This window comes from Phocoena sinus, chromosome 14 (genome assembly GCF_008692025.1).
Source record: "Phocoena sinus isolate mPhoSin1 chromosome 14, mPhoSin1.pri, whole genome shotgun sequence".
NCBI classification, from domain to species: Eukaryota; Metazoa; Chordata; class Mammalia; order Artiodactyla; family Phocoenidae; genus Phocoena; species Phocoena sinus.
Window position 1 is genome coordinate 18,441,833 of NC_045776.1, and position 144,179 is coordinate 18,586,011.

Genomic DNA, 144,179 nt, shown 5'->3' on the forward strand with positions numbered 1-144,179 from the left:
CTGAGATAGGTCTTCGCCAGCTAGGTTCCCAAAGAATTCTACTTCTAAAATGAAGCAAAGGTCGATGTTGGGGAGCAATCAGCTGACTGTTCTTTCTCTAGTCATGTGTTCCTGACACAATAGAAATGATGTCTACTGTGGCATGACATTGGGAAATTTGTGGCTGTCAACTCAATGACCTTGTGAAAACTGGCCAACCCAAGTGGTAGTTCCATAGCTCCTATACTCTTACTTCTTGTGATTTGTTTCTCTTGTAGCCCATAGCCAGAAAATAGTAACATTGTGAGCTTGGAACTCTCAAGTAATAGCTACAATTATTTGTATACAGCCTGTGTTGTACATACCAGCCATCCAATCTGGGGAAGGCAGTGAGCGTAATAGGATGGTCTTGGCCTCCCATCAAGAGGAAGACACCCAGATTAAGAGTCAGACTTCAAATCTTTTAACTAATAATTTATTAATGGGTAAAAGAAATCAGATCAGGAGAGGTATGCCATGAAAGCTGAAAAAATGTCTTGCTCTGAGCTAATCTCACCTGCTGTGGCCACAATAATTCAAAATTATTTATTGATTATCCTTTTTCCCCATTTGAACTTTGAAGTTTTGATAGAATAAAAGACCAAGGCTAGAGAGAGATCAAAATACATTCAGAGCTACCCTCAAGAGCAATCCACCATTAGTTATTCAGAGGTTGTAACAGTTTTCTTGTCTTAAGGCCAAGGAACTTCACCTGAATGATGACACGATGCTCTCCTTTCAAAACCCATTTACTTCCTAAACATTCAGGGTAATGTCTGAAACACAGAGGAAGCCCTCAATTCTGAAAGACAGAAAACCCTAAATTTCCTCCTGGGTAGACATAAGACTAATTAAACCACAAGATGGAAGGCCCAACTTACCATACCAAAATAGTTAAATCATAGTCTCAAAGATATTTCAGTAATACAATATACATAAGGACAAGATGGCCACACACTAATTTCCTGGTACTAATTTTACAGTGTGGAAGTTATAATTATGGAGATGACATATTCATTGGGCAATAACTTCAAAAGAGGATCTGTAAAGAGGACTTGGTTTCTAGAAGTGCATTCAGGATTCCTCTGGAGCCAGGGTATGGCTCAAAACTCAAATGTTGAGAGTCTAGGAGAGATGGAAGAAAGGGACGGGATATGCCATTGAGTACAAGAGGGATGTTTTGAATCTATTCTCAGAGTTTATTGATTCCATCTTTGCTTTTTGCTCAAATAAAACTTTTCTAAGACATAAGCAGCATCTTTTAGAAATGTTAGGCAGAAAGTTATTATTTCATTCATCTTCCAGGACAGTTATTTTATACGACTATATAACATATATGTGACAAGCCATGACATTGTATGTGATACTGCTGGCAGAGTAAACACAGAGCTGTGGGATCCTATTTTCTATCATGGTTCTGAAGGACAGGCTAGTCGTCTCAATTATTTTTCCATGTATTAATAGTATTGCTCTATTTTTATATACGGAGTGAAACATCCTTCTAGACCAGAGGCTACAAACTAGTGATGGACGGGCAGATTCACACAAAGTCATGTTTTGATGGCCAGCATGGTGTTTATCTTTTTAAATTTGAATTGGTTATTTCAGTGGAAATTTGTCATGCTTTTTGACCACCCATTCCTTTGAATACTCCTCTTGTTTTGTTTTGTTTTGTTTTCTGCCTTGTAAGTCCTTATTTCTCCAGGATAGAAGACATATAATTCTTCTCCCAGGCTGCCTTGAAGCAAGAGTCGGGGTTCTCCCAATCAGATACACTAGAGTGAGACATCACTTCAGAAATAAGCACTGCAAGCAATCCTGTCTGATTAGGGTGACCACAGTAGTGGCAGATGTTCCTGTATGGTAGTTGGCATCGATGGTGTGAGTTTCAGTGTAAGTGCCCACTGGTAGCTGTAGTAGTGCCTTCACTAGGCTATTAGCCCTGCAGCACATTTTGGGTGCTGTTGTTGGCTGCATAATCTCTAAGACTGATTGTCTTAGTCTGTTTTAGCTGCTATAACAAAATATCACAGACTGGGTGTCTTATGAACAACAGAAATTTATTTCTCACAGCTCTGGAGACTGGAAGTTCAAGATCAGGGTACCAGCATGGTCAGGTTCTGGTAAAAACCCCCTTCTGGGCTATAGACCACCGACTTCTCCCTGTGTCCTCACATGGTAGAAGGGGCAAGGGAGCTCTCCATGGCCTCTTTTCTAAAGGCAGTATTCTCATCACGAGGACTCTGCCCTCATAACCTAATCACCTCTCAAAGGCCCCGCCTCCTAATAACATCACGTTAAGGGTTACGATTTCAACATTTGAATTTTGGAGGGACACGGACATTCAGACCATAGCAGTGATTCTCTGGTCTCCTGTAGCCTGTGTGCATGTATATCATTTAATAAATTCTTTTGTTTCTTAAACTAGCTAGAGGAATGTCTGTTATTTGCAACCGAACGGTCCAACTAATACATTTTCCAACCTTAAAAAATTGAGAGAATTCACCAACATATCTGAATCTCTGGTTTATTTTGCAAGAGCAGATCTGGCAACCCTAAATTTATATTCCTATAGGCCAACATTTAGCAGGACTCCTCATACTAGGCTGTGATATTATGATTTATAATAAGAAATATATATTTGGTCTTCCTCCCATTTCTGGCACAGAGCTTTTAAAACCCTTGGAATTTCCTGAGAGATAAAAACAATGGGAACATCTTTTGTTATAATATTTGGTCCTCAGTTCCTGAAGCTATAAGGACATAGAAGTGAAATGCTGATTTTTTATTCAAACACGCTCCTTTCCACCACAACTGGGTTTATGTCAATGAGGTGAATTTTGGAAAGCACCTGAGGATGGGGACTGGTTGCCAGGGGGACCAGCCCAGAATAGAGGGTTGAAACTTTCAGTCCTTCCCCTAGCTTCCAGGGAGGTGAAAGGGGCTGGAGGTTGAATCGATCACCAATGGCCAATGAGTTAGTCAATCACATCTATGTAATGAAGCCTCCATAAAAACCCAAAAGGAGGGGGTTCACAGAGCTTCCAGGTTGGGGAACCAGAATGCTTCTGTGGTGCCAGGCCCCAAACCACAGGGACAGAAGCTCCTTTGTTCAGGACCTTGTCCCGTGTATCTCTTCATCTGACTATTGATTCATACCTTTTAGTATCCTTTGTAATTAACTGGTAAACTAGAGAGTAAACTGGTTTCCTGAGTCCTGTAAACTGCTCTAGCAAATTAATTAAACACAAGGAGGACATCATGGGAATCTCTGATTTATAGCCAGTCTAGTAAAAGCACAGGTAACAGCCTGGACTTGAGATCAGCATCTGAAGTCCTTGACCTGTGGGATCTGATGCTGTCTCTGGGTAGATGGTGTCAGAATTGAGCAGAATTGGAGGCCACCCGCCTAGCCTTGGAGAATCGCTTGGTGGAGTGAGGTACCCCCCAACCCACACCTCCACCACACACACACACGCTAGAACTGGGAGCAGACGCCTTATAGGCACATGCCATGTACTTTATACACATTTACTCTAAGTATTTCAATGTTTAATTCCTGTGTTAGTTTCCCATAGGCCCCACCATCCTCTCTAGACATAACACCTTCTCAGATCACATATTTATAGCACCTGATGCCTTGACCAGTTCAAAATATAGTATTTTTATTCATTTGTTTTTAATTAATGTATATATTTATAGCCTGGGTCAATACATCATCTTTAACAACTGTGACTTGTTCAAGAAAAGATAGTGAAGAAACTGAAGAAGTCGCCATGCAGATTGTTCAAGTTTCCCCAGAAACTGTACAGCTTCCTTTGTGTTTCACAGAAGCCACAGGTGAACATATAATTACTCGTTCACTGATTCATTCACTCAGAAAATATATTTGCTATTCGGCACAGTACTCATGGTAAAGTTTTTTTTTTTTTTTGTCATGCCACGCAGCATACAGGATCTTAGTTCCCTGACCAGGGATCGAACCCGTGCCCTCTGCAGTGGAAGCACAGAGCCTTAACCATTGGACTGCCAGGGAGGTCCCGGCAAGGTTCTTATAATGACCCAAATGTTTCTGAATTATTTGCCTCTACTTGCCTATCCTGAGCACAATTTTTGAGGAATAGTCAAAAAAATGGAAAAGAAAGAAGAAAAAAAGGGGAAGATAAAGAAAAGGTAAGGAGACAGGAGAGAGGAGGAGAGGGGAGGGCTGGTGAGATAAGAGGAGTGGAGAGTATATCAGTTTGTTTGTAAATGTGAGTATCTGAAGGTTACTGATTGTCTTTATGAGGAAGGATGTGATAGAAGTGGTTCCCTGAACTAGTTTGACCCATGCTTCTCTATCAAACTGCCACATTACTCCATCAGCTACATCTAATTGTTAATTATGTAGATTGATTATAGAACTCAGCCACAGTAAACCAATAATCATATTTAACTGTCTCCTCATTAAAAATTGCCCTCTAGAATGTATGGTGGTGTCAATATTCAAAAAGGCAAAATCTATTGTTATGAAAATCTTAGGACCAAGGGTGGGAATCCAAATAATGAATGGTTGAAAGGTGAATATAAGTAAACTATAAACAGTGACACTTCACGAATCAGATCATTGGTGGGTGAAACTGATTTATTATTAATAGACACACTTATTGTCTTAACTCATTAATCATTAACCATATATAGAGCTTATATTATGCATTTGCTTTGGAAATAGATATTGGCTCTGCAACTTAACATGATTTTGTTGTCTTGGGTCAGTGACTTATTAACCCTGAGTCTCAGTTTCCCCATCTGTAAAACAGAGATTATAATATCTACTGTGGAGGGTTTAATAAAAAATAAAGACAAAGGAGTAAATATACCAAACTGGATTGATTATGGAAGGACACACCCTAAACTCCTCTGCCCCCTGCCCCAACACACACACACACACACACACACACACACACACACACACTCCTCAACTCATAGAGATAGAGAATTTCTAAGGACCTACCGTATAGCACAGGGAACGATACTCAATATTTTGTAATAACCTATAAGAAAAAAAGAAACTGAAAAGAATAATGTATATATATATATACATATATATATATATACACACACGTATAACTGAATCACTGTGCTGTACACCTGAAACTAATAAAGCACTGTAAATCAACTACACTTCAATTAAAAAATATATAGAGAGAAATTCTGGCTAAGACCTGAGCAACAATAAAAATAAGTTGATAAAACATAAGCCAAGTGACTTCTGGTTAAACGTGGCATCATGAACATGTGTATTCAGTGTCATTCCTTCCCTCAATTCCATCAAAATAAAGGAATAAAATGCTGTAAACCCTTAAAGACAAATTGAACAGAAGATTCAACAGAGAACGAAATGTGTCAACAAATGTAAGAAGATAGGACAGTGATAATTGACTCAACACAGAGGAGAAAATTATAACATAAATGCAAGAGTGTGATATCATATAAAGCAAGGTCATTTGTCAAGTAGAAACCTAGAAGCTGTCAAGAAATAGAATTACCTGATTTGGTGGAACGTGGTAGAAGGGGAATGAGGCAAGGGCTAAAAATGGGGGGATTGTGTATACCCAATAAGTTCCCCCACCTTCTCCCTCAGCTGGACAGTGACCATTGCCACATTAGGGGTGTATTCATTTCTCTGGGGGTGAAAGAAAAGTAACTAAATTGGAAGGCTTCAGACACAGAACCCAAGGCCCAGTAAGGGGAGTGAGTCATTGACTTAACTGAATGGTATGACACCTACCCCATACCTCCTACACTTCTCCCAGAGCACTGCTTACCAGGTGGGAGGCTGGAAGATTCTTCTTCTGAGAAGCTGAACGTCCTCAGAGGGGGAAAAATACATATATACTACCATTCGGTTATCTCCCAACAAAAACCTCTTCTACCCTCCAACTACACACTACAATGAAGACCACCACTTAAATATGACATGAGAGACAAAGATCACCAGAAATTTGAAGACAACCTACAACATGAGAGATAGAACTCAAAACAAATAGGAAAGAGGAACATGGAGAAAGGCAATGGAGGAAGCAGAAGGAAACATCAAAAACTATTATTATTTGGGGCTTCCCTGGTGGCGCAGTGGTTGAGAGTCCGCCTGCTGATGCAGGGGACACGGGGTCGTGCCCCAGTCCGGGAAGATCCCACATGCCGCGGAGCGGCTGGACCCGTGAGCCATGGCCGCTGAGCCTGCGCATCCGGAGCCTGTGCTCTGCAACGGGAGAGGCCACAACAGTGAGAGGTCTGCGTACCGCAAAAAAGAAAAAACAAAAAAAACAAAAAAAGAACTATTATTATTTGATATGAAAAAGGAAGACAAAGCACACAAGAAATGAAGGAAGACAATGTACACAAGAAATCTGAATAATATATTTCAAAAAAGAACATGAAAACTTTGAAAATTAAAAATGGGCTAGTAAAAACATAAGCTATCAATAAAATGAATAAAATATAAAGTCCCAGAGATAGAATAAAAAGACAATGACATGCCCCAAGACATTTTACAATACTAATATCTTCTTCAAAAGATAAAAAAAAAAATAGTTGAATACGAAGAATGAATCAGATGGCATTAGAGTTTCAGGAACAACACTAGAAGCTAGAAGACAACGGAGCAAACAAACCTCAAAGGGAAGATGATTTCTATACCCAACCAATCAATCTAACCTGAAGTCAAAATAAAGATATTTTCAAATACATAAAGTATCCAATAGCCTACTCCTTGTATGACTGTTTACAAGAAGCTACTGGAAGATATAGTTCTACGAAACAAGGGAATAAATATAGAAGTCATAAATATGACATCTGACAATAAATAGCAGAAAAGGGAAATCTCAAGATTTGTGCCAGGCCTAAAGAAAACTAAACATAGATTAGAGAAGGGAAATGGGTGTGTAAAGTAGGGGGGTTGCCAGGAAAAAAAATGAAGTCAGTGAATTGCTGTGTTTATAAGAATAAAATACAAAACTAAACAATAGTTGTATGTTGTTTAAAAGAAATGTTTTTGCAATAAATAACACAAAAAGATATTTTTTACACAAGATATTTAACAAAAGTCAAAAGAAAACTGCTCTAAAAATACTGATATTGGGCAAAATGTGCATGGCAAAAAAAGCCTCAAAAGTGGGGCGCTCCTAAAAACAAGAGTGACAGTCCGCTGATGAGCTATATCATGTTTGTCTTCACTTAAAACGTTAGCCTGAAGAATTACAGCAAAAACTGACAGAACTCTAAGCAGAACATGATATAGCCACAACAGTAGATATTTCAACACCTGTCTCTCGGAAACTGAGTTCTCAACCAGACCAAAAATGACTAAGACTGCAGGAATTTTGATAAGAAGTAACAAGCTAATAGACGACATGGATGCTTTGCTTTCTTGCTCACTGTTCCACGCCCATTGCCTAGAGGAGTGCTTGGCCCATAACAGATACTAAATATTTCCTGAATGAATGAATATAGAGAAAACTACACCCAACAAATAGAAAATAAACAGTTTTAAGTACTTGCAACGCATTTATAATAACTGACCAGGTATGAGGCTACAAAGAAAATCAAAAGAATTACAAATGATGGAATCTGTGTTCTATGACAAGTCGGTGTTCCTAATCATTGCCTCATTTTTTTTTTTTGCAAGACTGTAAATCAATCCTTTCTGAATTTTTAAAAGAAGTTTGTATTTCCAGAGAGTAAAATATCGACATTATAGAGAGGAAATGTGTGGACGTTCTCAGTTAGTAGTTTCTGCTCTGCCAAAATAACTAGACTTGTAACCTGGTCCAAAGGAAGCAGGTCACTTAACTCCGAGGAAGCTTCAGGGATCCCTTTGGACTATTTGTATCGTCAGCCCCTTCTAAGACTTATCTGCTGCTTATCCAATATAAACGTCCTATCCATCTTTCCTTCTGTTCCTCCCTGAATTTGTTAACCAAATAATGTAATGTAGCTAATTTTTAAATAATAAAAAGCATGTTGACCCACCCTATAGTAGATTAAAGAAACATCCTCAGAAAGTTCTCACCGTGAGCGATACAGTGTAACACTACCAGCTATGGAGTGAAGCCTAAATAAGACATACCACAGGGCGAGGAGTTATCAACCGAAGGAGACTTGACAGCACATATGCGTATAAATGGAATCCAGATTTAAAGAAGAAGATAATTTCTGAAATGCCACTCAGTATTAAAGGTGGCCTCTTGGGGTCCATGATTTCTCCAGGAAGGAAAGATGCATCCTATCTTGATCTGGGAGGGGCTTGACATTCTCTCCTGCTTCCTTCCCGAGTTTAAAGCCTTAATATCCATTCAAACAGTCACAGTACTCCAATTATCTCTGGTTTAAAATATACCCCAGTTCAGTACTGTAAGACATCGTATGGCTTATAAATGACTAAGTTTTGCCCTGACTGATAACATTTTCCCAAAGTCAGACTCTGCTTTTGTCTCTCTGCTTTTCTTAGTATAGTTGCACTTTATTTCAATACTTCTCTTGTAATTGAGCTATTCCATAAAATCAAATAAAATGATTTATAATGGAATGATTACTCCAGGGTAACATTTCAAGTGAAATTAAGATTGAAATCTAATTTAAAAGCTTTAATGTAAATGGGTCATTAGAGGAGGCTCTCCGGGGAATTTGCAATTAAACTAAAGTGACAAGGGTTTTGTAGGGGTGATAGACCTAAAGGTGTTAGAATACTGATACATGCTCATTTCGGATGCAGCTGGCCTTATCACAACTGCTCAACAAGATCAGAGTTGCGGAGTGAAAGCTGCAATCAGAGTCGAACAAAAACATTCCAACCCATTACAAGAATTTCTTGTGAAAAGAAAAGTTCTGATTTATGGAAGGGCTTTAATGAATTCATTATGTTTAATTGACATTAATTAATCGAATTAACTATTGTTAACCATCACCATATTATTTTCATATCAGTATCTTACTTTTACTAAATATAGAACTATTCATTTCACAGTAACTGTCTTCTATTGATGCGCTCTTTGATATACGATTTGCTATTGTATAATCTCTACACACAATATAGAATACTCTGCCTGGCCTCTTTGAATCCTGCCCATCTTCACCTTCAGAGGTTTCCTTTTTGCCTGCATTGGTCTTTGACAATTAATCATTTACTTTATTTTCTAAATTCCTTTTATTTTTGTTCCTAGATTTTCGATTTGATAGTGAAACTTCCATGTGAATAGGTCCAAGTTCTCCAAAAAGAAACCATGTTGAATTATTTTTTGAGTCCCTACAGTGCTTGGAATACTGCATTGCACGTAAGAAGGGTAATACATATTTGAGCTTATTAACAATAATAATTATATTAAGAGTTAACTTTTATTGATCATTTTAAATGAGTAATGCATTGTTAAGCCCTTAACGTAAATGATCTCATTTAATCTTCACAATCATTCTGGAGAGCAGAAATATTATTATCTCCATTTTTTAAATCTATAAACTGAAGTTTAGAAATGTTTCGGTAACTTGTCCAAGGTTGCAGAGCTAATGAGGGGAAGAGCCAGAATTAAAAAACACAATTACATGTAACCAAAGCCCGTGGTCGTACCTACTATGCTCCACAGTTGAAGCTTGAGGTTAAATGTGACCAATAGGAGAACCAAGGTTATGATGGTCTCTTTCTATCGTGTGTATCCACACATCTGATTGATTTTGTACATTTTCAGATGTAATTGGTCCCAGCTCTTCAAAAGCTAGACTCATTCAGAAATAATAAAAATAAAATTCCTGAGCCATCCAGCAGATGTTACCAAATGTTTGGATTTTTTTTATGAAGGTTTTATAAAAATCAATTTCAATTTATACGCTTTATTTTTGTGGATGACAGAGATTTGAAGAGCTCTATTGAGAGAGGTGGCTGAAGTTTTACTTATTGCTTTTGAAACGCTCCGATTTTATATATATGACAGCTTTTGCAGAAGAAACAACACGCATGGTTCATAAACCACTCTTTTTTTTCTTGGATAGCACCCATAAGGCAAGGGTCCGGTGATTGGAGAGGTGTTCGGATCATGAACTATACAGCTCTGTCGATAGGAGAAAATCAAGAGATTGCAAAAACCACTTCAAGGAAGGGAATTTGGAGAGAAAATAAACAGTCAAAACGTTTTTGCCATCCTCTCATAAGAGATACAATCTTTCCTTCAGACATTAAAATAATTATATCATTCATTTCAATGTTGACACATTTGGCAACTTGCATAGATTTGATTGGTGGAGCAGTGGTGGTGAGGGTAGATTAAGCTATGGTAATAGTTTCCAGAGGGAAGGAAAGAGCCAACAACTAAGATCATTAAGCACCTAGGTAGGTAGAAATACTGGCAACTCCTTTTAGTTTGTTCTGCCAGAACCTCACATGAAAAAGCAGATATTGTTGAACTGTCTCTGATGATAGTCAGGTATCTGCTTGCCTTCTTAAGAATGAACCTGGATTGATTCTTATGGTCAGAGAAAGGTTGTCTGGATATGAATAGTCATAGCTTAATTCTACCTAGAGCTGAGTTTTGGAGAATTATGGTTTACATTGTGAAAGACACAAAGGAAATCTTCCAGGAAAGAGATCACATTTACAATCATGGCCTCCAAGCCAGGTATGATCTGGCCCTCCACTCCAACTATCCTAGCTTGCCATTGCTTCTTGAACACATCAAACTTCTTCCTGCCTTCCTGCCTCAGGGCCTTTGTATGTGCTACTCCTTCTACCTGGAATCCTTTCTAAGCTCTTTTCATCCCTTGACACTTCTCATCTTTTAAATTTAGGTCTCTATTCAAGTGTCATCTCCAGAGGGACTTCCCTGACCCTTCTGTGCATGCACACATGCACACGTGAGTGCACACACACACACACACACACACACACACACACACAATGCCTTGATACTTACAGAGAACTTTCTTTCCTCTCAAAAGTTAACTGCTAATGCAAAACAAGGAAAGATGGAGAAGCTGTCACAGATTAGATAACACTAGAAGAAAAGATGACTAAGTGCAGCGTAGTCTCCCACATCAGACCAGGGAAAAGAAAAGCATATTAGTGGAAAGGCTAGTGAAATCCAAATAAAGTCTCTAGTTTAGGTGACAGTGTCATACTAATGTTCACATCATAGTTTTGACAAAGGCACCACAGTTATGTTAAGATTTTAGCACTAAGGGAAGCTGGGTGGAAAACATATAGGAACTCTCTATACTATCTTGGCAACTTTCCTGTCAATCTAAAATTATTCCAAAATAAAAAGTATAGTGAAAATATTAACTTCTATATAATGTCTGTAAGTTCTAATAACTTTCTGTGTCATGAAGCATGACAGTCAGGTAGTCTCCCTGTCGCCTTAGTTTTCTTTCTCTTTCCTTGCACTTAGCATGTCCAAAGCCTGGTTTTCCACAGTAAGACTTTCGAGAGAGGGCCTGCATCCTTGGTTCTTTTAGGTGGAGGTATGATGGATGGGAAGCCTCATGAGAAGGTACAGCTCCACATAATCCCAGGCACTGGGCTCAGTTCCTTCCTTCATTTCCAGGGTGCACTCTCCACAATTCCCTGGGCAGAGACATCAAACGTTTTCCTCTCTCCCTCCCTTAGATGGCCTATATTGGCCAGGTGTTTTGACACACTCAGAGATTTACTAGAAACTGTGGGCATCACATTCTTGGTGGCGAGTTACAAAATGTTCTGTATGGCCAGATGTTCTGAAAATAGAGACATATTTTCATTTGATATATTAAAAGAAAGTAAGATTTGGTTACAGCAAGTAACAACAATGGGCAAGGCATTTGCTTAGTCCTTTGGGGACACAAAGATGAATTAGACACAGACAATACCCCAGAGAACCCATTAGAGAACAGAATATGTCTTCAGAGGGCCAGCTCTTTTGAAAGAGGAAAGTTATGCTTATGACACGAAAGTCATAGAATGAGCGGCGCTTTCAGATAATCTATATTTTAAGTAAAACTTTGCAACCCAGACTCTGCCACTTACTAGATTAATAACATTGGGCAAGTTCCTTAACCTGCGTAATCTGCTTTGTTAATCTGTAAAATGGAAATAATAATGACACCTACATGTGTGAATTTAATGAGTTAATTTCTATAAAGTACTGAGAATAGTGTCTGGTACATGGAAAGGACTCAATAATGTACGTTATTATTACCGTTATTTAAATAAATATGTAGATAGCAAAAAATGCTAACAGGGTAAGAATCAGGCTGAAAAGCTACCATCTATTACTGCTCATCAATAATTTATTTTAAGCCATTTTTCCACATTAGAGTCATGGAACCTACAATTAAAATAAGAATATCATTTTATTTGCTGATTTGAGCAAATACGATCAAAAAAGTAATATACACATATATTCCTTTCCAATAGAATACAATACAGGCCCCTCACTTTGCCCAAAAGATGCTTCTCAAAAAAGAGTGCAAAATAATAATTTTGTAGTTTGAGAAAAATTTCTCATTAACCTACATTATTGGTTTCTGATCCGATTGATCTTAAATTGGTCATCATTCTTGAGATGTGAAATTTTGGTATTTCCTGCTCGGTTTAGTTTTCCTATCAGGTAGCTAATGATATATATAATTTTATAAGGCATTTGTCAGAGACAGAGACAACGAGATCTCCCCAGTAGTAAGGTCTATCTGTCTGTCCTACCCCCAGCATTACATTCTGCCACCTAAACTCAAAGGTGGGCTTTAAGGAGAGAACAAAGGAAGAGAACAGAGAGGAAAGTTTAAAGGGCTTTCCATACAGGCTTGCCTGGCCTCAGAACTGGGAAAGCAGAGATCACGTCCCCAGAACATTGTCTTGTAAACACAACCTTTTTCTTGCTTAACATGACTAATTTCATGGAAAGACTTCCACATTGTAGAGGGAAGATTCTCAAAGAAGGAAGGAAAGCTGACCCTTGGACACTCTAGGTTTGAACTACACGGGTCCCCTTACACGTGGATTCTTTTCAACAGTAAATACTACAGTGCCACATGACCCTCTCCTCGGCTGGTTGAATCCGAGGATACAGAGGAAGCGTGGATATGCAGGACCTGTGGACACGGACGGCTGACTGTAAGTTATACTTGGATTTTTGATGGCATAGAGGGTCAGTGGCCCTAACCCCACATTGTTCAGGGATCAAGTATAGGACCAGTTTTTATATTAAGGTATTGGCCCCTGACAATCTTGACAAAACCATCCACATTGCTTTCTTGTTCTTTGTTTTTATTTTTTAACATTCATTAACTGTCTTTTTAAAAAGCAGTAGAAAGAACATGAGCTATTTAGTTAGAGGAAGTGAGTTCAAATCCTTGGTCTATTACTCACACTTTTGTGACTTTGGCCAAGTTACTGTTTCAGCTATCAAACAGTTGACATTTCACATGTTAATGCATAGAAGACCCCTAGGTGCTATGATTACGTGACATGATGTTTACGTATGCCTCCCAGCAATTCTCAGAGGACTCCTGAGAGATGAGGACACCAAGGTTGAGGAGACAGGGGCTTGCTCAAGGTCGCAGTAATTGCTAGAGCTGGAGGTCAAACCCAGATCTTGTCTGACCCTAAACAATAAAATTAGCTACACCTGCTGAGCTCCTGCAAGAAGCCAGTACAGCACCCTCTATGTATTAACTGATTTAAACTTTGCAGAAATTGTAGGAGGTAAGTACTACCATGATCCTTACTTCCCAGACTATAAAATCAATCCTGTAGATATATTTCTCATCATGTAACCCCCTCATTTATATGTGCATGTATGACATTTTCCTAATGTCTCTATGACACATTTAAACACAAAATGCTAATAAAATCCATGCACATGTTTCTCAAAATGTTTTGAGTGGGTTTTTCCTTTCACTGTAACTTCCCGTCAAATACGCTTTCTCCAGAACCCCTTGTGGCATATAGAGAAGGACAGAATTGATCCTCAATTTACAGAGCTTCTTTTGGTCTATATACGTATGTGTTAAAAATACCAACCTCATTTATAAGACGTCACCATCAATTTAAAAACTGTTTGTGATTTTCTGCTACCTTTGTATTTTTCTCCTGAAGAAAAAGATAACGTTTTACTGTTTCAAAACCACCAAGAAGCAACAAATTTAATGAGAAATTAATGACCAGGAGAACTATTTCAATCAAGTTCTGAACCAAGTTGAACCCTAGGGTTTTAAAATGTTCAATCAAATACCACCATCCTAGTGTGCGAGTTTGTTTTTTCTTGGCATCATGTAACTTCCTGTTTCTAAGAAAAAAGGATTAAAGTGTCCCATAAAAAAAAAAAAAAAAAAGCTCCAAAAGCTTCTTGGACATCAAAGGGACCTTACACAACAACATTTTGATGAGTTAAGTGTAAAGGAATCAAAAACACATGGATTAAATTTCCCATAAAACCCACATGTGTTTAAAAATCAAGGGAAAATGTGCTTGGCCAAATGCATTTGGGGTTTTGTCAAACCCCAAACATTTGAGGAATAGTGTGAGATGTTTAAGGAACACAAAACACAGCTGGATCAGCCTATATCATTCCAAAAGCATACACCAGTGGGAGATGATAAGGGAGATAAACCCACAAAACTGTAGTTTGGGCCCAAAAACCACATTCCGGATTATTGATAAGAAAGTTGTGGCTTTCAAATATATATATTTTAACTGCCTCTAAATTTAGAACATTACAACTTATAGACCCTGTTAGAAGTCACTTAGTAAAGAGCGCTTCTATTTCTTAAAAAAAAAGAAAAAAGGAATCATCATTTCCAACCTTCAGATTTTCCAACTTAACCAGATGGGATCTTTTCCACAGCTTTCAAACCTTAATCAAGTTGCCCCATGTTTTGTATTATCTTTGATTTAGCTTTGCTACACTAAGCACATTATTAATTGGTTCTCCTTTTATTTACAATACTATTGCTTGAAATATATACTAGAGTGGATAATTGAATTGGGGGTTTACTGTAATTAAAAAAGTCAAAAGAGCAAGAAACATAAGCGTTAGTAAATAATTGCCTCTGAGAACCAGCATAAATCATCAAGATTAAATGATTTTATATCATATTTAAACTCCTTAATTTTAATTTATGATTGCCAACCTGTTTTCTGTCACTGTTGACTAGAATTTCTTGTCAGTGCTTTACATCTTTAGAGGTGATGGCAAGGGGCTCCTGAAGGTTCTCTTTCTATGGGGGCTGAAATAATGCATCCATGTCGTTTCTTTCTTATCATTTTCCTAGTGAATTCTACTTATTTTAAAAATTAGCCCAACTAGTGGGGAGGTCAATTTGATCATGGATTTCAGTACTTTTCCAAATCTACTTTCTAATCTAATAAGTAAGATTTTCATCTTTTGGGAGTATCTAGTTTATAGATATATAAATAAACAGATGTTTCCTTTGGCTAAGCAATACTATGCACTACATTTTGGGTGACGAACATAATTTTTGAGAGCACTGTCATGATTTCCAAGAGGGTACAAAAGTTAATGAAGCCATGGCTGTGCTTTCTTGACCCTCCCCCCAAATAGCTAATCAGCAATATTGCAAATTCCTTTCTCCTTTCCAATATAGACAACACAGCATATCCTGCAAAAATATAATGCAATGGAAATATAAATAAAGAGAAAGTATTTTTTCCCAGTGAAAGCAGCACTGATACGGCAACGATGTACATATTTTTCTACTCTCAAACACTGCAATATGAATTAACAGTTTCTACACACTTGAATCCAAGTTCTGTTCTCCACATGGTAATTTATGATGCATAGCAAGGTCACGTCTCAAGAGCTAACCCTGTGCATTAATAAAAACAGCAAGAGCAACCAGAATACCATTTATTGGAGCCCATCATTTGCTAAGATTAGAGTCAGACATTTTAAGACATTAGCTTTAAAGCTCACAACAACCTGGACAGGGAGATTTCCATTGTTTCCATTTTAGCATTGAGGATTAATCCTTGTTGAGGATTATCAAAAAGATTAAGTCACTTGCCCATGAATAGGTAGACAGACCTGTTTGGTCACAAAGCCCATACCCTCCCCTCAACTCTGTTGCCTCTTATATATTTAAGGCAAATAAAAGAAAACAGTGACGGTGTCTTAGGAGACTGAAGAGAGGGACCCCAGGAGGGACAAGAGTAATATAATCCTGTCTTAAGAGGTTAGCAGCCTCTCACATCGATATGGTTGGTAGTTCTTGAAATCACAGATCCTGTTCTGTTGCCCACCCTAATGGCTATTCTATGTCCCAACGCGATACATCTTTCACTCCAGACATGACTTGGATCGGTTTGCTGCATTTATACTCTTTTAAATTTCCTTTGCACATACTCAGGGCATCATTTTGGAGAGCAGTCAATTGCTCAGGGAACTGATTCCATGATGCTTTCAAGTCCATCACCTGTTTCTCATTATTTCTTTCTTGAGCTTAGTGAACAGACATGAGTGTTCTCTACCTTGGGAATGAAAAGTCTGTGGCCAGAAAAACAAAATCACACTCACCATCGTTGTGCTCTTCCTATTACAATCTCATCTCCTCGGTCAGTGCGATGTGTCCTGGAATAAAGAGAAAACCTGCTAAACAAGTTTTTCTTTATTCACTGCAGCCTTAGAGGCCTCTCCATTAATGCCCGGGGTCACTAACTAGGCTGATGGGTTACATGAGATTGGCAGCGCATGGTAAAATAATTAGGAGGCTATCGCAGACTCGAGCAGGTGCCGTCCTGTGAATGAGAACCACAGACAGTCTGCAGCAGGCCAAGATCGTGAAGAATGATGCCAAAACCCAAAATCACTACATGAGAACAAATCAGCAAAGTGAAATCACGAAAGAGGTACAGCTCCTTCAAAAAGAGATGAGAAAAATTTGCTGGCTTGACAATCAGAGTGAGTAATTTGAATTAAGTTAAAAATAGATTGGGGGAAATGGTAGAAGAGATGGAAAAAACAGACACATTCAGCTATAAAATACTGAATACATACATTTTAGGCGGCTTTAAAAAATTGGAAGTGGGCTTCCCTGGTGGCGCAGTGGTTGAGAGTCCGCCTGCCGATGCAGGGGACACGGGTTCGTGCCCCGGTCTGGGAAGATCCCAGATGCCGCGGAGCGGCTGGGCCCGCGAGCCATGGCCGCTGAGCCTGCGCGTCCGGAGCCTGTGCTCCGCAACGGGAGAGGCCGCAATAGTGAGAGGCCCGCGTACCGCAAAAAAAAAAAAAAAAAAAAATTGGAAGCAAATATTTTCAAAAGCATAGTATGAGTAGTCAATAGATAAATGGACAAATAAAGAGAATAGATAATTTACAAAGGGGAATAAATATAAAGAAAAATATCCCTTTTCACTAGAAATAAATCTTTTTTTTAAATGATGCATTTTTCTGATCTGTTAAATTCATATTTTTTAAAGTGCATAATTCCCATTGAAGGTGAAGATCAAAGGAAATAAACACTTTTGAACATTGCTGATGGTACTCTGAATTAGTGTAAATCTTTTACAAAGAAATTTAGCAATGCATAGCAAAATCCTCAAATATTTATATATTTTAGCCCCTTTAGAAATTGACTCTAAGGAAATAATCTTAAGTATACATAGAAAGATATTCATTGAAGCATTATTTATAATCAAAATACAGAAACAAACCCCAAAATGTCCTGAAATGAAAGGCAGATCCATTCAATGAAATGATTGTAAAAGTGATTATTATGAAGACTAAATACTTGGGAAATGCTTTTGTTATCATATTGACTGAAAAAGAGCAAGAAAAAAATATACGATAATAACTATGGACAAACAAAATTTTCTATCAGAAAAAAAGGCTGAAAAGAAATATACTAAAATAATAGCAGGGATTGTACTATGGTGGGACTCGTGCTGATTATATTTTTTTTTCTGCATTTGCCATGCCATCCTTAATGTGATTGCATTACCCTTATTAATATAATTTTTAAGGAATAGAGCTAATATTTTAAAATCAGTATCTTTTTAAGTAACTCATTGAAAGATCAGGAGAAAAACCCCACAAAACTATAAACTAACAAGACATACATAGCATTTATATTTAAGGGAAAGATATCAGAAAGGCATTTAAATAGGTCCTATAGTTTATAAAGAGATAAAACTGTTTTATCTGGAAGACAACAATGTATTGAAACATCCAAAAAAGCTTGGTAAAGAGGAATGCATGCTGAATGAAATGAATTCCTTCTAAACTAGGTTGAAATATACATAGATAAGGGAGGGAAGAAGAGATTCCTAGGATACACCCTGGGCTAGAGTATATTCTGCTCTTGCCATTTTAGGCCATATGGACTCAATAAACAATTCTGTTTGACATTGTTTCAGAGTGTCTTCCCTGAGACCAGAAGGCTCTACTAGACTTCTTGAATTCTATTCCGATTCTATAATTCTATGAACTGTATTAAATAATAAAGAATAAAGTAAGGAGCAAGCACACCTGACACTCGGTTCCAGTGGATGAATTCAGTGAGACCCAATCACTCACTAAGAGAAAAAACTTTAAAAAATTTTCTTGCTACAGTATGGTCACCTATCAGTGAAATAATATTTCCACAGATTATTCACTGCCTGTCCAATCAAGAAATGGAAAGAAGAGGCCCTTTTTACTAGCAAACTTTCAAAAAATCTTGCTAACTATAATAACATCTACCCAAATAGAGGCATAGCATGGTTAAAATGGCTGGGAGTCGGCCACGAAACACAGTCTGATGGATTCGCCACAAAATGGTATAACTAGTTTTTCTTTATTTGAAGTTCCCATATTGAAGAAGAATTAGCAATTTTTGCACTTTCATGGGACAACAGACTGTGATTTAAATTTCCGTTTGTGTAGCTCATTTTGTGTATCACGATGTTTTGTGCTCTATCACATAACTGGTCTTTACATCTTTTGACTTTTCCTCAATGGTATTGGGGTGTCACATGGTATCATATCGGGTAGGTAGTACTGGAGGCCAGGTGGGGACAGGAGGGGACAGGAGAGGACAGCTTCTTCCACCATTATCAGAAATACCTTCGTCCCATTCTTGTAGAGACCCATACCAAGACAATATTCCATCTGGCTCCAGAAATGGGGAGTGAAACGTAGGTGTTTCCAACGTAGGTGGAGCAGACAGGAAACAAAATCAATTTTATAAACTGCGTGCTTTTTGCAGAGTATGCCATTGCCATAGATGAAGGTCAATAAGAGTTTAGACATTGTCTGTGATCTTCTGAAGAGTTAATAATCTAGTTGGGAAGATAAGCATACATGCATAAAGGAAGAGAGGGTTTCTATTAAAAAAAATGAAAAGAAACATAATATAATAAAGACCTTGGTTGGTGTAACATTTGCCAATTGAAGTGTACAGTCTAAGATCTTTGCACAAGGAAAACATCACAGAGGCTTTACTGGGAATAGCAAGACATGAGAATGGAGAGGTCATTTGTCTCTCTGGTTGTAGGCATTTGATAATGAAATATAGACCAAATGATAAGGCACTCTTCAATTTTTAAAGCACATTCTTACAAACATCATGGCTCATTAGTTTTACAACTTTAGTGGTGGCTTGTCAATTATATTGTTAAGATTCAATATGTTTTTAAGAAGTTCTATTTTACAGGAACTACCTTGGTGCTAGTGTCAATAATTTCTCTTTGGCTGGTTATGGACCAATCTCAAAAGCCCTGAGATTCAATACAATAAAGTACTGTGCACGTCTCAAATTCACAAGAGGACTCATTAAACTTTGTTGTCCATCCCTGACTGACTTCCAAATAATTTTGATGCTTGGGTGGGAGAGATGCTGTATAAAAAGAAGAAAGATGGATTTATAGACTGTTTCTTTATATGCTTGTCTACTTGTTTGTTTTCTTGCTCTTAAATTTCAAAATCCTACAGTAACTGGAATGGGCTTAACCGTGTACTGCCCAGAGGGGATTAAGGCAATAATGAAAGGGGATTAAAGAAATTGAGGTTCAGCCTGAAGAATACCTGCCGATGCTGGCATGGCAAGTATGTTGTTTTATGAAAAATATATGCAACTCCCCTTCCTGAAAAATTGTGTGTTTTGTTACGATGGTAAATATGCCACCTTTTCATGTGGGCCTGCTGTTCCTCTGCTTGGTATGTTAGCAGAAAGGACAAAGGTTTACTTTCGTGTCACGGATAAAGTCCCAAACTGATGAGACTTTGCAAATGAGAGCTCATGCAGTCTTTTAGAAATATTGTCATTGTCTCTGGAAGTAGGAGTAGACATCTCCTCATCATCCAGATGTTCAGAGCATCCATTGTCCCCGAATGACTCCACCGGCCTGGAATTAACAGAGTTTGAAGCTAGTGATTTAAGGTGCCATACGTAGCTTGTACCTGCAGTTTTGAGTAAGGTGTTTTCAACCGAACAATAATATGCTCCAATCATTCACTCTGCCGCCTTCTACAAAAGCTTCCTCCTCAGACAAGAAAAGAATACTATAAAATATATTAATTGATTAAATATATACTAGAATGATACGTCTATGTGTAAGCTGGGCACTTAACTTTCTACCAATCTTGTCTTAATCCAGAAAATATCATAAATATGAAACTTTGGCCAGAATAGGCCCTTAATTTCATCTTTATCAACCATTATTTCCTGAAATCCAAGGGCAGGAACTGACATTTATTGGAAACTCACTCTGTGAAAGAGATGATATCAAGTCACTTATGTCTATTATCTCCATTGATCCTCATGACCTACTTTTGAGATAATTGTCATTATCCCTATTGTACAGATGAGAAAACTGAGGCAGAGAAAATTTAAGTAAACTTCCTATGGTAATTCAGCTGGTAAGTGGAAAGTCCCGTATTGAACCTCAAATTTTATGCTATTTACTACATCACTGCTAGATAACAATTATGGAACTGCTGGTAGCTTACAGAATTCATTAATTCACCTCTTCTTTAAAAAAATTATGTATCTATGAGCACAAAGCTGGGAGTATTCAAGAGATTATAAAACAAGGATAAAGAATAAGGAAGGAGCCTATAAAGATTCCTAAAAAGTCAAAGGGCAGGATTAGCAGGTGTTATGACAGGATGCAATTAAGACATATCATGATAAGCACCAAATATTGCATATTTGAAACATTTAAGAAAATGATTTATCTAGATTAAGATCTTGGTAAGAAAATTATTCATATGAGACAAGTTGTACTGGAATTTCATTTGAAGCCCTTTTTAAAAATGTAAGTATATAAAATTTGTGCTGTAATGAGTTTCATTGGGATGGATTATTACTGCCATTGAGTATCTGATGTGAATATCCTGTTGTCTTAGAATGGTCACTGCTGGAGGGCAGAGAGCACACTTGACTGACTTTTGATAGCTTGATAAAGCAATCCAGTTGATTTTAAGGCAGCCCCTGATGGCATCTGCCAAGCTTGGACAGAAATGGCTTTAACTCTGGAATTTGGTGACAAGTAAGAACCTGCCAGACCTGAGGCTGGGTTCTTGCTGGTTCCTAGTCTAAAAAGTCTGAGATGTTTTGTGCCTGATGGCCTTGTCTCAATGCCAAAGTCGGCTTCTCTCTGTTGTATTTTCTTGGCTTCTGCTGCCCTGAGTGCTTTCCTGGCTCCACCTCCTTGACTAAGTAGGGGGTTCTAACACCTCCAGTTTATTCCTATCCCCGAGTTCTCCACCTTTCCCTGAATCTTCCTGTTTAAACTATTATCCGGTCCTACCAAGCTTGGTAAGATATACGAAATAGCAGCACACAATCCAAAAGCATTTTATGTTATTTCTCTACCTAGGTGATGCAATTCATAGCAAGGTAGGTTTGGGGGGATGGGTAGAAGTGGGGAAGCATTCCTTTCATTCTTTTGCCAAAGCACCTTCTGGAATTTTTTGCTCTTCTGTTTTGCTTTTCCGTTGTCACGACTGCTTAGAAATAAGAAAGCATCCCAAATATTTCGACTTACATTTTCTTACACAGAGACTCTCATCCATGCGTTTGACGACAGACAATTGTGGGTTTTTTTTTTTAAAATAACTCTGCCCCTTTCTCTAAATTACAGATAATCCTGAGCAGAGTTGGTGGTTTTTTCAAATGGTTGCAAATCCCCAGCCCATGTGATAGAAGATGCTGACATTAATATTCTGGGGTGCAAGCTAATTCCTTCAGCCCAGCTGTGAGGCAGAGGCTCTGTGACCGAGGTGAGACTGCAGCAATGTGCAGTGTGTGTAGGGTCCTCCGAAAGGCTGATCTGTTACTTGCACCTTGTGCAAATTATGGCAGCTTGACTGCTTCCACGGGTGAGCAGAAGTGGCTGTTTTCTTGCTACTGCGTTCAATTTACTGGCTGCCTCGGAAGATTCAGAGTGGGCCCTAGGTTTGACTATTACCTGTTTACATCCTGTCAGTTTCTAGACTTCAATCATCCTTGAACCCTCTGGCTTATAGAGGAGAGATGAGTAAACACAATAGCATGAAGTCAAATAGTATTTAGCTCCTGTCTCTGCAATGTGTTCATTAAGCAAATCTCCATGTCACTTTGGGTCCCCTAGAGCATCAAGCTGCCTGGTGTTTTGTTTTGTTATAAATAAATTTATTGATTGATTGATTTTTTGGCTGCATTGGGTCTTCGTTGTTGCGCGCGGGCTTTCTCTAATTGTGGCGAGCGGGGGCTACTCTTCGTTGCTATGTTTGGGCTTCTCATTGTGGTGGCTTCTCTTGTTGTGGAGCATGGGCTCTAGGCACGCGGGATTCAGTAGGTGCAGCGCATGGGCTCAGTAGTTGTGGCTCGTGGGCTCTAGAGCACAGGCTCAGTAGTTGTGGTGCATGGGCTTAGTTGCTCCGCGGCGTGTGGGATCTTCCCGGGCCAGGGCTCAAACCCATGTCCCCTGCATTGGCAGACGGATTCTTAACCACTGCGCCATCAGGGAAGCCCTGCCCCGTGTTTTAAAGAGTAACAGGATGTTAAGTTACAAAGACTTCTTGCAGAGGAAAAGGACCCCCATCCTCCTTGTGACTTTCGGGATATATACCAGCAATTAACCCTATATTTTTTATATCACCATGTGGTTATTTCTTACACATTTTCTTATCTTCCCATATAGATTTTCAGGTCCTTTTTTAAAATTTTATTTTTTTATACAATTTTTAAAGGTTACACTCCATTTACAGTTATTACAAAATACTGGCTCTATTCCCTGTGCTGTACAATACATCCTTGTAGCCTATCTTACACCCAATAGTTTGCACCTCCCACTCCCCCATCTGTCTATTGCCCACCCCACCCTCTGCACCCCCAACACTGGTAACAACTAGTTTGTTCTCTATATCTGTGAGTCTGCTTCTTTTTTGTACATGGTGTGTGTATATATATATATATATATATATATATAAAATGGAATACTACTCAGCCATAAAAAAGAATGAAATTTTGCCTTTTGCAGCAACATGGATGGACTTGGAAGGCATTATGCTAAGTGAAATAAGTCATAGATTTTTCAGGTACTTGAGTTTAAAAAGTAATGTCTCCTTTGAATCCTCTTCAGCTTCCAACCATACAGCTGGTTTAAACACAACCCTTCTTGCATGTGAAGAGCTAAGCATAGTGTCAGACACGCAGTAAATGCTCCATAAACATTTATTGCAATTGAAATTACTGGGGAAAAAAGCAACAAGCTTTGATGGGATGCTTGATGCTTTGATGTTAGAGAGCGTCTGGGTCATCTGGACAGAGCTCTCCTTTCCCCCCCCCCCCCCCCCCCCCTCCCGCCACTTCCCGGCCTCTGGACTGCCGTGTGGGACTCCAGGGCTCTGCCTTGGCTCTTGGCCCTTCACAAACAGCTCTGCCCTTCAATCCCTCCAGCCCAATCTTTGTGACTCACACCCCAGTGGTGCTCTGTTCTGCAGCCGAAACCAGCCCTGTCGTCCCTGCTTTGGAGTATCTGTGCCTTGCTTGCTTCCTGTTTCCTTGTTCTACCTGGAATGTCCTCCTGCCCATACCTAGGTGACACCTCCTCGCTGAAGGCTTTCTAACCTGCTCCATCAAACTGACCCCTCTTTTTGTATCCTCAGGGTAATCTGTACACTCTTAGCATATTGAACTTCTTTGTTAGATCATTCTCTCCCCTACCAGTTATAAGTCCTCAGCAAAGAGGGTTGTGTCTTATTTATCCTTGTAGCTCAGTAATTGACATATAAGGTGTGGTAAATAAATGTTTTAAATAAAGTATGAACATCTGTCCCCATGTGTCCATTTCTAGGGTAATACTTGTCTTGCTCCCAACCACCCATGACACCCCCAGCTTCTGTCCAGCCTCAAAGTGCTACCTGGTAGCTTTCCCCTGGCTCCCTTCCTGGCACTTTCCTGACCACTCTCTCTTTCTCTTACTTTCTGGATTTGCTCTCTACCTCTTGATGAAGATCTATTAATTACTACTATTTAGCACTGAAATGCTTTCTTCGTGGAGAGGGAGATGTACTTTCAAGAGTTTGTTTAGCGATAAAATGAGAGATAACAGCAATCTTGAGATAATTTAGTTCAATCCAATTATCCAACACTAGGTGCTAAGGCAGATCTCATGAGAGGTCATTCCTGCCAAAAGGAGCTTAAGGGTCGCAGTAGACTGGGAGAGTCTGGGAGAATGAAGAGGCTGCAGATATAAGTCACTGCTTTTTAAAAGAGGGAGCTGGAAACATGACGAATAAAGAGCTGCACAGACTGATGGAGAGAGGAGAAACAAAAGCAGCCTTTGGTCCATTAGCTCAGAGAGAGTCACAGGGCTTGTAGGTGGTGGAGCCTCTTTGGGAAACAGGGTCTCTCTCGGCCCACAGAAGACGTGTCGCATCAGCATTTAGCCAGAATGGAAGGATCCAGTGCTCTCAGGCATGACCATTGTTTTGGTCATAGATATGGTTACTGGGCTTATCCCTTGGAGAACCTGAGTCTTAACATTGCCTCTTGTGGGTGGAGAGAGAAGAAGACTCTCAAATCTTTAGATTTGTTTTTTGGTTTTTGTTTTCAATCATAGACCAAGGAAACAGGATGGCTAAGAGAGAAACCCTGGGGCCACACTGCCTACATTTCAGTCCTAGCCCAGCCTCCTTTTAGCTGGATGAATTTAGGTATGTTATTAAGTAGCAATCTTCCCATTTGAAACTTGTAAATGATAATTGACACCTACTTCCTAGAGAGGATTAAGTAATATAGTGCCTATGAGGCTTTTAGCACAATAGCCAGCATGTAGTAAATGCTCAGTAAACTTTATCTGTTAATAACTATAATGTTTAATTTGATTTCCTAGAAAAGAGATTCCTACATTCAAACTGTTCTATCAGATTAATTGATATCTTTACTGGTTATTTGAGATCATGGTGATTATAAAATACTGCAAAAATATTCTAATATAGCATATTTACTCACTTCCGTAAATCTATGTGCATACTATTTTCAACAAAGATATTTCTTACATCATGCACTGTGCATACTGCTGAATATACACCTTCATCTGAAAACAATGAAGGATGGCTGTTTCTCTGATAGCCACAGATGAGGCAGGATAAAGGGAAAAGTGGCAAAAACAGAAAGAAAACATGATGCTAACGCCCATGGAAATAAGGACAAGATACAATGAGTCAAGCACGGTCAAGCAGAGAACTAATCTGCCTCTTGACATTACTCCACTGAGTTGAGAGACAGCCTCTAAAGGGCAGTTCTGGGGTCCCTTTCCTTCCAGGGCAAGGTCATCTCCTCTCTTCAGCCAAGACTCTTTGAGAAAGGACACTCCTGGGTCATCTTTTCATTCATAGCCGTGCCATGAACAGATCAGATACACATATGAGCTGCTGAGCTCATATGTGGCTAGTGAAACCAAGACACTGCATTTTTCCTTTCTTTCATTTTAATTAATTTAAATTTAGGCAACCATATTTGGTCAATACCATATTGGATCACACAGCTCTAAAATATCACAGTGGATTATGGATGCAAGTTTTAAGCAGGTGTTTTAATTATTTATTGCTGCCTAACAAAACACCCCAACACTTAGCAGCTTAAAACTGCAATGACAAATTTTCTCGCAATTTCGTAGTCTAGGCTGGGTAAGCTGTGTAGCTGTTCTCCTCCACATGGTGTTTGCTGGGACCGGGAGATCCGAGATGGCTCCTTCACTCTCCCATCTCATGCGTCAGCTATGGCGGCTGAAACAGCTAGGGGCTGGCTGAGTATCTCCCTCTCTTCCCTCAAGGTCTAGGCTTGCTTAAAACATGGTAGTCTCAGGGTAGTGTGACTTTTTACATGGGACTGGAATCCAAGAAGGAAAGGGGAAGCTTTCAGACCTCTTAAAGCCTGGGCTTAGAGCTAGCACAATATCTTTTCTTCCACATTCTATCAGCCAAGTAAGTCACAAGGCCAGCCCAGATTCAAGAAGAAGGGAACTAGACCTTAGCTTGCAATGAGAGGTGTGTCATGTGCATATAGGGAGAGGAGGATTTGTGGCAGCCATCTTTAGAGTCTGCCACAACAAGTCTAGTAGAGTTGACTGGCCACGAAGAGAGTTGACAAATAAAAAAACGAAAAGCAACCTAGAACACAAACAAAAATGGCTTTGTAAGGATCATAAAAAGGAGAAAAGAGAGGGGAGTGGAGAAGAGAGTCAAGTATCAGGAGACCTATGAAAGCAAAACATTATCAGACCAACCAGAAACCATGAGGATGACTGCCAGCCAAACCAAAGGTACATAGCTATGGACATTCGTCGATAGGTACATAATAAAATATCCACAAAATTGTATCTCTGGTCTAGCTTTGCCTGATGAAGTTCCTCATGCGAGCTCCTTATTAGTGATCTTCCTAACCTCCTCCAGGATGCTTGCCTCAATGTCTCACTCCTCCAGACCTCAGGGTCCCTCAAACAGAAAACTTCTGGAAACCTCTCAGCTTCTTCAAACAAGAGCAGCAGGCTATATTTTTACTTTTATTTAATTGTGATTAATCTAAATGTAAGCAACCACATCACTGAAAACCGTAACTGGAGAAGGCTATAAGAGCTCTTGCTTTAACGGCTCATCCTACTGGATGAATCAAACCAGAGTTGCTCAAAGCAGAATCCCTCCACCCTCCCAAATCTGTAGCAATGGCACAGCACCCCACATGAAAAAAAGTGCTGATCATGCCATGAGCAGATCACAGAGCACCTATGACAAAACCTGTGTATTGGAGCTCTGTAACTTCCCGTCAAGCTGAACTAGAAAGTAATATAACTAAAACAGCCTTCTAGAACTTGTCTTGCTGAGCCCTATCAAAGAAGTTTCCAACAGCCATTAGTATCTTATTCCTTTTCTTAGAAATGCAATTTCTTAGCCCCTCTGTCAAATACGGAGACCAAACAGTGGTCTAGATCATCAGTGAAAAGGACCAGGAAAAAAAAAAAAAAAAAACCAAAGGTAGTATATGAAATTTTAATATAAATTATTTCCTCATTCATAAATGTAGCAAGACGTGTACACAATACCCAGAAATAGTGAGGACCTTATGAATAGACTCACATTCTGCATGTGACCTGAGGCAGCTGGGAAGAGAATACAGAGAATCTTCACCACCAATCGAGAACCTACCTTCAGAATCCTGGACCCCTGTGCACTGAGGCTCTCTCAGTCCGAGCAGATGAATTGACTAAATGTTTACTCTTGAACTTCTTTGAACACCAACTTCTGCTTTTCAGTTTGTCATGTCAATTTGTCTGAAATGGAAAACTGAATAGTTATTTCAAAAGTACAGATGGAGTCCCTTGTTTATAGTATAATTCTTTACACCAAATGGAACTGCAGGAGGTTCAAAATTTATAAAGGTCTTCCAAAAATCCAAACACATTATTCATTTCAACAAATCTGACAATTTTTGAACTACATAATTTTTTGAACAATTTTTTTTAGTCCATTCGTGTTAACTGAGGTTAATCTGAAGATACTGCTACTTTCCAAAAAGAAGTAGTTGAATTCCAGAAGACTATTTACACCAGAACATAATTCAAGTTGGACTTTCTATCTTGGGTGAACAAAGAAAGTACCTGTAGTAAGGGCATTAAAATTAAAAACAAACAAACAACAACAAAAAGAAACTAGTCTAACTCATTTTACAGGTAGCAGATAAATGCTTTTAACAAGCGGTAATGGGTTTTAATCCACTTGCATGAAAGATATAGACATTAGCTTTTCCCATCTCTCGTTAATTCTTATGCTATTGTAATTACGTTTGTTATAAGCATTTGGTCTTGTGCTTTAAAAAAACAGATTTTTTGTGCGTGTGTGAGGTGGGGATAGTAAAATTTAATGGGAAAATAAAATGATTTTAATTTATTTCAATAAATCATGTTGGCTAGAGAGATTACGGCCTACACTAGCTGATATGTTGACAATTCACCATGGACAAGGTGTTCCCATTATAGGTGATTTTCAAAGCATGTTTTTGGAGAGAGCACTGTAAATGTCCGGTTTTTTGGGGGGTGGGGGTGGCATATTTTTAAATTTTGAATGCTAAAATTTCTATCTATAAGGAGAGATGAACAGAGAACAGGGAAAGCAGGAAGTCCTGCCAATTGTGGGGCTTTTAGACTTTCTTTTTTTTTTTTTTTCAACACAGAAATACAAATTGCTGCTTGAAATAAGACTAGCTCCTATCTTTGGATGCCCTCGATGAGGTGTTAGTGTTGGATCTGATTTAGATGGGAGAGAAATCCAAACCTGAGTTTTCCAAATCACCTTTGCATTTTACTGCTGATGGACACAATAAAAATAAGAGCGCTAAGCCCTAGAGAGCAGGTTCCCAAAGAAAAAATAGATGATTTGCAAAGTGACTTCCATAATGAGATGAACCAGCCACTTCAGTACACCTTTCTGATACCATCAAAGATACTGCAGAGAGAACAAAATCTAACCCTCTTTCCTTTTAAAAATGAATCTCCTTCAAAACAACAAAAGAGAAATTTGGAATTTCATGAGGATTACTCAGAATCCTCCAAAATAGTGTGAGCTTTGTCAAATATGGATTTCAATGTCAGTAATTTAAGGCTAGCTTTATGAATACAACGTCTATCTCCAGCAGCTGGGCCATATTATTTCAGTGACTTTTTTTATGCTGAAGTTGGCTTATAAGTTCTATGCTTGATTTATGAAGCAAAACACTCTATTTACTGTACAATGCTATACTGCTGACATGTGGGGTCAGTCCATAATGCATTTGGAGTGGAGTGTGGGAACAGGGTTAAATGAGCAAAACATGCAATGGTTATGAATGTAAAATGTGGCTTTTACAAAAAGAAAGCTAGATTCGAAGGGCCCAAATGAAAATTGGGGCAAACAGTAGCAAGCCATTTGAATTTATTTGTAAGCACAAAGATTATATTTGACTAGGCAACTTTGGACAGAAGGGCGGAAAAATGTAAAAAAATAAAATGAATAAAAACGAAAGTACAGACTTCCCAACAACCCTCAGGGTAGTAGAGTTCCATAAGCTCAGGAACTTCTCAGGCTCCCCTGGGTCCGCCATTATAATGATGGCTTCTTTTTCAGGAAGTCAGAAATATGGGAAAAACAGGGAAATGATCAGTATGAATATTTTTAGAATTGATCAGAATTGTCAAATTTGGGCCGTCTGTAACCTGAAAAGCCTCAGACGTGTACTAATATAACACAGAGATAATTTCATCATATTCTGAATTTTAATTCTAAAATGAAAACGAAGCACTCATGTAGCTTCTTTCTTATAGAATCAACAAAAGAGGAAATAAAGGGATCAATGGTAGAGAGGGCCACTGAATTTCTCTTCTGGTAGGTTTGTTTGTTTTGTTTTTGTTTTTTTGATTTTTTCTTTGGAGGGGAGCAATTTTCCAAACGTTATCAAATGGCCATGAAAACATGTGGAGTCCAAGTGTGAGATGGAGAATATCAACTTGGAAAGAGCCCGTCATACGATTTGCTGGTTCTTCAATTAACCTGTGAATCTCTCCCACATTCAAATCCTTCTGAAACCCTACACCTAAGTACAGACAGCAGAACCTGAGAATGTAATGCTCCAAGTCTGTACCACATGGAAATTGTAGGAGGCTTTTCTTCATGATTTGAATGTCTGAGAGCATACCAAGAGCGTCGAGCTATACCAAGAGCGTTGAGCTTGTTTCAGGAGTATGCTACAGGAAGATGTGAGTCCCAGATAGTCAACTGCATAAAAAGAAAAACAAGCAAGAACTTGGCCGGACCTGAGAAACAGCTGCAAAGTCATTGTTAAAAAGGACAGAAAAAAAGTGAATGAGAAAAACACCTTTGTAGAAACCAATCATTTTGGAGGCCGATTAATCTTGTTTCCATTCAAGATAAGGCTGCCACTACTGCTGAACGCCTGTCAGAACTGGACACTATTTTACAGTGAAAACAAGACCCACTTGAAAAAAATCAAAGTGATTGCTTTTGAGAAAACAGTCATCCAGTTTTTTTCCAGGTTCTCCTCTGACATGAGGGGCGACTTTGCCAGGGTTACCACGTGACAACGCAGATGCTGATCCTGAAAGTGGAACAGCCGTTTACAAAATATTAAAGCTGCCTTAAACAGGTTCACTCTACGAAAAAACGTATTCAAAAGGTAATGCTCCAAAGCAATTGAATACTGTAAATTTATCTTACAGGGAGATCATTCTTAGGTACCAAGGGTGTGACCCAAATGCTTCAGTGAAACTTACTTTCCTGCTAGCTAGGGAGAGAATGACAAATACCTTCTAATTTGATTAACTCAGGATGAGAGCTGGTGGGTCTCCTGCCCCGTTGTGACTGATAAGATTCCAGCTTAATAGCTGCAGTCAGAGAATAGCCCCTGCCTTTACTTGGGACAACACTTTCACTATCAAAGTGATGGAATATTTTATCAGTCTAAGAGAGGGAGGGAAATACAAGCATCTGTGCTCCCAAGAGTCTTGCAAGGCCTCCACATTTTGGCTTGAACTAGAAGGTTGGATTTGGTAGGGGCCACAGCCCCAGGAGCTCAGTAGATAACCCAGTACCAGTGAGGCTGCCGCCAACCCGATCCAAAGCACTATTAGATACCTGTTCTTTCCGTTGAAACAAAGCAGGGAGTACAATGATACTTTTTTAATAGGCAAAAGCAAAACTGGAATCCCACCCCTTGGAGTTAATAGAGCCATTTTATGCACGTGCATCGTCCATGTTTTCTTTAAAAAAAGAAACAAGTATCAAAAAATAGACGTATTAAAGGAGAAATCTGAACATTATCATACGTTTGCCTGTATTGAATTTTACAGTTTTTAGACTTGTTATTATCCACTTTGACATCTATACACATCCAGTTCAAAACTAGGGGCATATATTGAAGTGCTACCAAAAGGGCAACAAAACTTAGGGTATTGGTTTTCAACCCACTTGTGAAAGATCAAAGGTGTATATCCTAAAAGGGAAACGGCATGACATCTGGAAAGTGTGAGCTTTGAGGATATACTACGTCTTGGGTAGACTCTTCTCTGACTGCTTCCTAATTGTGTGGTCTCTAGTGAACCCCTTGGAATAAGACTCAGTTTCCTCATCTGGAAAATGGATTAAATATGACCAACATTACAGGGTTACCTTGGGGACTGAAGATTATGTACATATAAAGCATTGAGCACAGTGACGGGTGAAATGCAGGAGGTATTACTAACTTCCATTCAGGGAAAAAACACTAACACACCGCATAGTATAGTCACTTCCATCATTCCTTCGGTTGAAAAAAATCAAGCCATTAATAAATGAAAATTTTCACCTAAAAGAATTACCAATCTAAATTGTTACCTAATTGCTAATCTCTAGCCCATCTTATCTGAACTATATTTATTTACAGTAAGCCTCTCATTGAGTAGTTAACAAAACACTGGATCCAGAAAAGCTTGTTTTTAGGTATCAATTACCTACGTGTATGTTTATAGATTTCACCCTGGGGAGAAAATACAAATACTCATCTTGTACCTATGTTTTAAAAGAACAAGTTCTACGGTAACTTCTAGATTCATCATTAGCAAAGGTTGTATTTAAGATTCCTGTGTCTACTGCTTAATAACCCCCAAATTAGTCTCCACGGAATTAGCTGTAATTAAGGACATTGTGAAATATGGTGGGGCAAACAGAATTACACTGTATTACTTTATTAATAATATTCTTTAACTACACTGTAAATTGCTATTAGGCCTGCATATTACTGCCTGGATATGGAAATAGTCTTTTGCTATGCTAATCTAACACAATTTTCTTTTAAATGTAAACAAATTATACTCTATTAATATGCTGTTCTACTTGCATAGTTAATTATTGTAACAGTAAGGAATAAAATTGTTCTGCTTTCTCTGTTTCTGATGGAAAAAGGGCTACATAAATAGTTTAATAGGGAACTAATTATGCAAAAAATTTAGATGCCTAAAATGTGTTTGTAATTACATTAAAATGGTCTTCTGTTCAAATATTGGAAAGCCTGCTAATTGGAGGCTAGCTGAAAATTTAAATATTGTGAATCAATGATTTTAATACAGTACATGTTTGGTTGTGTTTCTATTCATATTTGTCTTGAAAATGAAGAGAATATTTAATAGTGTTTAAAAAGAAGAGGTCCAAGTTTCATACCAATGAAGTTAGTCTGCAGCAGACTGAAATTTTAAATGTGTGTTTTACAGCATTATCTTTAATCCACTCAAGGGGTGTGGGCAACTTTGGGCTCGGTAACAAGAACAACAAAAGTATACTGCTTGGAGGATAAGTTGATGTGAAAAGAAAATCTGATGCAGACCAACCAAATCAAGGAGTTCTGGAAAATGCCCCACAACAGGCGAACTAGAGTTGATACGGTTGTAAATTGCTAAATTGTTTTAGATAAATAAACACGTGTAGCAGATCACCTGCCTACTCTCCAAGGATTTCCAAGTGCATCACCTTATCCAGCTGTAATTAAGGAGTGTTAAAGACACAGTGCCTTGTTCTAAATGATTTTTTGTGGCATCCAAGCTTTTATTTTGATGTGGAATGAGGGCTCTAAATCTGAGGAGAAAAAGCAATGCTAAAATAAGCCCACTCTTTTGAAGAGAATTTCAACAACCTGTCCTGAATTTTAAACTATTTTGGGAAAAAGGAAGGGGAAACTGTTCATTATAATTTTTACGACAACACAAATGAGAGTACTGCATATGCAACCAGGATTAATTGCACAGATAATTGGGAGCCCAGAAATAACTTTATAATTTAAAATTCTTGCCTACTTAACAGAGCTGTTTCAGGGATCAAGAGATATAACATACTTGAAAGCGTGTTGAAGACTATAAAGCCCACAAGGAAGGTAGCAAGACCATCATCATGCTTATTAGTAATAATGAAGAAGATGAAATGCAATTTGTCCCATAACCTAATCCCCTCTGGATAGTTCCTTCCATCCCAACTTCTCTAGCGGCATAGCTTTGTGGTACAAGGCAGTGGTTAAGCTTGAGCTCTGGAAGTAATAGACCAAAGGTGTGCCTGCTGGCTCCACCTCTTCGGGCATGACAGACTGACTGATGATGCTGGACGATCTGTTTTAAGCTCTCGTACTGGGAACAGTCAGTTGACTCATTTCTCATAACCACTGCCACATTCTTTGACCTAAAGGATATATATATAGCTTATTTTGAAAGAGAAAGAAAAAAAGATTCCAACATTAGAATCAATTGTAAACTCTCTTAAAGATACTCACTGTCGGGCTTCCCTGGTTGCGCAGCGGTTGAGAGTCCGCCTGCCGATGCAGGGGACATGGGTTCGTGCCCCGGTCCGGGAAGATCCCACATGCCGCCGAGCGGCTGGGCCCGTGGGCCATGGCCGCTGAGCATGCGCGTCAGGAGCCTGTGCTCCGCAGCGGGAGAGGTCACGACAGTGAGAGGCCCGCGTACTGCAAAAAAAAAAAAAAAAAGATACTCACTGTCTATTGAGCAAAGCCCAACACCGTAGGCAGTCAAGACCTTCTGCCTTCTTACCTCTCCTGACCTATCACCTCTGTGAGCTCTCTACTCTACTCAGCCTAGGGGATCCCTTTCCTTCCCAAAACTGACATGTCCCTTCCCACGTATGTGCCTGCCGCTCTTGCCTGAAATGCTCCCTCCTCTTTCCCATTAGTCCTCCTTTCAGGCCTAACTCAAGTTCTCTCTCTTCCTCTCAAGGCATTCCGCCAGCCTGTGATGTCTGTGTCACCGTCTTGGCACTTGATTTGTTATTTAGCTTTCTTAGAATTATATGTTTTTTACTCCAATCGATAATCTGCCTGTCCAGGTATTTTATACATCTTTATGTTTCTAGCATAAACTGTAACCTACAACATAACAGGTTTGTAGAGATTCTTGATCCCATGCAAGGGCAGAAACACATGGTGCTCAAAGAATTTGAGAATCTTAAATCAGGCTAGCCAGTTCACCCCAAGTCATCCATTTAAATGGACAAGGCAAGGAGGCTAGCCTGAGCACACTGACCGTTCTATTAGTCCATGTGCTAGACCTACACCGTGGTTGTCTGAGAAGGCTTCTTGGGCTCTGATAGAACACAACAGTTCATAACAAATACGTTGGTGAGGTGACCCTCGTCTAATTCTATTCTACCATCACACAGCCATTATCCATCTGTGTGTACACAATACTGACACTGGAGCTAGGCATAAAACACATAACGAAAAACTCTCAAGTCTGTCTTCGCTCTACTAAAATCGTTTCTCACGTCTCTCTCCAAAACAGAAATTTCAAAGATCTATAGTATCTATTTCCTATTCATTTGGGGTGTGAATTTTGCCACATGAAAGCCAGAGGACCATCACATGCTCTGCTGATGGGCAAGAATAACCACAAACCCACCCCACCTGCCACTGGTAGTTTAGCCTTTTAAAAATGCCACCAGGACTTTTATACCAGTGGAAAGTTATGTATTGATTGATGCAATCATCAGTTAATGTATTCCCTTTTTTCTTCCCACAATTATTAATGAGCAGTGAAATGCCAACATGGTGGAAACAGAAGGGAGAAGAAGGAACAGCAAAGACACTGATCATTCAAAACTAAAGAAGCAGCTCATGAATAATGGAGAGCTACGTGCATACAAATTGCCAAAGAAGTAATTTCTACTTTTCTATGATATGGTCCTTAGTCCTCTCTACTTTATTCAGAAAGGTTCTACTCCCAGGCCATGAGACTATTTCTACTCCATACAAACACTCATGAGACTAAAAAATGGCTAAATTCTCTCTAATTAAGTGGAACAATCAACCTAAACAGCATACCTTTTCTAAGTTAAAATTCTTATTACAGAGAGAAGACCAATGTCCACCCATAGTCTTTAATTACCATCTGCTATGTTCCTAACTGCAGAATCCTGGAAGAACCGTGTCCAGTGTATTGTCACAAAGAGAACCCAAAGACACATCCTATGGGAAGTAGGTCACAGGGAGAAGCTGAGCCCACTAACCTATTTTTTCTTCAATTGAGATATATGGTGCTTTCTTGACATTTTGCTATTTGTCCCACTGGTTACATATACATATAAAATGACCATTAAAAACAAGAGACAATCTGTGCCAGACTAGTCCATTTCTATTCTCTTGTGATCTCCCAGGATACGACTTACAGACAGAATATTAAAAAAGAAAGATTCAGCTCAATGTAATGTTCTCACTGGTAACCCATGGTAATAAGGTAGCCCTATATATTCAAGGTGCCACATGCCACACGAATAGATACATATGCAGACAGAGAAACTGTCTGTAGAAAACTCATGCCTTCCAATAAAATAAAAGTGCTCCCTGGAGTATATCACCAGAGCTTTAGGCTGTTGATTCAATTGAGTCTCCAAATCTCAGAACTTTATTTCAGAGCTTTACAGAAATTACAGGAATACCAAGTTATAAAAGTTCTCAGAAAACAAAGAATGAGTATTTACTGAAAAGTCCCAGTGAAATGAAATCTATCAGTAGAAGTTCAAATGTAAGCTATTTAAAAATTTAGATTCAAGCCAGACAGTGTTTTAAAAAAAAGGACTTTCATTTTCTAAGAAAATAATATCTCCTACCCTGTTAAAATATATAACAAGTTTTATATATATATATATATATATATATATATATAAATTCGTATATATAATATCATATATATATATATAAAATAATCCTCTGGTAATGAAGGATTCTTTAACAGGCTGTGATTTTCCTCCTCCTCCTCTAAACTCAAAACTTTGGAACATAGAAAATATGTTAGAAAGTGAAATGGATTTATATTTTTCAGCCTGGCTAGACAATACTAAACCCTTAACTGCAGCTCCACTTACTCTATCAGAGGAATATAACATTTTTTCAAAAGGGAAACTAGTTTTTATAAGGCCTTATAGACTGCTTAACCCCCTCTTCATTAGCTCTTGGATAGAAAGAGAACATACTCAAAATCTGTGGGAAGATTTCCTCTGGAAGACAATAGCTAGGTTTGTTCTGTTTTCTTTTAATTTGGTGAATGCCTCAAGAAAGAATACCATAAAGCAACTTGAGCAAAGACTTGAAAGGCTGGCCCCCAAATCAGAGATCCTGAAGCTTCTCAGTAAGTCCTATTCTTTGGAATGGCCACTTGCTGTAATGAATGTTGCTTCATTATTCTCAACGGGATTGGGACTAGACAGAATCTGAGAAAAAGATATTAAAATGATGCACAATGGGCTTCCCTGGTGGCGCAGTGGTTGAGAGTCCGCCTGCCGATGCAGGCGACACGGGTTGGTGCCCCGGTCCGGGAAGATCCCACATGCCACGGAGCGGCTGGGCCCGTGAGCCATGGCCGCTGAGCCTGTGCGTCCGGAGCCTGTGCTCCGCGACGGGAGAGGCCACAACAGTGAGAAAAGATGCACATTTATGTGATCTCCATCCCAAAGGGCAGAGCAAAAAGGAACAGTGGGCATATGCTGGGCTATTGATTATGTAACTCATTTCTTTGGAACACGGGATCTTCTCCTATACATTCTTGAATATTCCTAAGAATTGTTTTATATTAGTCTATACTTATCTGCATATTCTTTTCTTTCCAGTTTTATTGAGGAATGACTGACAAATAAATATTGTATATATGTAAGATGTACAAGAGGATGTTTTCACATATGTATTACATTGTGACATGATTAACACAATCAGGATAATGAATATACATCACTTCACATAGTTACCATTTGTGTGTGTGTGTGTGTGTGTGTGTGTGGTGAGAACACTTGATAGCTGCTATTAGCAAATTTACCTCTCTCTGTTTTCTGTGACAGTGTGTATTACCTTGAGAGCCAGAATAAAACATGATTTTAAGGACAGCAGCAGCAATGCCTGACTGAAGTGCCCTCTTCCATACTGTATCACAGAGAAGACAGTCCTTTCCATTTCTCCAGACACTCTCATCATGCCTGCAGACTTGTCTTCATGATTCCTGGCCTGAGATGCCTCCCCTCCATGAGGAATACCACTCCAAGCTCACAGAACCTTCCCTCACCTCCTTCACGATCTCTATACAGTCACCCTGTCTTCTCCAGAGGCCTCTGCTTCTCTCTGTCCTTCCTCACTTTTACATACTTTTATTTATGGTAACATCAAGGAATTGTAGTCACAGGACCTAACATGTTGTAAAAATACATTACCCTCACCTGCCCACATGACACAGCAGCTGGAATGGAGAAGGCTTGTCTCAGGTCAAGAGTTACCAAAAAGTCAGTTTATATTAGATGTGATAATTCATAAAGTGATCTGCATTCTAATACTTTGGGCCTTTCTAATACTTCTGTTCTCCTCTTACAAATCGATGAAAAATGGACCTAACTATCAGCATATCTTTCTTTATCACATGGCAATGTCTAATAAATGTTCAAGAAATAAATAAATTCATAATAACAGAGATATTACAGGATAAAAGTAAGACAGATTATTCTTTCCTTTATTCTAATTTTTCTCAGTGTCCATACATAGTAATATATCCCTGGCTTCTTACATCTAACTTCTTTTTAACATGTCTCTTATGTTTTTGGTAGGCGTACGAAGGAAAAAGTGACAGACTCGTTTTGAGCATCCAAAGTCCATGGAACGTAAATTGGTACAACCATTATGGAGAACAGTATGGAGGTTCCTTAAACAACTAAATATAGAACTACTATATAATCCAACAATCTCACTCCTGGGCATATATTCAGCGAAAACTGTAATTCAAAAAGATACATGCACACCAATGTTCATTGCAGTACTATTTACAAGAGCCAAGATATGGAAGCAACCTAGGAATGTATACAGAGGAATGGATAAAGAAGATGCGGTACATATATACAATGGAATATTACTCAGCCATAAAAAAGAATGAAATAATGCCATTTACAGTGACATGGATGGACCTAGAGATTATCATACTAAGTGAAGTAAGTCAGATGGAGAAAGACAAATATCATATATCACTTACATGTGGAATCTAATAAAAAATGATACAAATGAACTTATTTACAAAACAGAAACAGACTCACAGATCTCAAAATCAAACTTATGGTCACCAAAGGGGAAACATGGGGGAGAGTGATAAATTAGGAGATTGGGGTTAACATATACACACTATGAAATATAAAATAGATAACTAATAAGGGCCTACTGTATAGCACAGGGAACTCTACTCAATATTCTGTAATAACCTATATGGGAAAAGAATCTGAAAAAGAATGGATATATGTATATGTATAACTGATTCACTTTGCTGTATACCTGAAACTAACACAACATTGTAAATAAACTATACTCCAATAAAAATTTTTTTAAGTCTGTGGAATATTCTACTTTAAAAAATAATAAATAACCACTTGAACATTGTTCTTTATTCCCTTCTTCTTCACAGAGTCTTTTCACACTCTGTTGAGCCTTATAGGCTCTCCAGTTTTAAGTCAGCTACTTAAAAAAAAAAAAGAAAAAAGCATAAGGTCCTTTGGGGGGAAAAAGTCATTTGCCATTTCAGAAAAACAAACATTTATCCAGGCACTTTGAGGGACCCAGTTGTTGCATATTGCATGGATTTGCTATAAATACAGAGGGAGATATAGAGATACATGTCAAAAACAAATTTTGTTGATGGGTTTAAGATAAAGTTGTTAGTATTTACTAGAAAAATATAAAGAAATTAATTATGACATGCTATTTAAAATAAAATACAGTGTATGTTAAAGGGACAAAAAGACAATAAATCATCTATGTCAATTATCATCTTATATGCTTTCTGTAACTTTAGATTTCTCTTCAACTATAAAGTGAGGAAGCAGCTCTAGGGCAGTAAAAAAAAAATAGAATTAATGCAAACATGTTTTCAACTTTTCATTTTTACAAACCCCAAGGTAATCTAAGGGATTTGTCTTAAGGTTTCTTTAGCCTGGAAAATTTAATGGGATCTTGACAATTAGGGGGAAAAATACACAACAGTAATGAGAAAGCCATAGTACCTGTACGGGAGGTCAGATGAGAGAGCTATGCTGAATGAGGCCCAACTGTGGCTGATACTCAGCAAAAGAAGGCAGACACAAAAGAGTACCTATTGTACAATTTCATTTTCATATTAAGAACAGACCGATTATATGGGATAGAAATCAAAATGATGGTTGCCTATGAGTCCACAAGGAAACTTTGGAGCTTACAGAAATTTTCTTTATCTTGATCTAGGAGATGGCTGTAAGTAAAAAATTACTGAGGTGCATTTAACATTTTACTGTTTGTAAATTATACCTCAGTCAAGTACTGTTAAAGAAAAAATAAGTAAGATATTATTCCTGGCCTCAGGGCGTATACTTCCTTAGAGTGACAAGAATGTTAGAATTTTAAAGAGCTTTATTACTATCTCAAGAAAGAATTTATTGAGTGTGAGTTTGAGAGTGGGGAAGAGAGGAGTTTATTTGGTAAATAAATAACCTTGTGTGGTAAATGGCATGAGGACATGTCTGGAAGTTGTGATCAGTTTTGAAGCTAAGGAGTGGCACACCCCAAGTGATCAAAATTAAACTGACTGATGTAGGAAAACCAGGTACAAGCTTTGAGTTTTTATGAAAAGTAGCACAGGTTTTGTAGCTGAGTAGTTCTAGCAACCCATTTCCTGCCTATAGAATTTTGAGGATTCAGTAACCTTTTTTCATTTTGTATTTTATCTGTCCCTTTCAGTTCAAGCTGACATTGTTTCTACTGATATAAAATTATCAAGAACTTTGTGGGTCTCCTGCGTATGTCATTCAATTAGACAAGAAGCTTTTACACAGGTTTGTCTTAGATAATCTCATCTCTATTTTGGTTTCTGCTGAGCTGACTGAGGGAATCCAGGGATCACATATTTAATTTTTTCAAAGAGCCTTTTGTGTGAATGAATACTCTGACCTTTTGATCTTTCTGATTTTAGCAAAAGGTTTTCCTATCACATCTCAGTTATTTTTCCTACTGCCGTTTCCTGACAGTGAATCTATTAATTTTAGCACCTTTTGCAAATCTGGGTAGGCTGAATGTTTCTCAAGTCATGGTTACTTTTTGTTTATCAGTCTTCCCTCAATTTACCTCCTTCCTCTCACAGTTTACTATCAGCAGTAAGAAGAAACCAGACTGCACCTTCAACACTTCGCTTGGAAATCTCAGCTAAATATCTAGGTTAATCAGTTACAAGTTCTGCTTTCCACATAACTGCAGGACACAATTCTCCTAAGCTTTCTGCCACTACATAAAAAAGAATTTCATTTCCTCCAATTTCCAATAACATGTTCCTTGTTCCTTCTGAGCCCATACCAACAGTGCCTTTAATATCCATAATTCTACCAACAGTCTGTTCATGACAATTTACAAATTCTCTAAGGGGAAATATGCTTTCTCAACTACTCACTTTCTTCTGAGACCTCGACAGCAGCATCATTAACATCCATATTTCTACTAACGCTCTGTTCAAAGCAATTTAGGCTTTTTCTATCATGCTTCGCAAAATTCATCCAGCCTCTGCCCACTGTTCAATTCCAAAGCCACTTCCACATTTTTAGGTATTTGATATGTCAGCATGCCACTTTAAGGTAGGTACTAAAATCTGTATTAGTATTCTATGGCTGTTACCACAATCTCTAACTTGCTGTTTCCATTATTAAAAATGGTATTAATAATGATGCTAATATCCTACATGATATAAAATCTCTTATGATATATTTGAGAGCCAAATGTGCCCATCTGATTACTTTCATTATTATAATGTCAAATGAATTATTTTATATTTTAATATCCAAATTTCCAATTAACTCTCACCCAGACTAGACACAGCAGAACTCACAAAGCTAAAAACTATGAATTAGGTTGATTTCGTAGAAATAATTTTTAGTAATAAATACCCTGTAAAATAACCTACAAATATTGCAAACAGGTTAAGTACCCTAAGGGATTCCTTGACAATTAAGAACAGAAGTGTTTAAGACATTGTTAAAAAAAATTGAGGAAGACACAAATAACTGGAAAGATATCCTGTGTTTATAGATTGGAAGAATTAATATTGTTAAAATGTCCATACTACTCAAAGCCATGTACAGATTCAATTTAAACCCTGTCAAAATGTCAATGGCATTTTTTACAAAAATATAAAAATAATGCCAAGATTCATACAGAACCACAAAAGACCCCGAATAGCCAAAGCAATCTTGAGATAAAAGAACAAAACTGGAGAAATCACACTTCCTGATTTCAAACTATAATTACCAAGCAATAGTAACCAAAATGGTATGGCATAAAAACAGACAGATAGACCCAGTGAAACATTATCAAAAGCCCAGAAATAAACTCATGCATGTGCAGTCAACTAATAATTGATGAGGGAGCCAAGAGCACTCAATGGGGAAAGCACAGTCTGTTCAATAAGTGGTTTCAGGAAAACTGGATATTCACATGCAAAAGAATGAAATTGGATCCCTGTCTTACGCTACTCATAACAACTCAAAATGAATTAAAGATGTAAATTTAAGACCTGAAACCATAAAACTTCTAAAAGAAAACATAGGGAAAAACTTGTTGATGTGGGTCTTGGCAATGAGTCTTTGGAAATGATTCCAAAAGCACAAAGAACAAAAGAAAATATCAACAAGTAGGACTACATCAAACTAAAAAGCTTCTGTACAGCAAAAGAAACAATCAACCAAATGAAAAAGCAACCTTTGGAATGGGAGAAAATATTTGCATACCACACATTTGATAGGGTGTTAATATTCAAAATATATAAGGAACACATACAACTCAATAGGAAAAAAGCAAATAATCAAGAAAATGGGCAAAGGACCTGAACAGACATTTTCCCAAAGAAGACACACAGTAAATAGGTACATGAAAAAGGTGCTCAACACCACTAATTATCAGGGAAATGCAAATAAAAAACTCCAGTGAGATATCACCTCACACCTGTTAGAATGCCTATTATCAAAAAGACAAGAGAAAACAGGTGTTGGTGAGGGTGTGGAGAAAAGGGAAGCCTCGTGCACTCTTGGTGGGAATGTAAATTGGTGCAGCCACTGTGGAGAACAGTATGGAGGTTCTTAAAAAAATTAAAAATAGAACTGTCTTATGATTGAGCAATCCTACTTCTGGGTATACATCTGATGGAAGTGAAATCACCATCTCGAAGAGATATCTGCACCTTCATGTTCACTCCAGCATTATTCACAACAGCAAAGACATAGAAACAAAGAAACAACATAAGTGTCCACTGACAGATGAGTGGATAAAGAAAATGCTTGATAGATAGATACATACATACATACGTACATACATACGTATGTACATACACATACATACACAAACACACACAACGGAATATTATTCAGTCATACATGTACGTACACAAAAACACAACGAAATATTATTCAGTCATAAAAAAAGAAGCAAATCCTACCATTTGCAACAACATGAATGAAACTTGAGGGCATTGAGCTAAGTCAACTAAGTCAGACAGAGAAAGACAAATATTGTATGATCTCATCTATATGTGGAATCTAAAAAAGCTGAACTCATAGAGACAGAGGGTAGATTGCTCATTGCCAAGGGCTGGTGGGTGGGGAGAAATGGGGAGATATTGGTCAAATGATACAAACTTCCAGTTATAAGATTAATAAGTTCTGGGGATCTAGTGCACAGCATTGTTACTATAGCTAAGAGAGTAGATCTTAAATGTTTTCACCACAAAAAAGGGAAATTACGTGAGGTGATAGATGTGTTAACTAATCTTATTGTGATAATCATTTTGCAATATATACGTGTATCAAATCATCTCTTTGTACACCTTAAACCTACACAATGTTATATGTCCATTATATTGATATGTCAATAAAGCTGGGGGAAATAAAGAACAGAGCTGTTTACATTTTTCTGCCAAGTCATGTCAGTTTGACAGATGTCCACAGTCATGTCTACTTCGAATCATATTTATACTCAGAATATAAATAAGACTACAGTCCACTCCTATATTCTCATTTAATTATATTTACCTAGAGACTGATGAAAAGAAATACTAAGACATCTTTAATTCATTTTTACTTTCCAGGTAGCAAGCATGATATAACTCAGTAAGTTGCACTAGAGTGCATTTTCACACCAAGAAACAGTCGACATGCAGTTCAGCCAGTGAAATATGGCAGTCGAGATGTTTTATGCATGTTAGTTTTGAATATACTTAACCTTTTTCCTATACCATTTTCTGTATTTATTATCCATGTTGTTTCATTTGAATTATAAAATTCATGAGTGCTAGACTGTATTTTCTTTGTTTGTTGGAAGAGAAGTAACTGTCACATATGTAATGGAAGCTCAGTATTAATGATCATCTTGATCATAACCTCTACATCACAGAAATTGCTTCAAGTGATCAATGCAATATTTATTGATTAGGGCTGCCCTAACCTATAAAACTGAATAAGTAGCCACTCAGAAAGGAAAGTGCTGGGATTTTTTTCTTCCTTCCTTCCCTCCCTCCCTCCCTGCCTCCTTCTTTCCTTCCTTTCTTTCTTCCTTTTCCTTTTTTTTTTTTTTGTAGCTTGGAAGGCAACCAATGGCATGAATATAAGTTCCAAAATAGTTAAAAGAAGACCTTGTTGTACAGCTAGCACTTGGTATCCAGAACTAAGAGTTAGAAGTCTTCCACCAAAAAGAGTCTGTAGTGAAATGATCCTTTACCAGGGTTATAGTCTGGTGGGTAGCCCATGAAGACAATTATCTGACATTCATTTCATGTGAATTACCTAAATTAAAGAATATCCCTCTAAATATTAGATGAGATAAATCTTCACCACAGGCATTACAGCTTTGATGGAGAAGAAGATAGAAATAAATAAAGAGCCAAAGAGTAAGTTAGTATGGAGTATGGGGTAGGGTCTGTGTGCACAGGTTTTGTTGACACCTATCAGCAGCTAGGTAGCAGCACGAGGGCTCAGTTCTTGAAGGAGGAGCAGACATTGACAGGGAAGTGAAGAATAATAACAGGAAAATGAGGACATCTTGGGACATTTTTAAGATGTTAGGGCCGGAACAAATAACCCTGCACAGGGTAATAATAGCCATTTCATTTTTTTATATACAAAGGATTTTAAAATAAAAATGTAAATAGCCTTATTGGAAAATAGGATAAAAATGTTTCTGAAGTAATGGGGCACTCTGAATGAAAAACCTTAAAAAGGTGCCTGTATTTTGATACAGAAATGCAAATGTTAAGATGTTTCTCCTAGGAAAATAAACAAACAAATATCCCAAAGATCTGTATATGTATACAAAAAATAATGTTGCAATGTTATTTATAATCTTGAAAAATATTAAGTGACCTAAATGTTTGTCACAATTGGTTGAATAAATAATCAAATATCTATACAGCAAAATCCTCATAACTACTAAAAATGATTACATAGTTCTTTATTTATTGACTTGAAAACTTTTTCCATATTTTGAGTGAAAAAAAATTTTACAAAGCTGTATGTAGACCATGGTTCCCATTTTTTTAAATTAAAAATTTACATACATACAGAAAACAAAAGGCTTGAAAAATATATTTACCTGTATGTGATTATCACCGAAGTGGGATTATGGCAAATTTTATTTTGTTTTTTTGTATGTCTTTCCTCCTTTCTCCATAAACAGGGTAATAGACATCAAGGTCAATATTAATCATTGGAATTAAATGCATAAAACTCAAGAATGGCTTAACTGCATGCCCTGAGCATGGCAGTTACCAAACAGCTTTGGATTAATTATTCGTTGGTTTGACTGATTGACTAATTGATTGACTGAAGAGGTGTCACTAGTGGGAAGCGGACATAAAGCTTAAGGAATTACAGAGGGAGAATGGTGTGGTTAAACGCTAAAGTTGATTCAATTTTGGTGGCAGCTGCAGAATGATTCCCATTTGCTTCCTTTAATTGCTAGGAGGATATTTAAGTTGTGAAGCTCTAAGTGGCTGCCCTCAATTTGCTTCAGTTTATCCAGCACTTCCTTCTTATATCTCACTGGAGACCTACAATAATCCTGTATGACTCTAGGGACTAGCATCCACTTTTCAGATAAGGAAACTGAAGCACAGAAGAGTGAATGACACATTAAAAGGCCTAAAACTTTTATATTAGTTAGGGGAAGGCTAGCAACTGTAACAAACAAATACCAAAATTTCCGAAACCTAATATAATAAATCTTACTTCTTTTATTATCTTGCAGCCCCATAAAGGTGGGGTAGAGAGTCATCCATGTAGTGATTCAGAGATCCAGCCTCCTTGAATCTGTGACTTCACCTTCCTCTAGTCTTCAAAGCTCCTGCCACCTGTAAGCAGATGGGGAAAGGGGAAGTGAAATAAGCATTCATGCATTAAGGTCCTTGGTTCAGAAGTGATACACGCAGCTTCTGCTGATATTCTATGGGTAGAACAAGTGACACGAACCCCACCAGGACACAAGAGGACGGTGCTGAGAAACAATCCCTGCCTGGGCAGATGATTTTTAGTGCAACTCTATTCTACAGAAGAGAAAGGCAATGCTACACACCAGTTAGTAGAATCTCCAGAACTCAAAATAGACGTATGACTAAATCCAGTGTTTTTGCTACCACAACACGTTAACTCTGCTTCCAGAACTGGTTCAGCCTGCCTCATAGCTTTTGAGTGAGTTAGAGCCTGAACCTCACAGGAAGTACTAGAGAGAGGATTGTTATCAATGGGAAGAATGCTTGAACTGACCATGAAAAGATCCAGGCTTAAGCCCTGCCTCTGCCGTATCTGATTGAATGGGCCTGAATAAATCATGAAATCTGTCTCTTTTTTGTTTTTTCAGAGACATTGATGCAAACCTGTATTTCCCAGTCTATCCTACTTAAGCTTCTGGACTCCCCTATTATTTTTCCCTAAGATGCTCAAACATGCCTATAATGTTGTTAGAGTTTATGAGAGCCCCTTAACAGTAAGAGGTAGCTAGTAAAACCATGTCATTGATATATGTCATGCAACAGTTTAAAAAAAAAGGAAACATTAATAGCCTTGGTAGTCAGCTTGGATAATTGCTTAATTTCTGTTAGGCTATTGGAAATGCTGGGAAAAAGACTGCCCGCCCCTATTAACTACCTCTCTGGACCAGTTGGGAATCACAGACTCCATGACCTCCCAAAGCCCCAGAACACCTGAAAATGCCTTTTGTTTCTGTAATCTTGACAAGGGAATTCCAGTCACACACACTCCCCCTGTAAAGAGCGTGTGCCAGAAACACTGGTTTTCTCCTTCTCTACTCGTCTGAATCCAGAAGTATATATTGAGCTGAAAGTGGCTGGAGGTGATGGATAGAGAGAGGATATTGAAAAGCTCACTCAGGAAAGGAAACAACAACTCCATCAGAAGAGTTGTCTGTACTAGTGTTTCAACCACAATGTTTTCTTCATCATTCATAAATCCATAATCATCACTCCATCTTGAAAATCTCACTCTCATCCTCTCTTTATCTTCTCCATGAAATATATCAGAGAGAAAAATGCAGAGAATTAACAAAAGGAACTCCCATGTATCCCCTCCCCTCTACTAGCTTTGTCAAATCTTGACATTTTTGAACACTTATTTCTGTTTTAAGAGATAATGTAAATAATCTTCAAAATACTGAAACCTGCCTAGATACTGTTTTTCTATTCCACTTTCCTATTTCCTTCCCCAGAGGGAACCACTAATATGAATCTGAAAAACCTGAATATCCCAAGTCTAGTGTTTTTTTCACACACAAATGTTCATAGTATATATTCTTTTTTTTTGCATGATGTTGAACCTTATGTAAATGGTATCATGCTGTATATATGATCCTACACGTCTTTCTTTTGTTGTTTAAAATATTTTTGAAACTTAATTATTAAAGGTACATTCATTGTAAGAGCTATAAAGCCTTCTTTTGCATAAATACACCAAATTTTAAAACTCATCCTCCCTGTGGCAGATTGTGACATGTTGCATTAACGTTCTTGTACACGTTTCCTTGTGCACAAGGATGAGGGTTTCTGTGATACACAAATGTAGAAATGGGTCAGATATGGCCGTCTCTTCACCTTTACTAGATATTGACAAATTTCTCCCAAAAGTGGTTTTGACATGTTCTGAAAATTCATGTGACTTCACTTACATGCTAAACCCTTTTTTACTGATCCAATTGGTTTAAATTTTATGTCAGTTATTCCTGGTGTGACCAGTATGTTTCCATGTATATATTGGCCATTTGGGTTCACATCTTTTGCCTGTTTTTATATTAGATTGTCTCTTTTTAATGATTTATAAGACCTTGTTGTATTTCCTGGCTAGTAGTCCCTTATTAGTTGTTGAGCTATAAATATATTCTCCCAGTGTTTGTTTTTTGTTTGTTTGTTTGTTTGTTTGCAGTACGCGGGCCACTCACTGTTGTGGCCTCTCCCATTGCGGAGCACAGGTTCCGGATGCGCAGGCTCAGCGGCCATGGCTCACGGGCCCAGCCGCTCCGTGGCATGTGGGATCTTCCCGGACCAGGTCACGAACCCGTGTCCCCTGCATCGGCAGGCGGACTCTCAACCAGTGTGCCACCAGGGAAGCCCTGGTTGTTTGTTTTTTGTTGTTGTTTTTAACTTTCTTTTTTTCTGTTGTTGTTTATAATAATTTCAAATTTTAGTACAGTGAAAGTCATAAACCTTTTCCTTTATGATTGATACTTTTTGCATCTTATTTAAGATATCTTCACTCATAAAGATATTTTCTTCTGAAAGCATTAATTTTTCCCTAATATTTGGATACTTAATATCCCTGTAGTTTGTTTTTAAGCATTGGTATGATTAGGCATTCAATTTCATAGAAAACAAATTATTCCAGCCTAATTTGCTGAGCTAAAACAACTTATTCCACTATTTATTATTCTTCAGAATTACACTAATTTTTCTTGGTTCTTGGTGTTTTAGTAATAGTTTTAGAGTCACATAATGCTTGTTTTTATTGAAATTGCGTTGTCATAGATTAACCATGGAAATAGGAATTAATATCTTTACAATTTAAAATTTTCTCATCCTGGATCTTGGTTTATCTTTTTCATTCTGGCATCCTTTTTTGTCTTTCAATAATGTTTTTAAACTACTCCACAAAAATCTTGCTCATGTTTTGTTAAATTAACTTCTAGATACCTTATAGAATCATTTTACTATTTGAAACATCTTATTTTAATTATATTTTAATTGGTTATTTCATTGAAAAGAAACTGTTCAATTTTTGCATATTGATGTCTCTGGATCATCAGTCTTTCTGAATTCTCCTATTAGTTCTAATAATTTGTCTATAGAGATTCTTGGTTTTTCTATGTAGAACCACTATTACCAGAAATAAAAACAGGTCTCTCTCTTCCTTTCTAGTTTGTACATTTATTTATTTTTTTCTCGTCTTACTGCACTGGTAAGGTTGCAAGTAAAATACTGAAGAGTACTGATAGTAGGGATTCACTCTTGTCTTTTTTTCTGACCAAAATGGAATGCTTCTCATTAACAGTTCACAGATATATGATGTTTCTTCAAAGTTTTTCATAGTTCGTTTTTCAGGTTTGAACATTTCCCTTCTATTTCTAACTTGCTCTGAGTTTTGTATTTTGTTCTTGTTTTTTCATTGTGAGTGAACACAGATTTTTACCAATTTTATCTGAATCTATTAAGATAATTACGTTTTTTAAATTGAGATATAATTGATATAAAATATTGTATTAGAGTTAGGTTTACAACAAAGGATTTAATATCAAAAATATGTAAAGAACTCATACAACTCAATAGAAAAAAATTTAATTCAATAAAAAATTGGGCAGAGGACTTGGATAGACATTTCTTCAAAGAAGACATACACATGGATAACAGGTACATGAAAAAAGTGCTCAATATCACTAATCATCAGGCAAATGCAATTCAAAGCACAGTGAGATATCACTTCACACCTGTTAGAATGGCTGTTATCGAAAAGTCAAGAAATAACAAGGGTTGGTGAGGCTATGCAGAAAAGTAAACTCTTGTATACTGTTGGTAGGAATGTAAATTGGTGAAACCGTAACAGAAAATAACATGGAGGTTCCTCAAAAACTTAAAAATAGAACTACCATATGACCCAACAATTCCACTTCTGGGTATCTATTCAAAGGAAACAAGATCACTGGCTTGAAAAGATATCTGCACCCCCAAGTTCACTGCAGTATTATTTACAATAGGCAAAACATGGAAACAACCTAAGTGTCCATTGACAGATGAATGAATAACCACATTTTTTTCTGTTCATCAGCTAATTTGAATTACATTAGTATATTTTCTAAAGTTAAATTATTCTTACATTCTTGAAGTAAACTCTACTTGTTCACGTTTTCTAAAATATATTAGTAGAGATAATTTGTTATTTTATTTAGGATGCATGCAGGTATGTATTATTAATCTATATTTCCTTCTTTTACTCTCCTTTTAAAGTTTTTACCAAAGGTATAGTAATCTTTTCCTTCTCTATGCTCTGAAATAAAGACATGCTACATTTGTCTCTTAAAGCTTTGGTGCTGAGACAAAGGTTATTACTTAGTAATATCATCTAAGACACCAATTGTCAATTTCTAGATAGTATCACATCTACTGAACTTTTATTTCAATAGCTATATTTTTATTTCTATGATCCCAGTTTTTTTTTATATCTTTCTGTCCCTGATTTAGTTCTGGCTGCCTTTGTTTCATAGTACTATTCTTTTTAATGAGTAAAATCTTTTTATTTATCCCTTTAAACATTCTCATTTTAGTCTTTTTCTGACTATATCACTAAATTAATTCCTATTCTGTTTGTTAATTTTATTGATTATTTTGTTTAGTATTAGACTTCTCTTGTTTGGGATTTTTTTTTTCTGCATAATTTTTCTGTTCTCTGTTTTCATCTCCATTTCTCTTTTTATCTATCTTCCTGGATTCTCCCTTCCAGTCTGTAATTGTTGAGACTGACACCCAGTCAACACCCAGGTTATACAAGATTGGATTTTTCTCCTGCTTCATCTTGATTTGAGAGATATCACAAAACCGGTCATCAGATGCGTTGGCTCAATTCCCTGTTTTGAGACTGTTTTTGTCTGCTTGTCTGCCTGGGCCCACTGAGTCCTATAAAGCTACGACTTCAGGCAGTGAGTCAGCAGTAACCTTTTTTCAACCTCATTTCAGGAGGTGGTTGGCCCACCTCAGTTCCTGGCTTCAAGCTGTAAGCTTGGCTAGGTCTGCTATCCGTCTTGGTGCACCCTACTCCAAGCTGCCACTGCCTGCTTCCAGAGTTGGAATCTGTCAGATCTGCACTTTCATCCCTGCTCACACTTTGTGTTTCTGTTTTATTTGTGATCCACAGATATGTTTACTCCTTCTTGTACCTAGCTATATCATTTTGATTATCTGTTTTTTAATTCTATCTGTAGCTGGCAAGTGTTTGAAATAGAGGAGTTTATTAAAGCATAATTTTCCTTAGCAATTTTACCCAAAATGATGGAAGTTTGTTTCTTAAATTCATTTTGCATCTTTCCTAAAGCCTAGTGAGAACTACGCACTTCATTGACCTTCATGTGATCATATAAGGTGAACAAGTGAATGAATGAATAAATGAATAAGAAAGGAGGGATTTAAATAGCATGAATAATTAAAAGAGAATGAAGACATACAAGCTAACTCAAAGAGGCTTAAATGATTAGAACAATTAATAAGTCACATAATTGAAAGTTAATAGGTAGGGTAGGTTTGGGGCAGGGCCCTATCAGGACTTTTTCTGTCATTCTCTTTGCTCAGCCTTTCTTTGAGCTCGAGTTGCAGAATACCTACTAGCAGCAGCTAAGATACCTTTGCTACTTCGTTCACATTTAGTGAGAGAAAGAGAATGATTTCTCATAACTCTCTCAAGAGTAGAAAAACATCCTTAGAAACCTCCAATAACCTCTAGCTGGGTCTCATTAGATAAAACCAGATTAAACACACATTCCCAAATGAAGGACTAACAGAAAGAATGGGATTATCCTTATACCAGCTTGGCCCATCCTTTAAGCAGGAGTCAATTCCTCTAACCATACTGCTGCCTCTTACTGAGAAGGTACAGAATAGATACGGAAGAGTCAACAATATCCACTCTAACAGGTAATTGATTTGTCTCCTTTAACGTCAGTGGGTAAGTTATTTGATTGAGTATGGAAGATTACATGCTGAAGTTAAATTACACTATCCAGTGTAGGATAAAGCAATGTGTTTTTAAAAGTTTGCTGTTTATAAAGTGGTAACTCTGATAGTGGAGAGATTCATTAAAATAATTAAAAGTATATTTTAGTCATTTGATATAGTTTATTCATTAAACAGCTCCTTTTCTAAGTTCTCAAGCAATCTTAAAAAAAAATCCTGTGAGGCAGGCATTATTGCTACTGTTCTCGTTTTACAAGTGAACACTGAGCTTATCAAATAGTAAATGGCACTATTTGGGGGAAACAGGGTTATAGTAGAGTGTGGCCAACCAGTTAGATGATTGTTCAGCAATTATTTGCTCTCTCCTTGCACCTCCATGGGTGGAGTATAATATCCTGCTCCATGGATGCTGGGCTTGGTCATGTGACTTGATTTACCCAATGAGATATTAGCAGACATGAAATGAACAGAGCCTTGAAGTGTACTCCCGCAACCTGGCTTTTGCTCTTCTGCACCTCTACCATCACCATGAAAGCAACATGCCCAAGCAGGTCCACAGGGACCAGGAGTATGAAAGAGACATGAAGCAGACCTGGACTAACTTGCAGCTTGGTGCCAACACCAACTGAGGTTAGCCTAGACCTACTAAACACCTGCAGTACCAAACTCAGGTACATAGATAAGAACAACTACCATATTAAACGACTGAACTTGGGGTGTTTTTTTACGCAGCATTAATGATGTAATAGCTAACTGATACAGGGAGGAAGAGGAAATGGAATCAAGCTGGCAATAAGAAAGAAAAAAATAATGAAATATTTTTAATTGCCCAAGGTCACTCGGAAAATGGCAAAGCCAAACGTAAGTCCTCTGCTTCCAGATCCTTTAGTGCTCGAAGGCATGCTTTGACTCTCTGTACCAGAAATGTTGCAAGCAGGTTCATTATTTCACTGCAGCACGGTAGTTCCAATGAGTAATTAAGCCATATTGTCACACGGATCTGTATTAATCACGCCACTGTATCGATTAATCAATAAAAAGGTATGGCACCTACTGACTACAAGAAAAAGTAGGCAATAATTAACTATAAACCATTTTTAAAATGTTTCTTCCTATATTTCAACCACAGATTATTGTAGAGCTGCTCAATCAACATGGAAACTGCTAATCACATGTGAATATTTAAATTAAACTAAATTTAATTGAAAATTCAGTTCCTCAATCACACAAGCCACATTTCAAGGGCTCAGTAGCCACATGTTGCTAATGGCTACCACATTTTTTTAAAATTTATTTCTTTATTTTTGGCTGCGTTGGGTCTTCGTTGCTGTGCACGTGCTTTCTCTAGTTGCGGTGAGCAGGGGCTACTCTTCATTGCAGTGTGCGGGCTTCTTATTGCGGTGGCTTCTCTTGTTGCGGAGCACGGGCTCTAGGTGGGTGGGCTTCAGTAGTTGTGGCACGTAGGCTCAGCAGCTGTGGCGCATGGGCTCAGTAGTTGTGGCTTGCGTGCTCTAGAGCACAGGCTCAGTAGTTGTGATGCATGGGCTTAGTTGCTCCGCAGCATGTGGGATCTTCCCAGACCAGGGCTCGAACCCGTGTCCCCTGCATTGGCAGGCGGATTCTTAACCACTGCACCACCAGGGAAGTTTAATGGCTAATATATTGAACGGCCCTGGTATAGCATGTTTCCATCATTACAGTAAGTTTTACTGGACAGCACTGTTATAGGGAATATAACAAAGTAACATCTTCCTTTCAATTAATTCTAGTTGACTCATTTATAGAGGTTTTTTAAAACTTTCAAAATGCTGCACTTCACCAGGAATCCCTGGCTAACTAAGTCTCTCTTGAACTAAGACATGTGGAACCATACAATTCTGTCAGCAAAGCTGGCTGGAGATGTTAAAGAAAATGTGTACAGGTAGTCCTGGCCTCTGGCCTCCTGATTCAGCTGGAGCTTACAGGATAAAAGAATTTCTGTCTTCATCTGAAAGCATCTGGAAGCATGCTCAGCAGTCGTGCAGCTGTGCTTACCTCCAACTAACTGCCAAGCTCAGAAGGGAACAAAATAAATTAAAGGGATAGATCACAATGTTTACCAAGGAGGAAAACCCCCAAATTTATAATGGTGAGAAGAATGAGCTGGTGATAAAAACTGGGCATTGAGAAAATTACAGCTCAGTCCAGATTGGCCCCTGTCTAGAGACGTTATTTTCATTCTCTGGATTTTGTATTCTTATCTGTAAGGTAAGTTGAGCGTGGTTTCATACTGACAAATGCCATAATGCAGAATTTCCAAGATTATCAGGTTAAAATAATCTGCCACCCTCACCTCCAAGGTCATCAGAGAGCTCTGTTCCATCTATAGCCAATGGACAATGTTCACTTGCCCTTTGTAGAAATCTGATACCAGACATGTGCTAGAATATCTCCTTAAGGAATTATCAACGTTTACATACAGAGTAAGACTCTATATGTAAAAGTGTTTGGGGCTCTTGCATCTTGAGAAGAAGGCACCTATCCTACAATTCAGAATCTTAGCCTTAGACACACAGGCACACACACACACACGCAAACACACACCCCTCCCAAAATTAAGTACTTAAAATATTATAGTTGCAATAGCAACTCTTAAAATGCATGAAATATAAAAATGAATAAATGCCTGGTGTGAGCTGTGTTTTACAATTTCTTTTCCAAATGAAAGAGACTCCCTGTTTCTTTTCATTTGGTGGCTTGGCTTATACTTTCATTTTTATAGTCCAGACAACCAGCAAAGTTAAACTCAAGCCTACTTTTGTTCTTTACAAAAGGAGCTTGTTTCAAAATAAAAAGGTTAATAAAAAATAAATAAAGGAGTTTGTTTGACCTTTTCTGAGAGGTAGATTATTGCCATGGAGAATGAGGTCATCACTCACTCCATGGGTAATATTATACTCCACCTAACTTACCAAACTTAAATAAAAGTACCAACACTAAAGGCATTATTATTATATTAATACTTATCCATGCAGAGATCATTCAATTCCAAAGTGTCCTGGATTCCAAAAAGTAATTTAGAGGTTAAATATCAAACCTTTTTTTCTTATTCATCAATGGCTTTGACGGAGAAAAATAATTGACACAGAGATGATTCACTCAAATCCACCAACCATTCAATGCTTCAGCAATTAAACCCATTATTAACTTATGACTGTTAATCAGAATTTTCTGAAGTTATTTATCCTAGGAATACAATTCTTATTAAAGCATATGATACATCTAAAAGGTGTGAGTGAATTCATCACGAGGCAGTCAAGTACTGTGGGAAAGGCAAAGTGAGAAGGCACTTGATGGAAGAGGTACAAACATGACGGTGACATGGTTCCTGTTTTCTAGAAGTATCCATGTAATCTGGTAGGGCTGAAAATGCAAGCTGCTCATCTTAGGTTTAGGCACTGTGAAATATAGGTGAATAACAAATACAATGCAATCCATCCTGACCGGAAGGATCAGAGAAGGCTTAGCAGAGACGGGCGCACTGGAGCTAAGCCTAGAACAATAGGAAGCGTTTGATAGGCAAAATGGGAGGAAGGATGCTCCTGTCCATAGGAAGGATGTATATCGGCATTTTCAAGGTGAGGTGAAGTTTTTCAGGAGACTGAGCATAGGCCACGAGGTGGGAGGTGAGAGGAAATGGATTAGGCGACGCACTCTGAGAGCAGATGACTGAGAGCACTGAATGACAGCTTAAGGGATTTGAACTTCATGTGTAGACCGTCAGAAGTTTGTTTTGTGAGTCATCAAAGATTTCTAAGCAGGGGATTGACATCCTCTTGTCTTTATATCAGGAAGTTCATTCTGACAGCCCATGAAAGATGGATGAAGTTGGAATCAAAGAAACCTGTTAGGAAATGTTTTGCTGGCAAGAGATGGTGCAGGCTTGATACAGGGCAGGAAGAGCAGGGGGCAGATAAGCATGACATTTCATATATATCACAATGGAAAGGGCAAGGTTAGTATTTTTAGCCTTCATGAATAAGAAGAGTCTGGCCTACTACAGCACATCCAATTTGCTTCCATTTTCCTCTTTTTCAAAGTGTTATTTACTTTTGGATGGGCTAGGATTTCCTAAAAATATCATGTTAACATATACATCATGTATCTACATCGACGTATTTCTATGTCATACTCTATTATCTATTGCCTAACCCTAATAGAAAGCATAGTCCAAACATAGTAGATATTTATTCATTCAGCTATTTATGTGATCTGCAAACCTTCACTGAGCCCCTCTTTTGTATATAGGACATCGATAATATATACATACAAACTGATTGTAAAAACCAAATATTTTTAATTGAAGTATAGTTAATTTACAATATTATATTAGTTTCAGGTGTACAACATAGTGATTCAATAATTTTTATAGCTTTATTCCATTTTAAATTATTATAAAACTTTGGTTATATTTCCTGTGCTGTACTGTGCTACATTCCTTGTGCTGTACTTTACATACTTGTACCTTATTTATTTTATAACTAGTACTTTGTACCTCTTAATCCCCTTCCCCTATCTTCCCTCCTCCCCTTACCCTCTCCCCACTGGTAACCACTAGTTTGTTCTATGAGTCTATTTTGTTATATTCATTTGTTTTATTTTTTAGATTCTACACATAAGTGTCTTTCTCTGTCTGACTTAGTTCACTAAGCATAATACCCTCCAGGTCCAACCATGTTGCAAATGGCAAAATTTCATTTTTTTATGGCTGAGTAATATTCCATTGTGTGGATGTGTATGTATGTATGTATCACATCTTCTTTATCTTCTTTATCCATTCATTTGTTGATAGACAAACCAAATAATTTCACAGTTCATGGAGAAGAATTACTTCTGTACAGTGGATGAATATTTTTGGAGGTGGTGGTATTTGAACTGGGCCTGGGAGAATGAGAATGATTTGGATAAAGATGGGTTATGAGAAAAAGGCAAAAGTACAGGTAGGTCAGATGTGTCTGGAATGGCTGGAAGTCAAGGTTAGCAGCAGACTAGGGTTCACAAACAGAAGCAGTGAAAGCTGAGGTGGGAAAGGTAAGCTGGGAACAAATTTTTGGAGTACCTTAAACTTGACGACTTTTTCTAGAAGACAACAGTCACTACTGAGGATTAATCAAGGATTTTGACTTTTAAAATACCTAAACATGTTAAAGTATTTTAACATGTTTAAAATATTATTCAAACTAATGCTAGAGTCAAATCCTCACATATTCTAGAAAGTTTGCCTTCATTTATTTTGTGTTTTAAAGCTATCAAACAATAGAAGGAAATTTTTCTCTCTGTAATTTGAGTAACTAATTAGCATACAGAGGATTAAAATGTTTGGGGTGTCATCAATCCCAGGTTCTATCTGTGCCATAGAAACATCATCATGGTGTTACGGTTAAAGGCGAAATGAAAGTATATTACTGAGAAATTAACTACAGTCTCTTATGTTTCTGTGAAGTAGCCAAACTTTATTTAACAAAGGAAATTTTCACAATTATAACTACTAATTTTTTTTCGTTCATCCAGAACTTTTAAACTCTGTTTATTATTTTAAAAGAAGTAAATAAAACTATCTGGTTTGGGAGCCAAGCACTAGAATTTCATAAATGATCCTATCTAAAGATTGTTATGGCTGAGCAATAAATCCCTGGAAAATGATGCTTATGTTTGTAATAGAAATGCCACCAGAGCCTTAAATATAGCAGTGCGACCTGTCTCTATTACTGTGAAGCAAAGTCATATTTGTAATTGATTTAGACTTGTCCCTCCTTCAATGTGTGCTGAGTTTGGAGGCACTGGACAGGATTTTTAAAAATTTTTTAATCTTAATTTTAGTCTAATTAGATTAATCTGAAAATAAGTTTTCTCCACTTATAATTTTTCCACACCCACCTTTTCTTCTAAGAGACAATGAATGTGTTCTTGGAGTATTTTAGCAGAAGTAATGGATTTCAGTAGTTGTTAGAATAGTTCTTGGAACTCTCGCATCTTCCACTTACACTCAGATGATGAGAGGTAAAAATGAAGAAATTTCCAAGTCAAATTTTTCATTTACACAGAACGGAACTGATTGTAAGGGCACTGATGGACTTTCTACAGCTGTTACAAAACCATGTGTCCACATTATTTCTCAAAGTGATGTGATGGTAATTGTGGTCTTTATTATGGTATAGAAGTAAGCAAGCCAAATAAATACACCTCCTTAATGACTTTAGCATCCAGCATTCAAAATCCAGTTAATTATTTGTCGCTGGAGACATATAGAAACAGAAGTACAGGCTATCTGTACAGGATAAAATAGCTGTATTTGGCAGTATGGATTCCAAGTTTAAGAAATTAGTTTACGGTCGATTTCAGAGATTCTACCAGAATGAGAAAAGAGTTACATTTAACCCTTGAGCTGGCAGTCTATAGTAGGAACATTGCCGGCTATAAAAAATAATAATCAGAGTCCCATGAACTGCTCTTTTAAAATGGTTACATTAAAACCCAGACACCTGTAGTTTTACTAGTTGCTAAAACGGCTTGTAATCACACATGCATGAAACAGATGTGTAACCAGAGCTGTAGTAACTGATTTCTATTAGACAAACACAGGTGAATGGTGGGCAGAAGGAAGAATGGAAAATTGAGATTTGTACATGTTAAAATCGAACATTCGAGATGGCATGTAAACCTCTGAAAGCATTTTCCATGATATATATATCGGCCTGTCTCTTGACTGTTTTTAAATCATGGATATTGACATTTCCCAAAATGATCTGCTTAAATCTGGACAAGATAATAATGACTAATACTCATCCCCTAAGACGTGTTCTTCAAAATACTAGTCTTACTGAAATGATTGCCAACACTATGTAGGAAGCTTTTTAACAAACTTGAACTTTTTAGGGTTTTTTTTTTTTTTGGAGGTTTTTTTTTAAACAACATTGCTTAAAGGTCTTATAAAAATCAACATTAAAGGATATTTCCAGAACTTTAGTCTCTCAAAAAACACGAACCAGGGCTTCCCTGGTGGCGCAGTGGTTGAGGGTCCGCCTGCCGATGCGGGGGACGCGGGTTCGTGCCCCGGTGCGGGAAGATCCCACATGCGGCAGAGTGGCTGGGCCCGTGAGCCATGGCCGCTGAGCCTGCGCGTCCGGAGCCTGTGCTCCGCAACGGGAGAGGCCACAGCACTGAGAGGCCTGCGTACCGCAAAAAAAAACAAAAAAAAACCCCACGAACCAGGGCCTAGATTCTAGCATCCTGGAGTTTGGTGGTTATAAAATTTACAGTACGGTATGTCAGCTCATCTGGGACTAAGTCACGCGGCCAGGGACGCAGCGCGCTGAGGAAGTCATGTGAACCGTTGCACAAATACATTTTTGTCAGTGTTTAGTTGGAGAGCTGGGACTCGGCTGAACTTTAGGGGATTGAATTTTCGTTCAAATGTTCCAAAATTCTGGTTTACAACAACATCTGGGATATGGAGAGTGGCTCACTCATTTTGGAATTCCTTAGAAAGGAAAAATGAAATGTGGACAATAATAACATTCAACAAGAGCTGTCCTTCCAGAAATCCTCATCACACCTGGGATGGAACCTTTGAGCCAATGGTTCTTCTCAGATGTCTTAGAAAAAGGAGTGCAAACAGAATGAATGAGCTGGAGCAAACAGGCAACTCTGTGAGAATCTCTCTGAATTGAGAAGGAAAACAGGATATGTGTTCATGCTCCCATAACTCATCAGGAAAACTCATTCCAAGTCATTCCCAGGGATGATCTACTCCCCCAGAAGACCTTATCTTTCCACATTTTTTCCACTCTGAAAACATATTTTTAAAAAAATCAGAAGTCTTTCTTGGAATGGAAATGCAGCCTCTTGCAGAATGTGAAAGAAAGACATTCGGACCTGAAGGTGCATATAGTACTTTTAAAGGGCTGTATGGCTGTTCATTCTGCAGCCCCGCAGTTCTCTGGACTCAAATCATTCCTCAGAGAGTAAAGTGCCATTGATGATGAGGAAGTTGAGGTACAGAAAGCACCTGCTAAGTCTTCAGACTGGGGCAAAACCAGAAAACAGATTCAACAGGGCAAAGCTGTTTGAATATTACAAAGCCACTTTGGATATTCCCATTATATCTGTTAAACATTCATCTATACCCTGACGACTATGCCCTTGTTCCAGGAGCTTGAAATTACTGCGTCTTTAAATTATTCTCAGAGCATAAACTGAGCACTCCTAGAAGTGTATGAATTCTTTCAGACTAACGGTATACCGTTTACTGCATGAGGGTTCCACAGTCAACTGGTGAGTGACAGAACCAAAAACATTTAGCCTTCCCATAGTTTAAGGTTGTGTATGTGTTCTGGTTCATGAGCACATATAGGGTAATAGTTCTCAAACCAGGCAGTGCATTGGAACGACCATTAAAGCTTTATTAAAATGCAGAAGTATGGGCTTCAACTCCAGATTTTCATTCAGTTGGTTGGAGGCCCCAACGTACGATACCTTTTCTAAAATGTAAATATGTGGATAATTTTCAATATGTGACCGGGACTGAAAAACACTGATGAAGAGCTAAGTGTTTATCAAAACTCTGCTCTCGCACGCTTGCAAACTGAAGTTTACAGGCCCATGAAAATGCAGGATTCTTGAGCTCATTGCAGCTACGTCAGTCCTTACTGGCTTGGAGGTTTAAAATGTGCGAGAACTGGGGAACAACCAAGAGCAGAGACCGGATTAGGCAATTTAGGGTGGCTCTCTTCCTGTCCCACAGACAACACTGTGATAGCCAAAAGTCACAAAGGCTATGATGGTTAAGTTCTCAACTGGATGAGGCTTCTTCTTCCCAAATAATCACAAAATCAAGACCATCCAAATTAAAAATATTCCTTACATCAGTCAAGAGATGTTCATTTCAAGTCTGTATCAAGGACTGAAAGAAACCCCACGTTATCATACTGACTTCAAGAGTAAAAGTTTAACTTACCTTCATAGCGCTCTTCTTGCTTGAGGTATAAATTTCAAGTGTTTCATGGAGGATTTTGTTTTGCTTGTGGTACTAGTAGCCAATTATGAAGCATTTGTTCCTCGTTCTAAACTTTTGAGGAAGAGACCTTTCATAGCTCCTTTGTAGTAAAGAAATCCACGTTAGATCTACACCAGGGACCAAAACTTCCATTCAGCAAGGAAAACATTCAGCCAGCCTTTGGATATCAGGTTTGCAGACACAAACATCCACGTCCTTGTTCACCTTTTCGTCAGATACTCTGAGAATTTTATAACTTCAGTAAAATCACTGAATCACGACTTTTTTAACCTACATAAAAAGGATTAATAATTATTGAAGAGAAAAAGTACAGGACTTAGAAAACACCTTGAAAATCAAAGATTCCAATGTTATGCAACTCCAGATTACTTTTTTTAATCTTTTCCTTTTTTCCATTAAAGGATAGAGCAGCTCCTTATGTGTACTTTATTTTTTTATTAATACAAAACGTTTACATCAAAGTCAGATTGTCTCAAAATCTTTTGCTTCCACTAAAAAATCCTTAATTTCAAAACTGGAGTTTAATAATATTTAATCATTGTTAAACTGAAAGTTATAGACTACTGCCGTCTTTCACCCAGATCTTCTTATAAGGATATTTACATATTTTTACAGTATTGAATATTTCCTATACCTTCCAGAGAACACAGTCTTGTTAAAGCAGCTTATTCATTCAGGTGCTGTGGGGAAGACCATCTTTCTGCAAATTCTATACGTGTAAGGGAAAAAAAAGAAAGAAGAATCTGCTTGATCACAGATACTCTACCTTTGAGAATTATTCTCTGGCCTTCCAACGTGACTTGTCCCATACGTAGGTACTCTTTTGTTACTGTCTCACCCTGAATCCATTTTTAAATGCCAATTTCCATAATAATTTAATGCAGATGTTAAGATATCCTCTTCCTTTTGATATTGTTATTAATGATGTGCTATAGCATATGCAAGCCTAGCGATCCCAGCTACTCTTCCTTAGACAGCCATTGTGCATTCTTTTTCCAGATCCTGCCCCTCTCCCTCATCCTGGTGGCCACAGCCAGTCCCTCACAACTTCGATGGGGCTCATCTCCTGCAGGAAGTTATTAGTCCAGGACTTAGGAACTATGTGGGCAGTTCCTCTGTGGTATACACTGTCGGAAAAGAAATTGTTCTTCAATGTTCCCTGGAGAAGCAGCTTGGCCTTAATTGTGGTCTTCCGTTTGCTGTTGAATGGTTTATGGCAGAATCTTAATGCTTTTTATTTTTATTTTTTGCAACTGTTATTCTCCTCGATGTTTTGAAATTGCTGCTCTGTTAAGTGTGTTTTCCTTCCCCAAATCTAAATGCGTCAAAATCAATTGGTAAAACCCTTAAGGTTTTAGAAGGAAAAAATTTTCATTAACCATAGATAAAATATGATAAAGAGTCAGAGATAAAAATGCTTGTTTTAAAGCAACTCTGTATGAAAAAAAAATCGACAGTGTTTATGTATAATACCAGAAAATCATATTTTTACCCTATATGGCTCAGCCTCCAACACCTCATTCCTCCTCATATTTTTCAAATAGGTAAGGAGCTTTGAAATTCATGATCATTTTTGTGATTTTAATACTTCCTCCAGCAGATGTTCATTTGAGAGGGATTTATGACCTATAAAGGTTTTTTTGGTACTTTTTCATACAAAATATCTGTTCTTTCAACAGATCAGTTCTTTAATAGGTCAATACAGAAAATACTTTATTTTTGGGTACATTGCAGTTAACTCAAAAGTTAACAAACATGTTTATATGGTTTTCATTTGAAGGTCTCATCTTGACTTTAGTAAATTATTTGATTTAGTGCATACAAATGATCGTTGGAAAAGATTTATTATTTGGGAAGTCTTTTTCAATGAGCTGAAAGGCTGTATCCTCCACAGTGAATTCTGGTGAAGAATATACTAAAGAATTTCAGGCTCTGAAATAAGAAAGTTCTTGGAATTGTTTTTTCCGGTTAAAGCCAGTCCAAAAATGGTGTCATGTTTGAATCGAAAAGCATCTAGATAAACAACATAAGGTAAACGTCTCTGAGGCAGCCAAAACATTATCTTCGTTCTTGATTTACGAAATATTAATGTCATTTTCGTGGCAGGAAACCTTTTTTGCTTTAAGCATCTCTTTTGAAAAAGAATGTCAGAAAACAGAAAACGTTGACTGCTCTGTAAAAATGTCTTTAAAGGAGGATGTCAGCCATGTCTTTGAACTTCTGTTTCTGTAATAAGTCAGACCAGGACACGGAGGTAGGTTGGCAATGATTTAAAATCTGTGCAGAAGGTCACTGCCGATGTCGCTTCTCACTGGCGTTCTTTATTGACAATGACATTAGTGCCAAACAAACTGCACGAAGATAAATAGGTCCATGAAGGAAACTAGAGGAAAAGGAAAGGGAAGAAATGAAGCTCAGATTATCGGAGAATGGTCATCAGAGGCAGACAGTAACGACATCAGAACAGAGACCTCTAGTCTGAAAAACCTCCTGATTCTTCTTCTGGTTTTCACGTGACAATTTCGTCGGGTCTCTTTTCCTTAATATGAAAGATTGGTAAGGATCAGAGGAAAAATTAGATGATGTAGCAGCTGTTTTCTGGCCTTGATTTTCACAATTCCTCTCATGAAAAATAAGGAAAGGAAACCAATGGATTCTCTCTGATCACTTTCTGCCAAAGAATGACTTGCCCTATGCGTTGCTGATACTTACTGGTGAATAAAGTTATTGAAAAAATATTTTCCACTACAAGAGTGAAACCATGAGTGAGATACTTTTGAAGTACCTTCTAATTCCTTAAGAAGAAACTGCCCCACTGCACATTCATGGAATCCTGCATCAGCAATGCTTAGCTCTAAGTGACAATCCAGATGAAGCCAGTCCCCTATCCAATAGGAAATACACAAAGCAGGAACATGTACAGTTTTAAAAATTAATTTTTATTGGAGTATAGTTGCTTTACAATGTTGTGTTAGTTTCTGCTGTACAGCAAAGTGAATTAGCTATACGTCTACATCTATCCCCTCTTTTTTGGATTTCATTCCTATTTAGGTCACCAAGGAGCATTGAGTAGAGTCCCCTGTGCTATACAGTAGGTTCTCATTAGTTATCTATTTTATACACAGTATCAACAGAGGAGCAGGTACATTTTATGGTTAAGCTTAAGAGTAGCTTCCCAAAGTAGAAATGAGCTACCAGCTCCAAGTACCTGGCAGACCATGGCAAAACTACAGGACTGTGATATCAACATTAACTCTGGGTCTGACAATAGGCACCTTTATTCGGATATTGCCCAACCCTGGCATCCCACTCCTGAAGATGACATAGAAATAATATTTCAAGCCTTGAACACGCATACACACCCATGTGTGTATAGGTGTATATGCATAGATATGTATATGTTTATGAACACACACGATGTATGTTTATGAGGGCGTCTGAATGTTATATGCATTTCATTTAAACAATAATGCCCCAGCATAGGGTACTTCCTAGGGTTTGATGACTGGCTAGTAGCAGATAATGGACTTTGCACCATTAATTCCATGATTTCGTTAATCTCTACATGTCCTTCTCTGAGATTTCCACTACCATTATTTAAAAAAAAAAAGAAAAAGTAAAATGCAACCTCTTCAGCCTCAAAGGGCACAGATTAATTTTATGGCAAGTACAGTTTCAAAGGGGACCCTTCTACTCTCTTGATGGCTTTTTCCAGGGAAATGGTGTGAATTCCCTCTCAGGAGATGAATCAATTTGTAATTATTGTTACTACGTATTTTGCTCAAACTGCTATAAATCAACCTACTCAGCAAGGCCTTACATGCAAAAGGTTCCTCTTCTCTATTTTCTTCCCAAGTTTAAACCAAAGGAATGGAACATGAATGAAAAAAGACATTCCATGCTGCAATTTCTTTTAATTGCTATTCAGGCAAAACAGGTGCTGAAATGTGAAACCCTTTGGAGGAATTTTCTCCATATAACCCATCAAGGCTCACACTAACCTAACGTGAAGCTGGCTTTAATGTGGAATGTTGTACAGAAGCAGTGCCTACTGACATAAGATCTGTAGATGACTGTCCCAGAAAGACAAAAAAAAAAGTATACTGTCACTTTAAGAAAAAATAAACTAAAATATGAACTACCAAAAACCCTGCCATTTCCAGCCTGGGCTTGATTAATGATTTTTCTATCTAATAAAAGGTTCACAAACCATCTGTTTTTCTCCCTAATGCCTTGCCCAAAGGTTTTTCGTTCCTATTTCAGGCTCGGGGCCAAATGACATTCCACTCTTTTTTTTTCCCAGCCTTGTAAACAAACCCTTCTCTCTTTTTAATCTTCCAATGCTGTTTCCTACCCATCGTTATGCATATTCATGGCGAGTAAACATTTTTAGTGTCTACACTTAATCTCTTCCACTGGCAATTACTGTTCTATGCTGTTTTGTAATGCAGAAGGGCCAACGCTTTCCGTTCTAATAACAGCTGGGCCGCAGATGGGGCCTGCAGTCATTGTAGAAAATAAAAATTTACAAGATGCCAGTGGAATTTATTTCAGTTTTATGGAGTCACAGGAGGAACCTTTCTGTTATCCGCCTTCAGTGAAATCTGTAGGCACAAGGCAAGCTTTTGACATTTAATCAAAGGGGGGTTCAGGTAGGGTCTGGAACAACGGAGGTTAGAAAGCAGGTGGATCGTATTAGGCTTTGCCATGGTTAATTTATTTAGAAGTGATTGGCTTAGATGTGTGCAGCCAATATTTGACATCATGTATATATCTTGTTTAGCATCATGCCTCTAAATTGTTACCACTGGAGAGACAGTGAGCTGTCACTGTGGACCGAACCAGGTGTTTGGTCGGGTTGCTACTTAGAGGTGCTGATGGAGATGGCGCTGTACTCAGCAAAGACGGAGCATTCTGTGTGGTTCCTAAAAGTTGATTCATTTTTACTTTACGGCACCGGTCTCTGAACTACTGTAAGTGCTTCTTCAGCAGAATCCCGGGGTGTGCGAATGGGCTTTTGAATACGGGCTGCAACTTTTAATTGAACAATGTGGTTTAACTGGGAATTTTCTGTTCTATGACTCGAGGATGTGAAAATGGATTTACTTGAAAGACTGAAAGGTCTGATGTACACCGTTACGCTGATGCGAGGTGGGATTTGAATTGTGCCTGGGATGTACCAGGCAGCCCAAGTGGTTTAGAGCTAACGGCGACTCCCGTGATGGAAAATAAATGGTCACATGCACACAGTCCAAAAGTGCAACCCAAGTCAAGCACAGGGCTTTTTCGAGAAATATTCACTATGGTTCTTGAGCCCGTCCTGCTGGATCCCCCCCACCCTGTATCCCTTCCTTCCTCCCAACCAGCTCCTCCAAAACGTGGAAAGGGAATCCACCAAAGTCACCCAAGGATATCCAGCCATTAATTAAATAAATGAGCGTGGGCTTCTACACTAGGTGAGACCTATGCCAAAGGTGCTTATGCTTTTACATTTGGGGCCCTCTCTTGCCACACACCTTCAGCTGGTTGCCTAGCAACCAGGAGAGACCCACTGAGCATGCTCACTGAGAAGCCTAATTGCTATCACAATTTACTTTTGTTGTTTTTTTTTTTAAAGCCCATTAACTAAAACAGGGTGTTTTCCTTTTTGAAGGACAAGTAGAGTCTGCATGAATTTGAAAGGCAAGAGAGTATATTTCAATACCAAAACAATTCATTAAATGCCGATGCCAGCCGTGTATGCGAGTACACATAACAAACAAAATTTAGAGCAGATTGACATTAAACAAAGTAAAAATTCCTATTTATTCAGATTTTTATAGACTCATTTCCTTTATTATCTTTTTTGGTTGTGGCTTTTTTCCTAAGAAAGGCGTTGAGTAAGGGGGTGTGCGTGAAATTTTGTCATACGATCAAGTATATTAAGAAACTTCGTTAAAGATTTAGACTGATTTATACAGGAGATAGTATGTTTCTCTTCCACGCTCTTCTTTCCTTCCTTCGTTTCTTCTTCTCTTTTTTTAATCTCCTAATGGTTCCAAGTCTGAAGCTAAGATTTAACTTCGTTAATCTTTTCACAAAGGGCAAGAAATCATTTTGTGTACCTCAGAGAGAAAGGCAGTTTTTCCTAACTTCAAGACAAAAAACACATTTAATGTTAGGTTAACCTAATCTATCCATTTATTGAAACCTCTCCACAGTTGCTTGATTTTTCCTAATGTCTGGATTTGGAGATAAAATATACTTAGAACTTTAAGTAACCATTGAACCAGTTTTGTTACTAAACAGAATGCCTTTTTAAATAAAAATTTATATATCACACATTTCCAAATTTTTTCTTGCAAATTTTCTAACTCATTTTGAAAAATTAACTCAATGTTTTTAACTTAACATATTTTGTGTAAATAACCTTATATTCCCATGAATCTAGGGATTCTAATATGAGGACATGCCTTTTAATTAACTCCATGACCCTGTCTCATGCTCAGTTCCACATGTGGAACCAAATGTGACAAATTTATTTGTACCAAATTGCTTTCACGCTGGGGAACGCTCACAGGATAAAGCTCTCCCCACTCCCCTCTAGGAAGTAACAGATATCAGCAAGCAAACAAGATGAAATAAATTCATGAGGTGGGAGCCGTATGCTTATCGAAGCCTCGGCTCTACCACAACTGCCATCTCCCACTCCAGCCCTGGCTTTTTATTCCTTCAGTGACCATGGCATTCTGGGTAGAAAATGTTGCATTGATGGTGCTTCTGTTGTTAATCCTGGAAGAGTACAGAACTAACTCTCAGTTCAATGGTACGGTTTTTCTAAGGGGGTGTGTGTGTGTGTGTGTGTGTGTGTGTGTGTGTGTGTGTGTGTGTGTTTTCGCAAACAATAGTCTTTGTTTACGCATGAGCCAGCGGTTTTATCATTCCCTCAGAGACAACCAGTAGAGGCAGCAAAGGTTAGTGGATGAACAGTATTCCCTGATGTCCTAGCATCAGTAAGGAATCTGGAAGACATACTGCATAAGAAATTAATAAAATCAAAAGATTTCATTTCATTATGATTAACCCTATTATGCATAGAACGAGGTCAAGCAATAGGGGTAATGAAAAGCTAAACAAGGCTAATTGGCGGAGTCAGGAGACTTGGGGGCCAGCGGTTGTGCCTATGATGATATAACTGGTGAAACAGAACTTGTTTCCTTTTTTTTCCAAAAAACTATAACACAAAAAATAAAATACACATACACACATACATACACATGTATACACAATATGTGTGTGTTTTTAATTACATGGCTGGAAACACGTTCCATAGTTTCACATATGTTCTTTAATATGTGAATATACATGCTCCTAAGGGAAATCTTTCTTCAATTTCATTCATGTTAACAACTTTCTTCTCTCTCCTCTCCCCCAGTCCTCTGTTTCATTGGTCTCTCTCCCTCTCTCTCTGTCTCACACACGCACACACACACACACACACACACACAAAATGAGTCACATACATACAGACACACAAATGGACTCTGCAGAAGTTTTAGTCCTTGATGCTTTGGAATTACCAACATGTTTTGAGAGGAAAGTAATTTTTCAATTTCTGTTTTATCCCAAACCTAACAGGTGACTGGCCTAAAGGGAGTTTGTTCCCCCATCCCCTGTTCAGTGTGCCTGGCTCACCACAGCCCGGGCTTCTCGGAATTTAAATCACATATGAACATTTGGGAGTGATGAGAGCTTTTATGAACGGAAAGAATTGAAGCCACTGTTTCATCTTCCTCCTCTCTCTCTCAAAGTAGGATCAGAATTGATTGTTTCCTCTCACCTGTAGTCATTTTCTTATTTTAGTGCATTGATAATATCTAGACCCATGTTGTTTTCAAGTTTTCTCAACCTTAATCCCTAGAAATCCCGCAGAGTATGTCAAATTAGAACTTCCTTCCCGCAAATACATCTTCACATTGCTGTGCAATTAATTCAATACCTTTCTTAGAATTTGAGGCTCTTAAACATTTTTGCCGAAGTATATAGATTTCCTCCTCGCTCACTGCTTCTGTGCTTTCCCCTGCTTCTTCCTTCCCACCCCACTCTGCTGCTGTATTTCAAATATTAATATTTATACTCTATATCTCCCTCCCCCCAATTCTATTGGTTTCAACTTATAAAAGGTCTCTATAATATAGCCATCCCCTCTTTTCTACAAAACCGGACATTTTTGGCTTTGGATGCAGCAAAACCTGGACATTAAATTCATATGTAGAAATCCAAAGTCTAAAAAAAAAAGTTACTAGATACTGATATACAGTATGTTCTTCTGTTGGTTATAAAAGGAAACTATTTCCTTTTCTCTGCAGGTTCTATACAAAATAGCACAAAGATGGCAAACTACGTTAAATGATCAAATTTCCACGTATGTAGGTATGTTTCCGACTGCATGCAGGCACATTGAAAGTCAGAGTTTCCTAACTGATGCTTTTGAAATCTCCAAGAATTGCAAAGCAGCTTTTCTTACCAAAATGCATTTGAGCCAGTCCTAAGACTGTCTAGAACCCTTATTCATACCAAAAGACCTCCAAACAATTGGCAAACATTTCATTTTACTAAAAAGGGAAATACATATGCATGCCTATTGGTTTATTACAATTGACATTCCTTGAGGATATGGAATGCATGTAATAAATATGATTGTATAATCATCAAAAGCCACAGTTAGCAGAATCTCCTACTGACTTGATGGATAACACAGATTTTCAAAGATTTGGGTAAAAATTGCATACATTTTCTTCTTACAAGAACAAACATCTCATGTAAATTTCACTAAAATAGAAAGAAGACTGCTTAAACTGGGAGAGAGGGAGTCAGATTTTTTTTTTATTAAGCTTTTAACGCTATAGAATTGGTTACTGGATAGGTTTTGGGGGGTTTTTTTAGTAGAAAAAAAATCACAAAAATATTTTAAATAATGCATACCTAATGTTTATTTTCTTATTAGTAATTGTTATGAAACCAGAATACTTTGCCAGCTTATCTGACTGCACCTGTTACTAGATATTTCCAAGAGACTCACACACCAATTTTGCCTGAGTGCACCGGGTGTATTTCCGATTGTTTTGATGTTACAGTCAGGGCATGGGCAGTTTGCATTCAAACAAGAGGGCACGTTTTATTCAAAGAGGGAAAGTGATGTCCTTGGAACTTCAACCCTAACGAAACATTTTTCAAAAGGACACGCTGATTGGAATGGGAAAAGATCCAAAGAGAGGCAGCCACAGAGAGAAGGGTGAGTGCGTGATAGAGAAGAAAGGGAAATGGATTAGATCAGCAAACCAAAACGATAGGATCCCAAGAGACTTCTTAAAAAATCTGTATGAAGTCATTACAGGCACACAGCATAATCCTGCAGGGTAAATGCACGCTCTAGAATGCAGAGAAAGTTTGCCCTCCAAGCTGAGTTTCTGAAGAATTAATTCTAAATATTCCCTGCAGTCTTCAGAGTTTTCAGTCCCAAATTGCTTAAATGATGATTAGCTGAAGTTCCTCTGACTAATTTTGGCAGAAGTAACATTTCTAGCTGGTTGATTTGGGCATCAAAACGCACCAATGTCTTCGGACATCTGTACTATAGAGACACCCTTATGCTAAAAACCCGACTCCAGCACTCCCCTTACAAAAATAGCACATTTCCGTTCATGCAGAAGGGTGATTAGACTTTCCCAACACAACTCATACTTTTTAAAAGGCGCGTCAGAATTTTAAAGTGCATTAAATAAAGGGCATTGGCACATTAATGCAGTTCTGTTGAGGAAAGATGCTGCATAATTTCCAACGAACCGTCGCACAAATCTTCAATAAAGAAAGTTCTCCGAGAAAAAAACACACATGCACACATTCTCGTTGTGGAGAACAACGTCCTTGGGAATTAAGTAATGTATATGTATATAAAACTAAGCCTTTTAAGGTGCTTTGTTTCACATATTAAGGCGAAGCCAGAGTCCCCAGGGGACTGCTGTTTTGCTAACTTATTTAAAATATTCTATTTTCCCCGCAGCTGTCGCCTGCATGGTAGGACGACACAGGATATTCTGCTCCGTGATTTGTTTTTGAACATAGATGTTACTCTCTCCCACATCTAAATATGCATTTCTAAGAAACTTTCTGTATGAAGGGCTTTCTGTACGAAGGGCTCTCGAAATGACCGTGATGTTGTCAACATGCTGGAAGAGCTGCAGGAACAGTGTGACAGGTGGATTTGCTCCCTCTTAGCCTTGATTCTTGCCCGCTCATCTCTGGCACAGGTGCTGATACAGTTTATGCCACGGAAGATAAGGGTTTTGTGCATACAGCGTACCTGCATACGTGGGGCATCCATTGTACAGCTCTATGCCGTGATCCTCACGTCTGCTAAAAGTGACAGTGAAAATACAAAATGGGGCGGCACAGAAACCCAATGCCAAATCAGGCAGCTTTTCAAGGCTGGAAGAGACTTAACTGAAGGGCTGCAAAATCATCCCAAGCAGCTGGAGAGACCTGCTCGGTGGCTTTTACTCCATGGTCGAGCATATTTCCAAGTTTAAATTATTGGGGAAAAAAGGAAACTTAGAAGATAGGGGGGAAAAAATCCTTTTGGGGGGTAAAAAAATCGTGATGACCAAATAAGGGTTTTTAGAGCCCACTTGGATTGGAAAGAAATATCTGTTTCGGCTCTACATCTTTTTTCTATTTCCTAAGCTGATGTCAGTTATACTTATTGTCAGTTTGGAACACGGAGAAGACAAAACAAAAGAACTTTGCTGTGAGCAGCGTTAATAACAGCATTGGCCTTCTGGATGGGGGATCTGCTCCCAGCAGAAAGATCTGGTAGCTAAGCCTGCCCAGATGATTAAGCTGAAAGAGTTCCTGAAGTTCATAGTTTAAGTAATAGCTTTCACCTGTAGGCTTCCAGCCACAATCAATAATTTTGCCAAGAGAAACCCACAAAGTGCTCAAGGGGATAGAAGTAAGCCTCCTTTCTAAATCACAGGTGGTACCATCATGCCTGGTCATTGCTGTTCTTTCATACCAGATAATTTCACTGGCTTCTTGCTCTTAAGAGCTGCCATCTCTTAACTCTTCTCTTCTTTATCCCATGTCATTTGTCCACTATAACTGATCCAGATTTTCCACTAAAACTGTAAACGGCCCCAAACTAGACCAACCAAGATAGGGTGAGAACAGATGAGGTCACCAGAAATATTTACTGGGCACTAATGGTTTCCAGTCTTGGTTTAAGACTTTTTTTTTAAGTCAAAAAATTTTTTCTAGACAAAATTCAGGCATCAAAGACCAAAACTGTTACACCCTAGGAGAACAGGTATCTCCACGCACCCCTGAGGCACCTAACGAAAGCAACATGGAAGACCTTTTCTTGTCATAAAAACATGGCAATTTATAAATAAACAGAGGATATTTATTCCTCATGTGCTGAGGTGATGTGCAGAATTTGGTCAATATTGAATTCACAACATCACAAAAGGAAGGGCTGTATGTATTTTTCAGCATGTTCCAATGAAAAGGAGATACATTTAAAAAATAAAAATAAAACATACTACTCAAATACTTATCACCAGAAAGAGATTCTTTGGAGCAAGCCCTTTGAGATGTCGGAGACCAAGGCTCAGTTTTCCTTCAATGAGAAAATGAACTATGCATTTATCTCAAGGGACAGATAGATAACAGATTATAAAATTCTGATGGAACAACTATAGCACAGCTTCAGCCTCCCACATGTGTATATGTTACCGTGTAAGGGGGGAAATGAGATGCATAAGTCCCATTAATAACAGCAGTTGTATGCTTAATTTCACGTGCACTGCACTGAAAAATTACTTCTTACTGTCTAAAATAAGATACAAGAAGAGCCTGGGAAATCAGGAGTTTTTCCAACATACCTTCACAGTCCCTATGTGAACAGGGAGCTGGTGATTCAAGTCATTTAGCAGACAAATACTGAGAACATCTTTAGTGATATCCTCAGGGCAGAATTGATGGGAACAACCCAGACATCAAAGACCTTCCCCCAACAAACAGAAGTGTCCAAAAATAATACAAACGAACTTATTTACCAAACAGAAACAGACTCACAGACACAGAAAACAAACTTAAGTTACCAAAGGGGAAAGGTGTGTGTTGGGGGGCAGGGTAGATAAATTAAGAGTTTGGGATTAACAGACACACACTCCTATACATAAAATAGATAAACAACAAGGACCTACTGTAGAGCTACAGTAGGGACTACAGGGAACTACATTCAATATCTTATAATACCCTATAATGGAAAAGAATCTGAAAAAGAATATATGTATATATATTCTGAATCACTTTTCACACCTGAAACTAACATAACATTGTAAATCAACTATACTTCAAGTAAAACAAACAAACAAAAAAAACCTTGCATTTTCTTTTTTTTACGCCCAAGCAAAGGGAACGCTGTGGTTTTACAGAAACTTCTGATTGTGAAATACACAAGGCAGGAGCCTTCCAATACGCTGGTCTCCAAAATGAACTCTTTCCTCGGGGCTTTCACCATTCTTCCACACGGTAAATATGACTAGTTAAGGTAATCTCGGCTGTACTCATAGATTCATAGAATTTTAGAGCTGAAAGACATTGTTGAGCTAATTGTCCCACTTTTAGGTTTTATAAGTCTAAATCTAGTGTTAACTAGCCTTAATGCTAGCTTTAGTACTCACTTAAACTTAGTAATTAATTTACTAGTATATTTTTTTTTCAAAAATTTTTTTTGATGTGGGCCATTTTTAAACTATTTATTGAATTTGTTACAATATTGCTTCTGTTTTATGTTTTGTGTTTTTGGCCCCGAGGCATGTGGGATCTTAGCTGGCGGATGCGGGATGAAACCCACACTCCCTGCATTGGAAAGCAAGGTCTTATCCACTGGACCACCAGGGAAGTCCCACTAGTATATTTAGATAAAATATGAACTATTTTATTTTTATAACAGTAAAATTAAAGCAAAACCTGTTTCTCCTCTAGGGTGACCAACTCATCCCAGGACTTTTGACTGGGAACTTCTTGGTTTTAGTAATGAAAGTCCTGGCTTCTAGGGAACCCCTCCAACCCAGGCAAACCAGGATGGTTGACTACCCTGTATCACCCCCTGAATCTTCCACTTCTATTAATGGCACAAACCTCAAAGTCAAATCTCAAAGTCATCTTGGCCTCCTGTCCCCAAATCCAAACACTCAAGAGTTTCTGGCTCTTCCGTCTGAAGACGCTCTTTCCTCTACCTTCTCCTTTTCACTGCCCTTCATCTCCATCCTGAATCTCCACCAGCCTCTCCCTCTTCCGGTTGGTCCCATTTCTCATTGAGCACCTGGTGCACCCACAATCTCTGGAAGTAACATCACGACATTGAAACCACGTGACTCAGTTTAGTGACTCAGCCTGGCATTCAACACCTCATGACACCTCCCCAAATCTACTTGTCTAGCTTTATAATACAGAAAAAACAGAAAGCTGCAAGGAGAAGATAGGAAAATTGGGTCCCAGTTCACCACTCCCCATCACTGGCCAGCTATGCTAATAAAGGCAAGCCACTTAATCCCTCTCGGCTTCAGTCACCCCAGCTGTGCAATATCGTCACCTTCTTAAAGGAGAAAGCTAGTCTAGCTGATCTCGTCCAGTTCTGATTTTGAAAAGTTGTGATTTTATGAGCCGCTCTATCTTGGCCTGTAGACTTGATGTTGGGTAAGCTCCCCATTTTAGGAACAAGCCCTGAGTTTTCCCAGCTGAGTGCGTTTTTCGTATGCGTTTCTGCCGGTCCTTATACCTTCCCTCATCTGTCCCAGGACCCCTCCTGGCGAAGGCCTACCCATTATGTCCCCTTCCACAGCCTCAGTTAAATCTGCTCACTTTCTCTGAATTCCCATGGCTGTTTTTTACCTCTCTTGTGACACTGATCAGATCATTCTAGTTTGTACAACTGCTCTTGCTCATGCAACGCCTTATTTCCTGTGCTCCTGTGAGCTTCCAGAGACAAGGACTGCATCTCCCTTACTAGAAGGCACTGTGGCATGATGGTTAAGAGTTGTTATGGGGGCGTCCCTGGTGGTGCAGTGGTTGAGAATCCGCCTGCCGATGCAGGGGACACGGGTTCGAGCCCTGGTCTGGGAGGATCCCACATGCCACGGAGCAACTAAGCCCACGCGCCACAACTACTGAGCCTGCGCTCTAGAGCACGCAAGCCACAACTACTGAGCCTGCGCGTCTGGAGCCTGTGCTCCGCAACAAGAGAGGCCGCGATGGTGAGAGGCCCGCGCACCGTGATGAAGAGTGGCCCCCGCTTGCCGCAACTAGAGAAAGCCCTCGCACAGAAACGAAGACCCAACACAGCCATACATTAATTAATTAATTAACTCCTACCCCCAACATCTTCTAAAAAAAAAAAAAAAAAAGAGTTGTTATGGGTTGAAGTGAGTCTTCCAAAGAGATGTATTTGAAGTCCTAACGCCCAGTACCTTGCAATATGACCTTATTTGTCAACAGGGTCACTGCGGATGTAATCAGTTAAGATGAGGAATAGGGTGGGCTCATAATCCAACATAACTAGTGTTGCTACAAGAAGACAGCCTCGTAAAACAGGAGCACACAGGGAAAGGGCCATGTGATGAAGAAGGCAGAGGTTGGAGTAAAGCGATTGCAAGCCAAGGAATGCCAAGGCTTACCAGAAGCCGCTGGGAGCCGGAAGAGGTAAGGAGGGACTCTGCCACTGGTTTCAGAGGCCACGTGCCTCTGCTGACACTCTGGCTTCCAGGCTCCAGAGCAGTGAGACAATCCATTTCTTTTGGTTTGAAGCCACACTCTTTTTGGTTCTTTGTTATGGTGGCCCTTGGAAACGATTAGAGCGTCCAATGGCCTGGATTTGAAATCTTCTGTTGCTGCGTACTGGTCAGCAATTTCCCTAAGCATCTGAGGCCTCCATTTCCTCATCTATGATAAGATGCGAATCATAAAACCAATATCCTAGCACTATTGCAAGGAATCGAGGAATTAATTCAAAGACTTTCATACATGTACAATTTACGCTGGGGTCTGGCAATAAATGTAAACTATTTTTTGTAACCTTTTCATGTTTTATCCTTCAATGTTATGCATATAGTTGGTGTTCAATACATTTTTATTGAATGAAAGAAATATATAAGTTTATTAAGGAAAATGTGAATTTATCTGGACGTATATATTTAGCTTATTTTTGTTGACTTGATCATTTGATTCAAAATGGCAAGATGCTTTGCTTATTATTCCCTTTATATGCAAGTGCTGAGTAAGAGGGTATGGGTTTGAAGCCAGGTCCAAACACTAGTTCCTCTGCTTCTTAGATGTATCACTTTGTGTGAGCTTACCTGGCCTCTAAGATGTTCAGTTTCCTCAACTTTAAAATGGGAGAATCCTAGAGTTTTCGTGAAGATAAGTAAGACTATGCTTATGAAGCCTGACTTTCATAAATATCGGTTATTGCTATCATTTCATTCGTATTTATTTTAAAGTACTTTTAGTGTTTTCCCAAGTTCTAAATCAGTATTATAAATAACGTGCATGCTTCAAGTTTGCAGCATATAGGAGGAATCTGACTCTAGCTGGCTGGGCCACAATTTCTTGATCTCTGAAACAGTGCTTTCAATAAATTGGGAGCAAATTTGACAACTCCCCTCCCCACAGGGGACATTTGGCTTTTTATTGTCATGATTTCAGGGGGTGGGGTGGGGCTGGATATTTACTACTGGTATCCAGTGGATGAGGCCAGGGTTGCTGCTAATCATCTGATAATACATGGGACACCTCCCAACAGCCAAGAATTATCCAGCCCAAAATATCAATATGGTGCCAAGGCTGAGAAATCCAGCTCTAAAATGAAGCGACTGGGCCAGGTGATGAGACCAGGTGAATTTTCCCACTCCTTCCAGCTCAAAAATTTCCTAAGTCTCTGATTTCCATAATGCGTCATAAATGCCATGCTCTCAGGCTGTTCAATTAATTATTTTTATCACTTTCTATTTTTTTAAGCTATGTTTTTTTCCCCCTGAATGTCAAGACAGTAATTATTTAAGATAATCTAAGTTCTCTTAGACTTTAGCCCAGTTCTCACTGTTGCACCTTCTGGATTGCTTGATCCAAATGTTCCTATAAAAACTTTTGGTTCACTGTTTTAGTTAGGATACAGGCTTAGCACATGTGACAGGAACCCAAAATAACAGTGGCTTGAGCAAGATAAAATACTATTTTTCTTTCACATTTATTTCTCTCCTAACCCTGTTAAGAGGTGGCTCTCTGCTGGGAGGACCAACAGCTGCTATGGGGCTTCATGGAGTTGGGGCCCCAGGTTCCTTCCATCCTGCTGTTTGGTCATCATTAAGACTTTGCCCTCATCTGAATCCCTCAAGAAGGGGCATCACTTTGTCTACATCCCAGCCTGCAGAATATGGGAAGGGGAGAGAGAGAGAGAGCACACCTCTTCCTAAGGGTATGACCCAGAAGATGTCCACCCAAGTTCAAATCCCAGACACAAAAACCTACATGGTCACACTTAGCTGTCAAGAAGACTTGAAAATATGGTCTTAATTTTATAGGTCCATGCACCCAGCAAAAAAAAAAAATCAAACAGAAAAGCAAATTCTTACTAGATAACAAAGGATGTAGCTTCTGTTACTGCCTCCAAGGTGAAAACGTCAAAATTTGACATCACGTTCAAAGATAGCTACCTACTATCATATTCCCGGTTTATATCAAAATGTATATAGGAATGGGATAAGGTATTGGGATGGTGACCCTAAACAGAGCCACCTGATTTTCCCACTTTACATGGGCTGAACCTAAGCTTGCTGAAGAATCAAAGCATTTGAAGAAGATAAGATTATCCAGGACTCACATTCAACGTGCCAAGATCAGGTTGCCATTCTCGTGGGCAGGTGCTGGCAAGAATGTACTGATGCACTGGTCAGCTTCTACCCTTGCAGTGGACTTCTCTTGTTTAGGATCCCAGCAGCCCCTCTGGGAAACAGAACGCTTGTTTCCTCCTGGGATTTGCCGCTTTCTTGCTCTGCATGGTTTCTTACATCTTAAGCCCAAGTCCATGCCCCTCACAATACAGGTATGGACAACAACCAAGAGTATGAGAACATCTGCATTTAAAAGGGATACAAGATGGGCTTCCCTGGTGGCGCAGTGGTTGGGAGTCCACCTGCCGATGCAAGGGACACGGGTTCATGCCCCGGTCCGGGAAGATCCCACATGCCGCGGAGCAGCTGGGCCCATGAGCCATGGCCACTGAGCCTGCGCGTCCGGAGCCTGTGCTCCACAACGGGAGAGGCCACAACAGTGAGAGGCCCGTGTACTGCAAAAAAAATAAAAATAAAAAAATATATAATAAAAGGGATACGAGAGAGAGCGCGAGGGGCAAAGGGGTTAAGAGTGTTGATCAGGGAATAGTTTTTTTTTTAACTGTAGTTGATTTACAATATTGTGTTGTTTCAGGTATACAGCAAAATGATTCAGTTATATACATTTTTTTTCAGATTATCTTCCATTATAGGTTATTTTATAAGATACTGAATATAGTTCCCTGTGCTATACAGTAAATCCCTTTCATTTATCTATCTTATGTATAGTAATGTGTATCTGTTAATCCCATACTCCTAATTTATCCCTCCCCCTCTCTTTCCCCTTTGGTAACCATAAGTTTGCCTTCTATGTCTGTGAGTCTCTGTTCCGTATATAGATTCATTTGTATTATTTTTTAGATTCCACTTCTAAGTCATATTATATAATATTTGCCTTTTTCTGTCTGACTTCATCTAGTATGATACTTTCTAGGTCCACCGATGTTGTTTAATTCTTTTCTTCTTTTTTGGCTGAGTAATATTCCATTGTATATGTATATACCACATCTTCTTAAACCAATCATCTTTGATGGGCACTTGGGTTGCTTCCATGTCTTGGCTATTATAATAGTGCTGCTGTGAACATTGGGGTGCATGTATCTTTTCGAATTAGAATTTTCTCCAGATATGTCCAGGAGTGGGATTGCTGGATCATATGGTAACTCTATTTTTAGTTTTTTAAGGAACATCCATACTGTTTTGCATAGTGGCTGCACCAATTTACATTCCCTCCAACAGTATAGGAGGATTCCGATAAGAGAATGGTTTTAATGATGGATCAGGGAATAAAGTTTGGTATCAGTCACTGGAAAGGGCTCAGAATGGCCTTCTTGAGTCAAATCTCCTTCTGTGATCCCCTGCCTCTGCCCCTGGACATCCAAACGGCATCCCCATCTGAACATTCCTCCCCATTTCCTCAGCGACTAAACTAGCCTGAACCAATAACTAAGCATTAAGAGTGATGGAGGCCTGCAGTAGTTGGAACCTACCCTTGCCAAAATGTGGAGAGACGCTACCTAAGAAAAATCTAACACAGAAGAAAACAGATTTCAGAGAGGGAGTGAGAGAGCTTGAGCCTTGAAAGCACTGTTTGCACCCTCCAATCCAGAAAAGCTCAGAGATACCCACCCAGTCCTTAAACTTCCCAGTAGAGCCAATAAATTTCCTTTTTTTCTCAAGCTGGTTTAAATTGTATTTCTGTCACTTGCACCCAGAGCCTTCAGGCAATTCTCATTCTTATGGTCGCAGAAAACACCCAAATTATTAAACTTCAACCCATTCCACATAGGGCCAGGCCTCTCTTTTCCATTACCGAGCTAGAAAACAAATATTTCCAGGAAAAATGACAGACTTTCTGTTCTTTTAGGAAAACTAAACATTCAACTTTGCTTCACACATTTAGGATAGACACTAATGTGAGTACAACAGACGCTAATATTGGCATCAATCACGTCATAGGCTAATCTTAATATTTTCAAAAAGTCTTTGAAACATCCATTTTAAAATGAAATGTTCAAGGTGGCTTTCCTTTTGTTTAAGAAAATTGATTAAATTTTTAAAAAGAAAATATTTGTCTTGCAGCTAATATTCATGAAAAGACCTCGCCCATTATATTCTTGGGTGGCCTTGAATCATAGGTGGCTCCAGCATGGCAGAATTAATGCAGCTAAGGTTGTTCTGAATGCTTCATTTAAGGCTTCTGCTTTAGTGCCAAGGGCAGAATTCCACAGCCTTGGGCCTTGGCTCAAGAATGTCTTCTTTTCAGGGTGAGCCAAGACTAGGTTAGGTGCTTGAAGAAGAGTCAACTAAAAACAGACAGTATACTTCAAGTTTAGGGGCTGGACGACTCAAGACCTAGTTCACACTTGAAAGTGGATTTGGTGCTAAGTCTTCAGCTGATTTGAAAGGGCTTATCAGAGCCCATGAGAGGAATTTTGGACCCAGTACAGATGCTAAATGTTGGGTCCATCAGCATGGAAGATTGAGTTGGCCCGTGGAAAATCACCAGACCACTCTTGCCAATTCAGGAACACTCAAGGGCAGTATCAGAACCTCTGGGCTGGCGAAAATGTCCCTGGCCGTTCCCTCCTTTGGTTCCTCCAGAGCAGACAGTGCCATGATGGTAATGTTCAGCCGTAAACCTACAGGCAGACTACTGGGCCAGCCACAAGCTGGAGCCTACATAAACAGTTTCCCTTTCCAAACCCACATACTGTGCCCACCCCTCCGAGCTAGGACCTGGGGGTCTTCTCCAGAGTTTCCCTCCCCCTTCTCCTCTCTGTCCAATTTATCATCATACACAGTATCCCCTCCTCACCGCCCCAGTGACGCTCCTCAGATTTGACCTCCCTCCCTCTTTCCTCTGTCAGTTTTCCAGCCACCTGCTGGGGCTGAGGTGACAATTTCTTTGCTGTATTCACTGCCAGGACCAGTTTTAGGCATTGACGGAATCCAAGGCTACCCATGCAGCCTGATTTGAAGGATGCACCAGTGTTTGCAGGAACCCCGTCTACTGTCGCTGCCGCTCATCCAAGCCCGACATTTTTGCAAATACTACTAATAACGACTTGCATTTACTATGGGCCTGGCACTATTCTAAGAGCAGGGACGCACATTCACTCATTTAATCCTTGCATGGCAAGATGAGGTGTAAAGGGTCAAAATGTCCAGCAGAGACGTTGTCCTGGCTTAAGTTCATACTAAAGTGTCTATGGCTGACGGCAAATGGGCTCCTGTTATAACTTATTCTGAATGTGCAGAAGAGACGAGCTGAGAAAAATTAAGATAAAGGCGTGTCAGGGGAGGCTGTGTGCTCTCATGGAGAGAAGAGGGCTAACATAGGGGAGGCTTGGCATGGAAACAACAGCAAATTACAGCATCGCCTACCTCGTTCCAGACCTGCTCTCCTGCACTTACTCATTCGAATATGTTATACAGAGTGTTTTTTGGAGTGTTAGAATTCCCTTTCCACGTCCTCTTCTCATATTCCTGTGATGGCTTCCCATGAACCCTAGAAATAAATGACACTTTCACCAACTCCTGGCAGCCCTGGTGTGAATTCCCCTTTTCTCGCGTGCTCTTACCTTCCTGAACACTGCATTTATTTTCTTCATCTCTCCTGTCTGTCGACCCATGCAACACAATGACCAGAAAGTGGTTTTGGGCAGCAAAGTCTATGTCTGATATAGAGTTCCCAGAACACAATATAAATATAGTATGTAAGTATAAGATGTATCATCTTTAGATACAAGACAAATACTAACTTGATATTACACTACTCCCTTCAGGATGCTCTACAGGGATTAATTACACGATGTCTGCAAAGCACTTTGAGAACCTCCAGGAAAGGTGTTATACAAACACGAGGTATGATTATTTTTAAGAGCTTCTACTGCTGACATTCAGCATAGCATGAAAGAATGAAAAATTATCTCCATGCTCCCCATCGTGGTAACAACTTCAGCTTAAGGTTTAGAAAACCCATTTATAGAAAGTGCTAAAATTAAAAAATGCATTCCTTACATGAGCTCATCCATGGAGCTTGATCTATGGAAGAAGAGACCTTTCTAGGCACAAACTGTTTTTAATTTTAAACACGATGACTCTCTAGGCCTAAGTAAGAAATTTAGAAATTTAAAATCTTTCACCGAGGTTCTCAGGCCCCTGGCTCCAGTCCAATTCCCGGCCTCCAAGAGAGACTGTGTTTGGATGAATGTCGACTACCCCATTCCTGAAGCTCTCCAGGGAAGAGAGTTTTCAATCGACTTCAGCCACCTGTTTCTCTTTAAGAACCATGCTGTTGGGAAGTTCTTCCTGGTATCTCACTTAAACTCCCGTCCTGGAAATGTACCAGGTTTCCTCCTACTTATCCTCAGGGAAACCAGAGCACAGCCAGTGCGTGACTTTTCTATGCTGTTAATATGTAGTCTTCCTGTTCATAACCCTTCATATTTGCTGATAATTCTGTCGCCCTTTGCAACTTTGGGGAGAAATGATTCTGCTCCTAGAATCATTTCCCCCAAATGCCATCCTTCAATACTGTTTCTTCCACGTGTATTGTTGCGAACCTACTGATCTCATGGATTAAAAGCTTCATGAGGGCAGGGAATTTTTTTTCTGTCTTGTTTCCTGCTAGATGCCCTGTATGTAGACCAGTGTCTGAAATGAGGACACAGTCATTAGTATCTACTGAGTAAATGAATCGAGTTGTTATGATGGTTAACTGAAGTACTGAGTGCTTAGCACTTCAGCATGGGATAAGTGAGGCCTGGATGGATACTGACATTACCTTGTTTCCATGTCCCTGAACTGTACTATTTACTTAGTATCTGGACCCTGGGAATAGTGCACCAAAAGTCATACAATGGCACCCCAACCCAGTCCTTATGCTTGGATCGTTTTTAAGCTCCCATCATTTTTAAAAATTGTAAATAGCTTGCAAAAATTTTGAAAGTGGAAAATTTTACTTAGAATGTAGATTTCTACCTTTTCCTAAAAACTTAGAAGACCTGGCAATAAGAAGATCCCGGTCTCATGTGACGACAGTGACCTGGGGCTGAGCATCAGCTCGCTCCTTAATGGGGACGCCGCTCTCCCATCTCTACCAGGTCTTCTGCTTCACACGTTCCACTCACCTGCCCCTACAGGCGGCGGGGGTGAGAGCTCTGGTGGGGACAGAACATCCAAATGATCAACTGAGATGTGCATTTCTCAGCCAGATATGGTACCGTTTAGATGCACCCACTTTCAGGTCATTTAATCCTCACAACACCCCTGGAAGATAGGTATCATCATCATCAACGTCACAGATAATTATATGATGTGCAGAGATAAACTGAAGTTCACACAAGCCCCCTGTAGGGAACCATCCAGTCTTTGAATTCCCTCTGCAGGGGTCAGCAAACTAACCTTAAGGGTCAAATCTGCTCTGCTCTCCCCGCTGCCCTTTGTTATTGAACATAGCCACGCCTATTCATTAACTTATTTCCTCCTGTGGCTACTGCTGCTTTTGAACTACAATTGTAGAATTGCTTAGTTGTGTGATAGACTATATAGCCTGCTAAGACTAAAATATTTACTATCTGGCTCTTTACAGGAAAAGTTTGCCAACCCCAGCCTACGCCTTTGCACACTTGAATATTTGAAAGGGGCCATAAGATGCCATCTACCATCTCCTCCCTCCTGGGCAGGATAAAGTATAAACAATACCACTCTGATCTGTATCCAGTGAATTCACAAGCATACTAACATCAGAAACTACCCTAGTATACAGTGTGTCCATGTTGTGATTCTAGTCATTCTATGAAAGACAGACTCGGAATAGATGCCTGATTTACCCTAAGGAACCTCATCTAAATTGGGACACAGAAAAATATATATATATGTGTGTGTGTGTTTGTCACACACATATATACACACACATATATAGTATGTATATACATTACATAAATACAAAAATTAGACTGAATAAATCTAAACGAGCAGAAAAAGATTGGCAGAGAAAGACTGGGATTGAGAAAATCCTCCTAAAGAGTGGGATGCCTTTCAGCTGTGTGTGTGTGTGTGTGTGTGTGTGTGTGTGTGTGTGTGTGTGTGTACACGTGGATAAGTGAATCTATCTTGGTATAGATGCGGGATGGCAAATACCAGGTACGTGAGTGGCCACAGACTACTCCCTATTTATCCTCGTGTATATGACAGGCATTGCTAATCCAACTGCTGCCCTTTTGCCAGCTGAGCCTTAACGTGGCTGCAGAATCCTACTTAACACAGTTCTCCAGACAGCCAACTGTGTTCTACCAACTGAGCAGAGCTGGCACACTAAATAAAATCTTTAATATGTCTTGAGAAGAGAGACTAGTTAGCAATGGAAAGCAAGAGATTTGTTCTCATCTCAATCTTATTTTTAGAATCTAAGTCATTTAGACTATTTTTATCCCTTGCCAGAGTGTGGGTAAAATGAGAACAAAGGAGTTACTGAGTTCCTGTTAAGTTAAACATACTGAAAATTGTAAAGTATTATTTTTATGGTATAGTATTTAATGAACACTAAACTATGAGAAATAAAACATCAGAAGCTACAGAAGAAAGGCTATCGTGAAATAAATAAAAACTTAGCTGGACACTTCCCAGAATGAATGCCTTTTGTAGATTTGAACCATTACATTTTTCTGCTCGAAAAAAATAAAAGTGACCACTTGGGTTCAAGAAAATGGTACAAGTAAGGCACTGGAGGAAGAAGAGGCTATTGGTGAGGTTGAATTTAAACTCTTTAGAGTTCATTCAACACACATTTATAGAACACTTACCACTGGGAAGACACACAGTGCTTGCTGCCTTTGAAAATACTATGATGTATAAAGAGGCATTGGTGGTCAAATCCTTTTTTGAAGTAAAGTGTTTTGATGGTGTGAGTTTGGAATTGAGTTCAGCTGCTGGCTAGACTGCACTATAGTGGATTAAACACACAAGGGTGTATTTTTGTCATGGAACTAAAAGTCTGGGTCAACAATTTTGATGTTGGTTCAGCAAATGGTTCAGAATGTCAGGGTCCAAGCCCCTCTGATTTTCTTGGCCTTTCTCTCATGGTCTCAAAATAACTGCTTAGCTCCAGCCAATACATTCAAATCTCAGGCAAGATGAGATAAAAAGAGGAAACGAAAAATAGATGCCTGTCACCTTAGTTAGGCCTTTTTAAGGAACTTTCCCAGAAGCTCTACCCAATGACTTCTACTTTTTTTTAATGACCTCCCAATCTGCAAGGCAGTCTGAGAAATATGGTGGGTTTTTTTTTCTTTTTTCTTTTTTAAAACTGGGCTTATTGCTGTCCAACAGCATTCTTTACAGAGGAGGAAGGGGAGAATGGATACTCAGTAGTAATTAGCAATCTCAACCACTTGTGTAAATTAACTTAAAATACAATGCTAGTTGTAGGAAACTGGTCTTTCTTTCAAAGAGCTCCACTCTAATAAGGGAAATAAGATATACACACAACTTAGAACAACAGAAACCAATTTATCATCTAGATAAACTACAAACTATGCAAAGGATACAAAACTGTATACTATACACATCAAAATGTCACCGGTGCTTTTTATTAGGTAAAGGGACAGTGGCTAATTTTTATTTCCTTCTATATAATTTTTTGGATTTCCAAATGTCCTACAAGGAATATTTGCCCAGGTAGAGAGAGGAAGCACCATAAAGGAGAGATGGCATGAGTTTCACATCTTGTTTCACATCTATTATTTCATTTTATCACTATAGCTGCAGCATTTAGAAGAATGTGAGGGCATAATTAGACATAATGAACATTTTCATAATGAACCCATATGAACTCAGGTTTTTGGAAAAGAGGTGAAAGAACCGAATCCCTAAACTGGGTGCTGGGCTCAACCGTGGTAATAATTCTCTGCACTCACAATATAAAGAATCGTAGAATGCTATGTGGGCTGTGAAAAGCAATGACAATCTGGGCTGTCATTTACACTTCTAAGTCCAATTCATTTCCCATTTTCTAAAGAAAGTCATTAGTGGAAGAATGCCAGAAACTGATTAACAGCAAAATAAGGTGGGGATCTGGTACAACGTGCCACTTGAGCTTTGTGATTCCAAGGATCTGGGCACCAGCACCAACCCAGTACCCCCGACATCTGTACTAAATAGTCCTCCTTATGTAACAACTTCTAATACCACAGTCTAACCTGTCCAAATGGTTTATTTCCATTAACTCACACAAGAGTAAATTAAGTTTCTCCTGGGTCTACCAGAACTTTAAAAAATACTTGGGGCTTCCCTGGTGGCGCAGTGGTTGAGGGTCCACCTGCCGATGCAGGGGACATGGGTTCGTGCCCCAGTCCGGGAGCATCCCACGTGCCGCGGAGCGGCTGGGCCCGTGAGCCATGGCCGCTGAGCCTGCGCGTCCGGAGCCTGTGCTCCGCAACGGGAGGGGCCACAACAGTGAGAGGCCCGCGTACCGCAAAAAAAAAAAAAAAAAGAAAGAAAGAAAAAAAATACTGGAAGAGCAGTAAGAGTAGAGTCGGGGGCAAAGATCAGCTGGGAATCTTGTCCTAAAGGGCTTTAGCATCCTCTGATTATTTGGGGATGGCACAAGTGGTCAAGGAGAACTACTTCTGTGTAGAGACGAAACCCAAATAGCCATCTTCTAAGGAAATGTCCAAACAGATGAGCCATTTCTGTTTCTCTTCACCCTTTGGTTTTTTTGGTTCTCTTTTGTCATAATAGTGTTCTTGCCCTATCCAGCTGGCAAAACATTATCCCTCTTGATTATTACATAACAGAGCATCTAACGCCTGCCGCCCTCCTTCTCCTTTTCCTATGAGCTCTGTCCTACAGTTCATCACTGTGGTTACTCACTGGGAGATTTGACACCTGAAGACCCAGATGCCCACTTCTCTTGGCAGTGGCCTCCCTATATCAGTATCCTTCCTCATTTGGCCCACCTAGACTGGTGCTATGCGGGCTGAAAGGTGACAAAAATAAATAAATCGATACATAAAGGACAAACAATAAACATTATTAGTGAAAAAGAGGAAAAAGTTTAGAAGTCACCATGAAATGCCCTCAACGTAAGTGCAGAATTTTAAAAGTGGACTTATGTGGCAAAAGAACCAAAACATCCCAATAACCAAATTATCCTTCATTCACACAACGGCAAGCCGTGCAGACAACACGTGGAAGGATCAGTCAGCCGCTACCCACATACACAATACATAATGTCCAGGGTTTTCCCAAGATTCAGTCCACAATAATATTCCCCATCTCCTAACTTCAACCTCTGTGGATTTCTTGCTCCAGTATTTGACCCCTCCTCTCCTGAATTCCCACTGTATTTCAAGTCTGAAGCAACATGTTAATAGTGCCTATACACTGTTATATACTCTTTTGTTTTCTTCCTTATTAGCCTTACCTCCTCATAAATATGGCAAGTTCATGGAGGCAGTATCTAGCCAGTGATTCTCCCATTGTGAAAACTGTATTTTCATGTAACATGCCAATAAAACAAAATGGTAATTGCTTCCACCAGCAAAGGAATGAAGGAAAGACTGAAATAATAAGTTACCCAACTTGAACCATTCTTCATAAATCCCTGGATGGGCTTAAATTCGTCAACGTTCAGAAGCATTTCGGGACCCAAGGATCAACAGTAGTATCAGTTGATGGTAGCAACATAGGGTAGGTAAGAGAAATTCTGAAATTGTCTGAAATTCAAATGGGGATGAAGTGATTTGGGCTTGAGCCAAAGTGGACGGTGGTCCATAAACATTGTTGTTAGATGGATAGAAGTAGATGGGCCTTACACTCTAATTCAGAGGGAGAGTGAAGAAAACTTGCTGATGGACAGAAGTTTGGAAGGCTTCATGCAGGCAGAGTGACATGATCTGTTTTACCCTTGAGAACCTGCTCCGAGGGGATGAACTGTAGGCGAGCCTCTTAGGGGGAGCAGGGAGACAGAAGGTGGTAAAATAATCCAGACAGAGGCTACAGGGCTTTGACCATCGAAGTGGCAGCAGAGACAGAGAGAAGACTTAAGTTTGGAGTATATTCTGACTATAAAGAGCACAGGACTGATGGATGTTTTGATGCGGGGAGCAAGGAGAACAGATTAATCAAGGATAATTCCCAGAGTTGGAGCCTGAATATCTAAGTAGATGGTGGTGCATTTATTCAAATAAATTTGGGGTGGAAGATGGAAGGATTACTATTACTACTGGGGTTATATCTATTAGACACCTAAGTGGAGGTGTCTACCGTAGGGTGGGTACATGAGCTCCAGAAAGAGTCTGCACCTCGGTTATAAGAGCCTAGCTCATTGTCAGAGTTGAATGGAGACTATCTTACATGTGTTTTACAAGGGATTTCTTTTTTTTCTTTTCTTTTTTTTTTTTTTTGGTTACCATTAATCTAAATTATCTGATAGACTATGACATCTGGACTTTTATAAACCTTCATTTGAATTTTCAGGAAAGATTTGGGCTATACCTGATGATCCAGAAGAAATGGTTTTCAAGATTATTCCAGAGAGATAACCAGGAATGGGGAAGTGAGAATATTACCGTTAGGTAATATTATTATTGTCATCATCTGTGTAAAGAAAGGATCTTATCATTAGTTGGCTGAGCATTGGGAAAACTGACAGAATCCTAAATGATTACATTTAAAATTATCCAAGGAGGAAATTTTGTATTAACTTTCACTGGGCTTTTTCAAATAAGCATCAGTTATGACGGATAAGGTTAACCTCTGATGGGACTGTGTTTTGTTTTATAGAAATAAGATCCTATCCCAATGCTGCATCCTTTCTAGGTTTTAATCTTTACACTAATATGATGTGTACTGCAATACACTTCATCAAGAACTAGCTCTAAAACACTAACGGGCAAAGAAAAGGAAGATGCTACCAAGAGAAGAAAGTTATGAATCTTGTCTGCTATCATCTAAGCCTGGTACCCGCAAACTATGAGCCATGAGTCTAATCCAACCACTACCTGTTTTTGTAAATAAAGTTTTATTGGAAAACAGCCATGCTCATTCATTTAGGTATTGTCTATGGCTGTTTTCATGTTTTTATTGTTATTACAGTGAAAATCCAACAGTGGAAATAAGTAGTTGTGAGAGAGACCGATTGGCCTGCAAAGCCTAAACTATTTACTCTTTGATCCTTTACAGAAAAAAGTTTGCCAACCCCTGAACTAAGGTAAAGAGCTCAGTGGATGCAATGAATCTTTACTCTTTACTCTTTAGGCAAAGTAGATCGAAGTGGGGAACATTGAAAATTGGACTTGCCCCAGTTTATGTGTGGCAGATTGCTATGTGACTTTCTAAAGACAGGAAAAAGAGACTTTTATATGCTACTTCCTTGTCCTTATGCCCCAGGCAGCCACTCTCCTATTGAGCAATAGTCAGGAAGGGGCTGTAATAACTCCACATCCTCCAGAGACTGAAATTGGCAATGGGAAAAGAATAGAGATAACTGCCCCGCTGCTTTGAGGAGACACTGAAGTGCCCTGGAGGGAAGAACAACAGTGATCTTATGTTAAGGAATCCACACGGTGTCCAGAGAGAGGTCAGTGAGGCTGCCTTGCCAATTTCATGGTTTAAAGCACACCTTGAACAATACTGGGCACATGCTGGGTTTGCTTTCAGCTTTCCAGTAGCATTTCAGCTGATTTCTAGTCATTACAGACTTAAGTGTTTTTCAGGATCCCTGTAAAATAGTTCAGCATTGCCAGTCATTTCCTTACCATAAATATCTGTGTCTTGTGATGGGCTTAAGAAGATGTGGTATATATAGAGACAATGGAATATTACTCAGCCATAAAAACAATGAAATATTGCCAGTTGCAGCAACATGGATGGACCTAGAGAATATTATACTTACTGAAGTAAGACAGAGAAAGACAAATACTATATGATGACACTTAATATGTGGAATCTAAAAAATCATACAAATGAATCTATCTACAAAACAGAATCACAGACATGAAAACCAAACTTATGGTTACCAAAGGGGAGAGGGATGGGGGGAGGGACAAATTAGGAATACAGGATTAACGGATACAAACTACTATACATAAAATAGATAAGCAACAAGGATTTACTGTATAGCAGGGAATTATACTCGCTTCCTTGTAAGGACTTATAATGGAATATAATCAGAAAATAACTGAATCACTATGCTGTGCACCTGAAACTAACACAATATTGTAAATCAACTAGACTTCATTTAAAAAAGAACTGTGTCTATAGAGAACAGACCTGTAGTTGCCAAGGGGTGGGGGGACTGGGGGAGAGAAAGATTGGGAGTTTGGGATTAGCAGATGCAGACTATTATACATAGGATGGATAAACAACAAGGTCCTACTGTATAGCACAGGGAACCGTATTCAATATCCTGTGATAAACCATAATGGAAAAGAATAGGAAAAAGAATATATATGTATAACTGAATGACTTTGCTATACAGGAGGAATTAGTACAACATTTTAAATAACTATATTTCAATACAATTTTTTTAAAAATCTGTGTCTTGGAGTTTGCATTAATGGTTGGTAAACTCACTGTCTTTTCAAATAGGTCTTTCTCCTTGGTGGGCGGGACAAATGCCGCACTGCAGTCACTCTGGCTGCTGCATGTAACAGATGAGTGAGTCAGGCAGAGATACTGGTTCCTGCCAAAGCAGGACCACGGCCTCATTCTTTTCCCCCAGTGGCCTCCCATAATTTAATGTATCCTATTTACTTAAGCTCTGGAGGGACTTCCCTGGAGGTCCCGTGGTTAAGAATCCGGGCTGCTACTGCAGGGGGCGCAGGTTCCATCCCTGGTCGGGGGACTAAGATCCCACATGCCAAGGAACACAGCCAAAAAAGAAAAAAAAAAAAAAAAAATTTGAAAAAGATCTGGAATTGTGCAAATTCTGCAGTTGCATTCCTCCTAATAATTCAATGAATGGAGAAAGGCAGTTATGCACTAACAAACATTTATTAGTTGCCTACAGAATAGCATTAAGAGCTAAGCTAGCTAATGGCATACACTGTTTGAGCATCAACTTCTTTACCTGCTAAACCAGCCATAACAATAGCAACCACCTGTGGATTACTGTGAGAGTTAAATGAGATGGTACACAAAAAGACATTAACTATATGCCTGGCACACAGTAGGCAACATAAATGTTAGCTGTTGTTTCTTGTTTTTATTTTTAGGAACTAAGCTCAGGGAATAAAAAGATATCAAAAACTAAGAAGAGAATGAGCAACTGTCACAGATCAGAGGAGAACAAGATGACATAATGACAAAATGCAATGTGGTATCTTGCATTGGATCCTGGAACAGGAGGACATGCACAGAAAGACCAATGAAATCTGAATGAAGTCTGGTATTTAGCTAACAGTAATATACTAATGTTGGCTACTTCGTTTTGACAAACTAATGTAAAACATTAATCTTAATAAAGGAAACTGATTGAAGGGTATATGGGGTCTGTACTATGTCTGCAATTTTTCTATAAATCTAAAATTATTCCAAAATTAAATATTTCTTTTTTAAAAAAGGTACCAAGACAAAAATCTTTAACCTTAAAAAACTGAACTTAATAGGGTATAAATTTAAAAAATAAATAAACAGCCAAAATCCAATACTATATATGTACTGTAACAAAGCCATAGAAGCAGGAAGGATAGACAGTTAGCCCAGACTGGTATCTGCAAAGTCATGGCCAAGTCACTAAGCAGAGAAGGAAGAAGGGCATTCCAGCAGAGAAAACAGTATTTGCAAAGACTCGGTGGTATAGAAAGCTTGCAATATTCAAATAACTGCAAGAATTTGGTATAGCAAAGGTGCATAGGGCCTGAAAAAGGAATCGTCAAACCTAGACCTGGAAAGAAATGCGAAGGCAAGATCATAAAAAGCATTTGTTAAAGAACAGCTTTATTGAGGTATCACTGACTTACAGCAGACTCTGCATATTTAAAGTGTGCAGGAATTCCCTGGTGGTCCATTGGTTAGGACTCGGGGCCCAGGTTCAATCCTTGGTTGGGGAATTAAGATCCCACAAGCCACGCAGTGGGAAAAACTTTTTAATAGATAGATAGGTAGATAAAGTGTGCAATGTGCTGACATAAGTATATACCCATGAAACCACCACCAAAACCAGATAATGAAAAATTCCATCACCCCCCCAAAAGTTTTTCTGTACCTCCTAAGAATCCATCCCTCCTCCTGTTGCTATAGATTGGTTTGAATTTTCTAAACTTTTATATAAATTGATTCATGTAGTGTTATGGGATGAATCTTGTTTCTCCAAGTGTTCTAACCCCTTATACCTCAGAATGAGACTGTATTTGAAGATCAAGTCCTTAAAGAGGTAATTAAATTAAAATGAGGTCATTAGGGTGGGCCCCAATCCTATATGACTGGTGTCTTTCTAAGAAGAGGAGGGGGTTCCCTGGTGGCGCAGTGGTTGGGAGTCCGCCTGCCGATGCAGGGGACACGGGTTCGTGCCCCGGTCTGGGAGGATCCCGCATGCCGCAGAGCGGCTGGGCCCGTGAGCCACGGCCGCTGAGCCTGCGCGTCCGGGGCCTGTGCTCCACAACGGGAGAGGCCGCAACAGTGAGAGGCCCGCGTAACGCAAAAAAAAAAAAAAAAAAAAAAAAGAGGAAATTTGGATACAGACACACACAGAGGGAGGACACAGCGTGGATACAGACACACACAGAGGGAGGACACAGCGAGGAGAAGACGGTCATCTGCAAGACAAGGAGAGAGGTTCAGAAGAAACCAACCCTGCCGACACCTTGATATCAGCTTTCTAAGCTCCAGATTCATGGGAAAATAAATCTCTATGGTTTAAGTCACCCAGCCTGCAATAACCGCCCCAGCAAACTAACACACACAGTATCTACTCTCTGCTTTCTTTCCCTCAGTATAACTGTGCCGCGGTGGGTATCCATATTCTTTTTTATTGCTGTATTCCATCAGATCAATACACAGTTTGTTTACCTTTGAACTACTGATGAACATTTGGACTGTTTCCAGTTTCTGATTATTATACACACAATTGCTATGCACATCCATGTTTAAGTCTTTTTCTGGACACACGCTTTCTTTTAGGTACTACCTAGAAACGGAATGGCTGGGTCATATGGTAAATGTATGTCCAACTTCATAGGAAACTACCAAACCCTTTTCCAAAGCAGTTGTACCATTTTACACTCCCATCAGCAACGTGTGAAGGCTCCGTTTCCTCCACATCTTTGCCAACACTGATGTGATGTGAATCTTTTTCATTTTAGCTATTTTAATAATAGTTGTGTAGTGGTATCTCATGGTTTTAGTTGGCATTTCACAATGACTAATAATGTTGAGCACCTTTTCATGTGCTTATTTGCTACCTGTATGTCTTCTTTGGTGGTGTCTGTTCAAATATTTTTCATAGGACTTTTTAGATCACGCTCAAGAGTTGGGATTTTATTCTATCTGCAGAAGGAAACCACTGATAGATTTTGAGCAGTGGAGTAACATGATACGATTTCTGATCTAGAAATTTCTGTGTAGATCATCTGCACAGCAGTGGTTAATAGAAGTGAGAGTGGGGCGAGGGGTCAGTTAGGAGGCTGGTACAATAGTGTAAGTGAGGGCAGACGAGAGCTAGGGAAAAAGTGGAGACAACAGAGATGGGGCAAAGTGAGGGGCCAATGCCAGAGATATTTGCAAGTAGAGTCAGGACTTGGTGACTAATAGACTCACCAGTTGGTGTGGCATGAGAGAGATGGAGGGGTTAGGACGTCTCTGTGGGTTTCTGGCTTGGGTGGCTTGGGTCTGATGGGAGCAGGTCATTCCCAATGAATTTAGGACAGGGATTAACCACATTGTTGATGCCAACTCCAAGATTTTGATTGAGTCAAAACAGGGACATGTGAAGAAGGAGGCTAAAACGTTGGTGAAATGAAGAGTTAAGTAACCTTTTTTTTTTTTTTAAACTTACCACCCTCTTCTCACCATTTGCCAATTTCATGAGTCACTGTCTTCCCACCAGCCTGGCTGAGCTATAACGGCCCCTCCTCCGAGTCAAGGGCTCCTCAGGCAAGCCTCTATCCCTCTAGTTAATACTTCTTATCAAAGTTATTTATTCCCCAGACTCCGGTGAGCTTCTCAAGGTCAAGGGCCCAGTGTTATTTGTCTACTCTCAACGTGTGGCAGAGCCCCAAGCAACGGGCAGGCGCTCAGCAGACTATGTTGATGTAAACTGATGGAAGTGCAGTAAGGGAACCATGCCACGGCTAGTGACCAACATTTTACAGCTCATACTGTGTACTTCGCGGAGAACAAACCACCCTCCCAGCTGCCCACGGTGGGGGGCAGTTTTGAGGAAATGGTGTGAAGTTGAAGAGTTAATAGATTGCTTGAGAGTCCCTCCACCCGCAGGAGAAAATCAGAGGCCCACCATCCACTCTCCGCCTGCGGATCCGAGTCACGTCCTGTCCAGGACTGCACCACGAACGGGCTCTCCTCCCTTCCCCCGCCGCCAGGAACCAGCCCCAAGTAGCCAGAGACGTGTCTGGGGCTTTCTCAACACCACCCACCGCCCAGTCCTCCAGTCTAATCATCTCCCAGCACAGTTCTTGGTCTTTTTTTTTTTTTTTTTTTTTTGCTGTACGCGGGCCTCTCACTGTTGCAGCCTCTCCCGTTGCGGAGCACAGGCTCCAGACGCGCAGGCTCAGCGGCTGCGGTTCACGGGCCCAGCCGCTATGCGGCATGTGGGATCCTCCCGGACCGGGGCACGAACGCGTGTCCCCTGGATCGGCAGGCGGACTCTCAACCACTGTGCCACCAGGGAAGCCCCAGTTCTTGGTCTTTTAACACGTTCATTCGGAGGCAACAAGGAGCCACTGCGGGCCCTGGCAGCCCCTATAGTGTTTCTGTTTCATGGGGCTGGTGTTCGGTCATCACGTCATGCTGCCCTCAGGCAGGTGGTCTTTTGTTGGAGAGCTCACCAGTGTCTGTTGTTACTCTGGAGACTGACTTTTGTTGCAGACTGGTGGGCCGGGCAGACAAGACTGCACTAAGTGACAACACAAACAGAATGCTTATAACATTTTCCAGTCTTTCCTTCTCCCCCTTCTTTGCAGAGCTTCCAGAAAACCCCTTCCTCTTGTGTCTTCTCCCTATATTCTCATCCATCCATGCAATCTCAGGAGTTCCGTCTTGCTTTTGGAATTAGTGTGTAGGGAGGTGTCTACAAAGTGGCCATGACCTCCTGGGTTCTCACCTTTCTTCATCCACCTCCCCTTACCTTCCACAGACCCTCTGTTTCCTTGCAACCTTTCTGTCTGGATTTTCATCTCATGATTTAAAACGTATATTCTATTTCGCCCACCCATGTCACTTCCCTCCCCATAGACAAATCTTAGATGTACGGCACACTTACTGACATCGATAGGGATTTTTCAGCTCCGAACACACATCGCTGCTCTTCTCAGAAGAGAAAGTCAAAAATTTACCAGCAAAATAACATGGATGATGTGGAGGCCTCATTTTCAGTAATTATAGCGCCACCGTCCCTGCTCCCTAATTAAGTCAAAAACTAGTACTCTATTTGGGGCCCTAATTTCTTTCCTTTCTCATACTGTCCAAAAATGTCCACCAACATCTCCTTTTGAACTGAAAGTTATTATGCTTTAGTCTCAAGCCAAAGAAAAATTTATTTTGGAAAGTTTGAATCAAATTTTCTGAGTTACTCATGAAGGAGAAGGTCATGAAAATGCAGTATTTCTGACTTTGTTTTTTTTTTAAGTTCCTGAGCTTTTGGAATTCCCTCCATTCAAAAATCATTTTTCAAAGAAACCTGAACTTTTTATGCCCTCAGATTCTCATAACAAACTAGTCATAAGCTGTACTTGAAAGAGTGATATTTAAAATGTTAAAGTACATGAATAAACTCTCTGCTTACATACCAGCAAATTCATAATACTAATAGGCCATCCCTTAGTTATGCATATTATTGGCTAGGTATGCAGATAATATAGAGTGGGCAAGTCCACAGTAATGTTTATTTATTATCGGAGTGTCTTACATACTAGAAATGTATAATTCTTCAAAGAAATGATGGAGCCACATTCTAAAAGGGAGCTCCACCATGCATTTCATCATCTTCCAACTTTTCTATGTTAAGAATAAATTAATGGAACTTATTTAAAAGTTGACCCAAAGGATGTTGTAAAAACATCCCCCTTGCTTTCTGTGTTTCTGTCCTCTAAACTATTCTACTGCATGATGGAAATGAGCAGAAGAGACAAATTATCAACTAAACATGTGCTTAAGTAATCTAGCAGTATCTGCAATTTCATATTCCCTTAGGTTGCAGGAAGTAATTAAGTGCTTTTGCTTAAAAGGCCACCTGGGGGCTGCATGGGGTCCAGAAGTTGTGAATAGAGCCATCAAATGACATGATTGGATTGTTTAATTCTATCAAAAAGAACTTAAAATATGAATCGCTGAAGGTAACTCACCATGAGAAAAACCTACTTATAGAAAATCAAAAATAGGTTTGCGCAGCTCTGTATCTGTATAAATCTTGATGACTGTGTCACTCGAGTTTGGCTTTAAGAGCTGTCTCAGACAGCCGGGGGAAGACGCAGCCCAGGTGAGAGCCTCAGAATCAGGACTGCCTGTTCTTAGTTCCAAAGTTGCACAAAGGGTACCTCAGAGGCTGTGGAGGAAGCTGAATCTCCATCAGGGTGATAAATTCTCCCACCCCTGTGCACTTCCAGAGCTTCCCAGCTCTGTGACCTCAGGCAACACACCTGAAGACTTCAGTTTCCTCGTCTGTGAAATGAGGCTGTCGAAAGATGACTGAAGCCCCTCTAGTCTGTAGTTGAACCCTCTGATTCTCCAAGCAGAGAATTAGATTGAAAGACTATCTGATGATGAGTGGCTTGGTCCTTCTTTTCTTTTCTTTTCTAACATGAATTTCATTTGATTGAGGAGTCAGTGAGTTTAAACAGTTCTGAATTTTACTGAAGAAGCTTGACTGTTTCTATACCCTGAGAAGCCTTTTTGCTCCAGAACCGACCCCTTGAATGATTATTCTGGATGATTATTGTGACATAACTTGTAATCAGAATTGCTCCTCAATACATGTTAAGGCCAACCTAGTTCTTTTTTTTTTTTTAACATCTTTATTGGAGTATAATTGCTTTACAATGGTGTGTTAGTTTCTGCTGTATAACAAAGTGAATCAGCTGTACATATACATATATCCCCATATCCCTTCCCTCTTGCGTCTCCCTCCACCCTCCCTATCCCACCCCTCCAGGTGGTCACAAAGCACCGAGCTGATATCCCTGTGCTATGCGGCGGCTTCCCACTAGCTATCTATTTTACATTTGGTAGTGTATATATGTCCATGCCACTCTCTCACTTTGTCCCAGCTTCCCTTTCCCCCTCCCTGTGACCTCAAGTCCATTCTCTACGTCTGTGTCTTTATTCCTGTCCTGTCCCTAGGTTCTTCAGAACCATTTTTTTTTAGATTCCATATATGTGTGTTAGCATACGGTGTTTGTTTTACTCTTTCTGACTTACTTCACTCTGTATGACAGACTCTAGGTCCACCCACCTCACTACAAATAACTCAATTTCGTTCCTTTTTATGGCTGAGTAATATTCCATTGTATATATGTGCCACATCTTCTTAATCCATTCATCTGTCGATGGACACTAGCTCTTTAATAAGTTCTCCCCAAATGATGTAGCCTGCCACGCAAACTCTTTCCTCTGAACTCCCACACCACTTATGGTCTATAACATTTGTTTGGCACATATATGCTGCCCTTATTATTACTGCTCATTAACACATATGTCCCAGCTCCTCTACTAAATCATAATTACCCCGAAGGCCAGAACCATTATGAGGTAGACACTTTTAAAATCTGATGGGAAAATTAACTTTTTTTATATCCCACCATGTCTTCACTGATGCTTATAACCTATGTGGCAGTCTATTAACCTATTCTAGCATTGTTTATATAGACTGTGACTTTCTGTATTTAAAACCTTGTAATACTGCAGCCTATAACAGAAAATTTGAATACAGACAAATGATGACTGGCTCTATCCTCCGCTGAGTCCTCATTTTCAACAAGGAGCAAGCTAAAGTCCTTACCTTCTCAAAGGGACACAGATCAGGCTAACCAACAAACCAGGGTATTTCTGGAATCACTGGCTCTGTGCTGAATGGACTGACCAGTCACAGGAAGCCAAAGTCAATCCCACTGATGTTTAAGTCAGAGCAGACAAGAGCCATTAAGTGTAGCAAAGCCTAGCAGGGTAGAAAGGAACACACCCCAAACCACCCCAAACTCCCTGCATCTGGCTGCATGCCAGCCCCACTGCTTGTATAAATCTCACAGTCCTGGCCCCACATTTCACAGGAATGTGTAATCCCATCATGGCAGAACGGAGGCATCACTCCTAGCAGAGGTGCAAGCTCAGAAGACCAATGAGACTGGCCAGGTAACAAAAAGCTAGAGACTCAGACTCAGCATATAAGGCAGGCAATAGGGGGTGGTGGGGACTGGATCAGCTAGAGGACACGTACCCCACCTAAAGGAGGCAGCCGGGCTCAGTTCCTGCCAGCTGACACCTCACAGAAACTCCTGCCCAGTGCTGCCAGAGTCTTCTTCTCCTAAAGAACTAAAAACTTCTTAATTTTTGTATGAATGCTCCAATTTTTACATGTTGGTAGTCAATAGGAATTTTTCTGGAATACTGGGTAAATCACAACTGGATACCAGATGTGGCTCAGGGGCCAACAGTTTGCAATGTCCAATTTATCTAATTTGTTGTAACTAAATATAGCCTATGTTCCCCAACACATCCAATATTGGTTTTCATCTGTTTTTACGAGACAGCTCAATTTTTTTCTGCCTCACCTAAATGTTATTTCTGTTTTTCTTGGTGCTGCCCTCCCAAGTCTAGTTCCCAGTTTTTAATTTGTGGGCTCTGATCCTCCGTTCCTGGTTACATCCTCTTAGCGGTTTGGAAGAGCGCTTCTTCCTGTTTTATAGCATAGCGTTCCACTTGTAACAACAATAACAAAATTTTTTTTTACTCCTTGTTTTTCCTGGATTGAAGGTAAAAAAAAAAAAGTCCCTCTTCATTTCCTTTCCTGACAATGACCAGCATCGTGACTGATGTCAAAAGAACCAGGAGGGGGGAAAAACGGGATTAAATTAAGCTTCTTTTGATGCTTAATTTTTTCATGGAGAGAGAAGTGAATATTCTGAAAAATGGTTAAATTTGTTCAAAAAAATACAGAAAGAAGGTTGTTGTTGGTTCAACACCAGGTGCTTTGGTGAAGCGATAAGATTTTTTTAAAAAAGCAGAGCTTTTCACCAGGTGTATGACATCATTTCACAGAGCCATTTGGGTTTAAATGGAATGAAACTGGGAAAAGAATGCATTTTGCATTTGTAATTCAGTTAAGTAGCTGCAACACATGAATTGGTCTGCTGGTAGTTCCCCATATGTTCTTTTAGTCATTTCAACATTTTCTCCACAACCACTAAAAACGATCACTTTTCTATGAGGCTTAACTTCTTATTCTTATATCTAATTGTTAGGCTTTTTTGCTTTTGGATTGATAATTACTATTACCAGAGTAGTTATAAACAACACTCTGAAAAGCATTCATCAAGTACTCATCATCATCAAATAATATTCATGTGCACCTGAGATATATAACTCTCCCATGGCAGTGCCCAAAATCTTACATACCACGCAAATTCTCATTTAAGAAAGGGAAGGCAACTTCCCCTTTCTGAGATATACGCTGGACTCTAAACGGATGATGTCGTACCTTACTCAGATCATCAAGCTATGAGGTAGGAAATGAGTATTCCTGAGGAGAATCACCTTTATTTTTTATTTCAATTACTTGTGGCTTTATTTGAAGAGCTCAATTATTGATATTATAGATAAGATGTCCAAATCATTACCTGAGTATTATATTTTTCAATCCAGTTATAGTTAGATGTTGTTTCATAAATGTAAACAGGGGCCAAAACTACTAACTCTACTTTCACAGTATTTGATGCATTTATCTCTTGCCCTCCATCACTGACTTTCCACCACACTAATTCAGAATCCCCGTTACCAGTTAAGGGTGGCATCCATGAGCATAAGGTCATTTGCTATGTCTGGATACATATATATGCCCAAAGCTAGGTTCCAACCTCAAGTCATGACTAAGTGATGGGTAGTAGAGTCAGTATCAAGGCATCTCCAGACCTAGAGTCGGAATAATGATCCTAAAACTCCTCAAGGCACTTTGGAATGGCTGTCAGTCTTAAGGAATGTCTGAATGAGAAATTTCATTTCCACTGAGACCTGCCCTGGATGACCTCATTCTCTATGAGGATCTACATGGGCTGAGACCAATGGCTAGGGTAGGACAGGGATAATTTCCATCTAAAATCACTGGGGGAAGGGGCTGGTATGTTAGGTAAATTGAAGAGAGTACCAAGGGCAGGGGATTTTGCCCTGTTTCCTGTTTCAGAGCTACCTATAGTGAAATCAACCTGTGGATTCAACTTGGATGACACCCAGAAGTTTCCAAAGCTCTTCCAAAGGGAGTTGAAAGCTTAGCGGAGAAGAGTGGAATGCCCAGGACCAGCCATGATGAGATGGAGAGAGACTTTGCAGTGGAAGCTGGGAGTGACTACCAACCGGAAACCAAAGGAAGATATGGAAGAGACACAGTGGGTCTGTGACATCATTGAGAGCCAAGGAAAGACCACGTCAGCCAGGCAGGGTTGCAGATCCCTAGCTAGACTGAGACACACTGAACCACAGATCAAGTCAACCACCAATTTCATTCCCCGAAGCCAGCAGTGGGACAAAGGGATGTCATCCCAAAGACCAGAAGAGCTGCAAGACTCCAACACCTCTCCCCACCAGTAGGTTGAGTGAGACAAACACTTCCCGAGTAGTATCCAATGCCATTTTGAAGAGGAGTCAAAGACAGCGCAGAAATAATAATATTTATGAGAAGTAATACTTTTTGCAAACTTAACAATGCCAGGTCCCAGTCTAAGTACGTATGCTAATTCACTTAATTCTCCCAACAACCTTTGAGAGACTTTATTATATTATATATTATTCTTATTCCACATATGTATCAATAGAAACAGAGAGAGAGAGAGAGAGAGAGAGAGAGAGAGAGAGAAAGAGCAAATAATTTGCCTAAGGTCACACAGTTACTAAGTGGCAAAAAAAAAACCAGGCTGTTTGTCTGTATGGCCCTCACACAGAGCCATTCTATGATGGGGTCTCGTTTAAAAAAGAAATCTCTGCCCCATGGAAACTTACAAGATGGTATAGAAAATAAAGCTTTTGTACAAAAACTAGTAACCAGGAAGTGGAGTAACCTTACTCTTCCCCAGTAGACCCAGCTGCCATTTTGAAGAAGAGCTGGGAAGAGAGAGAAGTATAGAAACGATGATGATGATAAACGTATTGAACCTCTTCTATGGGCTAGGCATTGTTTTAAGCACTTTAGATGTATTAACTCATTTACTCCTCATTATAACCCTTTGATATAGACCAGTGCTGTCCAATAGATCTTTATGCTAGAAATGTTCTATTCTCTCTTCTCCAATCCAGTAGCCACTAGCTATATGTTGTCTATTGAGTCCTTGAAATGTGGGTAGTACAACTGAAGAAATAAATGTTACCCTCATTTAATTTTAATTAAATTTCAATAGTCATATGTGGCTAGTGTCCACTGAATTGGATGGCACAGAAGTAGATTTTTTTTCTAGTTTACACATGAGGACATTGAGGCAGAGTAGCTATGTAATTTGTCAAGGTCACAAAGCTACTCAGTGGCAAAATCATTGCTTAAACCCAGACAGTCTGACTCTGGAGCGCACACGCTTAACTCTAACATTTCCATGACAAATTCTGAGCAATCATCCCAGAACACTGAGCATTACCTAAAGGTACTGTTTAAATGACTGGATGGAATATTTTATTTCTTTTTTCCCTAAAGAGTTGGGGCCAGTGACAAAATAAAGACACTAATTTTCTTTTTAGAGTTTCTCAACTGCATTGTCTGCTCTCCAGTAAATATGATGTGTTTCAAACAGCATGGCTGAGGCTGCCCCATTTGGCCTGGTTGCATTTGAAGTCCTGGATGCAGAGGGCTGCCCAATTATCGCTACTCAAAAGGTCCAAACTGGGAAGGGCATGGCTAGCGCGGGGCACAGCCAAGCCCGTCTAATCAAGGCTGCCAGGATGGCAACTCACAGGTGCGAGGACCCTGGGGTCAAGAGGAAGGGATGAGGGTGAGGGGTCGCTGTCAGTAATAACAGTAAATAGAGAGCCAGGAAACCGTAAAGCAGAGCTTGAAGCCCAGACAGAGATACAAATCTGGAGAGTCAAATTGGAAGAATTTTCTTTAATCAGAGGCATATCCCAAAATTGGCAAAATGCTCAGAACAGATACACCAAACCACAAAATTAAAGCCCGCTTGGCCCCCACTGACATCTTGATTGACTTTAAGAAAAGTTTACCTCTCCATGGTTTAATGTCATCTGTGACTCAGTGGCAATAATCCCTCCCCTCATTCTAAAGTCAGTGACTTGTCTGTAAAGTGTTCATAGCTACCCATGACAGAAGTACCAAAATATACCACCAAGTGATTTTATTGAAATTAAGCACTCATTACAGTCTCTTAGATGCTTTGAGTCACGCACAAAAAGAACGAAATTTGCCCAGTTTTCTGCTGAATTCAATTCCCTGCATCTCACTCTGGGTTCAGGATGGTGAAGCTGAGAGATCAGTTTCTACGGGTTCCATCTTGAAAAATGGTTTTTGCTGGAAATTAAATCAGGGAATCTTTGTCTGAGGGAACAGTTGGGCTTGAAATAAAGCTGCTTTCTCTTCGGAATAAAAGATCATATTAAATTTCTGAGAAAGGGAAAACCATCAGAACACCCTGGAAACCGAGGACTTTTAAGTGCAAGTTTTATCAAAGCGACAGCCAGTCTACCCACTGAAGTGCTCCCGTTGGAAGAAAGATGGCTAAAGATTTATTATGAAGAACAGAAACCTGGGAAAAATTGTGTGCCAAGGGGGAGAATTTTGCAATTGAAAATGTGTGTGTGTGTGTGACATTTGTGAAATTTCACAAAATGTTTCTGCTTTGCCAGGCAGCGTTCACAAAGCCAAACCTTGGAGCTCTGCACAGCACCTAGGCCAAAAGCAATCAGCAGCCCGAGCCCACACAACAGCACATTAGCAAATATGCCAGCTTCCCTCACATCACGCAGTCAAAGAAATGAAAATCGCAACACTCAACTGCACAACTCCCAGAAGATGAGAAAAAAAACAAGACTGAAAAAAGGAAATAATTTAAAGGGCAAGTGATTATTAACAATGGTACATGACTGAGAGATAAGCTTCCATTTCTCAATATAAAATATAGGCCGACTGAGTTTCCAAACTTGCTATGAATATCATCAACCACCCTAAGGAAGTCAAGATTTGCTGTTGCAACCTACCTTGATGGTCTTGTAGGAGCACTAACAGGAGCCCTGATGCGTGTCCTAGAGCAGGGTCAGCAAACGTTTTCTGTAAAGAGCCAGACAGTAAATATTTTAGACTTTGGGAGCCATGCAGTCTTTGTTGCAAATCCTCAACTCTGCTACCACATTATGAAAGAGCCATAGACAATGCAGAAATCAATGAACATAGCTGTTGCAATTAAATTTTATTTACAAAAACAGGTATCCAATCTTAGTTTACTAACCTCTGTCCTAGGAAATCTGATAAGTGGAAAGGTATCTATTTAGATACTAGAACAAAATAAAATGTATTGGTAACTGGGGGAAGATATATTTATTTCTTCTAATTCTATGCAAGTCTAATCTAGTCCAGATTTATCTAAGCAAATTCTATCTAACATTTATATATAAGGACCAGAATGTGGACTAGATAAGATTATAAATTCTCGAGTAAATGTCTGCTTTCCCGTCACTATCCAGTTTAAATGTTTCCTCTGCAAAGGAAACTACTTTAAGAGAATTCAGTTACTTGATCCCTCTTCCTCCCACAGACATTCATTTATAGATCAGCATTACCTTTTCTAAATTCCTGTAGCCTAATACCGTGCTTAACAAATGCACTAGCTAGATAACTAAACAACTGACTGCACTGCTTTTCATTCTTTCGCTTACAAAATGATCAAAATTGAAATCCTAAAATACAGTGAAGAAATATCTTCAAAGTTTAGAAGGAAAAAAATTGGGGACATCAATTCCTAAGCCCAGTACTCAGTAAAGCCAATTACAGATTTTCCAGGACTCAGAAAATGTAACGCCCACAAAGCCTTTTAAAAAACTTACTCAAGAGTTTGTGCCAGAAAAATTAAAAACAAATCTAAGGAGGAGAAAGACATGAGATTCAAGAAGCGATGATTAAGTGAAGGATAGCACAAAACTTTCAGCTCGATCAGAATAATTTTTTAGAATGGTGCTTTAAGCTTAATTATTATTAATCCTTATAAAATAAAGGCAAGATTTAAAACAAACAAACACAAGGTTGAAATGGTATTTCTATCAACTCAGAGGAGGAACTAGAGTAGAAAAGAGGTAAGATGCCAAGTTTCAGTCTCCTCTTGTTTAAGGAGGAGGTGAGAGACACTAACTAGTGTTAGAAATCAATAAAAGGGAACATGTTCAAATATGTTATTACAAAATAAGCATAAGCCCTAGATACAGTGGCAGTATGTATAACTTTCAAACCAGTAAACAAAAAAATAACAGTAAAGAAAACTAAATCACTCCAGGAACGGGGGAAAAACTAATTTACACAAAAATAGGAAGACAACTGGGGATGTCAGAGTAAGACCAAATGTTTCCATTTTCCCAGTAAATGGCAACAGATAAACTTCCCAATTCAAAGACAGAGAATTTCAGATTAGGTTTTCCTTTAAACAAAATCCAGGTGTTATCTGTTTCCAAGAGATATGCCTAGAACAAAATGATTCAGAGAGATCAAATATAAAGGGATAGACAAAGATATAGGAGGCAAATACTAATAATATAAAGCAGGAATAGCAACACTTTAGTTAGTAAAGGCAAGAAGCAGTAAATAAGACAAAGACAGCCGACTCCACAAGGAAAATATAAACGCAGTACATCTAACAGTTGAATATCAAACTACATTTAAAAAAAAAAATCTGTTTGAAATACAAAAAGCAATTGACAAATTTAATAACATAATGGAAAATACACTTCTCTCTCAGTAACTGATAGAAAAAAAAAACCACAAAAAAAAAGAGAGAGAGAGAGAATTTGAATAGCACAATTAACATTCCTGATTTAGTAAATATATGGAAAATTTTGTAACAAAGGAAGCAGAATAAACATCCTTTTCAAATACCCATGGAACATTTATAACATTGATGATATATTTGGCCACAAAAAATATTCTCAGAAGTGTTTTTAATAGTAGAAATCATGCAAACCATATTCCACGGCTATGATGCAATAAAGCTAAACATTAAAAACAAAAAATGGTCAAATTAAAGTCTATCCACTGGAAATTTTAAAGCGTTTTCTAATTAGCCTGGGATTAAAAAGAAATTCATGATTTATATTACAGACTATTTATAAAGTAATAATACTAAGAGTACCACACATCAAAATTTAGGGGCCCTTAGAATCTCATGGAAAGCAAGAAAGGATTGAAAACAAGTGAACTAAGCACTCACACTAAAAGCTAAATAAAGGGCTTCCCTGGTGGCGCAGTGGTTGAGAGTCCGCCTGCCGATGCAGGGGACATAGGTTTGTGCCCCGGTCCGGGAAAATCCCACATGCCGCGGAGCGGCTGGGCCCGTGAGCCATGGCCGCTGAGCCTGCGCGTCCGGAGACTGTGCTCCGCAACGGGAGAGGCCACAACAGTGAGAGGCCCGCGTACCACAAAAAAAAAAAAAAAAAAAGAATTAAAATAAAGCTAAATAAAGAACAAATGAGTCTCCCCACACACGAAAAAAGGATAAAAACCAGATGTGAATATATAAATAGAGATAGAGATATAAAATAGAAAAGAAAAGAGTTTATTTGGTCAATCAAAGCAAAGAATTGTTACTTGAAGAGTAAGTAGGACTAATATGATCAGGAAAAAATAAAAACACAAGTAACAGTAGAAATAAAAGGTACTTAGCTATAGGTATAATAAATAGGTATAATAAATTTTAAAACCTTAAGAAAACACTACATGAGGTTGATGCAAATATACCTGAAAATGTAGATGAAATGGATAATTTTCTAAGCTGTGTGGTGCTCTCAGTATTATTACTTTATAAATGCTCAAAACTGAGTCAAGGAAGGCCAAAAAAAAAAAACCTGACTAAATCAAAAACCATAAAATAAACTGAAAATTTAGTCAAAGATCAATCACCTTCTGGTTTTGTGTAATTGATACTTCAAAAAATAGTAAATAATATTAAATAGTAATAGTAAATAATTAAACAATTAATAGTAAATAATGAAACAAATTATTTAATTTATTTCACACCAAAAAATAAAAGTGTTAAAACATATCATAAACTGAGCAAAACCCCAATATCAAAATTAGGAAAGAAAGCTATGCATCAGCCTAACTTGTGAATATAAATACAAAAAATCCTAAACAGCATATTGTTAACTTGACTCTTGTAAAGTATTAAAATATAAAATAAAGTGTACCAAGGAAGGTTTATCCCAGAACCATGAGGATAATTCAAAATTTTAAAAATAACACTGCAATTTAGTGCCTTAATAAATTAAAGATAACTAATAATGATTATCTCAATCTATGCTAATAAATTATACACTAAAGTTCAATATTTTTTCCCAAATGTAGAAAACACCTCCTTAACTTGATGAAGGCTATCAATCAGAAACTGATAGCTACCATTACACTTGATGGTGGACATCAGACACACTGCCATTCTAGAATAAAACAAAAATGCTTGTCATGACTACTATCACAGAATACTATGTGCTGGGTACACAGTATGCAAGACAATAAGATATGAGCAATAAATTATACAAATAATGTAATTGAAAAGATAAAATTTCATTATTTGAGGACAGTATGATTATCCAACATATCTAAAAAAATCCAAGAGAAGCAATGGGATAATTTTAATATAAGTAAGAGAGTTCAATTAGATTATCAGATAAAAACATCAAAATTTAAAAATAGGGGCTTCCCTGGTGGTGCAGTGCTTGAGAGTCCACCTGCCAATGCAGGGGACACGGGTTCATGCCCCGGTCTGGGAAGATCCCACATGCTGCGGAGCGGCTGGGTCCGTGAGCCATGGCCACTGAGCCTGCGCGTCTGGAGCCTGTGCTCCGCAACGGGAGAGGCCACAACAGTGAGAGGCCAGCATACAGCAAAAAATAAATAAATAAATAAATAAATAAAAATAATCTGTTCTCAACACCAACAATAACCAATGAGAAAATGTAGTTTAAAAGAAAAAACTCCATTGAAAGACCAACAGAACTATAAAAAACAAAACTAATAAGAACTGATAAAACTAATAAGAAGTATGCAAGGTATTGATGAAAATTATAAAACTTTTTTCAGGGCCATAAAAAATCTGACTAAAAAGAAAGATTAGCCATAATTATGGAAGGTAAGAACCAATACTGTAAAGCCATCAGTTATTCTCAAATTAGTCTATACATTTAATGCTCAAAATCTCAATTGAGACATTTATTCTAAACTTCAATCTGAAGAGAAAATGAGCAAGAATATCCATGACATTTTTGGAAAATAAATAAAGTTTTAAAACAAGAGCAAAACTTACTGTAAAACTATGGTAATCAAAACTGAGTGGCACTGGCATAAAGATAGATATGCAGATCAATGGAACAGAATAGAGAGTCCAGAAATAAACACTCACAGGTATGGTCAAATGATTTTTTATAAAGTGCCAAGATCATTCAATGGGGAAGGGACAGTCTTTTCAACGAATTGTGTTGGAAAAATTGGATATCCACATACAAAAAAATGAAAGTGAACCCTTATTCTGACATTATAGAACTACTACATGATCCAGCAATTCCAATTCTGGATATACATTCAAAAGATGTTGAAGCAGGGATGCAAACAGATATTTATACACTCATGTTCATAGAAGTTTGCTATTCACAATAGCCAAAAGGTGGAAGCAACCCAAATGTCTATCAGTGGATAACTGGATAAACAAAATGTGATATATACATACAATGAAATATTATTCAGCCTTAAAACAGAAGGAAATTCTGACACATGCCACAACATGGATGAACCTTGAGGACATTATGCTAAGTGAAATAAGCCAGTCACTAAAGGACAAATGTTGTATGATTCCACTTACATGAGGTCCCTAGAATAGTGGAATTATATTATAGAGACAGAAAGCAGAATGGTAGCTGCCAAGGGCTGGGGGAGGGAGGAATGGGGAGTTAGTGATTAACGAGTGTGGAGTTTCAGTTGGGGAAGATGAGAAAGTTCTGGGGATGGATAGTGGCGATGGCTGAACAACAGTGTAAACGTTTTAATGCTACTGAACTTTACAGTTTAAAATGGTTAAAATGGTCAATTTTGTATTATGTGTACTTAACCACAAAAGAGAAAAAAAGAGCAACCTGTTTTACTAGATATCAAAATTTATTATAAAGCTACAAGAGTCAAACAGTGTGGTACTGGCAGAGGTGAAAATAATCAACATAATAAAATTAAATGTTCAGAAACAAACACTGGTGTTATGGAAATGATGTATGTGATAGAGATCATATTTAAATCTATGAAAACATACTGTATAGGCTCTACAACAGTTTGTGGCAATTGGTTTTCCATTTGAAGAAAACAGAATGAGGCAGTTACTTCACGTCAGACATAATAATAAAGTCCAGATTAAAGACACTATATGTATATATGAATATATGTATATGTGCACACACACATATATATGCACATATAACACAAGAAACTATAGTGACTATCTTATGCCATTAGGATACATTAGCCTATATATATGATGTTAGCATACTAGATGCTATTAACTAAGTAAAAGGATTACCAACAACTTTTACTGGCAAAATTGTGGGAAAATAGGCACTCATATCCTATTGATGCCATATTATTACAATGTCTAAAGAAATACAGCTGTAACTTTTAGCGTCAAGAACGTATTACTCTGTCCTAGCCATCCCATTTCGAATCTAACAGAAATAAGAATACTAATAAGTAAATAAGGGTACAGTCAGCCCTCTGTATCCTTGTGTTCTGCATCCAGGGATTCAACCAACCATGGATTGAAAATATTAAAAAAAAATTTCCAGAAAGTTCCAAAAAGCAAAACTTGAATTTGTTGTTGGTGGCAACTATTTACATAGCATTTACATTGTATTAGATATCATAAGTAATGTAGAGATTATTTAAAGTATACAGGAGAATGTGAGTAGGTTATATGCACATACTATGCACCATTTTATATAAAGGACTTGAACATCCACAGACTTTGGTTTCTGAGAAGATTGTGGATACTGAGGGGTGAGTGTACTAGTACTTGAAACTATATGTACACAGGTGTTCATTGTTGCACTGTTTACAACAGCAAAAAGCTAGAAACCATTCCTCTCCTCTTTTGTTGATCAAAAGAGGAGAGGAATGGTTGGATAAATAACAGTATATTCATCATCCAGAATATTACATGGCCAACTTTAAAAATTACAAATGAGTTAAGGTCAATCCAAATGAGTTAAGCTCCAAAAGCATCCACGACATATTTGTTAAATGAAAAAATTTTTCAGGGGAATGCGTTATTTGGGGGAGAGTGGAAAGATAAGCTCCACTCATGAATCTACCATTTCTACAGAATATACAGCTGATATAATGTTATGTTAGCAAAGTGGGGGCTTGATTGAAGAGGGGGGGAGAAGAGATTGTTTTATTGTAGACACTTCCATATTATTTAAATGGCTACCATTAGCTTCTGTCTTCTACAATAAACAAATACTCTTACAACTAACAAAAAAACAAGGGAGTGGGCAATGGAAATGCCCAGCGAGTTACACAAATATCCTTCACAGGTATCAGGTTCTGCCTCTTAGAGATTTCTGGGAGAGTGCGAAAAACAACAGAGCTCTGGGGTACTCCCTGGGGCTGGGTCCCCAAGTCTCCCCCTGCATAAGCCTCTACTCTGGTGCCTTGAAGAAGGATTCTCTTTCTTGCGTGATGATGGGCCAGGACCTGGCATTTGAACATTGTAATCTTCAAAGTAATCTCTTAAACCCTCTTTAACTCTGGGCCCTTAACCCTGTGTTTACTCTGCTGTCACGTTTTTTTCCCCCGGAATTTCTCAACCTCAGCACTACTGACATTTTAACGAGCGAATTCTTTGTCACGAGACAAATATCCTATGCATTGCAGGATATTTAGCGGCTTTCCTTGCCTCTTCCCGCCGCATGCCACTAGCACCCTCTCCCCAAATTACAACAACCAAACCACATTGCCAAGGGTCCCCCGGGAGCGGGGGAGCAAAATTGCCCCAGTCGAGAGCCACTGGGCCCAATCAGCAGGACCAGGGATCTTGACCAGGGAAACTAGTGATTCTAGTTAAAAGGCTTCACTCAACTACCTGATCCGTTAAGTATTAAGCTATTAAGAGTCCCTACACACACAAAAAATCACATAACACATAAAAGTGTTCTGGATTATTTTTGTTCCATCAGTTCACATCTTAACTTTAGAAATAAAATCTTAAAAGAGGTAAACCGTATTATTTGTGTTAAAAGTGAGAATAGAAACCCATCATCTCTTGGATGTCACCAGTCTGCTCCCAGGACACAAGAAGAGCTTACTGAAAGGAAAACCTTTGAATCTACTGGAGTTGACAAAAGACTACCCTCTGTGGCTAAGAAAGAAAACATATATAAGTGCCTGAAACTCAAAGGTAATATTTATTACATGCATCAGCTTTATAGATTGCTTCCAAATCTTTAGGAATCATAGAAGAATTTAGAAGATAAAGTCCTAGCTGTTGTGACTTACAACATATAACATACAACACAGAAAAAAAAAAAGAGAGCCACGCACATTTTTTAAAAACCCTCTGAGTAGCAGGGTTTTAAAAAGATTTTCTTTTTAATCACGAAGCAGAGAATGTCTTTACCAGATAGCAGTACATGCTCCAGCTTCAGCACCTCTTCCAAAGAGCTAGGACAAGTGGTTTATTTATTTCTTAAAGCCATTGCCATGTATTTGTGAAAAACAGAGTCAAGGGCTACGAACTTTACAGGGCTACAGACCAAAGGTGGGGAGAGTGGAGGGGTTAACATTTCTCAATGGAGAATGGTGATAAGGTCGCTCAGACTTACAGGAAGTCACAAGTTGTTTTTAAGCCCCAAATGGCAGCTGTTTGGGTTTGAAAGGTTTATTGAAAGTGGACATTATTTACACCATGTTCATACAAAAATACAAGCAGTGTTTCCCCAGCACCTGTGGCAGATGTTTAAGGGGAAAAACTGAGCTCACATAGCCTCAAGAATCATAAACATGCCAACCTTTCCCCAAATAATACCTTTCTTTATGGCAAGTCCAGCCTCCCATTTCGTGCTGGCTCTCTTATCATGATTTGAACTTTGATGAACTACCTTTTAACCCACCTCTTGGCTATGAAACTGTCAGGTCTTATGAGCTAAATAGGTTCCATCCTGGTCAGTGCCACAGTGGACATGCTCCAAAGAAAATCACACTGTTGTCTTACAAAGTAGTGACTCAGAAAGAGGTGTGTGAGACTCTGAAGTGGTCAGAACCCAAGTTTCTGGCTTCTGGAAGAAAATTTTAAAAAGCAGAGCTGCAGGTAACCCTGTCTAGGCAAATAACTTGCTTCCAGGGGAGAGTTCTCAATATGGGGTTCGTAATATGTCAGTGCCTATATTTTGGTTCCTGGCACAAAATGATGATTTACCTGTTGATTCATCTTTGTTCTCTCATTTTATTTTGTTTAATTTTTAAAAATTAATTAATTTATTTATTTTGGGTTGTGTGAGGTCTTAGTTACGGCATGCAGGATCTTCTGTTGCAGTGCCCGGGCTTCTCTCTAGTTGTGGCACATGGGCTCAGTAGTTGCAGCACATGGGTTTAGTTGCTGCATGGCATGTGGGATCTTAGTTCCCCGACCAGGGATGGAAACGGCATCCCCTGCATTGCAAAACGATTCTTAACTACTGAATCACAAGGGAAGTCCCTGCTCTCTCATTTTAAACATTCTTTTCTTTTCATTTACTTAAATGAATTTGGTCTTGGTCTGATTGGTTGGTTTAGATGATTTTGCTCTGGTGATTAGGAGTCAAGACTGGGGAGAGGGAATTTTACGGCCTTGTCACTTATGGTTTGCATGAGTAGGGAGGCTGTATACGGTGACTTGGCCAAGCTGAAGTGGTCTGCAGGTCAACACATTTGACAGCCATTTCTCCCAGGCAATGGAACTCACAGGGTGAAAGCACCAAGGGGTCACTCTGTGTTCTATGACATCCACGATATATTATCACCATAATAATATGATGCCTATATTGACGTCTTACGGAGTCTTTGGTAGTACCTGAGACAGTCACATGCCCTTCAAGGTGCATCAAAGCACCCTGAAGAGTCTTTATGATCCTTAAAGTCCTCAGCTTACCAGGGAGTCACACTGGCATCAAAGATGGCATATAAGTTGAAGATGGAGGACTCACAATTCATGAACCATTCTTCTTCCAGGCTCTATTCCTAAACAAAATCCCCTCCCTAGACTTCCCTGCTCAGAATCCTTCATTCTCAACAAGCTCACACCTAGGTAAAGAGAATATTTCCTTTGTTCACATTATAAGGAGCAAATTTTCTTCCACTGAAAACTGGTGATTCAACCCAGGCCCATTTTGGACATGTCTGACTGCAACTCAGGAGACACTCAGCTTGAACAACATGACTGATTCTAGAATCAGCTTATGCCTGAGGGAGCTGGAAGGGAAAGGGCCAACCTCAGAAGCTACTTGATGTTGGAGCCAAGGCTAGAATTCCCATCTCCTGTCTCCCAGAGCTGTTGCCAACTGCATCCTTTCTGGAGGATGCTCACTGAGGAAACACACTTTTCAGTACACCTTTCTCCATCTAAGTGTAAGACATGTGAAGGCAGATAAAGAAGGGTTTATGCACGATTCTCCTTATTTTAAAGTTTTAGTGCTCTTGATATAAATGTCTTTCTAAACAATTGTTTTTCCTCTGATTTATCACTTAGTTGAGGCTATTTCCTCCGGCAGCCTTGGGGAATATTTCTCCTTCTATGTGTTTGTGGTGGAGGGTAAAGGGAGGAAGAATGAGCCTGGTAATCACCCTGTCAGAAGCCTACTTCAACACAACTCATACTGGAAAGAGAAAACATCTGTGGACTCAAACTGCGTGTAGTGGGTGGGTTATCTCCAGCCAATTTTTAAATAATACTTGCCTTGCTGCCTTCTAAAGAAATCTCAATAACAAATCAAAGAAAGGAAACCACCAAGCACCTCATTAGAGTTTGATAATCACTAGAAATGGAAAGACATATTTAGATTCCTAATAACTTAAGTGAAAGTAAGGAAATTAGCCAAAAGGTGTTTTCAAAGGAAGCTGGTAGGTGAGAAGAAGGTGGCATTGGCAGCTATAAAGCTCTATAAAGTCCTCAGTCTCACTAAGAAGAATGGTTGGACTTTCCCCTCACATCCTCCCCATTTACTTTTCAAGGTTGCCCCTGATATTCTTTGAAACCTGATTTTGCCTGAATATCATTGCCGATGGAAGGAGTGTAGAGCCCTACACAACCCCTAGGGATGGCCTTTGAGCACACAGTACAAGTTAGTAATGTACAACTAACCCTTTACCATGGTGTAATGGCACTAAGACACCAGATATTTCACTGTTTTTGGTCTTGTATTAAACTTCTCAGCTAATTACATCTGGTTTGCTGGTGGGGAAGTCGGAGGCAGAGACATTTGCAATTAAAGAACAGGAACCAATGGGTACCGACTTCCTTAGTGGTACACTGGTTAAGACTTCACGCTTCCACTGCAGGGCATACGGGTTCGAACCCTGGTCAGGGAAATAAGATCCCACAAGCCAGGGGGCCAAAAAAAAGGAAATAAATATAGCAGATAAAGATGTAGGATGAGAGGGCAGACAGCAGAAGCAAGAAGAGCTACAATCCTGCAGCCTGTGGAACGAAAACCACATTCACAGAAAGATAGACAAAATGAAAAGGCAAAGGACTATGTCCCAGATGAAGGAACAAGATAAAACCTCAGAAAAACAACTGAATGAAGTGGAGATAGGCAACCTTCCAGAAAAAGAATTCAGAATAATGATAGTGAAGATGATCCAGGACCTCCAAAAAAGAATGGAGGCAAAGATTGAGAAGATGCAAAAAACGTTTAACAAACAGCTAGAAGAATTAAAGAACAAAACACCTAGAAGAATTAAAAAACAAACAAACAGAGATGAACAATACAATAATTGAAATGAAAAATACACTAGAAGGAATCAATAGCAGAATAACTGAAGCAAAAGAAAGGATAAGTGACCTGGAAGACAAAATGGTGAAATTCACTGCAATGGAACACAATACAGACAAAAGAATGAAAAGAAATGAAGACGGCCTAAGAGACCTCTGGGACAACATTAAATACACCAACATTGGCATTATAGGGATCCCAAAAGGAGAAGAGAGAGAGAAAGGACCTGAGGAAATATCTGAAGAAATTATAGTCGAAAACTTCCCTAACATGGGAAAGGAAATAGCCACCCAAGTCCAGGAAGCGCGGAGAGTCCCAGGCAGGATAAACCCAAGGAGAAACGTGCTGAGACATGTAGTAATCAAGCTAAAAAAAATTAAAGACACAGAAAAATTATTAAAAGTAACAAGGGAGGGCTTCCCTGGTGGCGCAGTGGTTGGGAGTCCGCCTGCCGATGCAGGGGACGCGGGTTCGTGCCCCGGTCTGGGAGGATCCCACATGCCGCGGAGCGGCTGGGCCCGTGAGCCATGGCCGCTGAGCCTGCGCGTCCGGAGCCTGTCCTCCGCAACGGGAGAGGCCACAGCAGTGAGAGGCCCGCGTAACGCATAAAAAAAAAAAAAAAAAAAAAAAAAAAAAAAAAAAAAAAAAAGTAACAAGGGAAAAATGACAAATAACATACAAGGGAACTCCCATAAGGTTAACAGCTGATTTCTCAGCAGAAACTCCACAAGCCAGAAGGGAGTAGCACAATATATTTAAAGTGATGAAAGGGAAGAAACTACAACCAAGATTACTGTACCCAGCAAGGATCTCATTCAGATTTGATGGAGAAATCAAAAGGTTTACAGACAAGCAAAAGCTAAGAGGATTCAGCACCACCAAACCAGCTCTACAACAAATGTTAAAGGAATTTCTCTAAGTTGGAAACACAAGAGAAAAAGGACATACAAAAAAAAACCTAAAACAATTAAGAAAATGGTCATAGGAACATACATATCAATAATTTCCTTAAATGTGAATGGAAATGCTCCAACCAAAAGACACAGGTTCGTTGAATGGATACAAAAACAAGAACCATCTATTTGCTGTCTACAAGAGACCCAGTTCAGACCTAGGACACATACAGACTGAAAGTGAGGGGATGGAAAAAGATTTTCCATGCAAATGGAAATCAAAAGAAAGCTGGACTAGCAATACACATATCAGACAAAATAGACTTTAAAATAAAGAATGTTACAAGAACAAGGAAGGACACTACATAATGATCAAGGGATCAATCCAAGAAGAAGACATAACAATTATAAATATATATGCACCCAACACAGGAGCACCTCAAGACATACGGCAAATGCTAACGGCTATAAAAGAGGAAATTGACAGTAACACAATAATAGTGGGGGACTTTAACACCTCACCTACACCAATGGACAGATCATCCAGACAGAAAATTAGTAAGGAAACACAAGCTTTAAATGACACAATAGACCAGATAGATTTAATTGATATTTATAGGACATTCCACCTGAAAACAGCAGATTACAATTTCTTCTCAAGTGTGCATGGTACATTCGCCAGGATAGATCAGATGTTGGGTCACAAATCAAGCCTCAGTAAATTTAAGAAAATTGAAATCAAATCAAGCATCTTTTCCAACCAAAATGCTATGAGATTAGAAATAAATTACAGGGGAAAAAAACCCATAAAAAACAAAAACACATGGAGACTGAACAATACATTACTAAATAACCAAGAGATCACTGAAGAAATCAAAAAGGAAATCAAAAAATACCTAGAGACCAAAGACAAAGAAAACACGACATCCAAAACCTATGGGATGCAGCAAAAGCAGTTCTAAGAGGGAACTTTATAGCAATACAATCCTGACTCAAGAAACAAGAAAAATCTCAAATAAACAGTTTAACCTTACACCTAAAGGACCTAGAGAAAGAAGAACAAACAAAAACCAAAGTTAGTAGATGGAAAGAAATCATAAAGATCAGAGCATAAATAAATGAAATAGAAACAAAGAAAACAGTAGCAAAGATCAATAAAACTAAAAGCTGGTTCTTTGAGAAGATAAAATTGATAAACTTTTAGCCAGACTCATTAAGAAAAACAGGGAGAGGATTCAAATCAATAAAATTAGAAAGGAAAAAGGAGAAGTTACAACGGACAACACAGAAATACAAAGCGTCATATGAGACTACTACAAGTGACTCCATGCCAATGAAATCGACAACCTGGAAGAAATGGACAATTCTTGGAATTCAGGTATATAACCTTCCAAGACTGAACTAGGAAGAAATAGAAAATATGAACAGACCCATCACAAGTAATGAAATTCAAACTATGAGTAAAAACTTCCAACAAACAAAAGTCCAGGACCAGATTGCTTCACAGGTGAATTCTATCAAACATTTACAGAAGAACTAACACCCATATTTTTCAAACTCTTCCAAAAAATTGCAGAGGAAGGAACACTCCCAAACTCATTCTATGAGGCCACCATCACTCTGATACAAAAACCAGACACAGATACTACAAAGAAAGAAAATTACCGACCAATATCATTGATGAATATAGATGCAAAAATCCTCAATAAAATACTAGCAAACAGAATCCAACAACATATTAAAAGGATCATACACCATGATCAAGTGGGATTTATCCCAGGAATGCAAGGATTCTTCAATATATGCAAATCAATGTGATACACCATATTAACAAATTGAAGGATAAAAACCATATGAGCATCTCAGTAGATGTAGAAAAAGCTTCTGACAAAATTCAACACCCATTTATGATAAAAAAAAATTCTCCAGAAAGTGGGCATAGAGGGGACCTATCTCAACACAATAAAGTCCATATATGACAAACCCATAGCCAACATCATTCTCAATGGTGAAAAACTGAAAGCATTTCCTCTAAGACCAGGAAAAAGACAAGGATGTCTACCCTCACCACTGTTATTCAACATAGTTTTGGAAGTCCTACCCATGGTAATCAGAGAAGAAAAAGAAATAAAAGGAATCCAAATTGGAAAAGAGGAAGTAAAACTGTCACTGTTTGCAGATGACATGATACTATACATAGATAATACTAAAGCTGTTGCCAGAAAACTTCTAGAGCTAATCAATGAATTCGGTAAAGTTGCCAGATACAAAATTAATGCACAGAAATCTCTTGCATTCCTATACACTAACAACGAAAGATCAGAAAGAGAAATTAAGGAAACAATCCCATTCATCAATGCAACAAATAGAATACACTACCTAGGAATAAACCTACCAAAGAGGTAAAAGACCTGTACTCAGAAAACTATAAGATGCTGATGAAAGAAATCAAAGATGACACAAACAGGTGGAGAGATATACCATGTTCTTGGATTGGAAGAATCAATATACTGAAAATAACTATACTACCCAAAGCAATCTACAGATTCAATGCAATCCCTATCAAATTACCAATGACATTTTTTACAGAACTAGAACAAAAAATCTTAAAATTTGTATGGAGACACAAAAGATCGTGAATAGCCAAAGCAATCTTGACGGAAAAAAACAGAGCAGGAGGAATCAGACTCCCTGACTTCAGATTATACTACAGGGCTTCCCTGGTGGCACAGTGGTTGAAAGTCCACCTGCCAATGCAGGGGACACAGGTTCGTGCCCCGGTCTGGGACGATCCCACATGCCGCGGAACGGCTGGGCCCGTGAGCCATGGCCGCTGAGCCTGCGCATCCAGAGCCTGTGCTCCGCAACGGCAGAGGCCACAACAGTGAGAGGCCCACGTACCACACACACACACACAAAAAAAAAAAACCAAAAAACAGATTATACTACAAAGCTACAGTAATCAAGACACTATGGTACGGGCACAAAAACAGAAATATAAATCCATGGAAAAGGATAGAAAGTCAGAGATGAACCCACGTACCTATGGTCAATGAATCTATGACAAAGGAGGCAAGGATATACAATGGGGAAAAGAGAGCCTCTTCAATAAGTTTATAAAAGAATGTATCGAGGGCTTCCCTGGTGGTGCAGTAGTTGAGAGTCCGCCTGCCGAGGCAGGGGACGCGGGTTCGTGCCCCAGTCCGGGAAGATCCCACATGCCGCGGAGCGGCTGGTCTCATGAGCCATGGCCGCTGAGCCTGCGCGTCCAGAGCCTGTGCTCCGCAACAGGAGAGGCCACAACAGTGAGAGGCCCATGTACCGCAAAAAAAAAAAAAAAAAAGTATCGATTAGTGTTTATACTTACTATTTATAATTATGGGGGAGGATAAAGCAAATACGGTATCTTATCAGGGGAGAGAACCCTATGTGTCTGGAATACAGGATGAACAAAAAAAAAGGATGTAGAGTGGTTCCCAAATAAAAGACAGAGAGAGAGAAGAAGCAGTGGGAACCATCTGAGTTCAGCACTCCAGCCCTTCTTTTTCATTGTCTTTCTCAAAGGAGGTAGTAGGTGGTAACTCTGAAGGCCTTCGAGACTATGTAGAGGAGAAGGCACAAGATTCTCTCTGATCTATCACATACATTTCCCTCAGTTGACCTGAATTCACTTTGCAATTGACCCCAGAGTTGAGCTGGAAACCATAAGGAACTGCTGAGAGGAAAGAAGGAGAGAACTGAAGGAGAGAACAGTTACATGAAAAAAAAAAAAAAAGTAGATCCACAGACCTCATAGGCCAGAGGAATACAGAGTCAAATTACACTCCATGAATTATTTACAATATTCCTCTTTGCTAAATCTAAGCAAACATTCCATTTGCATCAAATCTACTCCAGGAGTTTTAACCGTTTATTGTAAAATCAAGTGCACAATAGTTCTTTCATGAAACATTTAGCTACATCTTTAGCACTAACAAATATCACACGTATATTATGAATGCTTCCTTATTAGAAAGCTAAACATTCAGTGCATGAAACCTTAAGCTCTGTATTCCAAATCATTATGAACAAGGTGTTTCCTCTCAGGCAATTTATTCTGGTGATGTGGAATCTTTGAGTAAATAGTGACGCTAGTATTTTTTTTTTTTTTTTTTTTTTTTTTTTTTTTTTTTTTTTTTTTGACGCTAGTATTTTTAATAGCTGTTTCCCACCATATATTGCAAAGGAAGCATTAACAAGGGCTGAATTCATAACTCAGCATTGTACACATCCCAGATTTCACAACATTTATGGTGAACTATGAATTATTTTTTTATTTTTTATGTTTGGCGGTACGTGGGCCTCTCGCTGTTGTGGCCTCTCCCGTTGCAGAGCACAGGCTCTGGACGTGCAGGCCCAGCGGCCATGGCTCACGGTCCCAGCTGCTCCGCGGCATGTGGGATCTTCCCGGACCGGGGCACGAACCCGTGTCCCCTGCATCGGTAGGCGGACTCTAAACCACTGCACCACCAGGGAAGCCCTATGAATTGCTTTATATGCGAATGTTCTGCCACTTGGCTAATTTCACTTGGCTACATGTTCTCCACCTTATCATTTTGAAATGAAACGATATTCTGTCTGTGAAACATCCTTGAGAACGACAGGATATTCTAATAGAACCACTTCAGACAATGGGATGGCACACGTCTGTAATCATTTTACCAAGCTTTTTTTTTTCTTTGATAAGATGTGTTTCTGAGAGAACAGTGACAATGAGGCTCTAGTAAATATTCATTTTCCCCCTTCTTCCCTTTCTAGTCCCTTTGGTCTGCTTGGCTTCCAATCTAGCAATAACCCATTCCTGTTTCATGTTTTTCTCCAAATATTTATTAATATTCTGAAGGAGTATTTGTTCTTCTGGTTAAAAGAGTGACTATCTTTTTCTGAATGTCTGATCTCAACAGTCCTCCAACAAAGGAGATCATTAAATTTTAACATTTTTCTTTCAATGGTGGAAATACATTGTACTTTATAGATCTCTATATGTTATGAAGTCTTGAACTGGAAACATAAAATATTTTTAAATTAATGCCTGTAGCAAATTTTTGCCCTCACAAAATGTCTGTTACTTTCCTCTTTGTGGAGTATCACTTACAGTCATAGCATGTCATATTTGGAAGGCACAGTAGAGGCTACCAGGATCCAATGAGTCTTAGTCAGGAAAAGCTTGGGCCTCTCCCGTTGAGGAGCACAGGCTCTGGATGCGCAGGCTCAGCAGCCATGGCTCACGGGCCCAGCCGCTCAGCTGCATGTGGGATCTTCCCGGACCAGGGCACAAACCCGTGTCCCCTGCATCGGCAGGCGGACTCTCAACCACTGCGCCACCAGGGAAGCCCAAGGTGAAAGCTTTTTAAAACACATGTGCTAAGTCTCTTGCCCATGGACTCAGCAGTGTGTATGTACATGGGAGAGGGCAGGATGGGGGTGGAAATCAGGAATCTATTTTTTTCAGCTCCAGAAAATATTTTTAAAAATCTAGTCCTGAGGAATGCCTTTCTGAGCAAGTCACAAAACGCAGAAATGTAAGAGAAACATATCATTTGGCTCCATAAAAATTAACAATTAATACAAAAACATCCTAATCACAGCCAAAAGACAAAAATGATAAACTGGGGAAAAGGCTTGCAAAAGCCATTTCACATAATAGATAAAGAGCTCTTATGAATCAATAAGAAAGTGAATTTCCACCCGAACTTACTCATAAGAGCTGTCGATTGAAACAATAAAATAACATTGTTACATACCTAATTAGCAAAGACTGAGAAGTTTGGTAGTTCCTGCTTACACAGTCTCTTTCAGTGGGATGTATGTTGGTGCTACCACTTTGGAGGGTAATTCCCGACATGTACAATGGAGAGTAATTTTTATGTAAAAGGCACTACCAGACTAAAGCCTCCCTACTCATATCTAACAAAATGAGCAATAAGAACTCTCAAAACAAAGTTTTTTAAAAAAGTATCAGCAGCTAACAGCCAAGGAAAAGAAGCGACAACTTCATACCATAATCTTCAAAATGTTGTGGCCCATGAAGTAAACAAAAGATGTTGACACTGCCCTTCATCACTCATCACCATTCTTTTAAGGCCCAGAAATCAAACTGGGGAAAAATGTCAGAAGAGGAAATTTTTAAAACTCTCATGAATATTCCCTAGTTTGGAGAGAAGCATAATGAGGGCGTGGGTAAGCAGGCTGGGGAAATGGTGGGAACAAAAATCCATGATAACAGAGGCTCCTCCATCCCCCTGCGGAATTCCAGTAATGGAAAGACAGGCACCATCTCTAGTAAGTGGAGTGAACTGGGGGGGTTTGAATCTAAAAAAAGACTTTTAAAACTCCATGTGGAAAAAAAATACAATGAAAGGAAGAAGAAAACCTAATAACAACATGAATTCATTTCAATAAGAGAGGGGGGGGAAAAGATAATAAAAACATACAAAAGGAAAAGTAAAGGGAGTGTACACAGTTGGAGAAATAAATTGAGAACCAAAAAAGTAGCATTACAGATTTAATAGAAATGTTAGAAACAGCAAGAGAAAAATCTACATGCCTGAAAATCAAATTGCTGGCAGGAAAAACTGCAGACAAACTTCATAAAAAACAGAGATTAGAGAGAAGACAGTAGATATGAAGGACCAAAAAAATGAGTCAACATAAAATAATTATGTCAAATTAGAAAATTTTTACAAATGAAAGAGAAAACTACTGTAAAATACAACATAAGAAAAATTTCCCTGGAATGAAGGAAGAAGTAAATGTGCAGATCCTAAATGTATATCATATTCCAAGAAAATCTGACAGAAGAAAAATTACATCAAGACACATTCAGATTAAAGTTTTAAGGTTTAGTGTGAAAAAAAAAATCTTCAGGCATCCACATAGCAAAAGAAAGTCATTTTCAGGGTGAAAAGTAAAGGAGAAATCAGACAATTTCCACTGCAACTCTCTATTCTGTAAGACAGTAATGTCTAGAAAATTCTGAGGGAAAATGGGACCTAAGAATAGTATACTTGGCCAATTTGTCCTGTGTCTATAAGGACAACTCAGTCATGTTCTCAAGCATTCAAGCACCTAGAAAAAATAGTAATTTGACTCTTTCTTGAAAAAATAATAATGTCAATTAAATCCAGGTAATCAAGAAATAAATCAAAATAGAAAACTCAAAAATAGAAAAGCCATGGTTTTAAAAATATAATGAGTCCTGAACCCATGAAATATAAAAATATGACAAAAACTGAGGTAATGATTATTATAGACTATACTGTAAAGTTTATAGACCTTAACAATTTTTTTTAATTAACAAATTCTGGAGGTGGGTGCCTCTAAGGAGGCAAAGTGGAATACTGTGTTAAGAGTAGATTCCATCTGCAATAGTTTTAGAATCCTCCTTTTTAATTTTAGGGAGAACTTTTAGATACTAATATCGCTTGTGGTAATGAAACATTTACCTAATATTTAGAGATTCCTTCAGTTTTACCTCAGTTTATTTTTATTCTGTTAGACCCAAACAAAAATTAAAGGTAATATACTTTTTTTTTTTTCCGCAGTACGTGGGCCTCTCACTGTTGTGGCCTCTCCCGTTGGGGAACACAGGCTCCAGATGCGCAGGCTCAGTGGCCATGGCTCATGGGCCCAGCCGCTCCGTGGCACGTGGGATCTTCCTGGACCGGGGCATGAACCCATGTCCCCTGCATCGGCAGGCGTACTCTCATCCACTGCGCCACCAGGGAAGGCCAAGGTAATATACTTTTTTAATTATCATATATATCACGGTCCCTTTTAATGAAATATTATCTATCTAGCTTTCTACATAAACACTAACAAATGTCTGTTAATTCATCTAATGTAAAAAATAATTTATAAATGGTTGTGAATTAGAATAACTTCTGCTTTCTTTTTTATTTTTGTTTATTGCTTGAATTTTTATAAATTTGTATTTTTTTTCAAAAGAGGTTATTATGTTTTAAAAAATCAGCTGTGTGTTATCCTAAAATTATTTTTTAAAATAATTTGGACTGATAATTTTATTTCCAGGAGTCCATTCTACATATCTTTTTGCCTTTATATACTGGCAATATCATATATACAAGTATGGTCATTGTGACAAACTTAAATGTCCATCATTAGAAAACTGATTAAATAAATTATAGCATACCCATACAAAGGCATAGTATGCAACCACTAAAAGTAATGGGATAGATCTATATATGGTGTTATGGAAAAATCTCCACGATGTATGTATGCCATTTTATAAAATTCAGCTAAACAGTGAGTACAGTACATTCCCATTTGAGTTAAAAAGAAAAAAATGTCACATATCACACACATATGCCTACACACCTGGTTGTATAGGCATAGAATATGTGTCAACATGCTCACAATCTGTTAATAGCAGCTGCATCAAAGAAGGGATAGGAAACCGGAATGGAAGAATTCTTTTTTTATTGTGTTTCCTTTTGTATTATTTATTTATTTTTTTCATTACATCCGTGTATTACTTTTTCCATTGGGGAAAAACATAGTTTAAAAAAGAAAACTTCTTTGGGTGATTTTATTGTTCAATTCCTTTACTTTATGGAGGAGAAGGTCAAGATTAGAAACCAATGGTTAAGTGACTTGACTTAGTTCACGTAACTAATTTGAAATTATAATTTATATTTTCTGGAGCTGATTCCAGTGCTTCCTATATAGTGCCTCACTTTTGTAATTGTCACTAAGACAACAGCAACCCTAAGTATCATCATAATACACAATTTACATTCTCTCATTTGGATGCTTAGAGTTTTAATAATTCCAAAAGGGGCAACTTACAACCCAATTAAGCAAAACTCCTGGGGAAACCTGTGGCTTGTTAGATAAAACTAAATTGCTGGGAGTAGAAATGAATGTGATCACGGTCTCCACTACTGTCACCCAGAAGCTAACATGCTTGTGGGTGATGGTAAATGCACAGATGGTTTCTACCTAGTTTAATCTCAGTAGGCTTTTAAGATCAATTTATCACTGTCTTTAAAAAAAAAAAATTGAGAGCCCACATAGAAACGTTTTCACAATGTGGTTTCAGAATGCTTCCCTTTGAAGTTTACCTTTACATGTCAGCAAATCTGGAAACATCACAAAATTCTAGCACAGAGCATGTTCAAGTGTCATGTTCTGAGAAGCATTTTAACACATGGACTCCACACACACTGGAGATAAACCAATTTTTTTAAGTTATTAACTTCCGAGATTCCTGTGAGTTTCTTGCAGAATCTTTGCTTGAAAGTAAACAATGCAGTATCATTTAAAAAAAAATAAAAAGAGAATGGTTTTATTTGAATTCTTGCTCTGCCATTTCTTAATTAAACAACCTTGGGCATGTTGGTTTCTAGCCATCAGTTTTTCATCTTTAGAATGAGAATAATAATTCCAGCTTCCCAGGATTGTGGAGAGAATCAAATGACATAATATGTGTCAAGTGCCAAAAACAGACTGTGTCAAAAGGAGATACAAAATGAATGTTAATTTCCTTCCTCCTTCCCTAGATAAAAACAAGTTTAAAGGAATGTAGACATGTATGCTTAAAGAAAAATTATGTATATTGAATCAAATTGGAAAGAAATCATCCTGAAATGGAAATGAACTCAAATTATGAACGTGGTCATTCAGCGAATTGAAATTAAAAACACTTCATCTCAATGAAGTCAGCGCTATCAACAGAAAGAAGGGGAAAATGCATGACCGCGTTGCTCATGTATTTCTTGTTCTTATATTTGCTTCTTTGCTTGTAATTATCAAATACTAATAAGGAAAAGTGATTTGGAGTTGTATAATTAAAATGAAGAAAAGGTAATTTTAGGCAAAGTATGCAGAAAGTGTTCTGATAATGAGGTTGAGAGAAACAAGCATTTTCTAGAGAAAATTGGATCCTCATAATTTGAGACACGAAAATTAAAGTATCTCTATCAGATGTAGTCTACACATATTAGAACTAATATTCTGCTCTTATTTTCTAACATGAAACAGGTAATAGTCAATAAGATATCAGCATTTTTACATCAATTTTGGTATAGAATGCACACATATTGGGCACTAGCTAAAATCATATATAGATATATAGATATATCACTTTGTTAATATGTGATGGCCCATGCTTACTCAGTAAATCAAAGTGTGAAAGTGTGTATGTCTCAGAAAAAAGAGCTCTTATAATTATATTATATTACCTCTAACTGTATATACAAAGCATTGTACTAAAGAGCTGATAAAAGCCTTATTTGTGTAGAGCTGACAATCTAGCGAGAAACACACATATCTCAAAACATGAACGTGCACATAAATAAAAGTAGGGAGAAGAGAGGCACTAACTAAGAATTGAAAATAGAATTATTTGTCTTTAATATATCAAATCAGTGATATGATACACATATGTGATAGCAAATGGTAATAGTGAGATGATACAGACTATGAGACAGAAGGTTTGTTTTAAATCTTATCCCAGTTGATGGTCAACATTAGACTCCTATTCTGGAGTCGACGCAGCCGATCTGAAGGAAAGAGTTCTTTTAAATGTCAAGATGTTAACCTAGGCAATAATTTCTTCAGCGATACTGTATTAGGCACCAAGTCAAGGAAATTCACTTTCATCATTTGCTATAGGAGATAAAATAGGGGGAAAAATCACAGTACACAATACTTGATGTCCATAACACTTGCTCATGAAGAACTATGATGAAGGGGGACAAAGTCAAAAGTGCCATGAGAAGTATGAACAAATTACTCTCAGAATTCAGAGGATGGGGTATGCTTTATAAAATGAGATCCAGCAGGGCACCACAAAAGGCATTCAATTTTGTCTTAATCACAAAAATAGGAAGAGTGTTACTATACAGGGAAGAGAAAACACAGTAGAAAAAGTTACATAAAGAGGAAAATGAAGGGAAGTAATGGCAGATGAAAGCAAAAGAGAAGAGTGTAAAGTTGCTTTAATACCAACATAAAAAAGTGTTTAATTACGCTGCTACCAAGTGCAGCCGCTGAAGATTTGAAAGAGATTTAAAAATGACTATTAGAAGAGTTTTAAGAAGACCATTCTGTCAAAGAGAGTGATGGCTGGATTGGGGGATGGAGTCCAGAGGTAGGAAGACTAGGTAAAAGACTTTTGTGGTTATTGAGGAGGCAGGTAACTGTGGACTGAGGTAAGGCCATGGCAATGGGAAAGAGGTGACTGGTGAGAGAGGCTGCAGTGATAGGACTTGGGAGGGAACAGAAACAACGTGGTTGTGGAAGTAAGGGGAAAAAATTCAAAGGTGACACAAGGACTTTCAAACTCCAGACATAAGAAAGTAACAGGGTCCAGATTTATCATCCTACAATAAACAACCAGAAAACTGAACAAAATATGAAAGAACTGTCTTCAGACATCACATAATTGACAGCACAGGACTGTAACCTCTGAAAAAAAAAAAAAAAGAGAGAAAATAAGGTGAGTCCCTCAGTTGCACTGTCCTTCTGTCTGGAACTAATTTGCAAACCTCAAGCTCAGGGAGGGAAAACTCAAGAAGAGCTTCATAGCATTGCTGAGTTGAAGAGATAGAGATTACAGTTCAGAGTCACAGATTAGCTAAAATTTTCAAGGTAGGATATCAGAGAGAAGAAAGCTACATAGAGAAAGAGCTCCAGAAATTTGAATAGGTGTCTTCTTGAGTCTTTGGCTGAATACAAATATAAATAAATAAATATATATGTACACACACACACACACACACACACACACACACACACACACACACACATATATATGTATGTATATATTACCAGGGAGTTGTAAGATAAAAAATTCCCAGAGCTTACACAGGGTCAGGACTAATTTTTTTTTCCCATTGGTTAAAGTGGAAATATGTCACTGAATATACTTCAGTAGAGACTCAAGAAAGATCAGGCCTTAGAACTGAGCCTAAGGGTACAGGCTCAGGGTGCAGGCTAAGCTAGACTTGCTCTAAAAAAATCCTGAAGCCTTGAAATGATTCAACTGATCTACAAGAAGCTTAGCTACCTGCCAGAACAAGTCTAACTTTCTTTAAAGGAATACAACAAAATCCAGCCCCCACAATATCCCTCATCAAATCAAATATTACTATATGTGAAGAAACAGGAAAATGTGGCCCATATCAGAAGAAAAACTAGCTAAGAGAAACAGACCAGAAATGACAGAGATGATGGAATTAGCTGAAAGGGACATTAAAACAGCTATTATAAATATGTGTAATATGCTCAAGTATTTAAAGAAAAAACATGTACATAACAAGGGGAAAAAAACAATACAAAAAAGAAAAATATAACTTCTAGAGATTAAAAAGTACAAAATCTGAAATGAAAAAAAATCACCGAATGGGATTGACAGAAGATTAGACATTGTAAAACAACAAGAACAGAAAAATCAATGAGCTTGAGGATATAAGCTATTCTACAGGAAGTACAGAGGAAGAAAAAAATAAGAGAACTGTATTGACCTGAGAGAAAATATCAATCTAACATAAGTCAAGTAGAATGAGATGTCAGAAAATATATATATATATTTAAAGAAAAAGTGGCAAAAATATTTTCAAATTTGGTGAAAACTATAAACCCACAGCTCCAAGAAGTTCAAAAATTCCAAGTAGGGTGGGTGAAGCGAGTGGGGGCAAGAGAGATCACCATCAAATTACTGAAAAACAGCAAAAAGAGAAACATTTAAAGGCAATGACAGAAAAAATTCACATTAAGAATAAAGGAACAAAAGATAAAACTGTTAGCAGATTTCTTATCAGAAAATGTATAAATCAGAAACCAGTTTAATGCACTGAAAGAAAAAAACTGTCAGCTTAGAATGCTATACACAGCATAATGTATTTTAGATATAATACTGAAATAAAGACTTTTAAGAAAAACAACTGAGAGAATATTTTACCAACAGACTTTCACTACAAAAATTAAAGGAAGTTCTTCAGGCAGAAGGTAAATGATCCCAGAAGGAAACTGACTTTACTAAAAGGAATGAAGTACAGTGAAAATGATAGCTTTGTGGGGAAATACAAAGAACCATTTTTTCCTGTTTTTTAAAAATTTATTTTAAAAGATAACTGCTTAAAGAAGAAACAACAAAAACTCACTATGGGGTTTATAACACATGAATAAATATTAAGTATGATAACAATAGCACAAAGGATAAGGGGTAGGGGACAGAAGTTGTATTATATGTGAAACGGTATAAGATGATTTAGAGGTAGACTGTGATAAGTGAAAGATGTGTATTGTAAACGCTAGAGTAACCACTTAGTGTAGCTAATAAGCCAGAGGTGGAAATAAAATGGAACATTAAAAAATAAGCCCCCTCCCAAAAAGATAAATAAAGAAGAAAAAATGATTTGGAAAAAACAGATAAAACAAACAGAAGCAAATAACAAGATGGTCGGTTTTAACTTGACCATATCAATAATCACATACAAAACAAATGATCTAAACTCTCCAATGAAAAGGCATATGTTGCTAAAATGAAAGAAAAATCAAGACAACTATATATTGTCAATAAGAAACTCAAAGTATAAAATCACAGATAATTAAAAGTAACAAGATGGAAAAATACACATGCAAATACTAATCATAGGAAAGCCAGAATAGCTTATATCAGGCAAAGTAGACTTCAGAACAGTCACATCACCATGGATAAAAAGGGATAATAAATAATAATAAAGTGGACAATTCATCAAAAAGATGTAATCCTAATGTGTATGCTTCTGTGATGGTTAATTTTATGTGTCAACTTGACCAGCCATGTGTGTGTGTTTAAGGGTGCTTCTGGATGAGATTAGCATTTGGACTGGTGATCTCGGTAAAGAAGATTGCCTTCACCCATGTGATTGGACATCATCTAATCTGTGAGGGCCTGAATAAAACAAAAGGGAGAGGAAGGAGGGATTCTCTCCTTTTTCACTGCTTGAGCTGTGATATTTCATCTCATCTTCTGTCCTCAGACTGGGATTTATGCTGTAAGCTCCTCAGTTCTCAGGCCTTTGGACTTGGACTGAATTATACCACTGGCTTTCTGGGGTCTTCAGCTTGCAGACAGCAGATCATGAGACTTCTCAGCCTCCATAACTGCATGAGCCAATTTCTTGTAATAAATGTCCTGCCGGCATCTCCTCTTGGTTTTGCTTCTCTGGAGAATCCTGACTAATACAGCTCCTAACTACATAACTTCAAAATACATGAACCGAAAGCTGAAAGAATTGAAATAAGAAATAAATCTACAATCATAGTAGGAGGCTTCAACACATCTCTTTCTGTCATTGATAGAACCACTTGACAGGAAGTCAATAAAGACACAAGAAGATTTGGGCAAGACAATTATCCAATGGGACTTAATTGACACTTATAGAACACTCACCCAACAGCAGCAGAATACACATTCTTTTCAAGTGCACATGGAGTATTCACAAGGATAAATCATATTCTAGGCCACAAAGAAGTCTCAATAGAATAAAAGGATTGAAACCATAGAGTATGATCTCTAACATAATGCAATTAAATTAGAGATCAATAACTGAAAGATATCTGAACATATCTTTGAAAATTTGACACATAACCTACTTCTAAATAACCCATAGCTCGGGAATTCCCTGGCAGTCCAGTGGTTAACACTCCACACTCCCACTGCGGGGGGGAACAGGTTTGATCCCTGGTCAGGAAAGTTCCACATGGCGTGCGGTGTGGCCAAAAAAAATAAAATAAAATAACCCACAGTTCAAAAAACTTCAACAAGGACACTGAAAATTATTTTTAACTGGAAGAAAGTGAAAATACAACATATTCAAATTTATGGTAGGCAACTAAAGCAGTGCTTGGGGAAAATTTATAGATTTAAATGCTTATATTAAAATAAAAGTCTCAAATCAGTGATCTAAGCTTCCACCTGAAGAAGCTAAAATTAAACATAAAGTAAGTAGAAATAATAAAGCTAAGAGTAGAAATCAATAAAATAAAAATCTGAAAATAATAGAAAAAATCAATGAAACTAAAAGTTTATAATATGGAAAGATAAGTAGAAATGATAAATTACTAATCAAATTTATCAGGGAAAAATGACAAGACAAAAATTACCACTATCAGGAATGAAAAAGGGAGCATTACTACAGATATTCTGAACAATAAAAGGATAATAAAGGAATATATTAACTACTTTATGCCAATAAATTTGACAACCTAGATGAAATAGACAAATTCTTAAAAGACGCAAGTTACTAGAGCTCCCTCAAGAAAGAATAAAATACCTTAAAATTTCTATGTCAATTAATAAATTGAATTCACAATTTAAAATCTCCCCCTACAAAACAAAACATGCCATCCCAGATGGTATATGGTGAATTCTTTACAACATTTAATAAAAAAATAATACCAATCCCATACAAACTCTTCCAGGAAACAGAGAAGAAATTCTTCCCAACTCATTTTATGAGACCAGCATCACCCTGATAATGAACCAAGATTTAGATATTACAAGAAAGAAAACTAAAGGAAGAAAAAGAAATTCCCTCATGAACATAAACACAAACATTCTTAACAAAATATTAGCAAAAAGAATCATCATTACACAAAAAGGATAATACTTCACAGCCAAGTGTAGTTTATCTTAAGAATGCAAGGTTAGCTTAACATTTACTAGTCATTCAATATTATTATTAACAGGATAAAAGTGAAAACATAATTATCTCCATAGATGCACTTAAGTGTTTCACAAAATTCATGATAAAAGCTTTCAAAAACTATGACTAGAAAAGAAGTTCCTTGATCTGATAAAGGACATCCACAAAAAACCTACAGCTAATACCACAATATCATTAACAACGTAAGATTAAGGCCTGTCTCCACTTCTAACAAGTTGGGTCTTGTTAGAAGGCCCAACGGTCTTCTACGGGAGGCATGGGCAGAAGACTGGACAACAGGAAGAGAGTAAGGTCGGGGCATTTATTCTCCTGGTTTCCTTCCTTCTAAAACACAGGTCTGCTCCATCTTCTACCCAAGACCACAGCTACTACAGGGCAGCTCTTTCCTGAGATTAAGTCACTTTCTCCAATTGGTAACTGTTCCCTCACTTTCCACCCTCAGGACTTGGCTCCTTCTTCCCCTTTCACCCCCAATTAGGTTTCACATAATCCTGCCCACACTTTTGTAAACCGTGTTAATAAGCTCAGCTCAGTTTCCCTGGCTGAAGTGTACCATCCAATTCCCATCAGGCCCCTGAATGATACATGTCCTCATTTGATATTCACCACCACACATTTACAAAACATTGAACAAACTCTTCTTTAACAGAAAGTTTATATCATTTTCGCCTTGATCTTATATTTCCATTCCATTTTTCTTGTGGAATTTTATCTTAATGAAGTATATTCTGGGCTTCCCTGGTGGCGCAGTGGTTGAGAGTCCGCCTGCCGATGCAGGGGACATTGGTTCGTGCCCCGGTGCGGGAGGATCCCACATGCCGCAGAGCGGCTGGGCCCGTGAGCCATGGCTGCTGATCCTGCGCGTCCCGAGCCTGTGCTCCGCAACAGGAGAGGCTACAACAGTGAGAGGCCCGCGTACCGCAAAAAAATAAAAGTATATTCTATGCTTGAAAGTCTTTTACTGATCATTGACTCATACTTCTCTGCAACAAGAATATGTATACACATTGAAAAGTTTAAATTGTGTTTGTTTTGGGACTTCCCTGGTGGTCCAGGGGGTAAGACTCCGCACTCCCAATGCAGAGGGCCCGGGTTCGATCCCTGGTCAGGGAACTGGATCCCGTACGCCGCTCCTATCCCTGCGTGCCCCAGCAAAGACCCTGTGCAGCCTAAGTAAATAGATGTAAAAAAAAAAAAAAAATTGTTTTTGTTTCATGAAATAAAAATAAATGATAGATTATTACTAACTTTTTTCCAGATTGAATGCATTATCATTACAGTTATTAATCCACAATTGCTCAAAAAACATAAATATATCATACATTTTTATTTTTAAATTACTGAATGTAACAAATAAAATTCTTATTGGAAATGCATCTTTTAACGAGAATAGGGATTTTCTCCCAATTAGTTTATATTTCCATGGATGAATACAATTTATGGCTAGAATGATACAGGGTTTAGAGTAAATCAACAGGAAGAGGAAAAAAAAAAAAAAAGGATTGGGCCACAGGAAGTTCAGCACTTACAAAAGGTGCATTAATTCCTGTTGTTAATTTTCTTAGGAGTGGCACTTACAAGGCCTTCCTGTAATAAGCACATGGCAAAAATAAATGAGCAGAAAAGAGGTTACTAGAGAGCAAGACATTTGTGCTTATGTTAAAAATAAAATAGAGGATTACAGTATATAATCATCTGGCAAAAGTTAACGAAAATGTTCTTTTCCTGCAACTCTTAATAACTGGTCAAGAAATATAAACACTAACTAAAATACAACACTAACTTAATATCGGCTCCATTTCCAGAAAACGTAATATTGCTATTTTGGAAGCAAACATGGAATTTTCACCTTCCCTTCGAAAATGTGGAAAACAGGCAGCTGGGACACAGAGTGAGGTCTTGGTTTTAGTGGGCTTCCAAGATCCCAGCAGCCCCTTTCTTTGGAGTCCTGGGGGTCGGGGGTTCTTTACACCCTGGAGCTGCGTCCTCTAGTGAGATACCTGATGAGTACGAGGTAAGGTTTTCTTTTGCAAATGTAAAAAGGAGGGCTTGAGAAAGGGAAGCTATCCAAGGAGAACTAGACACATTCTTACAACAGTCAGCTTTAAGGAGTGGAAAGCTGATGATCTGGAATGCCCCTCTCCACTCTGTGTGCCCCGGGCCCCCTGAAACTTTGCCGGCTCCCAGGAAGAGATCTCAAAGTGTGACACAATTAAGTACAGTATTGCTGGCGAAAGGAGAGAAAGGTCACCACTTGAACAAATCATTCAGATTGACATGGTTCTACGCTGCCTCAGACACGATTTCTTTGTCCAAGCTGCTAATACCAAACAGCCAAAGAAGCAGGAGACACAGTTCAGAATGTGAAACTGGATCTTTTGTATATTCTAAGGTCGAGTCTCCACAATAGCGAAGTGTCGGATGTTTTGTCTCTGCGTTGCCAGACATCTGGATTGAATGAAGATTCAACTAAATGGACTTGATGTTCGTCTTGTTCCCTGTCCTAAGGCTGGCTTTGACTCCTTCTGGCTGTGAATGAGTATCCTTCCTTTCCTTTCTTTGTCCTAAGCCCTCTCAGGGACTTTGAGGCACAGGCCATGTTGCCCCACATCAATCCATCAGAAAAGGGCAAATAAGGCGGCCCCGATGTCTGCCACCCCAACATTGGTCTCCAGCTTCCATTCTGGCACATCCTCTTTCTTGCTCACTCTCTCTCCTCAAGGCAGACGAGCCCTGCTCCTGGTAATGTCTCTGGTCTCTCCCCGAGTTAAAGGAAAGCAGGCCCTGCCTATCTGAGTCACACAAGCAACGAAGTGACATAATGAGCTGCATTTCGTTGAGGGCTCTCCAGGTCCCCCAAATCTTTCTCAAATGTGATTGTTTATAAAATGTTTGATAAAAATAAATGATGCTTTCAATTTAAACAAAATTTCACACTGTTACTGGTTTTAATAACAGTTTTGACAGATGAGATTTTCGTCATCTGTTTTTTCTTTGTGAAGGCTTCTTCAATAAACTAAAAATGCTTTAAACTAACAGATGTGACTTTAAAGAAAGGCTTGAGTGTGAGACATCAGGAACTAAGGCTTGTCAAATGCTGCAACACAGAAATTTATTCCTCGTGCAAGCATCTCCTGGGTATCAGGAAAGTCACCGACCTAATGACTGCCGGCTAACGTGTGAAGCTTGTTTTAGCAGCAAGATGCCCTTTATCCCGAACTGGGAACGTATCTTTGCCGGCTCCTCCCCTTTCGCTCCCTGGATCTAGCGATTTCCGCTACTCCAGCTTTCAGAAACCTATTGAAAAGTCAACCCAGATTTGTTTGAGCTGATGTTGATGTTTGACAAACTGATGATCTGCAATTCTTTTCTCCATCAGCTCGAAAATTTGAATTTTCAATACTCTGCTTACAATAAATAAGATATTTTTGCATACTTTAAAAAATATATATATATCCATATTTTTTTAACAGACTTAAAGGCTGGAAATGAAGACTGCAGTACTCTGATTTCAGAAAAGCTCTTCCTTTTTTGTGGTGTCTTTATATATTTTAAACGGTTATTCTTGCATAGAGAAATACAACCTTCTGAGGCAAACTGACAAATCAGTTTAACAACAAAATCACCCAAAAAGCTTAAATTAAGGGGTGATATTATGTAAAGAATTTTTTTTTAAACCTTGTCATATCTCAGATGAAATATCTTCTCACACCAAAAAGTCTATGTCAAAATTTATTAACATGATCTGGGGATTAAAATACAAGATACAGAAGCATTGACTTCCCTTCCCAACTCCCTTTCTAACATTATATATATTCTATGAAGTCATTTAATCCACCGTTTTACACTTTCCCTTGAAGTAGGCACAGAGCTTTTGGCTTCTTTAATGAATCGGTCAATGTGACGTCTTATCCCACTGGACGTCCTCTAGTCCTCAGGGTGAAACCTGCGAATGGCCGCATAATGGGTCCAGGCTGCCCAGGACCTGGGCCAGCCCCGGTAGAAGCAAGAATTCATTCCTCCCTGCTGAATGGCATCCAAAGGTAATTTTTCTGACAAAAGTAGTTTTCACAAGCGTCACGGCAGTGCAGGGGCTGTGGTAGAGCGAAGTGGGTGGGAGGCTGTCTTGAGCCGACATTTTTTTTTAATAAATTTATTTATTTTATTTATTTATTTTTGGCTGCATTTGGGTTTTCATTGCTATTCCCGGGCTTTCTCTAGTTGAGGCGAGTGGGGGCTACTCTTCGTTGTGGTGTGCGGGCTTCTCATTGCGGTGGCTTCTCTTGTTGCGGAGCACGGGCTGTAGGCGTGCAGGCTTCAGTAGTTGTGGCATGTGGGCTCAGTAGTTGTGGCTCATGGGCTCTAGAGCACAGGCTCAGTAGTTGTGGCACATGGGCTTAGTTGTTCCACGGCATGTAGGATCTTCCCAGCCCCGGGCTTGAACCCATGACCCCTGCATTGGCAGGCAGATTCTTAACCACTGCACCACCAGGGAAGTCCCAAGAAAAAAAAATTTTTTTAATCCCAACATACCAGAGGCTCACCATTTCTCACCTCATCCCTTTTACCAGGCTCCAAAAGAACTTGGGTTTGCCTTACAAACTTCCCAATCCCAGTTACTCTCAGCTCTGTTTAAACAATCATCCTTTCCTCTTTAAGCATCTTTAGTCTCTCCTCTCTCTCTCTGGCTTCTTCTAATTTCTACTTCTAAACATTTTTACTTTTATTTATTCATCAATCAACCATTCGCTCATTTATTCATTCAACGAACATGAATTAAGCTCTGTGCCAAAAATTATTCCTGGTATCGAGTATGCAAAGGTTAAAAAGAGATGATCTTTGGCCTCAAGGATATGCCAGTAGACTGGAGAAGGCAAATTCATAAACACATACATTGCAGGATAGTGTACTCTATACTTTCCTCATCTTGTGTAAGATGTCAATCCACTTCCAACTAATGGTACCCTGGATAGGAGGAGGAGGTCCCTTTTCTTGTTATCACCACTGTGGGCCCCACCACCTAGGGTTATTATCAATTAGATGAGGCCCGGAAAGAGTTTTGGGGAATACACAAACCCAGCTCTGCAGCAACATATTGAATGCTGCCCAGAGATGCCCTCACCAGTTAGTAGTGAGGACCACTGGGTGCTGTGTGGACTTCCATGAACCTCATTGGAGTGGGGGACAGAGAGGGCCTTCCCTGGTGGAGACCTGTGGTTTCTTCATCTCCTACTCTCCATTCCTCTGGTACCTTCTCCCCCTGCCCTACCTTGCCCTTGGGAATCTATAATCTACTTTCTGAACTCAGTTAGTCTCTGAAGGCAGAAAAACTTTCTCACCAAGTATGTGTCCAAATCTTCCTGACTTACACTAAGACAGGAGGATTTTCAAATATGCTCAGCCTTTGTTTTGGGTGATTCTCCTTCTAGCTGTGTAATTCTGTGGGCTGGTGGGGCTGCGGTGGGGGAGGAGAGGAAGGGGTGCAGAGAGCAGGGAGATGCAGACAGGGGCTGGGCATGTATCCCTCAGAAGACACGCAGTGAAATGCGCTTACCTCGGGGACAGAAAAACATCTTTAATTTGTTAAAGGTATTAATATATTAAAATATAATCCCTCTACCTTTTAATCCCTCTACCTGCTGAGCAACATATTACATTAAATAAGAGAGAGGGAGGAATTGGGGCTGGGGGACATAGAGGCCGGACCCTTGATCCAGCCTGCCAGGAGACAGAGCTTTGATCCTGCCAAAAGTTCTACTTCGATTTCCTTACATCCTTTCATTTCTGTGTTGCATGCATCGCCAACACTTTCTCCTTACCCATTCTTTTCTTAATCCCTGCAACCCAGCTTCTAGGTTCACTGTGGAACTGGGCTTTTGAAGATCACCGTTCCTTTCTAGCTGGCAAATCCAAGGGACGTTTCACAGTCCTCACTCTCCTTTGTGTCTCTGAAGCTCTAGTTACCATGTCACATGGGCATTAGTACCACCTGCCACATCTGCTTACTCACTAACCGAGAAGATTCTGAACAGCATTTACCTTTGGTGGTTTGGTCATGAAAACAATAGGTACTTAGAATGATTTAAATATGCTTTTTCAAGCTATGCTCTCTTCTCCTAGTTATGATCTGCCATTCTGGTGGGGGCAGAGGGATGGAGAAGTTGTTTCCCCTACCTGATGATCACTGGTCTGCGGAAAAAAATTCCTGGAGCCTGAACACCTGTATGCTAATCCTAGCTCTATTATCTGTTAGTCCATGAAGCCCGGGCAAATCACTCAGTGGCCTCATTTTTAAGAGAGGTGTTCATAGAGGTGAAAAGATGGATCCCACGTGGGCAGCGCTCAACAGAGCTGATGCACCCATGCACTGCACCAGGGCACCTGGGCTAGGAGGAGCTGACATAACCATTTCCAGGATAAGGCCACACCAGCCAAGGATGTACCAACACACAGTAGGCCCGAGTGCCTTAGAAACTGCTGTAACGACTCTTCACTCAGTACCGCTATGCACCCAGGGAAAGGCTGGGAAAGAGAATAAAGGGAGAAGTTGGAAATGACGGGGCAGGCTTGGTGGGGCAGCCGCCCCTAAGCAGACTTCAGTCAATTGTTTCATCTACTGCTGACAAGCAGCCTAGGAGAGCAGCCTGACAGCCATGGAATGGAAGCTCTTAGGGAACATGTCCAGGGTCTAGAAACCTCCACTTACAGGACAGAGGCTTTGGCTTTCAATTCTTGGGTAAACTTGCTTCCACCACTGCAGAAATAAACGTACGCCCAAATTTTCCCAACACTTTTCTCCTTAATTAAACAGACCCAGTCCTTTTGCTCATACTAAGAAGAGAAAGAACTCCTTTTGAACTGAACACAGCTGGCTCACTTTAAGCTTTCATCAGGACCCACTTTTTTTCTGTTAACCCATCAGTGAACACAGGATGACATAATTTCACAGAAATCTAAAGCACTTATATATTATTACTGACCAACGATAGTCATCTCTTTTGCCTTCCATTGCATATAAAGGGATTATTTTTTCATGACTACCTCTTCTTTTCCTTTTGCCTCTTGAGCTATAACAATGAATATTCCACAAGCCTAACTCAGTGCCCAGAGCTTTTCTGTCTGTACTCACCAGTACAGTTCCCTTGTGCTCAGGACTAGTGTTCGGACCTGTACACTGGTGGCATCCATGGCGCTGGTCCTTATCACCCAATGAGACCCAGTCTTTGTAGTCCAGGACCTTCAGGACACCCTGACTTCACTTGAGTCGAGGCTGTATTTTAACTCAATTCTGTAGGAGAACAGAAAGTGAGAGGAGCATCAGTAAATGGTCTACTCGGGACCAGAGTCTGTGCCGATGTTTATAAATGCTAATCCTTACCACAGTCCATCTGGATAGACATCGTCATCCCTATTTTTCAAGTGACAGAACTGAGGCACAGAACAATGCCCTTACCAAAGGTCCCCCAGCTAATTATGTACAAACAACAACTGGTGTGGCCAAGTTACTCACTGTGATGTGTCTGACTCCCTTGCCCATAATTTTTTCCACCATGCTACTTCCCTTGAAAGTTGAGCTTAAGATCATTTCTTGGTTTCACTCAAGAGGAGGGATCTATTTCTTTGCACTAAATTCAAGTTCCACATTTTTTTAATTACTAAAAGGGTTTGAAAACTTCCTGATTGTTGTCCAAGACTAACTCGTTAATTTTAGTGAAAAAGTTTTGAGATCTTACCCAGTACTGATAGCTATTATGGGTCCTGGCTGGCAAAAACAATCTAGCATACCTCTGGTCATCAAAGAGACTATCATCTTTTTCCTGATTCTAATCTCTTCAACACATAGTCTGCACCACTTAGATTCCATTTTTATACTACTGATAAACTTTTCTTAGGCACCTATTGTGCGCCATGATGTGTGACGTATGCTTGAGCTACCAGATTTTAAGACACCTCTAACCTGAAAGAACTCACATTCAAGTTGTTCGCTTGTATAAAACCATCAGTGGCTTCCTGATATCAACTACCTCAAACCCAACCTTCTCTGCAAAGAGCTTACTCCAGTGCTCAGTAGTCATTCTTGACTCTAAACTTATAGACTAGGAGTGTCATATTGTTTAGTTGTTCTAATTGTCTCTTATGTTTTAATTTTATCTTGGCAATGACACTATACCCTACTTAAAAGCAGGGATCACTGCTCACAATCATTCTTTTCAGTCACATGCAAGACAAGGAATTACTTCTTTGGCTTTCAATCCAAAGAGGCCTTTCATCTCATGATGATTTAAAAAAGGACTTTAAAGGACTTGTTGATTGATTTCAAGGATTAATTCCAACACCAGAGAATTTTCCTCTGAGTTAAAAATTCTACTTAGTTCTTTAATACAAAAATTATCACTGAGATTTATGAAAAAAATTGAGCCTTAAAAAAGACATTTGAGCGCAAAGAGGAGAGAAAACATCGTTAGCCATATGACATCTGAAGTTTCATCTCGGTTCTTCTTAATTACCAACCATAATTTTGACTTTTCTTTCACCCAATTGCATCTGTCATTTTGCCAATCAGGCCAAGACTGTGTTCCCATTATTTTGCTATTTCAGAGAAATGTAAGGACAAATCCTTTTATAACTTTCTTAGGATAACTATACTCTATGGTCAGATTACTTAGCTTTTGAGTATGAAAGAAAGGAAGTGTCTCACTTTAGGCAAAGCTGTAGAGTAGGGGAGTAGTTCTCCCTGCCTCATGGCCAAACATGAACCGATAACCTGACACTGAACAGAACCAGCTGACAGGATCCAGGACTAGACCTTCTTGTGTCCACTGGGGCAGGGAGAAAGCTACCGATGAGTTCAGTGGGATTATGTCATAAGGGTGGAGCCCTCAGGAATGAGGTTAGTGCCCTTATAAAAGCAGCTGAGACAGCTCCCTTGCATACTCCACCATGTGAGGTTACAACTAGCAAGTACTGTCTGTGAACCAGAATGTGGGCTCTCACCAGATACTGAATCTGCTGGCACCTTCATCTTGGACTTTCCACCCTCCAGAACTGTGAGAAATAAACTTCTGTTGTTATAAGCCATCCAGTCTATGGTATTTTGTTACAGCAGCCCAAAGTGATGAAGAGAGCAGGAAACTTTGGGAAGATCACTTTTAACTCTGTAGGCCTCATCCTTTCAAAGAGTGATAATAATGTATCTTCCTTTATATAGTAGCTATAAAAATCCAGTGTAATAATACATGGAATGCATCTAGTGCAGTGTCTGGTATGTAATAAGCACTCAGTAAATACTATTTTGCTCTCCATCAGGTAAGAGTAAAATTGTATTCAAGTAAAATTTGCTTCTAATATAAAGCCTATAAAGCAAAAGGGAGGACCGTGCCCCGGTCCGGGAGGATCCCACGTGCCGGGGAGCGGCTGGGCCCGTGAGCCATGGCCGCTGAGCCTGCGAATCCGGAGCCTGTTGCTCCGCAACAAAAGAGGCCACGGCAGTGAGAGGCCCGCGTACCGCAAAAAGATAAATAAATAAATAAATAATCATTCTTTATTGCTGGGATTCTCTACAATATCTTGCAAATTGCTTTAAACGGGTACTTAAAGTTTTCTGTAGGGCTCTGTCAAATGCAGATAAGGGTCATGAAGGAAAAATTTACATTTCATCAGTGTTAACAATTTATTAAACCTCATGAAAATGTACATTATTGTGCTTTTTGGGGGTGATGTTTTATATTACAATCCCTGGGACATACTTTGAAAATAACCATTTCACTGTTTCAGCTTACATCTTAAAACATCTCAAATTCTCTCTTCAACTCACAGTGCCATTCATTAAATTCCTTATTCCAAGGAACCAAAAATGCAGTAATCTAGACCCTGATAAAGGTTTTAAAGTAGTCCCATAGGATACTTGGGGTGGAGCAGGATGGAACGTTAGTATCAAAGAAGCATATTATTTGATTCTCAATATAATTAATAAACTCGTTCTGTCCCCCACGGGAATCTGCTAAATCTCCAACTCTTATTTGTGTTGAAGCAAAAGATTTAGTTACCTACCTAACAGAAAAGGGGAAAAGATCTGAAAAAGGCTTTAGGTATTTAGTAGTTTAAACCCTGCATAAATTGGAGATTTGAATAAAAAATCAGCCATGGTATTTTTCTATGAAAATGGTGAACAGAAGGAATATATGTGCTCAGAGGAATACCGTTTCATGCCAAACATCAATCAACCCAGCTTTAGAAGCCTATTTATAATACTACGGGGGTTCTGGACAGTGCACTTGACACTGTGAGGACCAACCCATGACATCAGATAGTGAACAATTGAAGGCTTTACAAATAATTAAAACTCTGTTTGAAAATGGAGATGTTTTCCACAGTTTTCCCATGTATGCACGACATCATCGATATTCAAGAGTGTAAATATTGACTAGTTATTGCTGGTAGCCAGAAGGAGCAAAATCCCCCTTGAAATAATAATGTGGAGTGTGTGTATATAACATATACATATGTATGCACACACATATGCATAGAGATGTTAAATATATAGTCATATAGGGAGAGAAAATATAGATTTCACTTTATATGACAGTTGAATAGCTATACTTTAAACAACCCATGTTCACTGCCAGTACAGTTCTAGTGTGAGTGTGTATGTGTGTGTGTGTGCTATGCAAAGAAGACGCAAAAATATTTCCGAAATGTTTTATCTGTGATCTTTTTCCTTAACATGAGAATGAGAGAGATAACAAAGCGCACCTTTTACCTTTAAAAAAAATCTCTCCACTGTTTAAATTGGGATCTAGAACTATGCAATTTTAGAGCTTGCAGGGACAGAATTAATAATCTTGCCTAGTTTTCCTAATATTTTAAGCCCACCTTAAACCCTTCTGGGGTGGAGGCAAAGCACAACTAATACATTAATTAAACTCCTGGAAATGGCTCCTTAATTTTACAGTTTTTCATGGAAGAGACAAGGGATTTAAAAATTTTTTGAGATTAAAAAAAAATCCCTCAGAATTATTATTTCAATTTGCTCATTTAACAGAGCACTGTTATCGGCACACTTTGGTAGTGTGAAGGTACAGAAGAAACAAAAGCCATTACCCTTTCACCAAGGAGCTTCTGATTCAGTGCCAGAGGTAACATACATGTGTAGGTTTTCTAAATCAGGGAATGGGGCTCTCTATAAGGAGAGCTCATTGTGGGGTACAAACAATAAGTGCAGAAAGAGAAGAGAGAACGATTTGTGCAGGTGAGAATTGTCAGGAAAGAGGGGAGCCTCACTCTAGAGAGTAATTAAATGTAGACACTGGACAGCTGGGGTGGGGGGAGCAGAGGAAAGCAATGCAGACCGGAGGAACGGCCTAGCAGAGAGGTAAAGGGGAATGAGCACAGGGTGCTGGGAGAAATAAGAACCCGGGAGTGGAACGAATTTGATCAGTTAAAACCTTCCGTGGTCTTTTGAGTGGGTTTCAGCGCTCCGTGATTGAATTCTAGGAAAGGAGCATCCCAGGAACCAGCGGAAGAACTGGGACCTTCAGATCCTTTTTTGGCTTGACCAGACCCTCGCTCAGCCAGAATTACACATAGAAAAATAAATGCACCCAAAGCTCCCCCTTGCCTTATGAGGTGAAAGAATCATGATAATATCGACCTATTTATTATAATGAACACTGAAGTCTGTCCCTTAGCTGATCTGACCAGGTCTCAGCAGGGATTATGTTCCTGCATTTTTTACACTCCCCATAGTGTAGACCAAAGGCAGGACTAACTAAACACATGTTAGCAAATTGTTGAAGGCCACTGTGATGAATTTACCCAGTGGACTGCGTGGAATTTCCCCCGCAGCCTTTACCGGTGACCACAGCCCAAAGAGGTCTCTGAACCCAGGTGTCTAAAAAGCCATTAAAAGTATAGGATACCATTGTGCTAGGAGACATCGTCTAGAATTAAAGGCCCTACTGGTCAAGGTGGTTTGTACCAGAGCCCCGTGATATCTCTCTGGTATCTTTTTACACAAAGAGAAATGTGTGAAAATTATTCAGTCAAATGAATAACTATAGACTAACAAAAGAGAACAATTCTGGACAAAAAGTAATCCAATTTGATTCCAAGAGTAATCCCACCCACAGGGCAACCTGCCACATCCCCACTTCAAATCGTGCTTTGTCAACTTATTCTCTGACAAGGCATGGATTCCTCTTCCAACTCTTGACAGAGATGACATTAGCTAATAAAGGCAGGTCTACACTGACAAGGTGACATACAGAATCAAAGCCTGGAGACCTTGATCTTCAGTGTTCTGCACATGAGCATGGAAGTGTGCTTTTTATTTAAAGAAATAATCCAGATAATTTCTTTTGCCTTCTGCTTGTGTAGACGTGTTTCCTTACAATTCTTTTCAATCCGCCTGAATACGGGAGAGCACCAGGGGGAGCTCACACATCTTCCTTCTTTTTCTCCCCCTCTTGAAGAAGGTCGGCTCTTGTATCCCGGGGAAAGGGAGGGTCAAAACAAGATATATGAAATAATACAGTAATGTAAATGCACAGGTAATTTATCCTGTAAAAATATTCTAGATTCTTTTGGAGTGCTCTGCAGTACAGTCTTCATACTGGGCACACCTCAAGTCAGCAACCAGTCAACTCAGCTGGCTTTGAGATGTGGCCTCCTAAAAACTCCTGAATCAAAAAAACATCCCTGAGCGGCCCCTGTGTCTCCCTTACAAAAAAAAAAAAAAAGAGAGACAGAGACAGAAAGAGGCAAAGAAGGTGGGGGAGGCAGAGAGAGAGATTCTGCTTCAATTTGAAATGACATTTTTTAGAACACTTCAATTTTAGTCACAGTGGAGGGTAATGGAAGGGATTTGGGTCTTTGGTTTTCCACATTGATCAGTGGGATTGATTTTTTTTTTTTTTGGTATTTTAAATATGAGAACTAGTCACCTTTCTCTCTCTCTTAATCTCTCTCTCTCCAGAATTGAAAACACGAGACAAGGAGGAGAAACTCAAAATACATAATTAACTGTCATATTATCAATATGAGTGGAGAGACTCAATGGCACAAAGAATCCTAAAGGACTAGATAATCCCCAGGTCTGACACCCTGATTATGTGTCTGTGACACTGACATTCAGAGTGTGGAGAGCCCTAGTCTGCCCCAACTGGTGAGAGGGAGAGAGAAAAGACCCCCTGCATCTGATACTTGATGCACAGAAAATGCTCTTCACTCACTGCTTTAAAGAAA